This window comes from Moschus berezovskii, chromosome 9, assembly GCF_049115385.1.
Source record: "Moschus berezovskii isolate FMDL1 chromosome 9, NW_MosBer_1.0, whole genome shotgun sequence".
Classification (NCBI taxonomy): domain Eukaryota; kingdom Metazoa; phylum Chordata; class Mammalia; order Artiodactyla; family Moschidae; genus Moschus; species Moschus berezovskii.
Window position 1 is genome coordinate 22510182 of NC_142468.1, and position 144179 is coordinate 22654360.

Genomic DNA, 144179 nt, shown 5'->3' on the forward strand with positions numbered 1-144179 from the left:
AGGCAGACAAAGGAGGCTTGACCTGAAACGACAGAGAAAAGAATCTCAGAGAATCCTGAGCAGAGACATTTCAGGAAGATTCTTTCACCCAACAACTAGTGAGCCAGGATCTCTTGTTGATGCCATTGATTTAATAGTAGTCAAAGTAAACCATGAATGGTGAAGGTATCTGACCAGGTGATTTCTGAGATCCAATGGGCTTTACCATTTTGTGATTTGAACAATGATTATTTTCTAGCAAGCTCATGGATAGCCAGGTACTTGACCAACTCCAACTTAAGTGAGGTCTGTAGTCAAGAATACTGATTATATTTACATCCTGAGTTCATGCGGTTTGTTCAGAAGAGAGGGAAAACAAGTTTATAAACACATGCTGTGGTCAGTTCATTTTCTAGGAGCCTGTGCTCAATTACCACTGAACCCATAATGACAATTTATATTTGACCTCTTTACCAAAGAATCTTCTTGCTTCTCCTTGATCATATTTTACTTTGGGGAAGGGGCGTTGCCCAATTTTATTTTCTAAATGGTATTTAGCAGACTGAAGATGCTCAATAAACCTTATATATCCATGGAACTATTTCTGGAAAAGAAATTTTGGCTATGTGACTACATATCCAGTGCAATAAACAATAACTGTTTAAACAGTTTCTCATACCACTCACCAGGGGTTATTCATGTAGAAACCTAAAATTAAAAATAAGTAAAAACAGCTGGTTCATGATAATTTCATCAAGAAAACTTCAAATATACAAAACCCAGATAGTTAGCACTGAATAGCACAGAAGATACCACTGAGTAAATATCAAATGAATAATCCTGGTCATTGAGGATTTCTGTTCACTTTCACTCCATTAACGGTTATTTCAAACTGAATTTCTTCATTCATCATGAAGAATTATGCATGGAAAACTTGAACCAAATGTCTGGAAAGTAAGTTGGATGTGATTTGAAAATTTTAGTAACAAATGTTATTCTAACTTTAATTACTGAATTCAATTACTTCACAAGCTGGAAACTCACTTCAAAACCTGTGAAAAAATGCCCCCTTTAAAAAATGTATTAGAAATCAATAACAGAAAGAATTTCAGGAAGTTCACAATATGTGGAAATTAAACAATAGACTCTTAAATTACTAATGGGCCAGGGAAGAAATCACAAGGAAAATTAAACAGCACCTTGAGGTGAATGAAAACACACAACATACAGAAACTTATGGGATGCAGCTAAAACAGTGCAGCTAGAAAGAAATTAATAGCTGTAAATATCCATATTAAAAAAGGAAGATTTCAAATCAGTTAACAAAACTTCTACTTTAACATATTAGAAAAAGAAGACCAAACCCAAAGCAAGCAGAAGGAAGGAAATAATAAAGACAAGAGCAGAATAAATAGAGTAAACAAACAAAAGGGCCAACAAAGGTCCAACTAGTCAAGGCTATGGTTTTTCCAGTAGTCATGTATGGATGTGAGAGTTTGACTATAAAGAAAGCTGAGCCCCAAGGAATTGATGCTTTTGAACTGTGGTGTTGGAGAAGACTCTTGAGAGTCCCTTGGACTGCAAGCAGATCCAACCAGTCCATCCTAAAGGAGATCAGTCCTGGGTGTTCATTGGAAGGACTGATGCTGAAGCTGAAGCTCCAATACTTTGGCCACCTCATGTGATGAGTTGACTCACTGGAAAAGACTCTGATGCTTGGAAGGATTGGGGGTGGGAGGAGAAGGGGACGACAGAGAATGAGATGGCTGGATGGCATCACCGACTTGATGGACATGAGTTTGAGTGAACTCTGGGAGTTGGTGATGGACAGGGAGGCCTGGCCTGCTGCAGTCTATGGGGTCGCAAAGAGTTGGAGATGACTGAGCGACTGAACTGAACTGAACTGAAACAAACAAAAAACAATAGATAGAATAAACAATAAAACGAAACTTTGTTCTTTGAAAATATCAATAAAATTGACAAGCCAGCTGGACTAACAAAGAAAAAAGAGATAAGATTCAAATTACTAAAATCAGGAATGAGATGCTATTATAATCTTACAGAAATAGAATTAAAAGAGAATACTATCAACATGCCAACAAATTAGACAACCAAGATGATTCCTAGAAATACCCAAATTGAATCAAGAAGAAATAGAAAATCTGAATAGAACTCTAACAAGAGATTGAATCAGTAATCAAAATCTTCCTACAAAGAAAAACCCAGGCAGGATGACTTCCCTAGTGAATCCTACCAAATGTTTAAAAAAGAATTAGCACTAATCCTTCACAAACACTTCCAAAAAATTGTTGCTGGACTTCCATCTCATTTTGTAAGGCCAGTATTTCCCTGACACCAAAACCAAACAAAAATATCACCAGAAAACTAAAAACCAACATCTCTATGACTACAGTTAAAAAAAAAAAGCAAACCTCAACAAAATACTAGTAAAGTGAATCCAGCAATATATAAAAAGGATTAAACACCATGACCAAGTAGGATTTATTGCAGAAATGAAAGACTGATTTAATGTATGAAAATCATATTAGTAGCTGCTACTGCTGCTAAGTCATTTCAGTCGTGTCCAACTCTGTGCGACACCATAGATGGCAGCCCACCAGGATCCCCCATCCCTGGGATTCTCCAGGCAAGAACACTGGAGTGGGTTACCATCTCCTTCTCCAATGCATGAAAGTGAAAAGTGAAAGTGAAGTCACTCAGTCATGTCCGACCCTTAGCGAACCCATGGACTGCAGCCTACCAGGCTCCTCTGTCCATGGGATTTTCCAGGCAAGAGTACTGGAGTGGGGTGCCATTGTCTTCTCCACATATTAGTAGAATAAAGGACAAAAACCATATTATCATCTCAACATACAAAGAAAAAACATTTGATAAAATCCACCATCTTTTCATGATAAAAACATTACAGGAATAAAAAGGAAGTTCTGCAACCTGATAAGGGAATTTTATAAAACTCACAGTTGACATAGTATTTAATGGTGACTAATAGAAAGTGACTTCACATTCCAAGATGTCTGGCTCTAGGTCAGTGATCACATTATCGTGACTATCTTGGTCGTGAAGATCTTTTTTGTACAGTTCTTCTGTGTATTCCTGCCACCTCTTCTTAATATCTTCTGCTTCTGTTAGGTCCATACCATTTCTGTCCTTTATCGAGCCCATCTTTGCATGAAAAGTTCCCTTGGAATCTCTAATTTTCTTGAAGAGGTCTCTTGTTTTTCCTATTCTGTTGTTTTCCTCCATTTCTTTGCATTGATCACTGAGGAAGGCTTTCTTATCTCTCCTTGCTATTCTTTGGAACTCTGCATTCAGATGCTTATATCTTTCCTTTTCTCCTTTGCTTTTCGCCTCTCTTCTTTTTACAGCTATTTGTAAGGCCTCCTCAGACAGCCATTTCGCTCTTTTGCATTTCTTTTCCATGGGGATGGTCTTGGTCCCTGTCTCCTGTACAATGTCACGAACCTCCGTCCAGAGTTCATCAGGCACTCTATCAATCAGATCTAGTCCCTTAAATCTATTTCTCACTTCCACTGCATAATCATAAGGGATTTGATTGAGGTCATATCTGAATGGTCTAGTGGTTTTCCCTACTTTCTTCAATTTAAGTCTGAACTTCGCAATAAGGAGTTCATGATCTGAGCCACAGTCAGCTCCTGGTCTTGTTTTCGCTAACTGTATACAGCTTCTCCATCTTTGGTTGCAAAGAATATAATCAATCTGATTTCGGTGTTGACCATCTGGTGATGTCCATGTGTAGAGTCTTCTCTTGTGTTGTTGGAAGAGGGTGTTTGCTATGACCAGTGCATTCTCTTGACAAAACTCTATTAGCCTTTGCCCTGCTTCATTCCGTGCTCCAAGGCCAAATTTGCCAGTTACTCCAGGTGTTTCTTGACTTCCTACTTTTGCATTCCAGTCCCCTATAATGAAAAGGACATCTTTTTTGGGTGTTAGTTCTAAAAGGTCTTGTAGGTCTTCATAGAACCGATTAACTTCGGCTTCTTCAGCATTACTGGTTGGGGCATAGGCCTGGATTACTGTAATATTGAATGGTTTGCCTTGGAAACGAACAGAAATCATCCGGTCATTTTTAAGATTGCATCCAAGTACTGCATTTCGGACTCTTTTGTTGACCATGATGGCTACTCCATTTCTTCTAAGGGATTCCTGCCCACAGTAGTAGATATAATGGTCATCCGAGTTAAATTCACCCATTCCAGTCCATTTTAGTTCACTGATTCCTAGAATGTCGACATTCACTCTTGCCATCTCCTGTTTGACCACTTCCAATTTGCCTTGATTCATGGACCTAACATTCCAGGTTCCTATGCAATATTGCTCTTTACAGCACCGGACCTTGTTTCTATCATTGGTCACATCCACAACTGGGTATTGGTTTTGCTTTTGCTCCATCCCTTTATTCCTTCTATAGTTATTTCTCCACTGAGCTCCAGTAGCATACTGGGCACCTACCGACCTGGGGAATTCCTCAGTGGTGGTGATGGAATTCCAGTTGAGCTATTTCAAGTCTTGAAAGATGATGCTGTGAAAGTGCTGCACTCAATATGCCAGCAGATTTGGAAAACTCAGCAGTGGCCACAGGACTGGAAGAGGTCAGTCTTCATTCCAATCCCAAAGAAAGGCAATGCCAAAGAATGCTCAAACTACCGCACAATTGCACTCATCTCACACGCTAGTAAAGTCATGCTCAAAATTCTCCAAGCCAGGCTTCAGCAGTATGTAAACCGTGAACTCCCAGATGTTCAAGCAGGTTTTAGAAAAGGCAGAGGCACCAGAGATCAAATTGCCAACATCCGCTGGATCATGGAGAAAGCAAGAGAGTTTCAGAAAAACATCTATTTCTGCTTCATTGACTATGCCAAAGCCTTTGACTGTGTGGATCACAATAAACTGTGGAACATTCTGAAAGAGATGGGAATCCCAGACCACCTGACCTGCCTCTTGAGAAACCTGTATGCAGGTCAGGAAGCAACAGTTAGAACCGGTCATGGAACAACAGACTGGTTCCAAATAGGAAAAGGAGTGCGTCAAGGTTGTATATTGTCACCCTGCTTATTTAACTTATATGCAGAGTACATCATGAGGAACGCTGGGCTGGAAGAAGCACAAGCTGGAATCAAGATTGCTGGGAGAAATATCAATAACCTCAGATATGCAGATGACACTACCCTTATGGCAGAAAGTGAAGAGGAACTCAAAAGCCTCTTGATGAAAGTGAAAGAGGAGAGTGAAAAGGTTGGCTTGAAGCTCAACATTCAGAAAACAAAGATCATGGCATCTGGTCCCATCACTTCATGGGAAATAGATGGAAAAACAGTGGAAACAGTGTCAGACTTTGTTTTTTTGGGCTCCAAAATCACTGCAGATGCTGATTGCAGCCATGAAATTAAAAGACGCTTGCTCCTTGGAAGGAAAGTTATGACCAACCTTGATAGTATATTAAAAAGCAGAGACATTACTTTGCCGACCAAGGTCCGTCTGGTCAAGGCAATGGTTTTTCCCGTGGTCATGTATGGATGTGAGAGTTGGACTGTGAAGAAAGCTGATCGCCGAAGAATCGATGCTTTTGAACTGTGGTGTTGGAGAAGACTCTTGAGAGTCCCTTATACTGCAAGGAGATCCAACCAGTCCATTCTAAAGGAGATCAATCCTGGATGTTCATTGGAGGGACTGATGCTAAAGCTGAAACTCCAATACTTTGGCCACCTCATGAGACGAGTTGACTCACTGGAAAAGACTCTGATGCTGGGAAAGGTTGGGGGCGGGAGGAGAAGGGGACGACGGAGAATGAGATGGCTGGATGGCATCACCGACTCTGTGGACATGAGTTTGAGTGTACTCCGGGAGTTGGTGATGGACAGGGAGGCCTGGCGTGCTGTGATTCATGGGGTCGCGGAGAGTCGGACACGACTGAGCGACTGAACTGAATAGAAAGTGAAAGAGGAGAGTGAAAAATTTGGCTTGAAGCTCAACATTCAGAAAACGAAGATTATGGCATCTGGTCCTATCACTTCATGGGAAATAGATGGGGAAACAATGGAAACAGTGTCAGACTTTATTTTGGGGGGCTCCAAAATCACTGCAGATGCTGATTGCAGCCAGGAAATTAAAAGACACTTACTCCTCGGAAGGAAAGTTATGACCAACCTTGATAGCATATTAAAAAGCAGAGACAGTACTTTGCCAACAAAGGTCCGTCTAGTCAAGGCTATGGTTTTTCCTGTGGTCATGTATGGATGTGAGAGTTGGACTATGAAGAAAGCTGATCGCTGAAGAACAGATGCTTTTGAACTGCGGTGCTGGAGAAGACTCTTGAGAGTCCCTTGGACTGCAAGGAGATCCAACCAGTCCATTCTAAAGGAGATCAACCCTGGGTGTTCATTGGAAGGACTGATGCTAAAGCTGAAACTGCAATACTTTGGGCACCTCATGCGACGAGTTGACTCACTGGAAAAGACTCTGATGCTGGGAGGGATTGGGGGTGGGAGGAGATGGGGACGACAGAGAATGAGATGGCTGGATGGCATCACCGACTCGATGGACATGAGTTTGAGTGAACTCCGGGAGTTGGTGATGGACAGGGAGGCCTGGTGTTCTGTGATTCATGGGGTCGCAAAAAGCTGGACACGACTGAGCGACTGAACTGAACTGAATATTGGGAATGGGCCTCCCAGGTGGTTCAGTGTGTAAATAATCTGCCAGCAATGCAGGAGATGCGGGAGACATGGGTTTGATCCCTAAGTCAGGAAGATCCCCTGGAGGAGGGCATGGCAATCCATTCTAGTATTTGTGCCTGGAGAATCCCATGGACAGATGAGCCTGGCAGGTTGGGTCACAGAGTCAGACCTGGACCGAAACAACTGAGCACAGGAGCAATATTAGGAACAAGATAAGATGTCGCCTTTTACTACTTCTATTCAACATTGTGTTAGAGGTTCTAGTCAAGGTAATTAGGTATAAAAAGAAATAAAAGTCATGTGGATTGAAAATAAAGAAGTAAAACTATTTCTATTAGCCCATGACATGATTTTGTACTTAGAACTTTTAAGAAACCTATCAAAAAACTAATTGAGGTAATAAACAAGTTAAGTAAATTTGCAGGACACAAGGTCAACATACAAAAATCTATTGTGCTTCCATATATTAGCAATTCGATGGAAGAAGAGAACAGTCTTTTTAAAAAAATGGTGCTGAGATGACTAGACGTTCACATGCAAAAGAATAAAGTTGGAATCTTAATTCATACTATACACAAAACTTGGGCTTCCCAGGTGGCACAGTGGTAAAGAATCTGCCTGCAATGGAAGAGAAGCAAGAGACATGGTTCAATCACTGGGTCAGGAAAATCCCCTGGAGTAGGAAATGGCAACCCACTCCAGTATTCTTGCCTGGAAAATTTCAGACAAAAGAGCCTGGCAGGGTTGAGCATACACACATATATCAAATTTAATTTAAAATGGATACTAAACCTAAATGTAAGAGTTTAAGACTATAAAATTCTTACAAGTAATACAGTAAATCTTTGTAACTTTGGATTCAGTTCAGTTCAGTTCAGTTCAGTTGCTCAGTCGTGTCCGACTCTCCGCGACCCCATGAATCACAGAATGCCAGGCCTCCCTGTCCATCACCAACTCCCGGAGTTCACTCAAACTCATGTCCACAGAGTCGGTGATGCCATCCAGCCATCTCATTCTCAGTCGTCCCCTTCTCCTACCGCCCCCAACCTTTCCCAGCATCAGAGTCTTTTCCAGTGAGTCAACTCGTCGCATGAGGTGCCCAAAGTATTGCAGTTTCACCTTTAGCATCAGTCCCTCCAATGAACATCCAGGATTGATCTCCTTTAGAATGGACTGGTTGGATCTCCTCGCAGTCCAAGAGACTCTCAAGAGTCTTCTCCAACACCACACTTCAAAAGCATCAATTCTTCAGCGATCAGCTTTCTTCGCAGTCCAACCCTCACATCCATACATGACCACAGGAAAAACCATAGCCTTGACTAGACGGACCTTTGTTGGCAAAGTACTGTCTCTGCTTTTTAATATGCTATCAAGGTTGGTCATAACTTTCCTTCCAAGGAGTAAGCGTCTTTTCATTTCATGGCTGCAGTCAGCATCTGCAGTGATTTTGGAGCCCAAAAAAATAAAGTCTGACACTGTTTCCACGGTTTTTCCATCTATTTCCCATGAAGTGATGGGACCAGATGCCATGATCTTTGTTTTCTGAATGTTGAGCTTCAGGCCAACCTTTTCACTCTCCTCTTTCACTTTCATCAAGGGGCTTTTGAGTTCCTCTTCACTTTCTGCCATAAGGGTGGTGTCATCTGCCTATCTGAGGTTATTGATATTTCTCCCAGCAATCTTGATTCCAGCTTGTGCTTCTTCCAGCCCAGCGTTCCTCATGATGTACTCTGCATATAAGTTAAATAAGCAAGGTGACAATATACAGCCTTGACGTACTCCTTTTCCTATTTGGAACCAGTCTGTTGTTCCATGTACAGTTCTGACTGTTGCTTCCTGACCTGCATACAGGTTTCTCAAGAGGCAAGTCAGGTGGTCTGGGATTCCCATCTCTTTCAGAATGTTCCACAGTTTATTGTGATCCACACAGTCAAAGGCTTTGGCATAGTCAATAAAGCAGAAATAGATGTTTTTCTGGAACTCTCTTGCTTTCTCCATGATCCAGCGGATGTTGGCAATTTGATCTCTGGTGCCTCTGCCTTTTCTAAAACCTGCTTGAACATCTGGGAGTTCACAGTTCACATATTGCTGAAGCCTGGCTTGGAGAATTTTGAGCATGACTTTACTAGCGTGTGAGATGAGTGCAATTGTGTGGTAGTTTGAGCATTCTTTGGCATTGCCTTTCTTTGGGATTGTAATGAAGACTGACCTTTTCCAGTCCTGTGGCCACTGCTGAGTTTTCCAAATTTGCTGGCATATTGAGTGCAGCACTTTCACAGCATCATCTTTCAAGATCTGAAATAGCTCAATTGGATTTCCATCACCTCCACTAGCTTTGTTCGTAGTGATGCTTTCCAAGGCCACAGCCGAATGTGGTCCACTGGAGGAGGGAATGGCAAACCACTTCAGTATACTTGCCTTGAGAACCCCATGAACAGTATCAAAGGGCAAAATGATAGGATACTGAATGAGGAATTCCCCAGGTCGGTAGGTGCCCAGTATGCTACTGGTGATCAGTGGAGAAATAACTCTAGAAGGATTGAAGGGATGGAGCAAAAGCAAAACCAATACCCAGTTGTGGATGTGACTGGTGATAGAGGCAAGGTCCAGTGCTGTAAAGAGCAATATTGCATAGGAACCTGGAATGTTAGGTCCATGAATCAAGGCAAATTGGAAGTGGTCAAACAGGAGATGGCAAGAGTGAACGTCGACATTCTAGGAATCAGTGAACTAAAATGGACTGGAATGGGTGAATTTAACTCAGATGACCATTATATCTACTACTGTGGGCAGGAATCCCTTAGAAGAAATGGAGTAGCCATCATGGTCAACAAAAGAGTCCAAAACGCAGTACTTGGATGCAATCTTAAAAACGACAGAATGATTTCTGTTTGTTTCCAAGGCAAACCATTCAATATTACAGTAATCCAGGCCTATGCCCCAACCAGTAACGCTGAAGAAGCCGAAGTTGAACGGTTCTATGAAGACCTACAAGACCTTTTAGAACTAACACCCAAAAAAGATGTGCTTTTCATTATAGGGGACTGGAATGCAAAAGTAGGAAGTCAAGAAACACCTGGAGTAACAGGCAAATTTGGCCTTGGAGCACGGAATGAAGCAGGGCAAAGGCTAATAGAGTTTTGTCAAGAGAATGCACTGGTCATAGCAAACACCCTCTTCCAACAACACAAGAGAAGGCTCTACACATGGACATCACCAGATGGTCAACACCGAAATCAGATTGATTATATTCTTTGCAGCCAAAGATGGAGAAGCTGTATACAGTTAGCAAAAACAAGACCAGGAGCTGACTGTGGCTCAGACCATGAACTGCTTATTGCCAAATTCAGACTTAAATTGAAGAAAGTAGGGAAAACCACTAGACCATTCAGATATGACCTCAATCAAATCCCTTACGATTATACAGTGGAAGTGAGAAATAGATTTAAGGGACTAGATCTGATAGATAGAGTGCCTAATGAACTCTGGACGGAGGTTCGTGACATTGTACAGGAGACAGGGACCAAGACCATCCCCATGGAAAAGAAATGCAAAAAAGCAAAATGGCTGTCGGAGGAGGCCTTACAAATAGCTGTGAAAAGAAGAGAAGTGAAAAGCAAAGGAGAAAAGGAAAGATATAAGCATCTGAATGCAGAGTTCCAAAGAATAGCAAGGAGAGATAAGAAAGCCTTCCTCAGTGATCAATGCAAAGAAACAGAGGAAAACAACAGAATAGGAAAAACAAGAGATCTCTTCAAGAAAATTAGAGATTCCAAGGGAACATTTCATGCAAAGATGGGCTCGATAAAGGACAGAAATGGTATGGACCTAACAGAAGCAGAAGATATTAAGAAGAGGTGGCAAGAATACACAGAAGAACTGTACAAAAAAGATCTTCATGTCCAAGACAGTCACGATAACATGATCACTGACCTAGAGCCAGACATCTTGGAAAGTGAAGTCAAGTGGGCCTTAGGAAGCATCACTAAGAACTTTGGATTAGGAGGGGTTTTTCAGAAATGGCACCAAAAAGACAAGTAACCCAAGAAAAAATAGGTAATTGGACCACATCAGAATTTTAAAATTGTAATCCAAAGGATATGATCAAGAAAATGAAAACTCACAATATGAGAAAACATATATACAAGTCATAATCTGATAAGGGACCTGTGTCTAAAACACGTAAAGAACTCTACAACTCAGCAATAAAAAGACAAACAGTTTTTGAATAGACAAAGGATCTGAGTAGACATTTCTCCAAAGAAGATGTACAACTGGCCAGTAAGCACATGAAAAGATGATAAACATCAAAGGTCATTCAGTTCAGTTCAGTCACTCAGTCGTGTCTGACTCTTTGTGATTGCGTGAACCACAGCACGCCAGGCCTCCCTGTCCATCACCAGCTCCCGGAGTTTACCCAAACTCATGTCCATTGAGTCGGTGATGCCGTCCAACTACCTCATCCTCTGTCGTCCCCTTCTTCTCCTGCCTTCAATCTTTCCCAACATCATCAACTGAGTCAGCTCTTCGCATCAGGTGGCCAAAATATTGGCGTTTCAGCTTCAGCATCAGTCATTCCAATGAATATTCAGGACTGATTTCCTTTAGGATGGACTGGTTGGATCTCCTTGCAGTCCAAGGGACTCTCAAGAGTCTTCTCCAACACCACAGTTCAAAAGCATTAATTCCTTGGGGCTCAGCTTTCTTTTTAGTCCAACTCTCACATCCATACATGACCACTGGAAAAACCATAGCCTTGACTAGACGGACCTTTGTTGACAAAGTAATGCCTCTGCTTTTTAATATGCTGTCTAGGTTGGTCATAACTTTCCTTCCAAGGAGTAAGTGTCTTTTAATTTCATGGCTGCAATCACCATCTGCAGTGATTTTGGAGCCCCCCAAAATAAAGCCAGCTATTGTTTCCACTGTTTCCCCATCTATTTGCCATGAAGTGATGGGACCAGATGCCATGATCTTAGTTTTCTGAATGTTGAGCTTTAAGCCAACTTTTTCACTCTCTTCTTTCACTTTTATCAAGAGGCTCTTTAGTTCTTCTTCACTTTCTGCCATAAGGGTGGTGTCATCTGCATATCTGAGTTTATTGATATTTCTCCCAGTAATCTTGATTCCAGCTTGTGCTTCATCCAGCATTTCTCATGATATACTCTGCATGTAAGTTAAATAAGCAGGGTGACAAAGGCCATTATGGAATTGCAAATCAAAACCATAATGGGAAACCATTACAGCCACTTGTATGGCTATAATTCTTTTTAAAAAAGATAATAACAGGGATTGGCAAAGATATGGAAAAAACTGGATCCCTCTTACATTGCTGGTGGGAATGTAAAATGGTCAGTTGCTTTGGAAAAAGTCTGGAAGTTCATCACAATGTTAAACATAAAGAGTTATATAACCCAGCAATTTCACTACTAGGTATGAGAGAAATGAAAACATATGTCCACACAGAAACTTGTACAGAAATGTTAATAGCAGCATTATTCATAATAGCCCCAAAATGAAAACAACCTAAAAGCCTATTAACTGAAGAATGGATAAGCAAAAGGTAGTCTTGTCCATACAGCAGAACATAATTTGGTCTAAGAAAAGTATGGAGTACTGATACATGCTACAAGGATAAACTTTGAAAACACTGTAAAATGAAGGAGGCCAGATACAAAGACCATATATTATACAATTCCACCCATGTGAATACTTTGGCCACCTGATGCAGAGACCTGAACTTATTGGAAAAGACCCTGATGCTGGGAAAGATTGAAGGCAGGAGGCGAAGGGGACGACAGAGAATGAGATGGTTGGATGGCATCACCGACTCAATGGACATGAGTTTGAGCAAGCTCCAAGAGTTGGTGATGGACAGGGAAGCCTGGCATGCTGCAGTCTATGGGGTTGCAAAGAGTTGGACACGACTGAGTGACGGAACTGAACTGAACCCAAATGAAATATCCAGAAGAGGCAAATCCAGAGACAGTAAATAGATTAGTGGTTGCCAGGAGCTAAAAGGAGAGAGGACTGGGGGACAAATGCTAATGTGAGTGGAGTTTCTCTTTGGGGTAATGAAAATGTTCTGAAATTAGTGGTGATGGTTGCACTACTTTTTAAATATACTAAAAGCCACTCAACTGTGAACTTTAAAAAGTGAATTTTATGGTATTTCAATCATACCTAATAAAATTATTTAGAAAGGACATATGTCCTATAGATTCTGTTGGAGGAATTTGGAATTAAATAGATATTTCTTCTTATTCCCCCAAATTGGCTGTTGTCTGTTTGAAATGACCAATAAATACCTGATTCTTTAAAACTTTGACATTACAGCTAAATGATACATATATCTGACACTGACACACTGATCCTTGTCTAAATTAATATCTCTTATCTGTGTCGCAAAGAGTCGGACACAACTGAGTGACTGAACTGAACTGATCTGTGTCTTAGTCACTCAGTCATGTCTGGCTCTTTGTGACCCCATGGACTGTAGCCCATCAGGCTCCTCTGTCCATGGAATTCTCTAGGCAAGAATACTGGAACAGGTAGCTATTCCCTTCTCTAGGGCATCTTCCTGACCCAGGGATTGAACCTGGGTCTCTTGCATTGCAGGCAGATTCTTTGCCATCTGAACCACCTGGTATTCATATATAGCTCTTAATATTACATGCTAAAATTTAGTAAATGTGTGAGAAGGGGCTTAGTGTTTTCTTATTTTTTTTAAATCAATTTCTAATGTTTGAGCATTTCCTTAAATATTTAGTCAGTTTTTAAGGTTCTTTATTTTTCTTTAGTGACATCAGGGCCAAGAAAAATAGAAATTAGAGTAAATGATTTCTGGGAATTTTATGTTTAATTTGCATTCAACTCATGGTGGAGCAATTAAGTAAGAGTTCTCATGTTAAGCAATTTCCCTATCTTGGTTTTTCCAGAATGAATTTTTCAAAACAGAATTTCAAGGCTTTCTGAATATGAATGCTAATACACAGAATTTTCTGGGGCCAGGTAAGAAAAATATAAATTTTTTACTTTTTCTCCCTCTTCCTCTACATAGTCTATGTACTGGAGAGATTACTCAGGAGTCCAATTTCATTTGCCATTTTTAAGCTAAGTACACTGGCTTTTTTTTTTTTTTTTAATATAAATGCCTATATCAAAAAGGGCCAAGCTCAAATGGTCACTGAAGTTGACAAAATGTTTGTTATATGTGTGTGTTAATCACTCAGTTGTGTCCCAACTCTTTGAGACCCCATGGACTGCAGCCTGCCAGGCTCCTCTGTCCATGGGATTCTCCAGCAAAGAATACTGGAGTGGGTCGCCATTCCCTTCTCCAGGGAATTTCCCCGACCTAGGGATTGAAACTGGGTCTCCCACATTGCAGGCAGATTCTTTACTGTCTGAGCCACCAGGGAAGCTCCCGGTGTTATATAGTTGTATTTTAATAGCTATATACAATATTATTAGTTTGCAACAAATGACAGAAGGATCAATTCACAATAAAAGCAAATAGATATCATGGGGCTTGATCTTCTGAAGTTGGGTTATATTATAGTTAGGGTTGCCAGATTTTGCAAATAAAAATACATGATGCTCAATTAAATTTGAATTTCAGATAAACAATGAATAATAACTTCAGTATATCTCAAATATTACATGTGACATACTTATGCTAAAAATTATTGCTTATCTGAAATTCATATAGAATTGGGCATCTTGCATTTTACCTGGCAACTCTAATTACATGAATAAGAGAGATTTTATGCACTCGCCTTACAAAAAGCTGCCCAGTCTAGCTGTATGATATAAACAGACAGTGGTCCTTATATTTCTGTTCTGGCTGCTCACTGAACAGTTACGGAAGTTTCTAGCAAGGTCCTAGAATTGGGCTGGCTTGTGACCAGATCCTGTTCTATTTTTAGGCTGAGATAAATGGGACAGTTATTCCAGGGATTGGGGAAAATCAAGTTACATTTAAAATTGTAGAGCAGAGGTATGTGCTTGAGAGGGGAGAGGAGGGTGTCCTATATTGCCACAGTAAAGAACAGTTCAATCACATCATCACTGTTCACATCTACCCCACCCCAGGCAAAATGAAATAGGTATAGATGATGTCCTATTAATTGGAAGGAGCCAGAGGGCTCCCTATTCTTGAATGCGTGGATTGAGTAGGTCAAGCAAAAGAACAGTGAGATGAGAAACTCACTTTGAAATCATCTCCACTGGAATTAAGCACAGGTACTCCGGGAGTTGGTGATGGATAGGGAGGCCTGGCGTGCTGTGATTCATGTGATTCATGGGGTCGCGGAGAGTCGGACACGACTGAGCGACTGAACTGAACTGAACTGAACTGGTGTTGGAGAAGACTCTTGAGAGTCCCTTGTACCGCAAGGAGATCCAACCAGTCCATTCTAAGGGAGATCAATCCTGGGTGTTCATTGGAAGGACTGATGCTAAAGCTGAAACTGCAATACTTTGGCCACCTCATGCGACAAGTTGACTCACTGGAAAAGACTCTGATGCTGGGAAAAGTTGGGGGCGGGAGGAGAAGGGGACGACAGAGAATGAGATGGCTGGATGGCATCACCGACTCTGTGGACATGAGTTTGAGTGAACTCCGGTGATGGACATGGAGGCCTGGCGTGCTGTGATTCATGGGGTTGTGGAGAGTCGGACATGACTGAGCGACTGAACTGAACTGAACTGAACCTCAGACTGATGCACAGGTACCTGAAACCGATGCATTACCTTCCCCTCTCCTTGACTTCATTTACGTGTTCAACAAATACTCGACTGGCTACTCAGTTTCAGCGTGTGCTAGCTCTGGACATACACGCATGCGAAGAACAGGCAAGTCCCTGCTCTCAAGAGAACTTATGCGGGGAACATGTTCATATAACCCCAAAACCCTTGTTTAACTGCATAGTAAGACATTGCTATGAAGAAAAGATTTGGTAGATGTCAAGAAAAAATGTTGGTTATAATCAAGCTGGTCAGTGCATGCATACTCAGAGGTTTTAGTCATGTCCAACTCTTTGAGATCCTATGGACTGCAAGCCTGCCAGGCTCATGGGATTCTCCAGGCAAGAAAACTGGAGTAGGTTGCCATGCCCTCCTCCTTGGGATCTTCCTGACTTGGGGACTGAACCCACTTCTCCTGCATTGCAGGCAGATTCTTTACCCAATGGGCCACCTGGGAAGCCCAATCAAGCTGTCATACCACTACTAATTTTTATGTGCTATTACAATGAATAAAACACTATGAAGCATCCTGAGAATTAAACTTTTTAAAAGAAAGTATTACACATTTTCCTGTTTAGGAAAATAATACTCCATTAAAACCATAATTTTTGGAATTTGGAGAATTTCTGTTAAGTTTTGCAACATTTGTTATAATGTTGACTTTTAAACATTTACTTGCACTTTTGTTATTAGTATTATTATCATTGTCCTTATATGAAAAGTAAGTCTGTGATTTTGCTTGATGAGTGTATTTTTCATTTCAGCTCATCTTTCATGGTGGTATTCTTGACTGCCTATGTGTTATCTCTGATACAGAGGATATAATTCTTGCTAAACTAAAAGGGCAAAACTGACATCTGCCTATTCTTATAGTTTACTACTGTTTAACCACAGTGGATAACTTCTGGGGAAAGTATTTGTTGGTGCAAAAGTAATCGCGGTTTTGCATTGTTGAACTTTGCCATTTGATATTGGAATACATTCTTAAATGTGGTTATACATTGTTTTAATGCTCATTTCTTTTTCTTTTTTTTGCTAATAACTTACTTGTTGTTGTTCAGTCGCTAAGCTGTGTCAGACTCTTTGTGACCCAATGAATTGCAGTACGCCAGGCTTCTCTGTCCGTCACTATCTCCCTGAGTTTGCTCAAACTCATGTCCACGCAGTCAGTGATACCATCCAACCATCTCATCCTGTGTCACCCCCTTCTCCTCCTGCCCTCAATTTTTCCCAGCAAATAACTTACTACTTGCTGTTTATTTTATATTTATTTTATATTAAAGAAATGATCTTAGACAAAAAGTGAATTAGAGTGATGTTTTGAGTTCAAAATGGGTCGTAAAGCAGTGGAGACAACTCACAACACCAACAACTCATTTGGACCAAGAACTGCCTAACGAATGTACACTGCAGTGGTGGTTCAAGAAGTTTTGCAAAGGAGCCTTGAAGATGAGAAGCACAGTGGCCAGCCATCAGAAGTTGACAATGACCAACTAACTGAGAGCATCATTGAGGATGATCCTCTTACAACTACATGAGAAGCTGCCAAAGAACTCAACATCAGCTGGTCCATGGTCATTCAGCATTTGAAGCAAATTGGAAAAGTGACAAAGCTTGATAAGTGGGAGTCTCATGAGCTGACTTCAAATCAAAATAATCATTTTTTCTTATTTTATGAAACAATGAACGAACCATTTTGATGGGATTGTGACGTGATGAAAGTAGATTTTATATGACTCCCAGCAACAATCAATTCAGTGACTGGACTGAGAAGAAGCTCCAAGTTCAGTTCAGTTGTTCAGTCGCGTCTGACTCTTTGTGACCCCATGGACTGCAGCACGCCAGGCTTCCCTGTCCATCACCAACTCCCAGAGCTTGATTGAACTCATGTCCATCGAGTGGGTGATGCCATCCAACCATCTCATTCTCTGTTGTCCCCTTCTCCTCCTGACTTCAATCTTTCCCAGCATCAGGGTCTTTTCCAATGTCAGTTCTACATATCAGGTGGCCAAAGTATTGGAGCTTCAGCTTCAGCATCAGTCCTTCCAAAAATATTCAGGACTGGTTTCCTTTAGACTGACTGGTTGGATCTCCTTGCAGTCCAAGGAACTCTCAAGAGTCTTCTCCAACACCGCAGTTCAAAAGCATCAATCCTTAGGTGCTCAGCTTTCTTTATGGTCCAACTTTTACATCCATACATGACTAATGGAAAAAACATACATTTGACTAGACAGACCTTTGTTGGTAAAGTAATAATATCTCTGCTTTTTAATATGCTGTCTAGGTTGGTCATAGCTTTTCTTACAAGGAGTGTCTTTTAATTTCATGGCCACAGTCACCATCTGCAGTGATTTTGGAGCCCAAGAAAATAAAGTCTGTCACTGATACCATTGTTTTCCCATCTATTTGCCATGAAGTGATGGGACTGGATGCCATGATCTTAGTTTTTTGAATGTTGATTTTTAAGCCAGCTTTTTCACTCTCCTCTTTCACTTTCATCAAGAGGCTCTTTAGCTCTTCTTCGCTTTCTGCCACAAGGGTGGTGTCGTCTGCATATCTGAGGTTATTGATATTTCTCCAGGCAACCTTGATTCCAGCTTGTGCTTCTCCAGTCCAGCATTTCACATGATGTTCTCTGTATATAAGTTAAAGAAGCAGGGTGACAATATACAGCCTTGACATACGTCATTCCCAATATGAAACCAGTCTGTTGTTCCATGTTCAGTTCTAACTGTTGCTTCTAACTCTTGACCTGCATACAGATTTCTCAGGAGGCAGGTAAGGTGGGCTGATATTCCCTTCTCTTTAAGAATTTTCCAGTTTGTGTGATCCACACAGGCTTTGGCATAGTCAATAAAGCAGATGTTTTTCTGGAACTCTCTTGCTTTTTCTATGATTCAACGGATGTTGGCAATTTGATCTCTGGTTCCTCTGCCTTTTCTACATCCAGCTTTAACAGCTGGAAGTTCCCGGTTCACGAACCATTAAAGCCTCCTCTCTTGGAGAATTTTGAGCATCACTTTGTTAGTATGTGAAATGAGTGCACTTGTGTGGTAGTTTGAACATTCTCTGGCATTGCCTTTCTTTAGGATTGGAATGAAAACTGACCTTTTCGAGTCCTGTGGCCATTGCTCAGTTTTCCAAATTTGATGGCATACTGCGTGCAGCACTTTCACAGCAACATCTTTTAGGATTTGAAATAGCTCCACTAGCTTTGTTCGTAGCGATGCTTCCTAAGGCCCACGTGACTTCACATTCCAGGATGTCTGACTCTAGGTGAGTGATCACTCCATTGTGGTTATCTGGGTTGTGAAGATCTTTTTTATATAGTTCTTCTGTGTATTCTTGCTACACAGCCAGAAGATATTCTTAATATCTTCTGCTTCTGTTAGGTCCATACCATTTCTGTCTTTATTGTGCTCAACTTTGCATGAAACGTTCCCTCTGTATCTCTAATTTTCTTGAAGAGATCTCCAGTTTTCCCCATTCTATTGTTTTCCTCTATTTCTTTGCATTGGTCATTGAGGAAGGCTTTCTTATCTCTCCTTGCTATTCTTTGGAACTCTGCATTCAGATGGGCATATCTTTCCTTTTCTCCTTTGCCTTTAGCTTCTCTTCTTTTCTCAGCTATTTGCAAGGGCTCCTCAGACAACCATTTTGCCTTTTTGCACGTCTTTTTCTTGAGGCTGGTCTTGATCACTGCCTCCTGTACAATGTCATGAACCTCCATCCATAGTTCTTCAGGCCCTCTATCAAATCTAATCTCTTGAATCTATTTGTCACTTCTACTGTATAATCATAAGGGATTTGATTTAGGTCATATCTGAATGGTCTAGTGGTTTTCCCTATTTTCTTCAATTTAAGTCTGAATTTGGCAATAAGGAGTTCATGATCTGAGCCACAGTCAGCTCCTGATTGTTTTTGCTGACTGTATAGAGCTTCTCCATCTTTGGCTGCAAATATATAATTAATCTGATTTTGGTATTGACCATCTGGTGATGTCCATGTGTAGAGTCCTCTCTTATGTTGTTGGAAGAGGGTGTTATGACCAGTGCGTTCTCTTGGCAAAGCTCTGTTAGCCTTTGCCCTGCTTCATTTTGTACTCCAAGGCCAAACTTGCCTGTTACTCCAGGTATCTCTTGATTTCCTACTTTTGCATTCCAGTCCCCTATGATGAAAAGGACATCTTTTTTTGGTGTTAGTTCTGGAAGGTCTTGTAGGTCATCATAGAACTGTTCAACTTCAGCTTCTTCAGCGTTAGTGGTTGGGGCATAGACTTGGATTATTGTGATATTGAATAGTTTGGCTTGGAAACAAATAGAGATCATTCTGTCATTTTTGTGACTGTACCCAAGTACTGCATTTCAGACTCTTTTGTTGACTATGAGGACTACTCCATTTCTTCTAAGGGATTCTTGCCCACAGTTATACATATAATGGTCATTTGAATTAAATTCACCCACTCCGGTCCATTTTAGTTCAGTGATTCCTAAAGCACAACCCAAAACCAAACTTACGACAACAACAAAAAAAGGTCACGGTCACTGTTTGGGAGTCTGCTGCCAGTCTGATACACTACAGCTTTCTGAATCCTCACAAAACCGTGATATCTCTAGGTATGTTCAGCAAATCGATGAGATGCACCAAAAACTGCAACGCCTGCAGCCAGCATTAGTCAACAGAAAGGGCCCAATTCTTCTCCATGACAACACCTGACTGCACCTCATACAACTACACTTCAAAAGTTGAACAAATCGGGCTATGAAGTTTTGCCTCATCTGCCATATTCACCTGACCTCTCACCAACTGACTACCGCTTCCTTCAAGCATCTCAATAACCTTTTGCAGGGAAAATGCTTTCACAACCAGCAGGATGCAGAAAACGCTTTCCAAAAGTTCCTCATATCCCAAAGCTGATTTTTATGCTACAGGAATAAACAGTTATTTTTTGTTAGCAAAAGTGTGTTGATTGTAATAGTCTCTATTTTGATTAATAAAGATGAGTTTGAGCATAATTACAATGACTTAAAATTCATGGTCCAAAACCACATACTTTTGCCTCAACCTAATACAATGCACTGAATACGGTGACTTTTTTTTTTTTTTTTTAAACAGTATCTGATAAAATTCCAAAGCACTTAACACTCTCCTCACTGGGGTCACTGCAGAGGCTCCGGCTCCAGGCCACTGAAATGCAGCTGCTTCCCAGCTGGTAGGAAGCTGCTAGTTAACAGCTGTACAGCCTCAGAGCTCCACACTCAAGACCTTGAAGACGACCTCACCACACCCAATTAAATAACATGAAGTATTATTTTCAAATAACGGCGGTCTTGTGTTTTGCAGATGTATCCGGAACTAATGTACAGAAGTCCTTTCTTCTCACCTGGACCTTTCTCAACTCGGTTTTGGCAATTTTCTTGCCAGATCTGAAAAATTTATTCCCCCTCCTCTTCCCCCCACCCCCCACTCCCATACACCACTTTATCATCTAACCGATGAAACCCAGTTTAGCGTTTTTCACTGAATGGCTGGAGGAAGGGAAAAGTAGGGAACTGAATGGGGGGAAGGGTGGTGTTAAAAATATCTTGGGGGGGGGCGCCAAGCAACCTTGAGCTTCCCTTGTGGCTCAGCTGTTAAAGAATCCACCTGCAAAGCGGGAGACATAGGTTCAATCCCTGGCTTGGAAAGATCCCCTGGAGAAGGGAAAGGCTACCCCCTCCAGTATTCTGGGCTGGAGATTTCCATAGACTGTATAGTTCATGGGGTTGCAGAAGTCGGGACACGACTGAGCGACTTTCACTTTCAAGCAACCTTACCCCCAAGTGTCCAGTCCTAACTCCTGATTCCCTTCTCTTGGACAGGACTCGGACGGCCCAAGGATGAGGCGAACCGAGGGAGAACGACTGGAGCCTCAGTCTGCAATCCTCCCTGCACCTCTGTGCCACCTCGGGCTGCATTTTCCGGATCGGAAAAAAAAAGAGCCGGGAGCACACTCGTCCCGGCACCCGCCGGGCCTCGGGGCGGCGATGGGCCGTGGGCCGCCGGGGGAGGAAGGCGAGTCCGTGGCCCCGCGGCCACTTTGATTGTTGCGCGCCTCCAACTTCACAGAGTGCAGCGCTCGGGGAGGGGGCGGGTGGGGTGCAGCCCGGCCTCCGCCCAGCGCGACCCGGGTCCTCGCACGGGGGAGGAGCTGCGGTGCGAAAGCCCCAGTCGTCGCCCGCGGTCTCAAGGCCAGCCGCCCGCGTTCTTCCGGCCCCGCAGCCAGCGGCGGGGGAGGGGCCGTCGCCGCCAGCGTCCTCCCGGCCCCCCGCGGCCGGCGGAAGGGCCGCGCGCATCGCGGAAGCACGGCCGCAGCTGTGGATCAGCTGCTGGAGGAGGCGGAGAAGGAGAGGGAGGAGTCTGGGGGGGGGTGGAGGGAAGGGGAGGGAGGGGACCGTCAGGAAGCCGCGAACGCCACCGAGTGTCTGCACACCTCGCTCCGTCTCCTGCGATGGCTGCTTGAAAGAACCAGCCGGATCGCAGCGCGGGGGGAGGGCCGGGCGGGGGGTGGTGGTGGAGAGCGGCGGCCGCGCGGGAGGCCGAGGGAGGGGCGGCGGCGCGAGCGAGCGGCGGCGGCGGCGGCGGCGTCGGCGGTTCCAGCATGAAGAGGAGAGCTGGCCTGGGGGGCAGCATGAGGTCAGTGGTGGGCTTCTTGTCCCAGCGGGGCTTGCATGGGGACCCCCTGCTCACTCAGGACTTTCAGAGGAGACGCCTGCGAGGCTGCAGAAACCTCTACAAGAAGGACCTCCTCGGCCACTTCGGCTGTGTCAATGCCATTGAATTCTCCAACAATGGAGGCCAGTGGCTGGTCTCAGGTAAATCAACCCCCTTCCCCTCCCCGCGCCTCCCGGCCCCCCTCCAGCCTCCCCTTTCCGCTCTCGCTCTCTCGCCACCCTCCCCCTGCCCTCCGTCCCTACCCCCTCCCGCCTCCACCCCACCCCCACCCCTCCTCCTTCGGCGGTGGGAAGGTGGGTGTCAGATGAAAACCCTGGCAGGGGGAGGGTGGAAGGGGGAAGAAGAGGATGTCTTCTATTAAAAAAAAAAAAAAAGACCTAAGATGGTTGACAGGTCCTTAACTCGCTTTATCCCGAGTGTAAAGTGATCTGTCCTGTGACTGCCCTGGAAGTGTGGGTCAGCGGGGGCGGGGGGCGAGGTTACGGCCTGACAAAGTTTGATGGGAAACTCTGCCTCGGCGGACTTTAAACGGTGCGGGGGCCTGTGGGCGACTCGCAGGGGGAGGCGGCCGCGGCGCGCCTGAGGCCGGGGCGGGGAGGGAGGGGGAGCTCGCGCCCCTGTCGCCGGCCGCCGGGGAAGGGTCCTTGCGGGGGCCCGGGGTAGGGCGGTGACAGGGCTGGCCGCCGGGAGGGGTCGGGGCTGCGACTCCGGGGGAGCCGCGGGGAGGTGCCGGGCGGCTCCCTGTGGGCCGCCCCCGTCGGCGCCCTCGGGGGCCCCGGCGCCATCTCCTCGGGTCCTGGAGGTGGCCTCTTCCGTGTCTTGTTTTTCTTCTGGTTTCGGGAGTGCCGAGGACTCTGGAAGGCCAAGGGCCGGCCTGAACTCGAATGCGCAACTTGTGAGGGCAGAGGGTGGGGGTGGGGGGGTAGGGGCACGACCCCAGGAGACTGGTTGGCGGGAGCCGCCAGCCCGCTCCCCCTTTCCCCCGCGCCTGCCCGTTGCAGGTGGTCTCCGCGCCGCCTCCTCCCGCCCACCTGGGCTTGATTGCCTCCCCGCCCCCCCCACTCCCCCGGCTCCCCCTCCGGTGTGGGGTAGGTGGCGAAATCGAGGCCGGGGCTCCGGCCGGGCGATGTAGGCCTCGCTCTCCCGGGGCTCCTAGCGACAGGCAGCTGAATCGATAGCCTATTGCTCCCGGGGAGGCCGGGGCCGGGCGGGTGGTGGCGACAGCTGCCCCGGAGGGGGTGCGCCTGCGGCCCCAGGGGGCGCTCGCCGCCCTCATCTGGGGGGTCGTGGGCCCGAGGCGGGCGAGTGGGGATGGGGTACGCTGGGGGCGGCTCCCCGAAACCCGGCCCAGGGTAGGAGGCCGAAGACGGCTGATCTGGCGTTCCCGCTCGCCTTCTGCCCTCCCTACCCCATCCCTTTTCCTACGTCTAGAGGGAGGAAGGGGGAGCCCTGCGCTGGACGTGGCGCTTCGCTTCACCCAGCCCGGTCCCTGAATGGTTTTCTAATTTACGTCAGTCGGCAGCTCGCCAGAAACTTCTGGGATCCTGGCAAAGCATCCATCGTCTTCGCGAGTAACTCTTCGCGAAGTGGCACGGGGCGTGCCGTCCAGTTTGGGGGTAGCAGAGATAAGACTTGGGATCATTTCACGATAAGCCTTCTGGGGTGTCTCCAGGACTGACATGACTTCTCCACCTCGTATCGTTTTCTCTTTGACTAGGTAGAGTTTGGCCCTAGATCGTCTCCTGGAGACATCTGGTATTCCACTTCGAGGCATACCCCCAAACGAAAGCTTCCTTCCCCCACAGGGCAAGAATGGGGGGAAGAGCTCTTAAAAGAGCTCACAGTTTTTTCCCCTACTGTTACTTCTGTATTCATCATACTGTGTCTCCTTCCTAGACTGCTTTATTCCGACAGAGATACTCCCAAGTAAATGTACCCTACAGAGTGAGGGAATTTGGCGAGGGGTGGCGGCGGGGATGTGCTATTACAGACTGAGCTAAGCATGTTGATTAAATGATAAATGCAGTCATACATTGCTCAATTTAACACGCTTTTTAAAAATAACATTTATTAAAATATAATTCACATGCCATAGAATTCATCCACTTAAAGTTCATTAGAACTTTTTTTTTTTAAGGCGATAAAAAGTTGCCTCCTCTCTACCGGTTTTCCTTGTGTTGTATGTTCCCCTTTGTGTTACATGAACCCCATTTTCTCTAGACTTGACCAGTTCATTTTCTTTATCTTAATTTTAGTCTATAGAAGAGCAGGGCCCTTTCCACAGGGCAGCTCTGGTGAAAGTAGGCGTAAGTAGCCCATCTCCATCAGTACTTCCTGGGTTCCAGCCTTCTTTGCCCCTTACTCCTCCTTCCCCTCACACTTCCTCTAGCTCAGTTCTTCCTGTTTGCTTTTTATATACTCCTGTTCCTTTCCGAGTCTTGTAATAGACTTTTTCCTGCTTGTCCAGTTTAGCTCAGGTAGTGTTACCGTTTGTTAGCTTTTCTTACTTGTTCCCAGAAGGTAGGTAGAGTTTTGGTTAAAAACCTTATTAGCTTCGTGTATTATGAGTACAACTTATACAACAGAAAGTTCCTCCTGTTTGCTTCAGATAAGGAAACCCCCTTTGGGAGTCATAAATACACCTTCACTTGTTAAAGCTAATTAAATTTTGTTCTAGGAAGTCTTTCAGTGTTCTTCCCAAATTTAAAACTATTTAAGGTATCATATTTACGTTTTATCTATCATTGTTCTTGAGCAGTTAACACCTGAGGGAAGAGCACAAGGTATTTTGAGGCTAATGCTATCTGTTCCTAATGTTTCACCAAAAATGTGGTAAAAGGTCAGATGAGATTACTTCTGTGGTTTTGTTGTAGTTCCTATATCTTGTCTAGATTGGTTAAAGCCCTCAAATGTGATGATTATGATGATATAATGTTCCATAGAAAAGGAGATCAGATTTGTGGTTACCAGAGGCAGGAGTTGGGTCTAGGGGTGAGGAATTGGGTGAAGGCAGTAAAAAAGTACAACCTTTCAGTTATAAGATGAACAGGTACTAGGAATGAAATGTATAGTGCAGTTGTTAACACTGCTGTATGTTATATATGAAAATTAAGAGAGTAAATCTTTCAGTTCAGTTGCTCAGTTGTGTCTGACTCTTTGCGACCCCATGAACCGTAGCATGCCAGGCCTCCCTGTCCATCACCAAAACTCCTGGAGTCCACCCAAACCCATGTCCATTGAGTCGGTGATGCCATCCAACCATCTCATCCTCTGTCGTCCCCTTCTTCGCCTGCCCTCAATCTTTCCCAGCATCAGGGTCTTTTCCAGTGAATCAGCTCTTCGAATCAAGTGGCCAAAGTATTGGAGTTTCAGCTTCAACTTCAGTCCTTCCAATAACAACAACAACAAAAATTTCTGTTTCTTTAATTTTATATCTATATGAATTGGTGGACCATTCAGTAAACTTACTGTGATTATCATTTCATGATATATGTAAGCCAAATCATTATACTGTACACCTTACAGTGCTGTGTCGATTATATTTCAATAAAATTGGAAGAAAAACAATTTTTTTAAAATGATAGATTATCCTTAGTTTGTTCACTGTTTTCATTTTCTAATTGTTTGGGCAGGCTCACATTTCTTTTAACTGACACATACTATTTGTGTGTGGGTTTTTTGTTGTTTGTTTTTTCTTTTAAATTTTGTTTGGTCATGCTGGGAGGCTTATAGGATCTTAGTTCTCTGACCAGGAATTGAACTGGGGCTGTGGGAGTGAAAGCGCAGAGTCCTAACGCCTGGACTTCCAGGGAATTCTCTGGCACATACTATTTGATAGAATTAACTTAGCCCTAGGGCAAAAATATTTGCGTGAATCCTGTGGCCTTATAAATTATATACAGTTTTGTTTGTTAAGGACACATCATTGGTTTTTTGTTCTAGCACCTTTTCCAGGGCACAGTGAGTCCAGTAGATATTAAGAGTAAAGCAGAGAAAACCAGGAAGGAGAAAAGGTGCTTAGCTGGGAAGTGAATGTAGGACAGCAGTAAGTAGGCAGATGGTTTTTGGACATTTTAAAATACAAAAGTGCTTTAACCTAAAAAATAGTTTGTTACTGTGGTATCACGTAAGGCAGTGTGGTATAGCGTACACATGGTTAAAATCACTGCTAATTCCATGGACAGGAGGAGCCTGGTGGCCTACGACCCACAGGATCGAGGAGTCAGACATGACTGAAGAGACTTAGCATGGCACGCACGCGTCATTTAATGTGTGACCGTAATCGAGTTGCTAAACTTTCTTTCCTGATGTGAGCAGGGAATACCAGCACTCACCTGAAGGGCTGTTGTAACAACTACATTAGGCCAGGTTTAGTTTGGGTAATGAACAGAGTGCCAGGCCTCTCGGAAAAAATGCTGAGTTTGTGTTCTTTTCCCTTTGTACTTATAACTCATGATGTCGTAATTAGCTGACACTTATTCTTAGAGTGCTGGTAATGAACATGTGCAAATGGGGCAGACAGGATAGTTTTGTGGCTTTTTGATATGGAATGAGGAGGCACAGAATGGTATGGAAAAAGTCTGGAATTTGGTGTCACATGATGTTGGAAGCTCTTCTAGTCTCAAATTGTTTGAATTTAGGTAAGTCCTAATCATTCCTCATCAGTAAACTGGGATTATCAAATTACTGTCATTACCTAACAAGGAGGTGTATTCAGTGAAATGTCATATGTGAAGGTACTTTGCAAACTCCATAGGTTTGAGGGAACATTACTGTCTATAAAGGACAGCTTATGCTTGATACTTGCAGGTTTCATCTTAGAATATTTAAGGGTGTTAATTCTTTGAGAGAGGTAAGGAACAACAATTATATGTTGAAATGCTACTTATGAGAGATCCTAACACCATCAAAGCGGAGAAGGCAATGGCAAGCCACTCCAGTACTCTTGCCTAGAAAATCCCATGAATGGAGCAGCCTGGTAGGCTGCTGTCCGTGGGGTCGCTAAGGGTCGGACACGACTGAGCGACTTCACTTTCACTTTTCACTTTCACACATTAGAGAAGGAAATGGCAACCCACTCCAGTGTTCTTGCCTGGAGAATCCCAGGGACGGGGGAGCCTGGTGGGCTGCCGTCTATGGGGTCGCACAGAGTCAGACACGACTGAAGTGACTTAGCAGCAGCAACACCATCAAAGAGGTTTAGCATGCTAGTGCACTTATTTAGGGCATAGCCTAGGTTTACCTTTAGAGTCTGCCTCCATTGTCTCCTGTTTGTTGGTGTTTAGTTGTAGAGTCATGTCTGACTCTTTGTGACCCCTTGGACAGTAGCCTGACAGTCTCCTCTGTCCATGGGGTTTCCCAGGCAAGAATACTGGAGTAGGTTGCCATTTCCTGGAACTCGAGGGAATCTTCCCAACCCAGAGACTGAACCCGAGTCTCCTGCATTGGCAGGCATATTCTTTACTGCTGAACTACCAGGGAAGCCCTGCCTCCTCTTAGGTTTCTCCTTTTCCCTCGAATGGAAATATATTTACTTCAAAGTCTTTTTATTTTCCCCTGGGGAAGAAGATGAACATCTTCCTGGGATCTGATTGGAAGACCAATCAGAATGTAGCTCTGGGGGAATTCCTGGCGGTCCAGTGGTTAGGACTGGGCATTTTTCACTGTCAGGGCCAGGGTCAGTCTCTGGTTGGGGAACTGAGATCCTGGAAGCCAAAAAAAGAATGTAGCTCTGTATATACATCTCTGCTTTCTTGTATCTTATAAATGGTTTGTATAAACAGACTTAGCAGTAAACAAAAATATTCAGCTCTTTGGGATAAGAGTTGCTATAATATCATTTACCCTGAATTGATGCTTAAGGCCTTGGAACTTGTAGCACCAGCAGATTAATAGCCCATATTGTGAAGTTTTGAGTTATAGTGAGAGATTATGATCTCTTTTTTAACCCATATGACCCAGTGTGGAAAAAGCACCTTCAGAAGCTTTTCAGATACTATCAGCAACTACACTATTTCAAAGTGTTAATTAAGTAGGAGCTGTGAATGGGGAGAGGCACTTAATTACTTGGTCATAATATTTATAATTAGACTCACTATTTAGTCCTATTTCTGTTTTCTGTGGTCTCTGACTTTACTTATCATTATAAGTGTCCATAGTTATACATAGAGGTTAAGAGCATGAACTCTGGGTTGAGAGTGCCTAGGGACGAAAATCAACTAAACTGCTTGCTTACTGGGTTACCTTTGACAAGTCATTCATCCTTTATGTTTCCTGTTCATACAGTAAGGACAGTGATACATCTCACAGGGTTGTGATAAGTGTTGAATGAAATAATACTTGTAAAGTTTTTCTCACAAGGATCTAGACCATACTGTTGCTCTGGCTGCTGCTACTGCTGTAATTGTTGTTACTGTTGTTGTTTAACTTGAACCTCACAAAAAAGCTTTTAAGAGAGTGACACCTCAACATCTAACATTTATTGCAGATGGCACAGAACAGTGTGAAAAATTAAGAATGATCTCAGTGAGGGGAACTATTAGAAACACTTTATGAATAAGCTTAATCCCAATACTGTTGTCACAGCATAATTTTAAGCATCAAATAATTGCTGTGATAATAACTATGCTTAATTGGAACCTATTAACTGATGATCATTTCCTGTTACCCAATAACTAGTTGTATTTCTTTTGTGGGGGTGGGGGGTGGGCTGGGCTACTAAGTTTATGTAATTAAGCTTTGTTTATTTATTTTTAAATTAATTAAATTAATTTTTTTGTCTGCACCTTGAGGTATGAGGGATCTTAGATCTTCCCTGACCAGGGATTAAACCCACAGCCCCTGCAGTAGAAGCACGCAGTCTTAACCACTGGACTACCAAGGAAGTCCCTATATTTCATTTTATGGAATCAGTTTTTGGTAAATTAACTCATGTAAGGACATATTACCTATAGGTAAAGTGTTTGGCTTTAGCCAGTTAAATGAATTCTGAATTTATTAAAACTTCTCACATGTTTAATTAGAATGAATATCTTGGTCCAGGGGTTAGTTTATCAGGAGAAATATGGCCAGATTTCTGACTTAAGCTTTTGTAGTTACATAACATTTTGAATGGTGATTAAGAGAATCAATTCTTGGATTTTTTTCTGGGCTTTTCTATTTACTGATAATTCATTGCTGTGAAGGTGTTAAATTTTATTCTTTGGTCTGTTAGTTCAACAAATAGTTTTTGAGCACATACTGTTTATAAAACAGGAGCTATGGGAAGCACAGGGATGAGGAATCAGGTGTAAATCATACTCCTAAGCTTGCATTTAGGGAACTTTTACTTCTCAGTTGTAACAGTGCATGGTCCTTTAAAATTTTTTCTCTTCTCTTTTATGATACTTTAATAGATATTTGATTTTTCTCTGGCTTTTAGTGTTTAATATAGCAAAAATCTCCTTGTCTGTTAGCCTGAGTGGGAAAAAAAGATGGCTCATAGAAATGGCCTTGGAGGACACTGCTATGATAAATTTTAGGGATCATGTCACAAGGATATGGTATCATAGATATTTATAGATACACATTATTTTTCCCACTCATTTTTTGGTCAACTAATTGCTATCTATCAAAGACTGGCAAATTTAAAATTATGCCTGGGTTTGTCACTTTTGCTTTAAAATAACCTAGTGGGAGAAGGCAGTGGCACCCCACTCCAGTACTCTTGCCTGGAAAATCTCATGGACAGAGGAGTCTGGAAGGCTGCAGTCCATGGGGTCGCTGAGGGTCAGACACGACTGAGCGACTTCACTTTCACTTTTCACTTTCATGCATTGGAGAAGGAAATGGCAACCCACTCCAGTGTTCTTGCCTGGAGAATCCCAGGGACGGGGGAGCCTGGTGGGCTGCTGTCTATGGGGTCGCACAGAGTCGGACATGACTGAAGTGACTTAGCAGCAGCAGTGAGTTTTAACTGATGGCCACCAGTCTCATTAGACATTATAAGTACATCAAAAAATTGTCTTTATGTTTATTATTGTTCAGAGGATCATCACTGAACTTAGTAAAGTTTTCGATCCCTAAGAGTTCTGAAGAGCCGTGGCCGTCAGTTGTGTGTCCTGGCCATACACTGAAGAGAGGTGTCAGCCAGGTACAAGTGTGTGCTTGTTCGCTTGATTACTGATAGATTTGGATGTGAAGTCGTTGGAATCATTTGGATCAAGGACACTTTATTGACCAGTAAAACTTGAGGCCCAGGAGTGCTGCTTTCTGAATTCTGAGTTAAGTGGGTTCATTTGTTTCCTCATGCACTGAGCAAGGTGAAGAGCACTTTCATTGCTTATAAAGTGTTTAATTTTGATCTTTTTGTTTTCTTTTTCATGGTTTCAAGAAAGAAGTAATTGCTTTTCTTATTGTTTTAGTCTGAATTTAAATACTCAAGGGTGACATTAAACCTTTTAAGGTTCAGTTCAGTTCAGTTCAGTCGCTCAGTCGTGTCCAACTCTCCGCGACCCCATGAATCACAGCACGCCAGGCCTCCCTGTCCATCACCAACTCCCGGAGTTCACTCAAACTCATGTCCACAGAGTCGGTGATGCCATCTAGCCATCTCATTCTCGGTTGTCCCCTTCTCCTCCCGCCCCCAACCTTTCCCAAAGGAACCAAAATCCTAATTCAAATGAAGATTATTTAGGTTAAGAAAGCATCAATTCTATTTTCAATTCTTGGTGACCCACATTATATTAAAAGTATTATCTCTTATAATTTAAGAACTGAATATTGATTTGTTAAGATTAATGCTTAGATTATTGTGGAAACATGAAATTACATTTATTTTTTACTTAATTTGTGTTCTTTAAATTTTTTGCTTTTAAGTTATAAGGAGAATCCCGGGGATGGGGGAGCCTGGTGGGCTTCTGTCTATGGGGTCACACAGAGTCAGACACGACTGAAGTGACTAGAAAAAAAAAACAAACCTATAATAGGTTCGGTTCAGTTCAGTTCAGTCGCTCAGTCATGTCCAACACTTTGCGACCCCATGAATCATAGCACACCAGGCCTCCCTGTCCATCACCAACTCCCGGAGTTCACTCAGACTCATGTCCATCGAGTCGGTGATGCCATCCAGCCATCTCATTCTCTGTTATCCCCTTCTCCTCCCGCCCCCAGTCCTTCTCAGCATCAGAGTCTTTTCCAGTGAGTCAACTCGTCTCATGAGGTGGCCAAAGTATTGGAGTTTCAGCTTTAGCATCAGTCCTTCCAATGAACACCCAGGACCAATCTCCTTTAGAATGGACTGGTTGGATCTCCTTGCAGTCCAAGGGACTCTCAAGAGTCTTCTCCAGCACCACAGTTCAAAAGCATCAATTCTTCGGCGATCAGCTTTCTTCACAGTCCAACTCTCACATCCATACATGACCACGGGAAAAACCATAGCCTTGACTAGACGGACCTTGGTTGGCAAAGTAATGTCTCTGCTTTTTAATATACTGTCTAGGTTGGTCATAACTTTCCTTCCAAGGAGTAAGCGTCTTTTAATTTCATGGCTGCAATCAGCATCCACAGTGATTTTGAAGCCCCCCAAAATAAAGTCTGACACTGTTTCCACTGTTTCCCCATCTATTTCCCATGAAGTGATGGGACCAGAGTTACTGTTTGCCAGAGTGTGGGCATACAAGCTGATTTTAAGGGTTCTTTGAAAGAATATTTACATTTTAATAGTATATTTATTTTATACAGGTTAGAAAAGTTAACTAGCATGTGTAAAATAGCTTTCATGAATTTATTGCTTGAGGTGAGGCTAAATTTTTAAAAGTTCTTTTAAAGAAAAATGATAGTGACTGTGAATGTAGATATGGCAGAAATCAAAAGTTGATCTTGACTGACTGGGAAATACTACTTTAGAAAACCTATTTGGTTTCTTCCTTCTTTCTCATGGAATCAGAGAAATGGAAGGATCTTCATTTTATGGAAGAGGGAATGGAGAAGTAGAAAGGTGACTTGCCCAGAGTGCTTGGTTAGTCTTTGGGTGCTCCTAGACAAGTGCTGCTTGTAGGTTACCTTTTAAAATTTTCTGCCCCTTCTTACCAGGCAGGTGACCTTTTCTGGAACTCTTCGAAAGAGTTGAAAGATGAATGTTAGCAATTTCTGAGCACATGTCCAACTCTAGTTGCTCCTCTTAGATGATAAATTGTATTGCTCTGTTTTGATGTAAATAACTTGCTTCAGATAGATATGTTTATTCATTTAAAATATTTACTGAGAGCACACTGTGTCTGCCTCCTTAACCTCAATAATAGCTCTGAGTTACTTTTTAAAACATTTATTTAGCAGATAGTGTGTGAAAATGCACACGTTTGCCATGCCCTCTGCTAAGCACTTTGTATGTCTTATTTTCCACTTGCAGAATTGGCCAGTGTTATTTATCATCTAGAAAGGTAGGGGATTTGAAGGTTTCGTATTAATTGTCATAACTAAGTGCTAAAGAATCAAAGGACACTGATAAATGACTGCTGAGAATTCTGTAATGAGAACAGGTAGGGCATTAGTGGGCTGCCCTGGTGGCTCAGATGGTAAGCCTGCAATATGAGAAACCCGGGTTATCGAGAAGATGCCCTGGAGAAGGGAATGGCTACCCAATACAGTATTCTTGCCTGGAGAATTCCATGGTCAGAGGAGCCTGGTGGGCTACAGTCCATAGCGTCCCACAGAGTCAGAGTGACTGAGCGACTAACACTCACTCAGGGCATTAGTAGAAAAATAGATACTGGAATTCATTGTCTCTCATTAAAAGAAAATGAAATAGAATTCTAGGAATGAAATAAGATTTTTTTTTACTACCTTATATATTACCTTAATCTTTGTAGAAAATTTGATTCCAATAGCTGCTTCCCAAATTTTTGTTCTTTTCAACTTTATACTTGTTATTCACCACTGCCAAAATAATATAAGCTCCCTAAAATTTAACTCATTATCTTGTATCCCCTGCTGATCTCTCAAAAATCTACAGTGCTCCCCAGCGTCTACCACATTAAGTAGGAATGGTTCATATGGTGTTTGAGATATTACTGTTTATAAATATAAATGTTTAACAGTGATTTCTCTGGTAGTCCAGTGTAAGACTGTACTTCGACTGCAAAGATGCAGGTTCCATCCCTGTACATAGAACTAAGATCCCACGCAGTGCTATCAAAAGCAGGAAGAAAGAAAAAAATGTTTGACAATAAACTGAGGCTTAGAGAAGTTAAATAACTTGTGAAACCTGTAGTTTGTGGTGAAGCTGAATTTCCAGCCTGGGTCTGCATGAGTTCTGAGACACGCTGCTAACTGCTCTGAAATTTTTAGTATGTTATATACATTTTAAAAGGATTTGACCTTTCCCCTATATTCTCATCTCCCTATGCTATCACTCTGGTGTGCTATGGTTTTTTTCCCCTATGTGAAAACAGGAAGGGATTGGGGTTGAGAGGATGGATCATGGGTTTGGAGCCAATAATAGGCACAGTTCTGGTCACAGCTTCAGTTCTCACCTCTCAAGATCTCTCTCAGGACTAAAACTTATTTCACCTGGATTTTGGTTTTGGCAGTCTTCTAAAGTCTTCCTTAACACTGCTTGTTTCACGCTTGCTTCTATAAACCGTGTGACTAACTTCATACTGGGTTAAATTCACCTGCTTTAGTCTGAATAGGAGTGGGTATACATACTCTGGTTACCAAGTTAGTTTCTATTCCCCATTTACCTCACTAGAAATATATATATGTATATATATATGTATATATATACATTTAAATGTATATATGTTCACTGAGCCTGTGATTTGAGTTTGATTTCTGCTGAAAGTATGCTGCTTGAGTATGTTTGGCTGAATTCCAGCCAACAGAAATAAGTGTATTTCCTTATAATTATACATAGGGAGAAAATATCTATGCCTAGGGTAGAGATAAATAATGTGCTTCAGAATAAATTGCTTTTTGGAAGACGGTTTAAACAATGCAACATGGGAGATCTGCCCAGAGTGCCCAAATGACTCTAAGTCATTTGGAAGCACTTTTAACACTAAATAAGGAGTATAGTGTTCTTGCAGGTTAAGTTTACTTCTGTCACCAGCAGCTTCATTCTGTTTCTGTAAAAAAGAAGGTGTTTTGGTTTCTTCCAGAGTTACTCACTGATTGGGTGAAAAAGGAGAGTTACTCTTCAGGTTCTGATCTTGGATTCCACTTGCCCTTATGTCAGTTTTTATAGGTCAGGGATTAAGGGGAAGAATTGACAACAGCAATTTGTCACTTTAGATACCTGCTCTTCCCATGCCTTCATGGTCATACTTCCTTTGTCACCTTGCTGACTCCTTGCACTTTGAAGTGTTAGATACCCGAGATTCTGTCATGTACCTCTTGGGATACAGAGTTGATATGCATTGGAGATCAGGTCTGTGTGCTTTGAGTACTGTTTTCCTGTTAGGACCAATCTTAAAGGAGTTTATTCCAGAGGGCTGGGACATGTAGGAATCAATGAGAAAATGGCACCAGAGGTAACTGACAAGTTTATATTGTACCCAAGGAGCAGAGATGATATTAGCTGGAAGGCTGATTTCCATCTTCCTTGTTGCCTCTGCTGGGGCTCCTGTGGTTGATAAGGTGAGGTAAGGTTTCGTCATATGGTCGATCAACTAACTGTAGATCCCCTGCCTTTGCTTTGTTGTTGTTTAGTTGCTAAGTCGTGCCTGACTATTTTGCAACTTCATGGACTGTAGCCCGCCAGGCTCCTCTGTTCATGACATTTTTCAGGCAAGAATACAGGAGTGGGTTGCTATTTCTTCCTCCACGGGATCTTCCCGACCCAGGGATTGAACTTGCGTCTTCTGCATTGCAGGTGAATTCTTTACCACTGAGCCACCGGGGAAGCACCCCTGCCTTTGCTGGGACCCTTAACACCTAAGATGACCATATATCTGATTTACTTGGGACCCAGTTTCCCCATAGCCTTAACACAATTATTAGTGCTCTTCCATTCCTAAAAAGGTCCTGGTTTGGAGGATAAGTCATATGGCCACCTACTCATGATCATAAGAGCTATCTGGCACCCTGGTAGAACCAAAGCCTTAGTCTCTTCACTCCTACTCACTGTTGAATGCCTCTGCTGGAAAAGCCTCCAAGCCTCCATTCTCTCCATGTCAGGTCTTTCAGCTGCCACTTTGAAGGTATAAGTTTGAAAGGCAAAGAGGTTGGTTAGTCATTTTTCTCCTTGTCCTAGAAACCACCCCCCTCCCCGCCAAAAACAGGTTAAAACCATTAAGCAAATGCTAGCTCTAGAGGCTAAGTTTCCGCCTCCTTTCCGTACACTTCCTCTTACTATAGTTCTTGTCCTGCTATTCCCTTGCACATTCTCTTTTCTTTTTATTTTTTTGTTCTTTACTGTTTGGCTGTGCTGGGTCTTCATTACAGCGGCTGCAGGCTTCCCTGTTTGTGGCTTGCAGGCTCCAGAGTGCACAGGCTTAGGATTTGCCATGTGCGGGCTTCTCTGTAGTTGTGGTGCTTAGTTACCCTGCAGCCTGCGGGATCTTAGTTCCCCTACCAGAGATCGAACCTGTGTCCCCTGTATTGGAAGGTGGATTCTTAATCTCTGGACGACCAGGGAAGTCCCTTTCCCTTCTTTTTTAAAAAAACTCTTCCTGTGGGTTGGTTTTTTTGCAGAATTGATTTTGAGGAAAGGCATTTTGACGAATGATTTTCCCCTGAGTTGGAATTTTTTTCCTGAGGTGTTTTTAACCCAAAGTGATGTGATATAGATATTAAAACCATGCTAAAGGCTTAGTTTTGTGGATTGTTATCTAGCACCAGGTACATTTGGTATAAAAGTTGAATCTTTCAAGTGTATAAGTTGGCCCTGTAGTTTTTCAGATATGTGGGCAGTTGGCTGTAGAGTGTCTTTGATGCCATGTAATGTCATCATTGAAGAAGTTTAATAGACCTGGGTTAAAGGCCTGATTTCACCTGTCTTGTAATCTTAGGCTGCTGATGTTCTGCCCCTGTGGAATCATGCAGTTTTATTGCTGAAAAGAACTAATGATCATCTAACTGAACCCCTTTAATTTTACATGTAAGAGCATAAAGGAGTAAAGAGGTAAAATGATTAGCCCAGTAGCTCACAACTAGTAAGCAGTACAAGCAAGATTAAAATCTGGGTCTTCTGACGTGGTCCCTCAGTAGGGAAAATATGAGGTTCTGCATTTATAAAGGACTTCCTCAAAGTGGCTTACTCCACCAATACATTCTATCTGCAGTTTTATTGTCTCTGAAAGGGATTGTTTTGATTAAGTTGGTGATGCCTCATTATTTTGCAGATGAGTAGTAGAGATTTTCCATGGTGGAGGCAGACTGTCAATCTGGTTGACTCTCTAGTTTTAATTCTTAGCCTGCCTATACTTCCTTATTTTAAAAAGTCTTCCAAGAACATTACTCAGAAGGAAGAATTTTTTGCAAATCTAGATACCTGTCAAAATCTTGTTATGTAACTTTCCTCATTCTAAATTTCCATTAAAGTCTTGTATCTAAATTCTGGTTGTATATTTGGCATTACTCCTTAAAGCCAAGTAACTAATTGGAGTCTCTCTTTTTTTTTTTTTGTAGATTTCTTAACTATATTTGATGGCCTAGTACTAATACTTTATGGCTTCCTGCCATAGGTGTCTGCAGCATGTTTTGCCTTAGACATATTGGCAAGAAACAAGAAATTGGCATGTTTGGCAACCACTGTCAACTTGATTTAGTCTCAGAGTTGACCTCTCTTTACCTTCCTGGGGGGACTAAGCATTGGTGCCTACATTGGTTTAATTGTTAGAAATTGCCTATGAAGGTTAAAAGAAAACTTTATTATGTTGTTACTATTGCTTATGCAAGGAATTCTGCAAAAGTTAGGCATGCAGTTTTCTTAAAGAAAAATGTAAAAATAAGAAACTTCGCAGAATGAATGAAGAGCATCTATACTTTAATCGGGAAAGCATATTGTCCAGGTTAGTTCTCTATGGCAGAAATGAGACAGGACATGAAGATAGTCTGTGGTCTGGGGATACCTCAAAATGAATGTATCGTCCACTCTCATAAATTCCCTGTAAATTCTTGCTGTTGTTGAGGTCCTGAGAATCTGTTTTTAGTGTTGCCCTGGCTCTATTTGGGGCTTCCCAGGTGGCTGTAGTGGTAAAGAATACTCCTACCAATACGGGAGACACAGGATACCCAGGTTTCATCCTTGGGTAGGGAAGAGCCCCTGGAGTAGGAAGTGGCAACCCACTCCAGTATTTTTGCTTGGAAAATTCCACTGGCGGGCTACAGTTCATGGGGTCACAAAGAATCAGACACAGCTGAGCGACTGAGCACTCAACAGCTCTATTTGAGGAGCTTTTGTCCTTTGACATTTCACTACTCCCATACTTTACTATTGAGAATTTCCTGTTGAATCATAAAATTTATCAGATTATGACACTTATAAGACAGACTTCCACTTATTCATGTTTTTTAAATGTCATATATTAATTATGGGAAATTTGGAAAATAGATATTTAAAGAAAGAAGTATCACACCTACTCAGGATGACCATTTTGGACATATGGGACATACTTTATTTAGTATTTATATGTGCATATTTAAAAAAATGAAATTGAAGTTAGGCCACCTCTGCTGGTTTATGTTTTTTCTTAATTTTTTTTCATATATCACCTTGCTATTTAACATTTTTTCTAAATTTACTCCTTAAAACAGTAGTTGAAAGGAAACTTTATATTATTATAATGTCCATGAAATCATGGGTTTAATATGCTAGGTTTTTCCCTCCTAACACACGTTAAAATACAAAATTGTTAAAGTCATTTCTCTATTGTCTGAAATCATCCAGTGGCCTCTGTTTACTACACTAGGAGAAACAGGGGCTTTGGACTCAGACAAATAGGATTTGAATTCCACTTTGCCTCTAATTGGTGGTGTGGTTTTTTTGGACAGGTGAGTTTACCTCTTTGTGCCTTAGTTTCTTCATTGGCAGAATGGGGATATTGGAGAACATGATCTGTTCAGTGTCTTCGGACTCTATTCTGTGATTCTGATGTGGATTTTTTCCTCTATTTCTGTTTAGGAGGTAAAGACATTTTCTAGGGATTGGTGTCCTGGCTTAGGGTTTAAAGACTCTAATTCTATGAAACTCCACTGCTATTAGTCATCTGATTTTAGAGAAACCATCTTATTTCCCAGTGTTCTAGTTGTCTCTTTAGGGTGTTGCTGCCACTTTAATTTCTGCCTCTCCTTTAGTGTAAAGTGTTTCAGTCTAGGAGTTGAGGCTCCTTTCATTGAGGCAAACCAGTGCCTTACTCTTCACATCCTTGAAATGGGGATAATATTTCTGCCTTACTTACTTAATCGGATATGTGGAAAATGAGATAATCAGTAGATGAGTGGAATCATTTTCAGGATAAAGATACTAGATAAGAGCAGAGTAATAGCAGAAGTATTACTCCTGTGGCTACTTCTTTGTAGTGAACAGCAACATCCATGTGATACCACCTTCTCTCTCCACCCCTGCCTGCACTTGCCATTTGATTTTTTTTCTCCCTAATTTCAGTTCAGTTTAGTTCAGTTGCTCAGTCATGTCTGACTCATTGCGACCCCATGGACTGCAGCATGCCAGGCCTCCTTGTAAACTGAGTAAACCCTGAGTAAACTCCCAAAGTTCACTCAAACTCAGTTCCATTGAGTCGGTGATGCCATCCAACCATCTCATCCTCTGTCGTCTCCTTCTCCTCCCGCCTTCAGTCTTTCCCAACATTAGGGTCTTTTCCAGTGATCCAGTGAGTCAGTTCTTAACATCTGGTAGCGAAAGTATTGGAGTTTCAGCTTCAGCATCAGTCCTTCCAATGAATATTCAGGACTGATTTCCTTTAGGATAGACTGGTTGGATCTCCTTGCAGTCCAAGGGACTCTCAAGAGTCTTCTCCAACACCACAGTTCAAAAGCATCAATTCTTCAGCACTCAGCTTTCTTTATAGTCCAACTCTCACATCCATACATGACTACTGGAAAAACCATAGCCTTGACTAGACGGACTTTGTTGGCAAAGTAATGTCTCTGCTTTTTTAATATGCTGTCTAGGTTGGTCATAACTCCTTCCAAGGAGTAAGCATCTTTTAATTTCATGGCTGCAGTCACCATCTGCAGTGATTTTGGAGCCCAAGAAAATAAAGTCTGACACTGTATCCACTGTTTCCTCATCTATTTGCCATGAAGTGATGGGATCAGATGCCATGATCTTAGTTTTCTTAATGTTGAGTTTTAAGCCAACTTTTTCACTCTCCTCTTTCACTTTCATCAAGAGACTCTTTAGTTCTTCGCTTTCTGCCATAAGGGTGGTGTCATCTGCGTATATGAGGTTATTGATATTTCTCCCAGCAATCTTGATTCCAGTTTGTGCTTCATCCAGCTCAGCGTTTCTTATGATGTACTCTGCATATAAGTTAAATAAGCAGGGTGACAGTATACAGCCTTGACTTACTCCCTTCCTGATTTGGAACCAGTCTGCTGTTACACGTCCAGTTCTAACTGCTGCTTCCTGACCAGCATACAGATTTTTCAAGAGGCAGGTCAGGTGGTCCAATATTCCTATCTCTAGGAATTTTCCAGTTTGTTGTGATCCACACAGTCAAAGGCTTTGGCATAGTCAATAAAGCAGAAATAGATGTTTTTCTGGAACTCTTTTGCTTTTTTGATAATCCAGCGGATGTTGGCAATTTGATCTCTGGTTCCTCTGCCTTCTCTGTATCCAGCTTGAACACCTGGAAGTTCACGGTTCACGTACTGTTGAAGCCTGGCTTGGAGAATTTTGAGCATGACTTTACTAGCGTGTGAGATGAGTGCAATTGTGCAGTAGTTTGAGCATTCTTTGGCATTGCCTTTCTTTGGGATTGGAATGAAAACTGACCTTTCCCAGTCCTGTGGCCACTGCTGAGTTTTTCAAATTTGCTGGCATATTGAGTGCAGCACTTTCACAGCATCATCTTTTAGGGTTTGAAATAGCTCAACTGAAATTCCATCACCTCCACTAGCTTTGTTTGCGGTGATGCTTCCTAAGGCCTACTTGACTTCAAATTCCAGGATGTCTGGTTCTAGGTGAGTGATCATACCATCATGATCATCTGGGTCATGAAGATCTTTTTTGTATAGTTCTTCTGTGTATTCTTGCCACCTCTTCTTAATAACTTCTGCTTCTGTTAGGTCCATACCATTTCTTTCCTTTATTGTGCCCATCTTCGATGAAATGTTCCCTCTGTATCTCTAATCTTCTTGAAGAGATCTCTAGTCTTCCCCATTCTATTGTTTTCCTCTATTTCTTTGCACTGATTACTGAGGAAGACTTTCTTAACCTCTCCTTGCTCTTCTTTGGAACTCCGCATTCAAATGAGTATATCTTTCCTTTTCTTCTTTGCTTTTCGCTTGTCTTCTTTTCACAGCTATTTGTAAGGCCTCCTCGACAGCCAGTTTGCCTTTTTGCATTTCTTTTTCTTGGGAATGGTCTTGATCCCTGTCCCCTGTACAGTGTCACGAACCTCCGTCCTTAGTTCTTCAGGCACTCTCTCTATCAGATATAATCCCTTGAATCTGTTTGTCATTTCCACTGTATAATCTTAAGGGATTTGATTTAGGTCATACCTGAATGGTCTAGTGGTTTTCCTTACTTTCTTCAATTTCAGTCTGAATTTGGCAATAAGGAGTTCATGATCTGAGCCACAGTCAGCTCCCTCTCTTGTTTTTTCTGACTATGGAGAGCTTCTCCATCTTTGGCTGCAAAGAATATAATCAATCTGATTTCGGTGTTGACCATCTGGTGATGTTCATGTGTAGAGTCTTCTCTTGCGTTGTTGGAAGAGTCCCCTAATTTAGGAACTGCCATTTGACCCCAGTTTTGTGACCTTGGACAAATCACCCAGTTTTAACTTCTCCATGGGCTAATTGCATGCAACCTGCACTGAAGCCTGCACTCAGCCTGAGAAAATCAAGAAGCTGTCTTCTCTTAAACATTGGGCGATATGACCGACTTAAGCCTGTACTCCTCCGGCCTAGTAGTGGCTTTCTTTTAACCAGGGTTGTGTAATCGCTCCTCTGCTATTTAATCTGGCAGGTTTCACTCATGTGCTTTGCTGACTGGCCCCTGTGTGCTTGAGAGGCTGGTTTGTATAGTGGTAAGGAGCACCGTCTCTGGAGACATTAACTGGATTCAGATCCCAGCTCACATTTTTGGTTGCTGTGTACCTTCAGGTTATTTAGTTTTTCTGTAGTTTCATCTGGATAATAAGGATAATACCTGATTTCATAGGGTTATTAAGAGGATTAGAAGATCCACTACATGTAAAACCCTTAGGATAGTCCCTCACCCAGAGTAAATTTAACTGATGTTAGCTACTGTTTTAGTTCAAATAGCATAATAATTAGCTAACATAATAGCTAAGATTTATCTACCTGTGTTATTTATCAGGCAATGGGCCAGGCCCTTCACACAGATCTGTCATTAATCCTAATGTGTGTTTGTCCCTCAGTCATGTCCAACTCTTTGTGATCCCATGGACTGTAGCCCGCCAGGCTCCTCTGTCCATGGGATTTGGTGGGCAGGAATACTGGAATGGGTTGCCATTCCCTTCTCCAGAAGATCTTCCCAACCCAGGGATCGAGCACATAGGAGGCAGATTCTTTACCATCTGAACCACCAGGGAAGTCCAGTAACACTATAGACACAGGTAGTTATTTTCTCAGTTTTGCAGATGAGAGGATATAATTTAGAGAGGTTACGTAGCCTGTCTAAAAGTACACAGGTAGTAAGTGGTACAGGCAATCTCTGCCCTTTTTGAACTGACCAGATGACTCACAGAGACACTGTGGAAACTAGAGCTTTTCTCATGTTCTGAACTGATTTGTCCTTGTTTCATCAGCTCTCCTTAGCTTTGGGGTCAGGAATTTGGGTGCAGAAATCCTGCTCCCTCTACTGGCTAAAAAGCAGCCAGCGGTTTCAGATAATGCCTCGGTTTGTATCCTCTGTGTTTTTTGCCGACACATGTTTGAAAAGTGTTATCTTTGCACAGGGCTCTTAATACCGTACCTAAGGAAATGGGGCAGGGCGGTGAGAATGTGCACCTTGCATCTTCTGACACTGACCTTGGGGGCAAGCAGAGGAAGCAGGCCCTGTCACGGTGATAGTTTCTGCCTCAGTGATTCCAGTGTCCTGTGGACTGGGGCTGCCATTATCATTTTAGGTACTAGGGTCACATCATTTTAAATGATCCCAAGACACTCTACAAATAACCGTTCATGTTGAATCACCTAGTGTTTAATTTGTAAAATTAAATCCAAAATGAAGATTAAAGATAATCTGGGTGATAGGGGGAGATTCTTTGGTTGAGAATGGTTATGACTTTGAGTGCATAGGTGTAGATATTTGTTTCCTTTTTTATTGAACTTTGTTTTTTATTTTTTATGCTACTGCAGTTCAAGAGGGGTGGTTCTGCCTGTTCATATCTTAATGAAACACAGAGGTGCCCTCAGTTATATTTGTTTTCTGTGGCTATCCCAGCACATCCTGGAGAGTTTTATTTTCTTTTTCTATTATGAACATTAATATATATATATATATATATAAATATATAGGGATGTCCCTGGTGGTCCAGTGATTAAGTCTTCACCTTTCAATACAGGGGATGATGTTTGATCCCTGATTGGGAAGCTAAGGTCCCATGTGTCCCCTGACCAAAAAAACCAAAGCATTAAAAAGGATACAATATTGTAACAAATTCAATAAACACTTTTAAAATGGTCCACATTAAAAAAATCTTTAAAATATATATATTTTAAATTTTTTGGTAATGTGCAAGCATATCCAAAAATGTAGTAAACCCATCTATAACAATTAACGTTTTATCACCTATTCACCTCCATTTTTTTCTGGAATATTTTAAAGGAACTTCCAGACATTCACTACTTAACCCCATTAGAGAATGCATCCTTAACTGATAAGAAGTGGTTTTTCTAACATGACCACAATACCATTACTATACCTAAAAGATATAGCAGTGTCATGCAGTATTTAAATGGGAAGAGATATATCGAATTTGACGGTGTTGGTCATTTGCTAAATTTGCTTCTAATCTTAGTTTTTTAAAAAAGAAACAGGATTTTACACACACATTTGAGGTCCCCTTTTACTGATTGTGTTTATTCTTAAATAATATGGTGGTGTTTTGCATATTTATATATACTTAATGTTTTCCTTTACATATCCTTCTGAAACCTGTTTTTGTTACTTAAAATTAGGTTTTCAAAGTTTATTCATTTTGGTATATGTATCTAGCTCATTTTAAATGCTGTGTAGTGGTTCCACTGAGCTTAGATTTTATTTGTATTTTCATCCCAATTGTTTTTATTGTTTATATATTGATGGATATTTATGTTATCTACTCTTTTTTTCTTTGCTATTATGAACAGTGAGGCAGTGGACATTCTTGTACGTTTCTTTGTGCCATTTTGAAAGAAGAGATCTATAATTTGCATTTATCTAATCACTATAGAGGTTGAGATCCTCTATAATATCTGTTTGCCATTTGATTTTCCTCTTCTGTGAGTTGTCATGTTTGCCTCTTCCTAGTGGTTTTCAAAATTGATTTGTAGAAATCCTTGCGTATTCTTCAGAATAAGCCATGATCAGTTTTATGTGTTGCTACTAGAATCTTTATCATTTCAGGCAGTCTCTTCTTGGTCCCTGTTTCTGCTCCTTCTGTTTAACTCCAATTAAGTTGATTTCTGTTTTTATTCCTGTGGTCCTTTGTTTTATTCTTACCTACTGTGTTTTGAGTTGTGCTATCAAGGCAGAGAGAATCCCTTCAGTTGTTCATCAACTGAATTTGCTTTGTTGGTTATGGTTTGTTTTTCGTTTTGTAATGCAAACAGTCTACAATAGTGGTTAAGAGAATGGGGTTAAGAGAATAGTTAAGAGAACTATTTCCTTTTGAATTGTGAAAGTGAAAGTCGCTCAGTCTTACTGGAATGGGTAGCTGTTCCCTTCTCCAGGGAATCTTCCCAACCCAGGGATCAAACCCAGGTCTCCTGCATTGCAGGCAAATTCTTTACCAGCTGAACCACCAGGGAAGCCCTTTGAATCTTGACTTAACCAACCACTTTATTTACTATTGTTACCTTGGCAAGTTACTTAACTCTCTTGTAGTTGACTTTATCGTCCATAAAACCCATGAGAGTAGAGCTATTATGATCCTAGGTATGTATTTGATGAAAGTCAGGCTCAGAGAGACCCACTCCAGTGTTCTTGCCTGGAGAACCCCAGGGACGGGGGAGCCTGGTGGACTTCCGTCCATGGGGTCACACAGAGTCGGGCACGACTGAAGTGACTTAGCAGCAGCAACAGGCTCAGAGAGATTAGATTAGAAACATGAGTAATTGGAAGAAACATGTGGGCCTCTTTATCTTTTAATTTGCACTTTTGATAGAGGTGGGCACAGAAAAATGTTTCTCTAAGATACAAAGTAGCAAAAACAGTGCCCAGTCCCTGACCTATGGCCTCAAGTGGTGGGGGGAACAGAAAGAGGAGAGACTATGTAGAACTAAAGTGCCTGTGGCTTGTCCAAATCTATGAATAGGGAGGAAAACCCCTTTTTGCCATTTTTCATTAAAATAAAGCAAACAACCCCCCAAACTTTATTTTCATGACTTTAACTTTATAAGAGATATGGAATTTAAATAACCATCCCAGGCCAGCCTAGCTGAATTAGGCAAATCATAAACAAAGAACATTGTGGGTCATAGTTAAGGGATCATTCTGGTAGACAAATTAAATACTTTGGAGGAGGACACAACTTGATTTTGACCAAGAATGGAAGGAAGAAAAATCCCAAGAAACAAAGGAACTCGAGGAATGAAGGCAGTTTCTTTCTAGAGGAGGGAGAATAAGTTTGATTTGGCTACTATATTTTCTACTTTTTTTTTTTAACTAAAAGAGGAAATATGTTTATGGCAAAACATCAAGTAGTAAAGGAAGGTATAAAGTAATAATTAAAACATAATGGTTTTTCCAACAGTATATACCCAAAGAACAGAAAGTAGGGGCTTGAACAAATATTTATACAGCCATATGCTCTTAGCAGTGCTATGCACAATAGCCGAAAGGTGGAAACAACCTAAATATCTATAGATGGATGAATGAACTTAAACAAAAATATGGTATGTGTGTAATGAAATATTACTCAGCCTTACAAAGAATGAAATTCTGATACCTGCTCCCATGTGGATGGACCTTGAAGATGTTATGCTAAGTGAGTAAGCCAGACACAAAGGGACAAATATTATATTATTCCATTTATATGGGAGCACCTAGAGTAATCAGATGGAGAAGGCAATGGCAAGCCACTCTAGTACTCTTGCCTAGAAAATCCCATGGATGGAGGAGCCTGGTAGGCTGCAGTCCCTGGGGTCGCTAAAGATTGGACACGACTGAGCGACTTCACTTTCACTTTTCACTTTCACACATTGGAGAAGGAAATGGCAACCCACTCCAGTGTTCTTGCCTGGAGAATCCCAGGGACGGGGGAGCCTGGTGGGCTTCCGTCTATGGGGTCACACAGAGTCGGACATGACTGAAGTGACTTAGCAGCAGCAGAGTAATCAGATCCATAGAGGCAGAAAGTAAAATGACGGCTACTGAGCACTGGGGAGAGAGATTGTTTATTGGGTACAGAATTTTAGTTTGAAATGATGTAAAAGTTCTAGAGATGGATAATGGTGATGTTTGCACAACACTGCAAATATACTTAATGCCACTGAATTGTACACTCATAAATGATTAAAATGCTGCATTTTCTGTCATATATATTTTATCACAATGATAAGTCTCCCAGGAGCCCTAGCCTAGAAGTGGTGTCCACTGAAAACAATTTCTTTTACAGCCATCTAGATATGCAAATACAAGCATAGACATGCGAGCATAAACTTGTTAATTCAGTGTCTACTCTTTGGGGCATTCACTTAGGTGTTAGAAATTCTTCAGTGAACAAAACTGACAAGGTTCCTACTGTCATGGAGCTTTTTAAAAATTTCTTTTACACAAAAGGATGTTGGTATGCATACTGTTTTACACTTCATGTTTTCCCTGACGAAGACCTTTGGTCATCTTTCTGTGTTAGTTCTTATAGACTTATGATTTAGTGGTTGCATCTAGTGGTAGCTCTTGTATGATTGTGATACAGTTTGTAGCTATTATATTGAATGGAGAAGGGGAGGCGGAAGTATAGAACTTACTGTTTTTTTGCCCTGTTGTAAGTTACATTTTTATTAGGAATATAATATAGGCTTATTATAAAGAGTCAAGCCGTCCGTGCCAAATCTATAAAGTAAAAGTAAAAACTTTCTAACATGTCTTCTACCTCTCTTTTAATCCTACTCCCTGGAAGTAGTAAACCCTTTAACAGTCCATTGTTCCTCCTTCCAGATGTGTATAATGCATTTGCAAAAATAAGGAATATGTAGAACATGCATCTTCTCATTCTCTAGGAGCTGGTGCATGCAGTAGAATATTGCTCGTTCTGCTCAGACTATAGAGAGTTGTGCAGAGGAAAGAGCTGGACTGAGCTTCATGAGAGCCAAGTTCTGTCATGATCCTGCTGCTGTGACAGGCAATTCCTCAGTTATCCTTTGTCTCCCATAGTCAGTGAGATCTCATCAAGGAGAGTGCTTTGAAAACTATTATGCTTTAAATTCTGGGATAATTTCTTTAGAGTTCTTTGATTGCAAGCAGTAGAAAGCAACTCAGGTTCTGTTAGACCAGAAAAAAAGTGGGGAAAATTAGTGGACGAATTTTAGGTAGCAAATGAAGAAATGTATAAATGACTGGGTCTCTGGAAATTCAGAAATTTGTGTCTGTCTGTTCAAGATGTAATTCCTGGGGAAAAGTGAGTGACTTAGAGGCCACATGTCCACTGATGATTAAGGGGATAGAGTCCTGGGTTTATGTGCCTCATCAGAGTCTCACGGAGGTGGGGAGATGCAGTTTTGAAAAGTATGAGATTCAGGCTGGAAAAAATAAAATGTCGGCCTTGAAATGCCAGCTGTTTTAACCCTAGATTCTTGCTCCCCTCTCAAGGAGGAGATGATCGCCGGGTTCTACTATGGCACATGGAACAAGCTATCCACTCCAGAGTTAAGCCCATACAGCTGAAAGGAGAGCATCATTCCAACATTTTTTGCCTGGCTTTCAACAGTGGGAACACCAAAGTATTCTCTGGAGGTGAGCAGAAGGGAGATTTCCCCTTGGGAAATTGACTATGGCTGGGATTTCAGATAAAGGAGTGCTAAAATTACTCCAAATTTTCTTTCCTTTAGCCCATTGAGTTGTGGAAATATCGGTTTCCCATAGCTTGTCTTCTCTGTATGATAGCGGTTTAGATACACATATCAGACTATAATGTCTGTCTGTCCCTTCTCTCCTTTGCTCTTGTTTCTTCTGTCTTTTTTGGTAGAAAACTTCACATTGCAGTCTGGTACACAGATACAAATGAGAAAGTACTTAACTTTACTATGTGTGACTCACTCTGATTTTTTTTCCTATTCTATTTTGTTTTTAAAGATTTTAAAGGTTGTGATTCCAGTTGGTATTATGACCCATCAGTGGCTTCTGTTTGAAAACACGTTATGTTGGGGTATAACTGGAATGGCTTGCCGTCAAGCCAGCCTCTTGGTGGCATCCGTCAGTCACACTCCTGTCTGACCACTACATTTCTAGGCCTAACCTGTCTTCTGCTTCCATGGTAGTTCAGACAGTAAAGAATCTTCCTGAAATGCAAGAGACCAGGGTTCAGTCCCTGGGTTGGGAAGATCCCCTGGAGAAGGGACTGGCAACCCACTCCAGTATTCTTGCCTGGAGAATTCCATGGACAAAGGAACCTGGCGGGCTACAATCAATGGGAATACAAGGAGTTGGACATGATTAAGCAACTAACACTTTCTCTTCTGCACTGCAGATTCCCCCACTGGATATCTACCTTGTGTTCCAAAAGTAGTTTAAATGCAGCAGATCTAAAACTAAGATTTTAGTCCTTCTCACCTGCACAAATATTTCCTCTTGTTTCATGGATTCTCTTTCTTAGTTATTGTCACCATTCAAGTAATTTTCTAAATTGTTAGGTTTAACTTTTAAGGAACTGCTAACATTGAAGCATTTTCAACCTACAAAAATGACAATTTCATATGGTTCAATCTAATAGAAATCTCAAAATCAGCGTCAAATGTGCCTTTCTGCCCTTTTTACATCTCATAAGTCACCAGCTATTAATATTTTGAAAACCTCATATTCATCCTTTAGTTTCTGTTCTGTTGCTGTACCTACTGCTCTGATTCAGGTGCTCATTTTTGGCCTAGACTACTGCTGTGTCCTTCTGTGATTTCTGCTACCAGGATCTCCTTATTCATTGCTTATACAGGTTTTCTTTGAAAAGTTGAATCAATCCTGTGAACCTTTGGCCTTCAGTGTCTGTCCACAGGATGAAGTCTGAACCCAGTCCGCCTGCCTGGCCTCCTTTTCCTCCCCAGCATCTTGTGCTCTAGATTCCTAAGTCACTTGCCATCTTAAGTGCCATTACTGCTTTTCCACAGGCCATGATTATTGTCCAACCCACCAATTACCCTAAGTCTTCATCGGTTAGAATTCTGAGTTTCTGTTCAAGTGTCTCCTTTCCCATAGAAACATATTTGCCACGTACTTTCGCCCTGCTCATAAAGGACACAGTTGCCCCTTTATCTGTGTCCCCACAGTAAAGCATGTCACTACACGATGACCCATCTTGTCACTATTAATTGTTTGTGCAGGTAGACTGTGAATTCCTCAATATTATTTCTCTCAGATCTCCAGCACGTCACACTGTGCCTGTTTTATATATATATATATATATATAAGGCATTGATAGGGGTTTGATTTACTTCATGTGAACCCACAATAGAGTTACAGGGAGGACTTTAAGATAACCTAGCCATATCTCCCGGAGAAGGCAATGGCGAGCCACTCCAGTACTCTTGCCTAGAAAATCCCATGGATGGAGGAGCCTGGTAGGCTGCAGTCCGTGGGGTCACTAAGGGTCGGACACGACTGAGCGAGTTCACTTTCACTTTTCACTTTCACACATTGGAGAAGGAAATGGCAACCCACTCCAGTGTTCTTGCCTGGAGAATCCCGGGGACGGGGGACCCTGGTGGGCTTCCGTCTATGGGGTCACACAGAGTCGGACACGACTGAAGTGACGCAGCAGCAGCAGCAGCAGCCATATCTCCACCACTCCAGTACTCTTGCCTAGAAAATCCCATGGACAGAGGAGCCTGGTGGGCTGCAGTCCATGGGGTCGCTACTAGTCGGACACGACTGAGCGACTTCACTTTCACTTTTCAATTTCACACATTGGAGAAGGAAATGGCAACCCACTCCAGTGTTCTTGCCTGGAGAATCCCAGGGACGGCGGAGCCTGGTCAGCACAGTCGGACACGACTGAAGTGACTTAGCAGCAGCAGCCATATCTCCACTGCTTATGCTTTTGGCATAGAGTGGGAAATTTTTTTTACTGTCTTCATTTTGGAGTTTTTGTTTGTTAGTTATATAAACCACTTGAAGGCAGGACTACACATATCATGAATGTATAGTATTTTTAGATGCCTTGATGGAATAAAGAGAATGCAAGAGAAAAAAGTTGTGGATAAAAACTTTCCTGTCATTTAGTATATCATCGTTAAATTTTAATTAAATCATCATTAAATTTTAATGCTGTAAAAGATGATGAGGATGTGAATAGTAGCAAACATTTGTTGGGGGACCTAGTTCTAGTCTGAATGCTTTTACACTTTTATCTTGACAATTACTACTAAGTAGACACAATTATTCCTGTTTTTCTGAGACATAGAAAAGTAATAGATATTACTCCAGGTCTCACAGATAATGAATATTTTGTTAAAAAAATAAAGAACAAACAAAAAAACACTAGCTTGGAATAGTTGATTGATTTGCCAATGATCACTTACTCTTTTCCTAAAGAGCCATTGTTTTGTTTTTGTTTTTTTAATCATTCATTGGATAATGCGTTTTGGAGATTGTTATTTTGTTATGTCTAGTTGCTATTATGCTTTTTAAAATTCTCTATAAGTATATTCTATCCTTCTTAATGATTTTTATAAACCTTTTTTCTAATTAGCACTCTTAATTTTTATTAACACTGACTTTGTCCATTTGTTTTCCCTGAAATCTTTAACATACTGAATTGTAATATGAATGGGACCACTTTACAGGAATTGTCAAATGTCTGCTTTTTTCCTTACAGGAAATGATGAGCAAGTTATCCTCCATGATGTTGAAAGGTAAATAGATTGTTGATATGTGAAAGTGATTAACTCTGTTTTTCATATGAAGAAAGGCAGATATCACTTTAGACCAAAATAGTTCTTTTTTTGAAGTGTGTCTTTTGCTGAAAGACAGTAATAGTTTTCAAATTAAATTTTGGTTTATAAAAAAATTTACAAAGTTGATATAAAATTATAGTTTTCTGGTGAAATTTTAAAGGGCGAAGTTAGAAGCGAAGGAAACACTTAACCCTCACAGTAATTTTATGAGGCAATACTGTTATGATCTCAATTAGGAAACTGAGGCATGGAGATGTTCGGGTCTGAACTGAGGCAGCCTGGCTTTGGGGCCATGCATTTCTCACATGCCAGACTTCGGAATTCCTGTTCTTCCTTTGCTGGCATCAGGGCTGCTTTATTGTGTTCCCTCACTTGTTGGAAATCCAGCACCACCCCCCAATTCTGTACACAAACAGATGCATTCTGTAGTAAGTCAAAACATGAAACTCATATGTTGAGTCACTTTTTTGGCGGGCACGTGGTGGGGAGGAGTACAGTGGGGATCTTAGTTCCACAACCAAGGGATTGAACCTGGGCCCTGGCAGTGAAAGCACCAAGTCCTGACCACTGGACTACCAGGGAATTCCCTTGAGTCACTTTTAAATACGCTCAATTAGGGCAAAAAAACAAACTTTTTGTGAGGTCTTGTCTCTTTAATAATACCTCTTTCTTTCAACCTGAAAGTTGAATACCTGCTTTTTACTTTTTAGTAAATGTAACATCCTTTGGGTTTAGCTGGGTTGACTTTCTCCTGGAAATGAAAAGACCTTCATTCTTGGAACTAGAGGGCTGGGACTCTGCACTGTTTCTGTGTGTGCCTGTGTGCCTCTCTCTGCTCTCTCTCTCTCAGCAGTGAGACCTTAGATGTGTTCGCTCATGAAGATGCGGTGTATGGCTTGTCAGTGAGCCCTGTGAATGACAACATTTTTGCCAGCTCCTCCGATGATGGCCGGGTTCTCATCTGGGACATCCGGGAATCTCCCCATGGAGGTAGGGCCCCTGTGCACAAAGTAGTTGGGTTGTGCTGCAGAGTTTGACTTTGGCTTCATCATAGATCCAGTTTATGACTTGAGTAACCTGAGCGGAAGTGCTGTAAAGGGAGAGGAAACTCACATGGGGCCATAAATGTGTGTCTCTGGAGGTCCCATCCTGCCCCTCAGTAGTCAGAAGTGAGGCACCTTTGCCAGTCCTCTTCCAGTCACTTGTGATCCACAGACCTTTTCACTAGTGTAAACACCACAGTATCTTGTTGTGTAGTAGCCCCAAGGAATAGAATGTGTGGTGCCTCGTTTGTGGAGGGTATCCACAAGGGCCAGCTGTGTTCATGGTGCTGAAATGCACATATTCTTGGTTATTTAAGAGAATGGGGGTGTTGTGCACTTTGTTGCATCCTAGTTCCAGGATTGTTATTTTGCTGGAAGAACCACAGACCCTCACCTTAACTGTGTATAAAAACTTAAAATGATTGCAGATACACTCTGTTTAAGGGGGATAGTCTGAGTGAGTTGCTCTTTTGAATGTTTTCTTTGCATCTGTGAAATGTAAAATGAAGAATTTGTCTTGTTGACTTTCTCTGAAGTTCTTCAGGAAATTCACCTTTTCAGCTCATTTCCTGCAGAGAGATTTCAGTCACTGTCTTCGGAGGCTCTTTCCTCCAGCAGACCCTCAGTGCCACCCACAGCCCCACTCTTGGCGCAGCTTTGTCAGCACCGTGCCTCTGCACCCAAGTTACTATCCTGCCTGCTTGTCTGGCAGGCTGAGTCTTTATTCTATGTGCGGAGCATCTAATATGTTACCGAGATTCAGGCTTATTCTCAGGGTCAGGAAGATAAGATAGCCAAAGCAGCATCTATGGTTGAATGTAATGGTTTACTTCCTAGATGAAATTCTCCTTTGTCTGAACTGCCTCCTGGCTGAGATGATTGAGTGCTCCCTGTGCCCTCTCCCCCCACAGAGGCCTGTGATGTGTCTTGTACGGAATCATAGACTGAGGAGTGCTTTCCGCCTACTGATTCTAAACAACTTCCACAGGATTGAGTCCTCCCAGGCAGCAGAGTGGTTCCTTCCTCACCTGGAGCCAGCTAGTATATGCAAGAGGCTGTAGGATTTCTAGGAGAAGTTGATATACATAGGAACTGGCTGGATGCAAGAGAAGTTCAAGTATTAGATGTCTTTTTTTTTTTTTTTTAAAGTATTCCAACATTGGACATGAAATCTTAAAATTCTGGTCTGAAGCCATTTTCTTTTCAATTTAGGGAGCAGTATTGCCAGAAGGAAAAACTGCACTGTTATTTTAAGTCTATATAGTTATAAAACTTAATTTCTAAAGCTGGTAAATTTGGATTAAGGTTTAATAATCTTCCCAGTAATTGAGTGTGAATCTTTTTTAGCTCATGAGGAATTCAGTTTTACTTACTGTGAAACAGGTTACCTTCCTGGTTACAATGACCATTTCTCTTTTGTTATAGGGTCTAAATAGGTGCTATGTGTATTTCTCAGTATTACAGCTTAAACTTTGTGCATATGTTTAAGTTGCTGTTTTCAGACTTTCTGTGTACCGAGGGTGTGTGCCAGGACTTGTAGGGACTTTGTGAGTAAGCATGCTAGTGGGATGATGTACTGCATTGGGTTCCGGCCTACGGGCGTAGTTGTTAAAGGCTGTGCTCCTCCTTGCCTTCACACTCCTCCTTGTCTACCTGCCATTGGCCCACAAGTGCCTGGAGTGGACTGATCGGAATTTTTCTCTTCACAGAGCCCTTCTGCCTGGCCAACTATCCATCAGCCTTTCACAGTGTCATGTTTAACCCTGTGGAGCCCAGGTTATTGGCCACAGCCAATTCAAAGGAAGGAGTGGGACTCTGGGATATTCGAAAACCTCAGAGGTGAGCTCCTTTTATTCAGAAGGTATTATCGCTTTTCCCTGCCTGAACTCTCAAGGAATATAATCAGCCAGCACGTGTCGTGGAAACCTGGTTGGCAGTTGATCTCAGTTGGACATCTCCTAACGTATCCTGGTTTCTCTGAAGCCCAGAGAACTCTATTCCCAAGGGGCAGGCAGTGTGATATATCCACACTCCTTGCTAAGGAAGAGTCATAAATTGAAATCTGGGCTCTGCTGCTGCTAAGTCGCTTCAGTCGTATCCAACTCTGTGCGACCCCATAGACGGCAGCCCACAAGGCTCCGCCATCCCTGGGATTCTCCAGGCAAGAACACTGGAGTGGGTTGCCATTTCCTTCTCCAACGCGTGAAAGTGAAGTCGCTCAGTCATGTCCAACTAGTAGCGACCCCATGGACTGCAGCCTACCAGGCTCCTCTGTCCATGGGATTTTCTAGGCAAGAGTACTGGAGTGGCTTGCCATTGCCTTCTCCGAATCTGGGCTCTAGACAGGATCAATTCTAGGCAAACTTCGCAATGGGGAAGCCTTGCTTTAGCACTGCCTTCTGTCTTTAGGTCCATGGTTCCCCAGATGCATGGAAGGGGAATTATGGTGATTTATTAAACTCATTACTACTGAACTGGGGATTCTTAACCCCAGACTGAAGGGGATATGAACTTCAGGAGAACTGTGAACGCTCAAATTGCATGGAAATTATATTGTGTATTCACTGAAGTGTGTTTTTGTGAGGAGGACGTTGTTTTTTTTTTCTTTCCATTTCTCAAGAGGATCGGTGACTACAACAGTAGAGGTTAAGAGCTATCACTGCAGTGTTAGGGGTGTGTCCCCCTTGCGTTTGCACTGTTAAAGAGGACTCTTAGGACAGTTCTGAGCTGATGATTCAAATCACTCATGGGCGAATTTCAGACATCATTAAGAGAAATATGTGGCTGGGGCAAGTAGGAACCTCTTTCATGTTCCTTAAATCCCACGGGGCAGAGATGACCTTTTATGGCATATAAAGCCAAACCTTGCTTTATGAAAGATTTGCATGCTTTGCTAGGCTCTTCTGAAAATTCCACATGGCAGTAACTTCCCACTTTAAGGCGCTATTGCAGAAGAGTCTCATGCAGAGTAAACAAGGTTATGGTTTGTTTCATGGGCCTCAGATGAAAGGGGCGATTAAGAACAGAGGATTATCTTCCTTGGTGATTTTTCAGTCCTAGCTAATTCTCTCCATGGGGCAGTCTGATGAGGTTGGAACTATGGAATCCCAGAAGGGGATCCCTGCTGTTATGGGGGGATCCCTGAGGCTCCATAGGGCAACAGAGGTTTCTCCTGCTCTCTGTGGCGTGTGCACCTGGCTCTTCCTTTTCCGTGTGACAGGAATGCATGTAGTAGCAGGACCCCTGTGGTGCCTTTGCACTGTGTGCTTAGGGAGGCTTGTCCTCTACCAGGAAGACAGTCTCCTGTGTTTAGCTTTAGCATTCTCTCCACTTTGCGCTCTTTAGGAGCAACTATTCTGCCTTGTCCACATCACAAAAGGCAGAATTTGGACTAACTAATGCCAGCTTTCTCCCAGCCTGCTATCTCCCGTACTGAGAATGAATAGCTGGCAACTGGAGTGAGGCCTGAGCTATTCATCCCCAGTGGAAAGCTTGAGTAGCTCATGATGTCAGCAGTGTCTTGAGAGAAGAGGGTGGTTGAATGTTAATGCTTCTCCCGATTTTCCTCCACCAGCTTCCTACTGTGCATTGTATTTAGGCCCTCCTCCCCTTTCTACTTATCCCTTCACTAAACATGTTTAGTGTTTCTTCTTTCTCTTTAAAAAATTCTAAGTGAGATTGCTCCTATACTTTTATAGTAACACTTATTAAATTTAGGGTCTGTATCCAGAAAAATGTAAAGAAAAAGATGAAAAGAAGATCCTATCTCAAGCTGATCTCTGCTGCTTGTATGTTTTTTAAATGTTTTGTGTCAGTACAGTTCTTCTCTTTGCTGGTCTCTAGTCACACTTTCTCCAGCCCACTCCGGTGTTCTTGCCTGGAGGATCCCAGGGACAGGGGAGCCTGGTGGGCTGCCATCTATGGGGTCGCACAGAGTCGGACACAACTGAAGCAACTTAGCAGTAGCATCAATAGCAGTCACTTTCTCCAGAAGTAACTACAGTGAACAGTTTCTTAGGTATCTGTCAAGAACAAAATTTAATGCATATAACTAGCATAAAGAATACATATCCTTAGAAGAATTTAAACTAAAAGAACCACATAATAATACCTTGTTTTCAGCTTCTTTTTTCAATTAATAATATGTCTTGCAGCTTTTTTCATATCAGCACGCAACAGATCTAGCATATTCTGTTGATGACTACTTGGTATTCCATTCATGTGATGTCCCCAACAACCAGACTTCTTGTTTCCTGTTGGGCCATTATAAACTACGTTTCACTGACCCTGGTCACACATATTTGGCCTACCTTTGCAAAATATCTAGGGAATTGCTGCATCAAACAAAGAATGGATGTTTTTATATCTTTTTAAAATAAAACTTGTCAAAAATTTTCCCACCACCAAGAAAGGCTACACTGATTTACAAACCTCTCAACTGCACAAGACCACATATATCTCATTAACACGTAGTCCTTCATTAACACATAAACTGTTACAAGTCTTACGGGGGAAAATATTATGTTCTTGTTTTGATTACTTCATGTATGCATAAGGTTATGTGGTTTCTTTGGTAACCTATAGTTTTCAAAGCCCATATGGGAGAAAAGTCATCTAGTAAAGCTAATTGGCATTCTTGACTGAGTCCTTTCTTGGAGTAAAAGGAAGCACAAAGCTGTGGAGACTAGGATGTTTTTGCCTGTTTCTTTCATCTTTTCTAAGGTTCTATAATTTTATGGATACGACGCAGAAAAAAGCTATGAAATATTCTTGGGGTCACATCCTCTAGTGTTTGGGGATTAAAGTGCAGATCTTTTCTGTTTGAACTTTCTCAGTACAAGTTGGTGTGGGGAAAAAGAGACAGCCCTTTGTCTTTTCCATGTGAGATTAATTATGCCGCGTTGCAGTGGATGATTTGTCTCCTAACACAGCTGCCTGGAAACCCCAGCCCCCAAATCTTGGGCCACTTCTGAATCAGCTGGGAGGACAAGCCTAGAACAGGAGAGATGATCTATTTCAGGGGTACTTTAATGTCTAGGGAGAGATTTTCGAGAATTTGTGAACCCCTTATAATCGCGGGTAGGATGATGTGTGTTTGGGTATCTGAGTGAGCACATGTGGCATTTTTTTCTGGGAACGAGGAGAGCTTTTACCACATTCTCACAGAAACTTGAGTCCCAAGGAGATGAGTTGCTCGGTGTTCTAAAGATTGTTGATTTAGAGCCTATTGTGGTTCCTTAGCCAACTTCTCAGCTACTTCCAGCTTGTAGTAGCTTGGGCACATCTGTGTGCTCTGGGCCTAGTTGAGTGGCCCACTGGCTTCCTAGAAACAAATATATCTCTGTGGAACAACAAAGGGGGCTCACAGTGAATACCTCTTCCTTCCTCCCTTGCCATAGGGTTAGTTCCATGCTTGAGTGGCTTTCCTGCCCTACCCCAAGCCTCAGTTGTGTCTCTCCACTTCAGCAGGTAGCCCGTAGGAGTGTGGACAGGTTTATGTTTGTCCCACTGCTGCCTGAAATAAGCTGATTAGAGGTCTGGCTTTTAGAATAAAGTGTCAGCTTTAGAAGGGACTTCAGTTATCATCTGATCTGACTGACTTGTACGGATTTTAAACGGAGGCAGAAGAGCTTGATGGTTTAAAGAGTAGGGTCTGAAGTACATCCTGGATTCAAAGCCAGGCAGTACACCTTAATAGCCTTGGGATCTGGAGCATGTTACTTTACCTCTCGGTGCCTCATAATAATAAATAATAGCTGACATATATTAAACATGACTTACTGGAGATAATGACAGTTCTATGAATAATTCCTTTTTAATCCTATGACAACCTTATTAAATCAATTCTGTTATTCCTATTTTAATGATAAAGAAGTCAAGGTACATACAGAGAGGTGAAATAACATGTGTATATGTGTATTATTTCCTTCCCCCTTTTAAATCAATTACGGACCCTGTATATCCTAGTTTTCTTTCATCTGTGCTTCCTTGAAATAAAACTTTGTCAAAATTCCTCTCAAATTTTTCTAATACAGACCTATCCAGCTTTAAAGTCTGAGTCCTTTACTCTTTACGCCTCACTTTCCACTGTGTAATGGCCCAGCCCCAGTTTGCACACTGACTTTCCAAATTTTTTGTTTTGTTAACCCTGGAAATCTGAACATGCTATTAATTTTTCTTTTGTAAAGTTTTAGAACAGAAGTTGTAAACTAGTTGCCCATAGGCCATATTCAACCCACAGGGATATTTTGTTTGACCTATATGACGTAATAGTGTTTAGAAAATTACACAGAAAAAAATCAAAATTTCTAACATCTCTTGAAAAAGTCAAAAGACCTGAAATCACTGGACCTTTATTCTCATATGGCAATAGCCGAAGCTGAATCACGGATTCCTCTTAAAACCTTTAGGACGTGTTACAGGTTCCACCACTCCTTCGTGTCTTAACCCAGGTGGTTTCCTCTCATTTATATTACTTCCCTGGCCCTGTAGTCTTCGGAATTTGAAGGTTTGCTTTGGGGATTTTAGTGCAAACGAGCGGACCATAGGTAGGTAACTTGAGTATAATGACTGGATAAGAGAAAACTTCACATATAGAGGTATAATTGCAAGTTTGGATGAGGTTTCATTCATTTCGTGTAAACTGTTTCTGCTGGTATCTTTTTACAACCGTCCTCTCCTTTATCACTGCCCGTGTCCCAGTTGTGATGTCTTGCTTGGTCTGTTTCAGTGACCTCTGGGCAGCTTTCAGAACTGAGCTCCTTGAACAGCCAAAGCATTAAGGAAAAGTGAAGTTTCTCCGGCTGTTACTCTCCTTGTCTCGCCGTTTTCATTGCCTGTTTCAGCTGTCTGCTTACTCACTACTTTTCTCCTTTCTCATGTCTTTATAGTTTCTGTCAGTTTTTGTCAGGAACTGTTAGTTCTGTGACAGGTAACAATGTCTTGCTTTGACAAGGATAATAAAGAGAGTGGTTCTTTCCCACTCAATAATAAAACTAGGGCAAGCCAAGAATTCCTGTAGACTTACCTCATAAGCTGGTGCTTTTACGTGTTGTGTAAATGGTCAGTAAATGCAAATTCCTGCTTTCAAAAAGGACTTGCTTGCTCTTAGTAACTCACCTGGCTTTGGGGCCTAGATATCTCTTCTCTGGGCCTGTGCCAATCCTACTTCTGTAGAGACCAAATTAAGTGCAACTCTATCTTCTGAACAGCCAGGCAGTCTCTGCCACATTGCCTTTGAGGGCTGTTCATACTGTTGTGGGAAAATAGAGCCCAAGAGTTCAGCTTCAAAGGCTGGAGAAAAAATCATTCATGCTCTGCTTTCTCTCTCTTCTCTCCCACTCACCCATCTTTACTTTTTATATGAACATATCCAGTGCTCAGGCAAATGTTCCATCTATTAAACCCATAATAAAAGCTTGTTTTCCCCCTGAGACTATATTCCTTAAGTTCTTTACTTTTATTAATGTCACCATCACTCTTGTAATGATCCTGGCTAAAATCCCAGAGTCCCATATGCCTCTTCTATTACTTACTCCCTCTGCCATAACCAGCCTTGCTCTGTGTTAGTGCCTGGCCACTGTTTTCAGTTCTTCAAGCCTCTGCCCTATTTCAGGTCAATATTACTCTTTCCATAAGGTGTCGGCCAGCTTCTTAACTTGCTCTTGCTTCTGGCACACGGCACATGTCCTCAAACATACTTTTGCCATTCCCCTACCCAGGAGCTCTAGAGGCTGCTTCTTATCTTTGTTTATGGCCATGTTCCCCAGAACCAGTAATGCGGGATGCTCCAAGAAATTTTTTTTCTTTTGAATGAATGGATGACCTAGTTTATGGACGAAATGGAAACTTAAGCAGTCAACCCCTTCTCTGGTGCCAGTGTCCCTTTTCCCCTTGTAGCCTGTCCTCTACTTAAAAACACACGTAAAGGAGAATTTATCTTTTCTTTGCCTATTCAAATTCTAGTTACCCTTCAAGGTCCAAGATCACATGGCAGCCCATCAGTGCAGACATCCTTGCTCTATCTCCCCATGACATTCTCTTAAAGCGTCCTTTTTTTACTCGCTGTGTCCCCAGCACCTAGCCCAGTTTTGGCGCAGAGTACGTATTGAATGAATGAAGCTTTCCCTCACTTCTGGCAGAAAGGATCACTCTCCAGAGCCTCTGTAAAGTACTTAGGGTCTGTGGCATCCAGGTTGCATGTCTTAGTCACCGTTTTTTCCATCATTGATTATCTTTACTATGACTATGTTTTATCTCCAGATAAAAGATTATGTCTTTTCTTTCTAGTGTTGAGTAATTGCTTCTAAGAAAGGAAGCACTTGTCTTAATCTGTACTATTACTTTGCATGTTTTTCTGTGGATTTTTAAAGACAGGGCCATGTTTTGTATCTGTTGCCTAGCACAATGCTTAGAATGTTATGACCTTCAGTAAATAGTGAGTGAGTGCAGTGTTACACTCATCCTGAAATAGTATGTATTTTCAGAGCTAGCGCTCTGTAGTGTTTTCATTAACTTCCTGAGTGTAATAGCATGGATCAAAATGTCATCTGTAGAGAATAAACCCTTAGAGGAGGTTGTCAATTAGTTCAGTTCAGTTCAGTTCAGTTCAGTTCAGTCGCTCAGTCGTGTCCGACTCTATTAGCAATATAAGGAAGTCAAGAATTCTGGCAAAATTGCTTTCTAGTGTTTGGGCCACAAGGTGGAGCTCTAGAATCAGCTTCGCTGCAAGAAGACACCAGGGCCCCATTATCCTAACCCAGTAATTCTCAAATTTCAGAGGGCATCAGAATCACCCGGGGAGATTGTTAAAGTGCTGTCAATCCAGGGCAGACCCTGTGAATCTGCCATTTTTTAATACATACCCCAGGTGATTAGGCAACTTTGCTTATCCTGCAAGGTGGAAGCTGTGATTTTTCAGAGATCTGTGTTGAATTTGCTGCTGTGTTCATTTGGACCCAGGGTCTTCCTGCTTTAGGCCAGAGCTTCCCTGTGTCTATTCATCCTCACCAACACAAATGTGCCTTTTTATAGCAAGAGGCTTAGCTTCAGACCAGAGCGTCTGGGGAATGCCTGGTGGATGGATAGGAGTTGTGGAAGCATGTTCCACTTCGTATCCTCCCTTTAATACTTCCCAACTCCTCTTACTCAGGGGGAGGTGATACCACACCCCTAAATCAAGTAGATATTTTTACTTTAAAATCAAATCTTGACTCTTTTCCTTTTTAAAAAATGTTTTATGTTTAAAAATTCTCTGTCTCACACACACACAGGGAAATAGTAAAATAAACTCCATTACACCTAGCACCCAGCTTCATTAATTAACCCATGAACAATCTTACTTCATTTATTCTTCCACTGAGATGACTCCATTTCCATGTAACTTTGTATTATTTCCCCTGTAAATAGTATGTATCTCTGAAAGATATTCTTTTTTAAAAATTGAGATAAAATTTACCTGATATAAAATTAAATAGTTAAAATTAGCTATTTTAAAGTGAAAACTTTAGTGGCATTTAGTTCATTCACAGTGTTGTGCAACTACCACCTCTATCTAGTTCCAAAGCATTTTTATCATTCCAAAATAAAACCCACACCCATTAAGCAGTTACTCCCAAGAATACTTCTCCCCTAGTTTTTGGCCACCACAAGTCTACTTTCTGTATCTATGGATTTACGTGTCATGGCTATGACCTTTAGTCTGCCTCTTTTACTTAGAATAAAATTTTTGAGATTCATCCACATTGTAGCATGTATCAGTACAGTATTTCATTCTTCTTAATGGCTGAATACTTTTCTACTGTATGGATGTATATACCACATTTTGTTTATCCACCTACTGGTGGACATTTGAGTCGTTTACCTTTTGGCTATTGTGAATAGTGCTACTATTAAGGTTTATGAATAAGTGTTTGAGTACCTGTTTTTGATTCTTTTGGTTCCATCCCTAAGAGTGTAAATTGCTGGATCATATGGTGATCCTATGTTAAACTTTCTGAGGAACTACCCTATTACTTTCCATGAAAAGATAATTCTTTTAAAAATCATAATATTATTATCACACCTAAAAAATTAACAATAATTCCTTAATACCATTGCATATTTAGTGTTTACGTTTCCTTAATTGCCTCCTGAGTGTTACAGTTGGATCTTATGGATCGAGATTTGAATAAGGTCTGTACCACACAGTTAGTTGACATGACTTCTAAGTCTTTTTTAGTCTATGGATACTTCTACTTTTCATTTTTTTCTCTTGTAACTTATTTGTTAAATAAACTGGATTGTTTATTTTACGGAATTTCTCACATATTAGATTATACAGGAGGCCCTTAGTATCCTTGGGTTCTATATCTATATCTGTGGGGTTCCTGGATCCAATCCCCCATAGATGCCAAGGGGCAGCTGTACTGATTGCATGTTTATACCATCATTTAGCATGTTCCCTCATTTTTTTTCATAAACTGGTATTAGGCCTAGGGACTAAAACAGTTTTAGGTTTATACCATCATTTAGCATGTTCCCTCATTTTTTTTCATAAATTGGTATTAGGTCTAGGGACTAAAACAGTTTTAGGTTTGATTCTTTTTGGCGGGGGTTACAAAAATATTTCATAGGTGGTATTGTATATATCCATGCTGCTGCTGCTGCTGCTGCTGCTAAGTCACTTCAGTCGTGTCCGACTCTGTGTGACCCCATAGACAGAAGCCCACCAGGCTCCCCCATCCCTGGGATTCTCCAGGCAAGAACACTGGAGTGGGTTGCCATTTCCTTCTCCAATGTGTGAAAGTGAAAAGTGAAAGTGAAGTTGCTCAGTCGTCTCCGACCCTTAGCGACCCCACGGACTGCAGCCTACCAGGCTCCTCCATCCATGGGATTTTCTAGGCAAGAGTACTGGGGAAGCCAAAAATGTCTGGGTTTGTCTTTTGTTTTAAAATACATTGACCGACTTCTCAGTTCAGCTTTTTAAAATACAAGTAATGCTGGTGAAGATGTGGAGAAACTGAATCACTCATACATTGTGAGTAGGAATGTAAAATAGTACAGAATGTGTAGAAAGTGTTTTGGTAGTTCCTTTATAAATTAAAAATGAACTTATTATCTGACCCAGCAGTTTTACTCTTGGGTGTTTATCCAAGAGTGAGAAAGACTTATTTTCATATAGCAACTTGTACATGAATGTTCATAGCAGCTTCATTCATAATAGCCAAAAGCTGGAAACTACCCATATATTTTTTCAATCTGTGAGTAGTTTAAAAAAATAATAATAAAACTGTAGTGCGTTTATACCATAGAATACTACTCAGCAATAAAAAGAAAAAACTGAACGGTTGATATGTCTAACAATTTGGATAAACCTTAAGTGAACTATGCTACATAAAAAAGCCAATCTCAAAAGGATACATACTGAATGCTTCCATTTATATAACGTTCATGAGCTAATGTAACATTCGTGAGATGGAGAACAAATTAGTCATTGCCAGGTGTTAGGGTTAGTGGTAGAAGGGGTGGATGTGGCTATAAAAGGAAGTCTTGTGGTGATGGTACACATAAGTATTGTGGTGGTGACTACTTGAAGTTATACATGTGATACAATTGCATAGTGCAACACACACACACACAAATGAGTACATGTATAGCTGACAAAATCTGAATAAGCTCTATAGACTGTACCAATGTAAATTTCCTGGTTTTGATATCATACTATAGTTACACAAGGTGGTAACACTGGGAGAGTCTGGGTAAAGGGTTCAAAGAACCTTCTTGATTTTCTATATATAGTATCATATTATTAGCAAACAGTGACTATGTTACTTTCTCCTTTCCAATTTGGATTCCCTTTTATTTCTTTTTCTTTTCTGATTTCTGTGGCTAGGTCTTCAAAACTATGCTGCATAAAAATGGCAAAAGTGGCCATTCTTGTTTTGTTCCTGATCTTAGAGGAAATACTTTCAACTTTTCACTGTTGAGTATGATATTAGCTGTACGTTTGTCACATATGGCCCCTATTATGTTGAGATATGTTCCCTTTACATCCACTTCTGGAGAGTTTTATTATAAATGGTGGTTGAATTTTGTCAGAAGCTTCTTCTGCATCTCTCTTGAGATGATCATATGATTTTTATTCTTTGAAAACTCCTTTTACAAGAAAATTTCTTTGCAAATTCCTCTGAGAATGAGTGTCACTCTTGTCATGTCTGACTCTGCAACCACATGGACTGTAGCCCGCCAGGTTCCTCTGCCCATGGGATTCTCTAGGCAAGAATACTGGAATGAGTTGCCATTCCTTTCTCCAGGGGCTCTTCCTGGCCCAGGGACTGAACTGGGTCACCTGCATTGCAGGCAGATTCTTTCATCTGAGCCACCAGGGAAACCCTAGATTCCTCTGAATCTATAATTATTTCAAAATAAAAAGTTAAATGTAAGTAATACATAATAGCATTCTCCTTTTAATTTTTTTTTTTTTTCAAAAAAGCATTTTATTATAGAAAATTAGATGCACACAAAAGTAAATTGAAGAGTATGAGCAGCTTAATTTACTCATCACTGAACTTCAGTAATGACCTGCATATGAACAATCCTGTTTCCTCTTTACCCGGTCTCCCCGAAAACAGTCAGGTTACTTTGAAACAATCCAAAACATCACTGCACTTCAGCTACAAATACTCTATAATACTAAATATATTTTAAATCCTACATCGCACAACTTTTTAGATCCTCTTATTCTGAGAGAATAAATATTATTGTAATATGCTTTGGGGTGTTTATGGAGCCAAATTGGGTAAATTTTATTTATTTATTAATTTTTTTTTGAACTGAAGTTTATTTTATTTTATTTTATTTTGTCTTTTATTTTTTTTTAATCAAATAATCCAATTTTATTTATTTTTTTTTCAAGTTGAACAGACTAAATTTCTTTAAACAAACTTACTTATTCTCCTTTTAAAATTATAAATAAGGCTAAAATTCCTCCTGACTACTTCCAATCCTGGTCTCCTGCCCCCTTTCCTATGGGTAATGAATGTTAAACTTTGTATATGCTTCCAGAACTTTTTCTTTGGTTTTATATGCTTATACATGTATCTATGGAAAACACATGATTTTTGTTTCTATATGGAGGTATGTTTTCACACGGGTGATGTACTGCTCTGCAGTTATTCTACAGCTTGACTATTTCACCCATCAGTATGTTTTGGGAGTTTATCCATGTATTAACATATCCAGATGTATCTTGTTTCTTTTGCCAGTTAAGAACTTGAGTCATCTCTCTGACCCCCTCTGTGAAGAGTCAACTTAGATTTTTCTTCTAGGAAGTCCTTTGTGACTGCTCCTCTCCTGTGTTCCCAGTGGAGGGATAGATATTCTTCCTATGTCTCGCACAGCACATACTCCCCTTATTACAACATTGTTCATATTATAGAAGGAAACTGATAGCTTTCTTATCCCTCATTAATTCTTGAGGATGTCTTTTCCATCTTATTTCTTCTTTAAATCCATGTGCTTAGCATAGTATCTAGAATAGTTAGCAGGTTTTCAATAAATAGTTATTCAGTAAAGGCATACATATATGAGTTACTGAACTACAGGGAGAGATCTGAAGTGAATTACTTAGATGAATCCTTCTGGCCTTGATGCATTGTCATCTGATGCTGTTCTTTTTGCTGGAGGAATAATTCATCTCCACCGTGTAGTCTGTGAATTCTTGTTGAACCAAGAAGCAGAAAACAACTTGTTGGCTCCATTCTGCTTCTTATTTATTGTATGGTCAGGGCCAAGTCATATAAACATTTAGGACCTAGGTCTCCTCCAGTTTGAGATGAAAATAATGTTACCTTCACTGTCCACCTTATAGGGTTATTTTAATGATTAATTGATACAATGTACACGTAAACATTTTGGAAATTAAATTTAATGAAAAACGTGTTGCTTCTTCAAGGGTATCTGTTGTGATCTGATTCCTTCGGTGAATTCTTCATAGTTTGAACTTTTTATTTTGTGATCTTAGTTTTGACCATTTGTACTTTATCTGTTGTGAGTCACGTATTTTAGACAGGGATATCTTGGCTTCATTTATGCATGAATTTACCCATGTATGGAAGACTTTCCAGGAACCTTGCTAATGTTTCTGGATTGTACATAAAATACTTTACACTTTGAATTGGTTTTTTATTCCAATAATACGCTTTGCCATTTATTTATAGGTACCTGGGAAGTGGGATGGTGTATCTGCAGAGAGAGGGATGGTGTATCTGCAAAGAGAAACCAAACTAAATGTAGTGTCATATCTAACCTGGTACTGTGTCCAGTGCTAACCAAAGTGGGGCCTGTTTATTACTTAAAATCCTTTCAAAGGAGGGATATTATTTGCCTTCATTGAGAAGGATGGTGAGGGTTTTAGAGTCCTTTACAAATTTTTAACTGTCTTTTAAAGAATTTAGAACAATGTCTTAATTTCAGATTTGCGTCTGCACCAGAATCCTGTAGGGCAGCATATTATCTGAAGTTTCAGTTAAGCTCTTTAAACTCCTCTCTCATACTTCTCTCAAAGCTATCTTCTATTGTCCCTTAATTAAAGAAGGAATATGTTTGAGATGACATTTTAGAATAATGTATTTTCTTCTGATTACAGAAGTTTATGTTCATTGTAGGAAAACTTGGAAAATAAAGTGAAAGGTATAAAAATAAGTTAACCAAATGCTAGTTTGATTGACGTATCTTCTTGTTGGTCTCAGTATATCCATCAAACTAAATGTTTATCACTACCTAATTTTAGATATGATTGGGTAGGGCATGTGTTCAAAGCCTATAGAATTCACTGTCTACTTTCTGAAAATGGGTAAATGAATTTTCTTTTTTTTTTTTTAGCTTGTAATTGACTTCCTAAAGTTTAACTATTAGTTTTCCTTTTGAACTTGTATTCTACAAATACCAGAAACTTGCTTTAAAGTACAAGATATAATTAAGATACGTGTTTACCTATTAAACTATTCCTTCTTGTTGACTACTTATTAGCAGGCAGATAAATTTAACTCATTTGAGGGATGTGTGGTGGTGTCAGTGCAGAGAAGACCTGAGTGGTCATTGGCAAATCATTTTACTTTCTGGGCCACAGTTCTTTGCCTGTAATAGAAAACTTTGACTTAGATGTTCTCCAAGCCTCCTGCTGTTTCTTTGATTTTTCTGCTGCTCTGTTGCTTGCCTCTCAAGATTAGGTTTTATGAGCAGACAAATGTCAGGAGCCAGGTAAACCTTTGTGGAGCCTTTTTTTTAAATGTTCTAAAGTTAGAGCGTTTCAGATTGCTGCTCATGATTCATTAGATCATGCAGCATCTATTTATTCAGTATTGTTACATGTCTGCCACTGTTTAAGCACTTGGAATGCACAGGAAGCGATTTAAAAGGTAATCTAGTGGGAAAGGACAAATAAGAAACAAAATAAATGGTGTGTAAGATGGTGATTCATTGGTAGAAACTAAACAGGCAAGGGAGACAGGGAGCATTGGGGAAGTTTCATTTTTGCATAGGGTATCAGGACCTGCTAATTGAGGAGGATATTTGAATAAAGAAGTAAATGAATGAACCATGTTCATATCTGGGGAGGAACATTCCCTCAGGATTTACAAGTACAATGACCCTAAAGTAGATGTTGGATGTGTTCTAAGGAGGCATCATGTGGTTGAAGTAGGGTCAGGGAAAAAGAGTGCCAGGAGGTAGAGTCAGAGACATGAGGGATCGGTGGGGAGAGGTGTCTGAGATCTCTGTTGGCATTATAAAGAATTTGAGTTTTAACCTGGTTGAAATCCACTGGCAAATGAATGACACAGTCTGACTCATGGTTCAGCACCCCTCTGGCTGTCATATTCAGGATGAACTGGAGGATGGGCCAAGAGTAGAGGCATGAAAACAAGGTAGGAAACTCGTTCAGTAATCCATAGGGCCATGGAATTGATTTAGGTGGTCACAAGTATTTATTAAATGGAAAACGGAAAATCAGTGCACTGCACACAGTAGATGGCAAGTTTAATGAATTTATGCTAAATAAATGTGGGTGTACTGGAATACAGTATAAAATAAGCTTATTATAAAAGGTTACTATAAAAAAGTTTGAAAACCATTATCTTAAGGCATTTATATTTTTGCCAACTAGAACTGACTTTGATTTTTGGACACTCTCGGTAAGCAGCTTCTGCATGAAACAGGGTGTCTTCCTGTAATCATGTCTCAACAGTCAGCACTTTGGCCTTCCCACTGCATTCCTCTCTCCTCCTGTTTCCCACTGTTTGCATAAGTGTTCTTGTAGAAGGGATCAAATTGTGATTCTTGTTTTCAAACCCTCTTCTGCTTAGCATTTTTTCTAGGCTTTGCCTCTTTCCCCTTTAACAACCCTCTGGCTTTGTGGCCTTGTTCTCTGACAGTCAGCACACCCACCTAGTTTCTTCTTCTGCCATCAGGGACTGCCTGTTTACCTGCCTGTATTCCCACCCACTCCTTCTGCACCCTAACTGTTGCTGTAGCAACTGCCATCTCAGTCTCCCGCCTTCCCCTGACTTTTTCTTTCCTCCTGCCAACCTGTATTCATTAAACTCTCCCTCTCCAGCTTTCTGCACTGTGAGGTCAGGGATGATGCTTTGTAACATCTGTCAGAAGGTAGAACCCTTAATAACTTAGGATGAAGATTAAATGACTTCTTATAAAACCCTTCTCTATTTTCCACAGCTTGCAGTAAAGGGGGGTTTTTTGAATAAGCAAGTCATCTGATGAACTAAATGCTGAGTCCCTAATTCTACAGAAAAATCACGAGTGTCCTGGGACAAATCTGTTACGGCACTGCCTCTTACTTCATTTTGGGATCTTGCATAGGGTTGACATCTTGGTTAGTTGTATGTGGCTTTTGGGATCTGCTGAGCCAAAGACAAAAACATGGGCTGTAGATCACTTCAGCTCTGGGCGTGATGCCCCTGTTCTGGAAGGTGGTGATTAGAGGCACTGCAGTACCTGAAAGCCCAGGTTCTTCCCCTTCCAACTCACATAAAAGAATGGTTGAGGAAGATGTGCTAGGGATTTCCCTGACAGTCCAGTGATTGGGGCTCAGTGCTTTCACTACTGTGGCCCCAGGTTCAATCCTTGGTTGGGGAAGTAAGATCCTGCAGGCACGTGTGCAGCATGATCATTTTTAAAAAGGAAGATGTGAGGGGTGTGTATATATATTATGTATATGTGTATATAATGTATATATATATAGTGGGATACTGTATAGCCATGAAAATGAAATAATGCCATTGGCAGCATTATGGACAGACCTAGAGATTATCATACTAAGTAAATCAGAAAGAAAGACAAGTACCATATGATGTGACTTATATGTGGAATCTTACAAAACAGAAACAGACTCACAGACATAGAAAACAGACTTAGATACCAAAGGGGAGAGGGATAAATTAGGAGTTTGGGATTAGCAGATACAAACTGCTCTATATAAAATAGATAAACAGCAAGGTCCTACTGTTGAGCACAGGGAACTATATCCAATATCCTATAATAAACTATGATGGAAAAGAATATATACACACACACATATATATATAACTGAATCACTTTGCTGTACACCAGAAACTAACACAACGTTGTAAATCAACTAGACTTCAAAAAAGAAAGAAAGAAGGCTTCCCTGGTGACTTAGTGGTGAAGGGTCCACCTGCCATTGCAAGAGGCACCGGTTTATCTCAGATCCGGGAGCACCCCATGTGCTGTGGAGCAACTAAGCCCGTGCACCACAACTGCTGAGCCTGCCCCAGAGCCCGGGAGCTGCGGCTGAGCCCACATGCCCTGGAGCCTGTGTCCGCAACGAGAAGCCCATGCACCGCGACTCGGGGTGGCCATTTACCACAACTGAAGAAAAGCCCACACAGCAACCAAGACCCAACACAGCCAAAAATAAATAAATTATTTTTTTAAGTGGATTTTTTTAAAAAAAGAAAAAGTTTACGGGATTACCACAATCTTGAATATACTTGAACGGAACTGATATGGGCTGTAACTCTTTGAACTTGTTCACTTTTTACTTAATTCTCGTTAACAGATCCTCTTGGATTTGTCATGTTCTCTGTGTTGTGTTATAGGAAGTACAGAGAGCCACCTGTGTTCCTTACAGGTCATCCTGTCCTAAAGCAGAAACAGAAGGGGAGAGATTTTTTCCTACCTACGCGACATTGAATTTTCCTGTCTGGTTGACTGGCACCAGCTCTGATGTCTGTGATTTGGAACAGCAGAGCCTTGACTCCAGCCATTTCACAGGTGTTAGGGAACTTTCACATAGTAACTCTGAGGAAATGCAAGTCAGTGGGCTTTGGAAAATCTTGTTGGCACTATTTGATGAATTACTTAGTCGTAAATTTATGCAGCAGCAGCAGCAAATTTATGGAAGTCTAGGTTCATGAAGCCAGATCTTGGAATGTTTACGGGTGCTCTATCTTGTGCTGAATGTGATACTCCTGGTCACTTTTTCTGGAAACAGCCTTGGTTTATTTCTCTTCTGTTCCAAGACTTTAGCCTTGGCCAAAGACTTTTTGTAAATGTTCTTTTTATCCCACCAAAGCAATAAAGAAATCCAATTGACTATTTCTGAGGGGCCAAAACACCAAAAAAACAAAACGAGAAACCAGAGGAGCACACTAATGAGGAATGTTTTCCTGATGTTCTGAGGTTCTCTTCCTTTTTGTCCTGGACCTTTTACATGCTGACCCTTGGATCACCTCCTGTCCCATTCTTGTTGCATTTTGTGACAAATTCTTGGTTGAAGATAGGTCGAAAGTGAAAGTGTTGGTCACTCAGTCATGTCTGACTCTTTGCAACCCCATGGACTGTAGCCTGCCAGGCTCCTCTGTCCATGGGATTCTCCAGGCAAGAATACTGAAGTGGATTGCCATTCCCTTTTCCAGGGGATCTTCCCAACCTAGGGATCGAACCCGGGTCGCCTGCATTGTAGGCAGATTCCTCACTCTCTGAGCCACCAGGGAAGCAGTGTGTGAAGATAGGCCAGGAATTGATTTTTGCTTTCCTTTTTCTTATAGGGACATTTTGATTTGAACTCATTTCAACTTGTTGCTAGTCCCTTCAAGATAGTGCTCATCTAATTTGGGTGTGTACACTTCTCTGGAGGAGTGGAGACACTGTCAAATTTGAGGCATTCTTGGGTATAGGTACCGTCAGTTCTCCAAAGAGTAAACAAGAAATTTCTCCTTCAGGGAATGTGTTGAGGGCAGGAAAAGGCATTGTGGGTAGAGTGGAACTCTGATCTTAAAAGGAATTGCAGTCCTTTCTCTTATTAGGCATTGGGCTGTAAAAAAAAGTGCCATATTGTGTATAGTTTGGCTTTTCATTTAGCTTCTAGTAATCTGCTTTCTCTCCACCTTATTTTCACACTCACCCCAAATTCTGAAATGGAACCATGTTTTTCAAAGAGTGGTTTGAAAGTCATATGCATCATAATTAATTCAGTTCAGTTCAATTCAGTCGTTCAGTCGTGTCCGACTCTTAGCGATCCCATGAACCACAGCACGCCAGGCCTCCCTGTCCATCGCCAACTCCCGGAGTTCACTCAAACTCATGTCCATCGAGTTGGTGATGCCATCCAGCCGCCTCATTCTCTGTCGTCCCCGTCTCCTCCTACCCCCAATCACTCCCAGCATCAGAGTCTTTTCCAGTGAGTCAACTCGTCGCATGAGGTGGCCAAAGTATTGGAGTTTCAGCTTTAGCATCAGTCCTTCCAATGAACACCCAGGATTGATCTCCTTTAGAATGGACTGGTTGGATCTCCTTGCAGTCCAAGGGACTCTCAAGAGTCTTCTCCAACACCACAGTTCAAAAGCATCAGTTCTTCGGCGATCAGCTTTCTTCACAGTCCAACTCTCACATCCATACATGACCACGGGAAAAACCATAGCCTTGACTAGACAGACCCTGGTTGGCCAAGTAATGTCTCTGCTTTTTAATATGCTATCTAGGCTGGTCATAACTTTCCTTCCAAGGAGTAAGCGTCTTTTAATTTCCTGGCTGCAATCAGCATCTGCAGTGATTTTGGAGCCCCAAAAAATAAAGTCTGACACTGTTTTCACTGTTTCCCCATCTATTTCCCAAGAAGTGATGGGACCAGATGCCATGATCTTCGTTTTCTGGGCCCACTTCTCAGATTGAATTAGACTATCTGCATACGGATCCTGAGAATCTGCATTTGAGAAAAAGTACCAGATGATTTATCACACATCTTACACTTGGAATCATAAACAACAGGATCATTGTATCTTGACTTTGAGGGGAAACTACTTCTAAGCCTTTTCCTCCTGATGAACTAGATCATTCTTGTCATTCTCAATAGGAGGAGCCAGCCGCAGAACCCCTGTTGAGAAATTACAGTTAATGTAGCTCACTTTCTGAATTTCAGGTGTCAGTCTATCCCTCTGAAAGGATTCTTGCCCCCAAACATGAAGTATTCAGTTTTAGTAACGGCTGCTACAGTTTTGGTTGTTCTTTGTTTTTTTGTTTTTGTAGGTGTACTCTTAAACATTCTAGGAGCAAGATTCCTATGTACCTACCCTCTCTGTGTGAGAGATAGTAGTCCCCTGCCCAGAAGCTAACGGAAAAGTTAGTGACTCTTGTGGAGCCCACAAACAGACCCCTGGGGAGTGGCAGACTTAGGAGTTTGGGTGGGAATGGGATGGGCCTAGATGCCTGTCCTGCAGGTCTGACTGGAATCTGCAGAGGAAGTTGCTGTTAACGGATGCAAAGGGCTTTTGCCAGAGGCCCCAGCTTTCCCTTCAGGGCTGCCTCAGCTGATGCAAACCCCTGCTGCTGTGGCTGGTGGGGTTGGCCAAGTTTCTTTTTGTTGAGTCTTGTTTCCACCCCCAACTTCTTGTCAGTCCTGTATACAGATGCTGGTTTATTTGCACACTCTAGGCTGATCTCCGGAGAAGGCAATGGCAAGCCACTCCAGTACTCTTGCCTAGAAAATCACATGGACAGAGGAGCCTGGTGGGCTGCAGTCCATGGGGTCGCTACTAGTTGGACACGACTGAGCAACTTAACTTTCACTTTTCACTTTCACACATTGGAGAAGGAAACGGCAACCCACTCCAGTGTTCTTGCCTGGAGAATCCCAGGGACGGCGGAGCCTGGTTGGCTGCCATCTATGGGGTCGCACAGAGTCAGACACGACTGAAGCGACTTAGCAGCAGCAAGCTGATCTCAAATTTGAAAGGCTCTCATTGTTTTTGAGCTTAGTGTTTAGATACCGCATGCCTGTGGCAGCTAGGACACCCTGTGAAGGAAATGCCTGGACTCAACCCTGTCATTCATTCCCTGTATGTCTATGAGTGTGGCCAGTGTTTAGGACGTTTTAAGAACATTGGTCTGTAGGGACTTATTACTTGGGGCCTACAGCAGGACTAGGCTTCTTTGTGACGTTTGGAGTTCTAGGGACCATTTTTTCTAAGTCACTTCTCTCTTTCCTTCCATTTCACACTTAACAGGATTAAAGTCTATTTGACCAAGCGTTGTTTCCACACATAACTGAGGTACTAGAGTTCTTCCCTCTGGTGAAAAGACTGACTTGGGGGACAAAGGACTGACTGGCTAGCGGTGGTGCATAAAAACATTATGATCAGGACAGGTTGGCAAATTCCTTTGCACTGTGGTCCAGGGACTCCTTTCTTTTTTTTTTTTTTAAAAAGTAATCTCTTTAATTTGTATAGCACTTAGTTACAAAGTTTTATACTACATACCATTTTATTATATCTGTATAATGAAATAAATTTAATTGTAAATAATGTATTAAAGAGTCTTCAGAACCAAAGTTAATATCAGACAGTTTCAGAGAAAAGGTGACTGCTTGGATTTATGTTTAATAAAACGGCATGTTGAGAAAACTAAAATTGTGAATTAAATTATGTCAAATGGTCAAACATGCTAATACTAATTTCACATAAATCTTCCAGGCTCTAATTTAGATGTCTCAAGGCCCGCCCTTTCCTGCTCTGATTCCCTAAATGTATAAACTTTTTTTCTGCTAGACTCTCTTTGCAAGATCACAATGTCTTGTGAAACAGAGTGAGTTAATAGCACTAATGTGGCCCTCATTTCTGTAGCATTTCCAGTGCACATGATCAGTACATAATCTCACTTTCTTACCAGTAATTTGGTTATGCGTGGGCAATGAATAGTGATCCCTCTACAGTGTCCAGGTAGTCAAGGAGACTAACTACTAGAAAGATAAGTTACCTAGTACTGTATAATTGTTAATGTTCATGGTCATCCTGCTAAGCTGCTAAGTCACTTCAGTCGTGTCCAACTCTGTGTGACCCCATGGACTGCAGCCTACCAGGCTCCTTCATCCATGGGATTTTCCAGGCAAGAGTAGTGGAGTGGGTTGCTATTGCCTTCTCCAGGGAATATGCTAACATGCTTAATTCCCGGGGTTAACGAGGATGCTGAAAAGCTGGAAACCCCTTCATCTCTTAACATGCTCAATAGGAGTAGATGATTATAGACAAGACAGGTGGCCCCCCAACCCCTACTTCCATCAAAGCAGACTAGCCTTAACAGGCACCTGAAAGCAAGGGAGGCCTAGGAATGGTTGTCAGGTGGGCCTGTTGAGGTATGCACATACAGGAGGAAAGGTGAGAGGGACAGGAGAAGACTGGTGGACAGAGGTCTCTTAAATGGCAACACAGAAGTCTCACTTACATTAGGTGCGCATACCTCATCTCAGTTGTCATAACTGTCCCTGTAATTTCCCCCTGAGTAGCGGTCATAACCACCCTGGCTTCTGCCACCATAGTCTCTGGACCTTCCATATCCATATCCGTATCCGAATCCATATGCTCCAGGTCGATTGTCATACCTGCCACTTCCATAGCCCTGGTCCCCACCACCAAGTAACTTACCTCTAGGGTCATCCTAGTTAACTGTAAAATTGAAAGTATCTTTTGAGTCATCATAATAAATAATTTTGAACCATACCATCTGACTTTTTGAAAATGTTATGAACATTATGAAGCCACAGAAGAATACTGGGTGAATCAGAATATACCAGTCTCTAGTAGAAGCTGGATAAATGGAATTATACATATTAGTCAAAGTATATTTTAAAGCTAAATATAAACTCATTGGGAATTGTAAAGGGAAGCAAGTCACCCTGCTTTTCTGATTGTTATAACTGCTGGCTCTGTATTTAATTTAAAATTTTTCTTTAATATTTATTCTTGAGTTATGCCATATGGAATATAAAAATTCTCTGAACAGATTGAAAATTAAAAAATAAGTGCATAAGCAATAAAGCCATTATTATTTTAAAAATCCGGAATAAACTATAGAGTATCTTGTTTTTCTGGCTGATGGTTTCTGTGTCTCTAATTCAGAAGACAGATATATTTCTTAAATACCATCCATGATGGTCAGTTACAGTGGACACCACTGACTTCCCAGGGTCTTGACAAGTAACTATTTGCTTATGTAGCTCAGGTAAATAAAAGAACTAATCATTTTAATATGCCTTTTCATTCAAGATGTTTGTTGTATCCTATTCCTATAAACTTAGTGGTAATTCAACTTTTGGAGATTGAAGAAAGGAACCGCCAAGTTAAATAACTTGCTTTAATGTAATCAAGGACTCATCTCTGTCTTTTTTATTACCTTCTAGCTCACTGCGTAGATATACCTTTCTGCCAGAATTCAGATGTGCAAGCCTGACGGGAGGTCCTGGTTATGAAATGCAGTGGTTTTTTTTTGCAGACTCTCATCCTGCCTGCCTCATGCCTGATCCCTGTGCTTTCTGCCTTCCAGTTCTCTCCTGCGGTATGGGGGCAACCTATCCCTCCAAAGTGCCATGAGTGTGCGATTCAACAGCAATGGGACCCAGCTCCTGGCCCTGAGGCGTCGCCTGCCCCCTGTGCTCTATGACATCCACTCCCGCCTGCCTGTGTTCCAGTTTGACAATCAGGGTTACTTCAACTCTTGTACCATGAAAAGCTGCTGTTTTGCAGGAGATCGTGACCAGGTACGTGCCTTCTACCTCCTGCATCCCACATTCATGCTTTCCTCTCAGATTGTTCTTTCTGTACTGGTGTTTATTTCTCTTTAGCCATGTCAGGTAGAAACAGTTGAAGGGAAACAGTAAGTGTCTGGAGACATTCCAGCTTAATAGTGAGTTTCTTCATCAGAGTTGCCTTTGGATAATATGAGGTACACACCATAAACCACAATATAGTTCTGAGCAGCCTACATCTGCCAAGTTTGTGAACAGATTTTAAGATTCTAAGAGTGTGTCATTTCGGAAGAGAGGAGGAAGTCCATAGAAAATTAGCCTGCCAAAAAGGACACCTTTTTTTTTTGTATCAGTGAAACACTGTGGATACCAGCTAAGAGACATACATCCTGAGTAGCCCTTTTGGGTGTCACCTTTTTCTCGGATGTAATGGGCTGTGCAACTTTGAGAGGAAGCCAGATGCTGACTCTCTTCCTCTATATTGCCAGCACCACAACTGGGAAGGAAAACTGAAGCTGTGAAGTTTCCTGCCTTTTCACAGTCTTACTGGGAGTCGAAAAACTGATGTTGACTTAGAGCTGGCCGTTTAAGAACATACCTATACCTTGTCAATCTTGGCCATAGAAGTGCCGAAGTGAGTGTCAGTGAATGGACCAGTTGGACTTGTCTGAGTAACCAAGTTTGAGTAAAGACAAATATAAAGGAAGATTGATCAAATAATGTTTTTTTTTCTTCTTCTTCTTCTGAAACACAACAAATGTTATTGCTGTTGCACATCTAGATTGGAAAAAAAACCTTAGTTTCTTGCTAATTCTTCGTGTTCTCTTTGGATCCATCAACTATGACAGATTTTGACATATAATTCTCACATGCTGTATTCCACTGCTTTAAAGTTATTTGTGGGAAAGAAAATAAAAGAAATAGTTATTTGAGAACTTTTGAAGATCCTATTTTTTTGAAAGCAGTAGCTAGGATTTTTCTCCCTAGCTGAGGTTGCTAGAGGTTCTCCAACATCATAGCTTAAAGATTAGCATATGTAGCAGGAACACAATAAAGCTTTTTAATTAGAGTTGCTTGTTAAAGAAGCTGAGAATATCTTCTAAGTTGCCCAGACTAGGGATTTCCCCTTTTGTAAATAGAAAATATATGTCTAAATTCAGAATTTATATTCAAGTCAGGGCCTACTTAGCTGCGATCTACACTTAAAACCAGTAGGTGGCCTCAGTTATATAAGTGATAAATTTCCTTTGAGAGACCACAATTCTTGATGGACTTAATTTTTATTAGGCAGTTTTTTTCTTGGGTGGAAAGAAGCTGTTTCTAGAGATGAACTGACTCTTGATAGAACAGGTAGCTTTCTGCTCTGCAGATGGTTGATTTAGTTTCATTTAGCTGTGGAAATGACAACCAAGCGCCTCCCCCCGGCTCTCTACCTTTCTTCCTTGCTTTTGTTGATTTTCCATCTTCTGTCAACCTCTTATGCATGTGAATTTTATTTCATTGAGCAATAAAGAGCAGGCACTACTTCATTAGTGGTTTATTAGGTTTTATTACCAGAGACACAGGGCCTGAGGAAAAGGAGAAAAGAGGTGAAGGAGAATGGATGCTGTGTTTTCTATCGGTTCCTGTGTTAGCAGCTGGAACCTGTCTGCATGGAGTCCTTGAAAGATGGAGATCAAAGGCTTCTAACTGAGATGTAAGAACACCTAGGCCATGATTTCTCCAGCTTGGCACTGTCCACGTTTTGGTCAGATAATTCTTCATCGTGAGGGGCTGTCCTGTGCGTTCTAGGATAGTTAACAGCATTCCTGGCCTCTCCCCACTAGATGCCAGTGTCATCTCTCCCAGCTTTCCCCCAAACAACCAAAAATGTCTCCAGACATTGCCAGTTTATCTCCTGGGTGGAGAATTGCCCCAGGTGAGAACTTTTGACCTAAGTTACAGTTATGAGATACGTAGGGACAAGTGGGCCTCCCTGATAGCTTAGCTGGTTAAGAATCTGCCTGCAATGCAGGAGACCCCGGTTCAATTCCTGGGTCAAGTACAGGTATTACCACAGTCAGAACCACATGAGTCATTTTATGGTGATCCTGGTTATCTACATTGACAGGATGCAGTGCTTTTTGCCTTTCAGGTTATATATAATGATAAAAACATTGGGTGGCTTTTGATTTTCTCTATTCAGATTTGACGGTTATGTTTGTCTTATGGGAAGAGTTTGTGGGTAATGTATCCTATCTGAAGAATTAGACTGTTTTTTGGATGGGCCAAGTGGTTTGCCATGGATAGAGGAGGATGGGAAGTCACTGAGTCTTAACTTCAGATCCATTTTGGAGTTAAAGTCTGTTTATATTCCCCATATAGATTATCAGAGTATATAACCTAGGGAATGAGACATACAGAGATTTATGTGTGGCTGTTTTCTTCGCCCCTTAGGGACTAAGAAATGTAGCTAATTCATCATTATCTTATCTCCAGTGCCTAGTATACTGAGAGCACAATAAATATTTGTTGAAGTGAATCTTAAGTATTTTAGTCAGTGTGTGGTTTTTAGCTTTCTGGGCCTAAGGCTTGTCTAACTGTGTCAGGACTGATAATACCTGTTTTCTTGCTCAACTTCCAGGAGCTCTAGGAGGATGATTAAATAATGGATTTTCAGTGAAACTAATCAGCTAAGCTTATACTTCTAAGTGTTACACAGGAGGCCAAAATTATTGTCTCATTTCTGAAACATGTCTCTCATAGGTGATTTACGGGCTCTGCCTTTACACACTGGGCTGAAGCAGCGGCTGCCGTTGTTACTGTATGATCTGTAAGACTGATACTCTTTGACTAGTTCCAACAGGATCTTTTTAGCTGCTTTCAAATTCCAAAGCCTACTCGTTCCTTGTATCAGGTCTTTATATTTGATTTTGTTCTTGTATACTTAGAGAACGCCCACAGCCTGAAGCTCTGTGCTCTGCAACTCTTCATTTAGTCATAGGCTGGGTAAGTAACCATCCCAGAGAGGAATCTGAGAATTTCCATAATAGGAATGAACACGGTCAGGAAAGGCAGTGAGTGACTTATCTATCTGAGACAGTCTTCTGGCTTTTCATTACAATGAGATTACGCAGTCCACCCAAATCAAAACATTATGAAGAGAGTCTGTATTTCTTATTAATCTATCCTAGGTTCACTGGGTAATTCATCAGGCCCAGAATGAAACTAACATTTCAAGATCTTGGACTTGGGATAAAGTGTAAAACTGAATGGTGTTTTGTGTCTTCTGCATGCTCATTGCCACCATTGTGGATCAATTCTAATTATAGAGCTTTTAGAGATTTTGTTCAATCCCTCGGAGGGCCTTTTATAGATGAGAAGACAGGCTTAGAGAGTTAAGTTAAAACAAGTTAAGACATACAAGTTTGAGTAGGACTGTTCTCTTCAGTCACTCAGTCGTGTCCGACTCTTTGCGACCCCGTGGACTGTAGCCTACCAGGCTTCTCCATCCATGGGATTCTCCAGGCAAGAATACTGGAGTGGGTTACCATTTCCTTCTCCGGGGATCTTCCCGACCCAGGGATCAAACCCAGGTCTCCCGCGTTGGAGGCAGACGCGTTAACCTCTGAGAGTAGGACTAGAACCCAGATTTTTGAGCTCTCAATAGAGGCTCCTTTTCGCTATATGGAAGGTCACAATTTAATGCCAACAGAAGCAAGACAAGCAGCAAAGACGAATGAGTTGGGCTAGAAGTAAGCAATAGTGAGTGGTGGGGACTATAGCCAAGACTTAGATTTACCCTCCCTAAATCTAAGTGAATGCCATGTAAATGAAGCTTTGACTTAGCTTCAGCCTATTGTGGCCAAGAGGGCCTTTCGTTTTTTTCAAGAGAAACCAGAAATAAAGATTTGTTATGTGACGTCTCTGTCCTTTATTGTGCCCATCTTTGCATGAAATGTTTCCCTTGGTATCTCTAATTTTCTTGAAGAAATCTTTAGTCTTTCCCATTCTATTGTTTTCCTCTATTTCTTTGCATTGATCACTGAGAAAGGCTTTCTTATCTTTCTTTGCTATTCTTTGGAACTCTGCATTCAAATGGATATATCTTTCCTTTTCTGTCCGTCTAGTCAAAGCTCTGGTTTTTCTAGTAGTCATGTATGGATGTGAGAGTTGGACTATAAAGAAAGTTGAGCACTGAACAATGGATGCTTTTGAACTGTGGTGTTGGAGAAGACTTGAGAGTCCCTTGGACTGCAAGGAGATCCATCCAGTCCATCCTAAAGGAAATCAGTCCTGAATATTCATTGGAAGGACTGACGCTGATGCTGAACTCCAATATTTTGACCACCTGATACGAAGAACTGACTCATGGGAAAAGACCCTGATGCTGGGAAAGATTGAAGGCGGGAGGAGAAGGGGACGACAGAGGATGAGATGGTTGGATGGCATCACCGACTTAATGAACATGAGTTGGAATAGACTCCGGGAGTTGGTGATGGACAGGGCGGTCTGGCGTGCTGCAATCCATGGGGTCTCAGAGTCAGACATGACTGAGTAACTGAACTGACTGACTAACTGAAATGAAGTTACTTGATTTTTAAGTACTGCAGCAAATTGATACTTCATCGTATGAATTAAATGAACAGGTGCACCGTAACACCTGTTCTGTTCTAGAGCCACAAGTTTCAAACCTCTGCTTCAACAGGAAAACATCCATTTTTCCTGTTTCCTACTGAACCTGTCCTAACTTCATGCCCTTTCCCCCTTCCATCTTATAAGAAGACAGATATTTACTGAGCATCTACTGTGTGCCAGATGCTATGGTAGACATATTTACATGACTGCCAGTTTGTGCCCTCTTTGAGACTTTCATTCAAAGCCCTGTATACACTCTGTCACCCCCACTTTTGGCTACAGATACACGGTTTATTTATTGCTATATTTAATAATAATATATGACTTCCCTGGTGGCTCAGACGGTAAAGAATCTGCCTGAAGTGCGGGAGACCTGGTTTCAATCCCTGGGTTGGGAAGATCCCCTGGAGGAGGGCATGGCTACCTGCTCCAGTATTCTTACCTGGAGAATATACATCGACAGAAGAGCCTGGTGGGCTACAGTCCATGGGGTTGCAAAGAGTTGGACACAACTGAATGATTAAGCACAATCTTATTCAAATTTGATAACTTCTGTCTTCAGATAAGTTGGCGTAAGTGACATCCGATTGGTTGGACATCAACTGGAACAATTAGCCCCAAATAAAGCCTTCATTTTTTTTTTTTTTAAGGCAGCCTACCTTCCAGTCTTCCAGTATAATGAGGAATCTTCCAGTAAAACAGCAAATAGCATTCCTTCCTCTGGAGGCTGCCTAAATCTAAAGGATTCTCCTCCTTGCTTTTGTATCATACTTGGATTTTTGTTTGTTTGTTTTCCCTTTTCTCCCTGAAGCCTGAATACGTACATTGTCTCCCAAGCTTCATACTTAGTGAGTCAGTCTCTTAACAGGGTTAAAAAAAGAAGGCCAATTTTCCACCTGCTAGCATTTCTGGCACTCACTTTTAAGACAGCACTCGGCTTTTGTTCCTTTTCTTTCATAATTCCTTAAATGGCTCTTGCCCTAGATTGCTAGAGTCCAGCAGAGTAGCTCAGGCTTCTGGGAAATAAGTCTTTCAGGCTAATGGGTTTGTGTGGCTTGGAGATGGACAGTGTGGTAATTTAGAAATCTTCTCTTGCTTTAGTCTCATTTAACACCTGGCCTAACAGTCCCTACATCTTGCTGAAAGTGGGAGAGGGAATAAAGTTTTCTTGAAAGGACTGAGCCCTTGAGTGTCTGAACATTGGTATCATTTACACAGGTCTTTCTTTTGAACTTGATAGATGACAGAACCCCTAAAATCATGATAATTAAATCATCATATCTCATCTCCTGACTTGTACCCTGTGAAGCCAACAGAATAGCCTTGTACACCTGGCTTGGCCTCAGATGTTACATCACCACTCAACCTTTCTGTGTTGACATTGTATTTGCTTAGCAGAATTACAGGAATTTGTCAGGGAGTGTGATCCAGGCCAGTAAAGCAACCTAGAAAGTTATAGCTTTGCTTTTTTCTTTTTCCCTAATAATTCCATGCAGTGAAGGACAGGGAAGCCTAGCGTGTTGCAGGGGTTGCAAACAGTCAGACACAACTGAGCGACTAAACAACAGCAACAATAAAAACTCTGATTAAGCTCACTTGGGGGCTAGTGTGCCATGTGTTCCCCTTCAGTTGAATAAAGCCACCCTTTTAACAGGGGAGATTCACCTCTTGGATTCTGACTCCTTTGACTTCTTTTGTGTTAGCCTTTTCTTCTTCTTGCCTTTCTTTTATGTCGTATATTTTTAGCCCTTTGGACCTTCCAAGTGGCACAGCAGTGAAAACCTGCCTGCCAATACAGGAGATGCAGTTTCAGTCCCTGGGTCGGGAAGATCCCCTAGAGGAGGAAATGACAACCCACTCCAGTATTCTTGCCTGAAAAATTCTGTGGACAGAGGAACCCTTCAAAAGTGCTTTCATGTCATACTAATCCTCCCAGCGACCTTTGGGTGTAGTTGGACAGGTTTGATCCCCATGTGACACTAAGGTCTAGAGTGGTTTGAAACTGCAGATCCAGTCAGTATCTGAACCAGGACTAGACTCAGGCCCTTGCCTGTGATGTACCCTCTTCCTCATAGGCACGCTGCCACCTGTGTTTTCAGATCAAGTGGTGATAACCTCTTCCATGGGCTGATGGGAAAGAGCTGAACACAGAATATTGTGGCCGAGGAATTCCTTGATGTATGTATTTTTTAGGTGAATATTTTAGGAAACTTTATTCTATAAAGAGAAGGTAGCATGAAAATAACTTATTAAATCGGCCATTTATAATTCTTTTCTAATCCTGAGCCTCTTTGAAAGTCTAAAAGCTTTGAACACGCATTTCAGAAAAATGTACATACACACATAGTTTTGCATATAATGTTAAGGAGTTTATGGAATTCCTGAAAACTAGGGGTTTCAAGTATTAGCAATCCTGAATTAAGATTTAACTCACGGATTAAACCATCTTTTGGTTCATTTGCTGATGTAGAACTTAGAAAGCTTAAAAGGTTTTGGGGTGTATGCAGACTTGCTAGATAATGGTCTAGTTTTTAATTGTTAAAAGGAACACTAGGTGACCTGATTTCTTCTTAGGAACAAATGGAATTGATGTGATCTGCTAACGCAGCATGGTAGTTGTTCCTTTAATGTATAGTTCCTGACTAGGAGTCTGGGCTCCACTTGTAAATCCCTGGTAGATATTAATGATGGAAACAGAGTGTAACCTGTCTTCTTACCCTATGCTCCTTGTAGAGTTTATGTTAAGTAGCTTTACCACAGAAGAGAAATTGACTGCTGAGGCCGTTTGGTTGATGACGCCTCTTCTTGCCCAGGTTTCCAAGAGTTTTGCCAAAGATTCATCTTTAAGTAATGCAGGCTACTTTGTTACAAGCAGCTGTTAGAGATTTAGAGCTTTTTTAAAAAATTTCTTTCCTACTGATTATTTCACAATTATTGGCTGTCTTTATGGAACATTTCTTTGTTAATAGAATTTTTCCTACTCAGAACCCATAAACATTAGTTACTTTAATAAACCAAAGAATTCCAGGAGCCTAGTGGAGCTGACATGGCAAATGATCCAAAGAAGCAAAAATCCTATCACTTCACATGCAAAAAATAGTGTTAATCTTATGAGTATGCATATTTGTTTGCTTTTATTGGGAGCCAACAGACCTCTATTTTCTCTTACCAAGTAAAATCAGATAAACCTATGGCTTTGGCGTTTCCAAAGAAAAATTTTCTTGTTTTCTTTGGATGGTATTTGTGGCAGGCACTCAGTATAAATGACATGATCAAAGGTATATTATATACCAATAGGCAAGCTTTTTACTGAAAATAATCTCATAGAGAGCACATCACAGAATTGTTCAGTCACATTTTTTTTCCCTTCTGACAAAGGTCAGGGAGAAATGAGAACTGTGTTTGATTTAAATGTTAGCAGCAGTTTCTCTGCTCTTGCTGATCCAGGCCAGAGAGCCATCTGGTTTTTCTGTCCTAGTCAATACAGTTAATTAGACAGGGATGCCATTTACTGGAGAAATAATTAATCAGTTACTATGGGAAGAACCTTAGAACTGTGTAAATTGATCAGTACTCAGTGAATAGTAGCTGACTGATGTTTCTTTCTCCATTAGCAGATATAGGGGAATATCAAATACTGTGCAAACACACGTATGCACACGCTTTACACTTACACATACACATCATGTGTGTGTGTGTGTGTGTATACACACACTTTGAGAGAGAAGTAGGGCAGAGAAATTGAGCAGCAAGAGATTTCAGTGTTAATAAAGAACCTAAGACATATTCTGGGTTATTTTTGGAGTGTATCAGGTAGATGGCCTGTTCTCCTGCCTTCTAGAACTTTTTCCTCTTTTTAATATAGATTTTGGTGGGTGCGAAGAGGGGGACTTTTTTTGTTTGTTTCTAAGCCCAGTGAGGCCTTAAAATATAATTAATAGGGAGTTATCTATATTCCAAATGTGCCCCTTTATTTGGTTTAACCATTAAGGTTTATTTATTTTAAATTTTTTACTGATGCATTTTCTTTTTTTAAAAAATTTTATTGGAGTTTAGCTGATTTACAGTGCTGTAGTAGTTTCAGGTGTACACAGTGATTCAGTTATGCATGTACACGTATTCATTCCTTTTTAGATTCTCTTCTCATATAGGTTGTCACACAATATTGAGTAGAGTTCCCTGTGCTATACAGGAGGTCCTTGTTGATTCTCTGTCTTACAAATAGTAGTGTGTGTATGTTCATCCCAAGCTTCTGATTTATCCCTCCCTCTATCACATTTCCCCTTTGGTCACCATAAGTTTGTTTTCGATATCATTAAAGCTTAAATAAAGATGTTAGGGGGAAAGAAACTATTGCTTTGCTTGAAGATGGCTAATAAATAATTTTTTCCCCAGTAAGTTTCTATTTAGTAGGCATTTTTGCCGTGGCAGGCCATATTTAGATCCTTCTTTGAACTTTCAAGTTATTAACAATAACTTGTGACTTAGGTCACTCTACAGAGGTGGTCTTTATATTTAGAGGCATGGGCCTCTCTGGGAGTTCAGCTAGCAAAATGCCTTTGCACGTAGAAAAAAGTCTTTCTTGAGAGCGTGCTCGGTTTGAGAATACTAACAGATGAAGAAAGGGGCAGGAGTTGATGGAGGGCATTATGGCAGTCTACCAAAAGAGGGGGTGTTTTGTGAGTGCCTGTTTTCTCTAAAGGCTAATAAACTGGCGGAGGACATGTGGGTGAATAAAGTAGTGGCAGAGTGCTGATGTGGTGATTTGGGTGGGGTGGGTGGTGTGGTGGTGATGCTGGTGGTTCCTTGAACCTGTCAAGAGGAACAGTTGTTGCTCTTGTTTGCTTGAACAAGTCAGTATCTCCATACAGACAGCGGGTTAGATAAAATGTACTGGCCATACTCTGCTTAAGATGACTGGGTTGCATCAAGGGCAGTAAACAGGCTTTCCTCTTGGGATATGAAATGAATGAACAGTAGGAGATGAGGTTAAAGTGTAGCCAACCTTTAAGCTTTGTGGCCAGCTGAGAAGGATTATGGATGGTGTACATCCACACAAGGACTTGCACTCATTTTTGCATTGGTCACCTATCTTAACCCACAAAACCAAGTTAAAACTGAGTATGTCTTCTACTTGCTGATCTGAAGTAACCTGTGGGTCTCCCACCTCCCCCACCCCCCATTCCTCAGCATTTTAGGAAGTGGGGCTTCTATTGCCTAAAAAACGGATTCTCTAAAACATTCTTTGTCCTTTGGAACCCTGCCCTATATGTCTGTGTTAGGATGCAAGGCGAGACACTCACGGGAGGTGAGTGAGTCATTTGTCACTCACCCCTCAGTCAGAGGCTTCAGCCTCCCTCAACCTGGGAGGGGAGGGGTCTTTCCAGCTGCTCTGATGATGTTAAATGTATCTCTGGACTCAGCCCACTTGAAATGATGCTTATTTTTGCAAAGCTTTAAACAGAGAAAGAAAGGAAAGGAGGGTGGGAGGGAGAGAAAGAAAGAGAAAAGACGGGAGGATGGGAAAAGAGAAGAAACAGATCTGTTTTGGCTTCCTTGTATTTTAAAATAACCCAGGGCTCTAGCCTTTCTCCTAGAATGGTCCTCTCTTAGATATCCATGTAACTTGCTCCCTCATTTCCTTCGGGGCTGTGATCAAAATGCCATTTTATCAGAGAGGCCTTCTGTGACCATCCTATATAAAATGAAACTAACCACCCCCAGCACTCCCTGTATGCTCTAAGCTACTATTTAATTTTTCTCTGTAACACTGTTACTGGACATATTACATATATATATATATATATGTATATATATATTTATTTATTTATTTAAACATTTTTTCCCCTGTTCACTCTCCAGTATATATGCATAAAATTCTTTTCCTCTTCCCACCCAATAAAATGTAACTCACATGAAGGTAAGGACAGGGTCTTTTTTGATCAGTGCTGTGCTCCTTTCCCTGGGACACTGCCCAACACATAGTAGACATTCAATAAATATTTGTTTAATGAATAAATGTATGAACTCACTTTTATTTTACTCTCCCACAGTCAGCAGTATCCCAGGCAGCCAACTTTTAATGTTGGAAGGGGCCCAGCAGACAAGCAAGAAATGCCATAAATGAATTCCTCGGGGCAGTTATGTGATTCTAGTGTGTGTGAACACTTAAACGGTCTGACTAGACGGCAGTGGGTCAAGACCCCCTGCTTGGAAATTATCCCAAACTGTTCCCTTGTGGTGGTTGCAAGAGGAAGAAAGGGTCAGGAATTGCCCTTATCCCTGAGAGGAAGCCTGTACATTGTACTCATTTTCTCTGTATTTCTGGAGCTGTCATATTAAATCCAAGAGCCTTAGCTCTGCGGAAGTTTTCTTCCTTCTAAGGCACTCTTCTGAGTCAGCATTCTGTCTGGGAGTCCCCTTTAACTTGTCATGGCTTTCCCTGGTGAATAGTTGAACAGAGGAGGGAAGCATTGATCCTTTGCAGTGATGTATTAATAGTGAAACCTCTGAAAAGCCCAGCCTCAGCTCACTCCTTTTTTAATATTTATTTTTTGTTTGTTTAGTTTGGGAAAAGTATGGGGGTAGGCACAGGGTAGAGGGAATTCTCTGTGTGAAGTTTTATAGCCTCTTTTAAACACAGAACATGAAATGATGAGCTGTTGAGTAATACATGTATTTTATATAGAAATTATTAGTGCACAGTTCTTTTGTGTTCTGTCCCCCCTCCCCTGTGTGTCTTAATTTGGCTTCAAATTTCAGATACAAGTAGTTTATTTGGAAATGCAGGAAATATCACAGGAGTGGAAAAGAGAAATAGGGAAAGGAAGGATGATTTAGTGAGCCAACTACAACTGTGGGCAGTTGATGTTTGATCCTGAGGGGAAGGGGTATAGAACACATGACATGTGTGCATACTCACTTGTGTCTGACTCGAGACCCCGTGGTCTGTAGTCCACAAGTCGCTTCTGTCCACGGCATTTTCCAGGCAAGAATACTGGAGTGGTTGCCATTTCCTCCTCCATGGGATCTTCCCAACACAGGGATTGAACCCACATCTACTGCTTCTCCTGCATTGGTAGGTGGATTCTTTAGCACTGAGCCACCAGGAAATCCTTTAGGACACACACTTCAGGCTGTTCTACCTGGGAACAAGGCAGGTGGAATATTGATATGCAGCTTCCTTGAATCATTGTAGGAATCTGCTCCCAAGGAGGTTCATTCCCTAGAGCAGCCTGCAACCTCCTGGGCCTTGGAGAAGACTTTAGACAAAGAGATATGAATACTGGCACTTGGCGATCAGGTACACTAAGCAGTAAGGCCTGAGAGACATGAGCCGGGTATGAAGGAGTGAGTTACCCATGCTTCCGCTTTCTGCTAAAACTACATGAGTACCATAGCTTTATCTTTGCTCTTTGCTTTAGCCTTTTCCTACCACATCTTTACCTGGGGGTGGCTCAGGGCTCAAATCTGTCTTGCCTTGACCTCTGACTCACCAGGCACCTTATTTCTCATAACGGCACCTAGTGATGTCTACTTCATGACATGGTAGTTGTGTACCTACATGTATGTTTTCTACTTAAATTAAGTTCCTTGGGAATCTGGATATTACCTTATATTTCTTTGTAAACATCAGAGTGCCTGGCGTGTAAGTGCTTGGCTCTTGTGTAATTAATGAATTTCCCCCCCTAACTACTAGGTAGTTTAGCCAAACAGGCTGTGAGAGGAAAGCCTTGGGCTTCTGAATTCCAGCTTCCTAACTTCAAATAATATAGTATCATAAACTACAGGGAGTTAGTGAATGGACCTTAAGACAAGAAGGATTCATCTTCTTTTTTTCTTTTAAAGGGAAAAATTTTAAGTGTATAGTATTGTGGTGATAAGTACATTAACATTGGTCTGTAATCGTCACCAGCATCTATCTCTAAAAGTTTTTCATCTTATAAAACTGAAACTCTGTACCCAGTTAACGCTGTCTCCCCACTCTCTGCCGCCCCCTACTCTTGGTAAACCAGCATTCTACTTTCTGTCTCTATGAATTCTATTAACCTCATAAGTGGAAGCATACAGTGTCTTTTTGTCATGAACACACAATGCTCAGGACACATCCGTGTTGTAGCTCATGTCAGAATTTCCTTCCTTTTGAAATCTGAGTTATATTCCACCATGTGTATACACCACATTTTGTTTAAACTTTCATCTGATGATGGGCACTTGGGTTGCTTCCCTCTTTGGCTGTTATAAATAAAACTGCTATGAACGTTGTTATATAAATATCTCTAAGAGATCCTGCCTTCAGTTATTTTAGATATATATCCAGAGGTGGAATTGATGACTCATGTAGTAATTTTATTCTTAATTTTTTGAGGAACTGTTTTGTATTTTTTTGATAGTAGTCATCCTAATGAGTGTGAGACGGTATCTCATTGTGGTTTTGATATGCCTTTCCCTAATGATGAGTGACGTTGAGCTTCTTTTTGTGTGCTTAATGGCCATTTGTATATGGCCATTATATGTTTCTTCTTTGGAGAATGTCTGTTCAAGTACTTTGCTCATTTTAAAAATCTTTGGTTTTTATTGTTGAGGAAACTTTTTAATTGAAGTGTAGTAGAACTAGACTGAGTTTCTTTATTTTGAGCATACTTATGTAGTGACTTGTCAAGTAACCATGGGCCAGGAGTTTAGGGACTTTCAGCCCTGATCTGGCTTCCATCATTCCTTCACAGTGTAATCATAGAATTCTAGAACTAAAGGAGCCTTAGCCTCTTCTGGTTGCCATAACAAAATAGCACAGACTGCGTGACTTATGATTCTTATAATTTCAGTAATTTCTTTCTCACAGTTAGGGAGGCTGGAAGTCCAAAGTCAGGGTGCCAACCTGATTGGATTGTGGTATAGGCTGTCTTCATGGTTGCAGCCAGCTGACTTCACTGTTTCTTCACATGGTGGGAGGGGCTAGGGAGCTCTGTAGGGTCTCTTTTATAAGAGTGCTAATCCCATTTATGAGGACTGTACCCTCAAGACACAATCATTTCCCAAAGGCCCCATCTTCTAATACCACATTGGGCATTAGGATTTGAACATGTGAATTTGGGGGGACACAAATATTCAGACCAGAGCACGAGCAACCAGATGAGGAAACTGAAACCACTTCTTTTTCCACTGTGCCCTGGGCCAAATCACCTAGTCCCCGTGGATAACATTTTCTTCATCTTTGAATACAAGTTTCTTTATCTCCTTTATCATATCACTACTAGTGTTTTGAAGACTGGTAAATTGATTTTTAATGATTATAATGTATTTAATAGCATATTTTTATTAGGCATGAGGTTGTGCATATATTGGACTTTTACTTTTTTTGGATGTTCATAGTGTCATTTTTAAGTCAGAAATTTTCATTAGAAAGCTGTAGGCCTTTATTTTTCTAGGTAAATAAGCAGATGGGACCAAAAGGCAGGAAGTAATGGTAAGCTAAACGTAAAGTAGAGCACTTTTGTTAATCTTTGGAAATAAGTGAACCCACAGAATTGCTCACTGGTTGCCTTTAGACAAGGTTAGACAGTGCTCTTATGAGTTCTAATTAGAATAGATCTGGCTTAGTGTCCTGTCTTTTTGAGATCAGGCAGTTTGAAGCCACCCCATAAAAGGGGCGCTAACTCATAGCTGGATTGACAGTGGCTTCCTACGCAGTAATGTCAGATGACAATAGGCAAGTTCAGGATGCTTGGGCTTGCATAAAAGGTCTCTGGGAAGCTCCTAAATTTTCGTTTTTTTTTGAAAAAATGTGGTATAAAGTATATGTAATATAAAACTTAACACTGTAGCCATCTGAAGCGTGTTTCGTGGCATTAAGCATATTCACACTGTTGTGTAACCATCACAGCTGTCCATCTCCAGAACCTTTTCATCTCTCTAGACTGCGACTCTGTGCTCATTAAACGGCAGTGCCCCACTTCTCTTCCCTCCCCTTGTCAGCTACCGTCCTGCTTTCTGTCTCTGAATTTGACTACTCTCTCTTCCTCATACAACAGTTGTCTTTTTGCATCTGGCTTATTTCATTTAGAAAAATGTCTTCAGTTTTCACCCATGGTGTAGCACGTGTCAGAATTTTCTTTTTAAGGCTAAATAATATTCCATTGTGTGGATATATATACCACATTTTATTTGTCTGCCCATCCACTGATGTACATTTAGGTCATCCCCGCTTTTTGGCTGTTGTGAGCATTATACTATGAACATTAGTGTACTGATACCTTGAGTTCCGGCTTTCAGTGGATTTCTGGGTTATGTGGTAGTTCTACGTTTCACTTTTTGAGGAGCCTACATTTCTGTTCCACAGTGACTGCACCATTATATAGCCCCACCAGCACTGCACAGGGGGTCCAGTTTCTCCACATACTCACGAACACTTGTTTTCTGCTTGTTTGCCTTTGGTCACAGCCATCCTAATTGGTGTGAAGTGGTACTTCATTGTGGTTTTCATTGTCATTTCCCTAATGATTAGTGATGTTAAGCATTTTTTCATGTTATTGGCCATTTTTATTCTTTTTCTGGAGAAATATCTATTCAAATCCTTTGCCCATTTTTAAATCAGTTTGGTTGTTTGTTGCTGAGTTTTAGCCAACTAGTCTTTTGATTTATAGATACTTTTAAGAGAGTGTTGTGCTGCACCTTATGACTATATGTTCATTTATCTTGTTTATTTTTAAAAAACCTTTTCCTGTATAGATAGGTAGATACATATATTATCAATCACTACATAAATAATAAATACATATTTTTTTGTTTCAACAGTATATCCTTTCAGGCTCTGATGACTTCAACCTGTACATGTGGAGAATTCCTGCAGATCCAGAAGCAGGTGAGCATATCCTTAGTGTGAACCTGCTGCTAATGTTGGCGTTATTGACCTTCTGCATGCTGTGCCCTGAAAGGGCATATCTGTAGAAACAGAGGAAGATAGTTCTCCTTTAATATAATGAATTTATTGAAGAGTGACCAAAGGAAACTTTAAAATAAAAATTAGAAGCCAGATTTAGCTATAACCTTCTTGCACACCCCTATCTGACATAATCATGCTCAGATTTTTTTCTCCTAAGAACTTTCTTTAGACTTCTTAGATTGCCTCCTCTTCATTTTCCTCTCTCCTGTTTCACACCTGGATTATTTTAACTTGCTTTTCCTTTATCAATGCACACATTCCTGCTCCGCTTATTACTCTACAAACAGTTGTTAGGGTCTCTGCCCTTCCTTTGGCCTCCCTGGTGATGTTAACTAAATGGAAACTTTCTTTATTAATGGACAGATGTACTCCCTAGAGTTTGGCTGATCCCATACATGAGAGAAATTAGGAAGACATGTTTCTGCATTTGCTCTAGATGTGTTCTGAGAAAGCTCACCGTGAGTTTGGATCTAGGCCATCTGAGCTTTCAGGCGGCGTGGATCATTCTTGATCCTGGTGTCCTCACGCACTCAGATGAGTGTTTCACTGGTGGCTTCCTACTGGTAGAAAATGCCTGTTTTTATTCTCAGGACAGTTCAATACAGCCGTCTGCTCCAGGTGATACATGGCATCAAACTGGAAAATGGTAGGAAAGGAATAGAGAACTATGCTGATAATATTACACAAAATGTGTCTAGGGCTTAGAGTTGAAGAAAGTTGTTGGCTTGCCTATTTATTGCTGAATTAACAATATTGTTACCAAACATCTGCCTTTCGGTACTTGATGAGGCTTACTTTTGGAAAAACTATCCTACTGCTGCTGCTGCTGCTGCTGCTAAGTCACTTCAGTCGTGTCCGACTCTGCGTGACCCCATAGATGGAAGCCCACCAGGCTCCCCCATCCCTGGGATTTTCCAGGCAAGAACACTGGAGTGGGTTGCCATTTCCTTCATCTTACTGCTATGCTCTGGTTACTAAACAAGTTATAAAAGGCCTTTTTCCCCTTCTGGAATTTGGAAAGTGTGAATGAAGCATCTTACCTTTGACGTACAACCAGATGGGACAGCAGCAGTCTGTCTGAACAGAAAATGATGTTCTCTGTCTCTAGAATTAGTCCTGTATTAAGTCTCCCACCCCCATAAATGCTAGATTGATTAGCTGAGAAATAATCTTTGGGCTTAATTGTATCTTTTACATGATCTTAAAAACTTTTCATTATTAAGTCTATGTGACTTTTAAAATGGAAGGTGGATAATTGCCCTCTCCCAGGACTGTTCTCTGGAATCTTTTTCATGTTTGTATTGAGAGAAGGGGAAGAATTAGCAGTAGTATTGTACATTTTTTTCTCCTGCTGATTTCTGTACTGGCTTAGGGTATGGGCCACTGTTAGGCTGCCTTTATATGTAGATGATTATGCGTTCTCTGGGTTGGCAGGGACCCTCAGAACTGATTTAGGACTCCAATACTGAAACTGGGAAATGGGTGCCTGGACCTTCCAAGGATTGTATAGGCACAGTTAGTTTAAAGGAATCTATTTCTGGATCCTTAAATTCCATTTGTATTGTCCATTCCCACCTCCCCTTTCCCTTTTGTCCTTCTCCCACTTTACAGAAAAAGAAGCAAACAAACAGACAAACAAAAAATACCAGAAAATCAGAAATATTCCAGAAATATCTGACCACTTGAACCTTGGCATGGTGCATTGCCCTTAAGGTATAAAAATCTCTTAAGGTAGCAAAAAAAAAAAAATGAAGGATTCTTTAATCATAAGGCTATAGCCCAACCCGCCCCCTCCCTTCTCCCTTATCTTCTTATGTAATAAATTGCTTCTTTTTATAGTAATTGGTTTTTATAAAACATTAAAAATATATCTGTTTTGATCAGTTGTGTTCCAGTAAGAATTATAATTCCCTGGAGAAGGAAATGGCAATCCATTCCAGTATTCTTGCCTGGAAAGTCCCGTGGGCAGAGGAGCCTGGCGGGCTACAGTCCCTGGGGTCACAAAAGAGTCAGACACAACTGAGTGACTGAGCAAAAGAATTGTAATGGTAACTCTAATCCTATACAGTACCAAAATGTTAACACATAGAGCCTTACAGTCACAGCAAATAAAAAATTTGAATTTGTATTTATAGTCTTGTTGATGAATCTGATAGAATTTTTATAAAAGTATATTATGTTGAAATTTGGGGCTAAGTAAGTAAAGTAGAAATGTTATTTCAAAGAGGAAAAAGGAATGATATAAAATTTCTATTAAAAAATAGTTAGACTTCATGGCACCCCACTCCAGTACTCTTGTCTGGAAAATTCCATGAATGAAGGAGTCCATGGGGTCACTAAGAGTTGGACACCCACGACTGAAGCGACTTAGCAGCAGCAGCAGATTCCACATAGGATGCAGTAGGTAGTTCCCACTGCAATAAGTACAAAAGTCAAATTACAAAAGCCACCTTTTTAAAGATGTCAGAGAGCTGTGGTAATAGTGTGTGAGAAGAACTAAAGTTCTGAAGAAGGAAGAACCTTCCCAACTGAGCAGAAGGTCTGACCATGCTCTGTCCTGACGGCATCTGTGCCTAGGTTGTCAATGGAGCTGCCATGGACAGCCTCTACCAGGGTCAAAAGAAATCAGAGTTTTCACCAGCGACATGGGTTGATAGGTTAGATTAGAGTCAGAGGAACCCCAGACACATGACCAGTCTTCTCTGTAGGACATTTGCTGGGTGCTGGGGTTGCACTGAGAGTTAAGGGACTAGACTGGAAAGTAGAATGAAATGCCTATGGTATACAGTGCTTAGGAGACAGAATTCTCCTAGTGGGAGGGGTCTGCTCCACAGGGCATTTTGAACCTGCTTGGAAAAGGATAATAAAGAGATAAGCTTAAAACCTCCAAAGGACAGAAGCAGAGAACAGAGGTTTCACCAGCTCTCCATCAAAAGCCCAAGAGGCTACACTCGAGGATGGAGCTGGACCAGAAAGGCAAAGTGCAATCTCTTGCAATCTCCTGGTATGTAGGACACAAACTCCCATTAGTGGAAGAGACCTGCAACATGGAGTCTACAGGTCTTGCCTTTGAGAGATTTGAAACCAGAAGTAGACTTAGTCTGACTAAAGAAGCAACCCAGCCCTGACCTGGTCCCTTCTGATTGGATTGAGGGTGATCAGCCCCTTACCTTCCTGAGAAAAGAAGTAGAATGGGTAAATGCTAGATGGAGGAAATGACGTTCATCTCTGTATCAGTCTGCTATGGCTGCCATAACAAAATCCTACAGACTGGGTTATTTAAACATCAGAAATGTATTTTCTCACAGTTCTGGATGTCCAAGATCAAGGTTCTGGCAAGTTTGATTTCTCCCGAGACCTCTCTCCTGGGTTTGCTGATGACTGTCCTCTCTTTGTGCTCTCACATGGCCTTTTCTTGCTAATGTCTCATTGCTGATGTCCCTTCCTCCTCTTATGAGAACATCAGTCTTATTGGATTAGAGTCCTACCCTTATAATTTGTTTAACCTTAATTATCTCCTTAAAGCCTCTGTCTCCAAATAGTCACTTTGGGGGTTTGGGGCGTCAACATATGAATTTGCAAGAGACACAGTTCAGTCTATAACAGTCACTGTGGCTCTTTATCCTCAATGTCCAGTATGCAATAGAAAAGTTATGAAACAGGAAAATGTGGTCAGGGATCAAAAGAAGCCAATCCACAATATTACCTAGATGTTGAAGTCAAATAATCAGGAACTTTAAATATTGTAAATGTGATAAAGAAAATAGAAAAGATGGACAAGATGGAGAATTTCAACAGAGAATTGGAATCTACTTAGAAAAAAGTCATGTAGACATTGTAAAACTGAAAAATATGTCTAATACTAAGAATTTTTTGGCTGGGTTTAATTGTGAAAGGACAGGTTTGGTGAATCGAAGACAGGTCAATAGAAGACATTTGAACTGATGGACAATGAGAATGGAGAATGGAAAGAGCTAAACCAGAGTGTAAGAGACAAGAGGGACATAGATGATCTAGCATATCCATATGAAGTTGAAATCCCAGAAGCATAAGAGAAAGTGAAGCAGAAGTAATATATGAAGAAATAATAGCTGAAAGTTTCCAGAACAAATGAAATATGCCAATTTTCAGATTCAAAAACTCAGAGTAAATACGACAATGCAGATTCAAACAAGCAGAGTAAATACAACACACCTAGGCACATCATAAGTCAAACTATTGAAAGCAAAAGATAATGAGAAAAAGCCTAAAAGCAGTCTGAGAAAATGGACAAATTACCTGTAAATAAACAGCAATAAGATTGATGATCAAACGATGGGAGCCAGACTATAATAGAATGATACCTCTGAAGTGCTTAAAGAATTAAAACCTGCCAACTTTGAATTCTATACACGAGGAAAATATCTTTCAAAAATATGGGTAAAATAAAAGGCATTTTAAAAAAAGAAGTTAAAGAGTTTTAATATAATTACTTAGCAGCCCTCATGAATTAATGCATCTAAACATTGAGCATCGACTGGTTATTTGCATTACAAAAAGGAAGGCAGCTAGACATTAAGAGCATGCTGATGAGAAACATGGCGGTGCCTAGGGTCTTGGAAAGTACAACAACCCTGAGTCTGATCAGACCTCAGGATCTAGCTTTAATTTGCAGGTAGCACAGAGGATGGAGGGGTGTATTGTATTACTACTACATTGTGAGGATACAATCCACAAAACCCAGACTGTCAGAAACTATAGGTGAAATGATCTTATGTTCTTCAACAGATTCATTCTGATGATGAAAGGATGGACAGGGGGTAACCTCCTGTATAAAAAAATCCAAAAGATATATTAACTAAAGCAAAACTATTTAGGAGGGAATTCCCTGGAGGAATCCAGTGGCGGTTCAGTAGTTTAGGGACTCCACGCTTTCACTGCCGAAGGCCTGGGTTTGATCCTTGGTTGAGGAACTAAGATCCCACAAGCTGTGTGGTGTGCCCACTGCCCCCTCCCCCCACCCAAATGAAAAGTATTTAGGAATGTATACTGAAATGAATAAAAATTGTTTCAAAAGCAAGAAAGTGATTAATATAGAAGTCAAGGTGATGGTGTATTTGTGGGGTTGTTTTTGTTTTTGGCTGCCCTGGGTCTTCGCTGAGTGTGGGCTTTTTCTAGTTATGGCAAGTGGGAGCTCCTCTTCCTTGAGGTGTGTGGGCTTTTCATTGTGGTGGCTTCTCTTGCTGTGGAGCCTGAGCTCTAGGCCGTGTAGGCCTCAGTAGTTGCAGTGCCCCGACTTAGTTGCTCTGCGGCATATGGGATCAAACCCATGTCCCCTGCATTGGCAGGTGGATTCTTAACTACTAGACAGACCACCCAGGAAGTCCCAGGATAATGATTTCTTTAGGGAAGGGAAGAGGTTGTAATCGGAATGAGGCACATAGAGGCCTTAATGGCCAAGAAAAATTCCATTTCTTGACCTGGGTGTTGGTTATATAGGTGTTCATCTTACAAAGTTTCATTAAGCTATACTTTTTAAAATTTTGATTTATTATTTTCCTTTATTTAATTTTGACTGTGCTGGGTCTTTGTTGCTGTGTGGGCTTTTCTGTATTTGCAGCAAGCAGGGGTGGTGGGGTGGGGGGGCGCGGTGGGTTGCTCTCTCTAGCTGTGGTGCAAGGGCTTCTCATTATAGTGACTTCTCTTATTGCAGAGCATGGGACCCTAGGCACAGGGGCTTCGGTAGTTGCAACTCCTGGGCTCTAGAGCACGGGCTCAATAGTTGTGGCGCATGAGCTCAGTTGCCCAGTGGCACGTGGGATCTTCCCAGACCGGGGATCAAACCTGTGTCTCCTGCACTGTCAGGTGGATTCTTTACCACTGAGCCACCAGGGAAGCCCTGACTTACACTTTTTGTGCTATTTTCTGTATCCTTTTTTTATTCCCTGATGAAAAGAAATGAAAAGCTAGTGAATAAATGTTTGTCAAAGAAAAATCACAGTAGAAGTAAAATTTTATTAAATGAATAAAAATGAAAACATGATATCCCAGCAGAGGTATTTACATGCTGGAGTTTCTTTAGCCCAGATCAGTGGTCTATAGAATTTTCTGCTCACATACCCATCCCCACAATAATTTTTTTGAGTTATAACTTAACATATATTCAAGTACACTTTTATTGAGGAATTTTAACTGAAACCCTCTGCTTGGTTGCCCACTGTGATAACGTGCTTGTTGCCCCAGAGCAACTCCAGTGATTAGAAATTTCTTCTGTGTAATTTCTCTATTTTTAACTGTTGGCCATTTGTAGTTTTAAGAAACATTTAGCAAGGTTCAGTGAGCCAGACATAACATATAAGGGCTTGAAATGGCCTTGAGTTTTAGCTTTGAATGCTTAGATGATGGAAAGTCTGTCGGGAAATTCCTAATCTAATCTACTGCCTCTTTGACTTAACAGATCTGGAATGAGGCTGAGTTGCTGTCTCTGTTCATGCCATTTCAAAGTAAGATACTGAGGCAGGCTATGTGGGGAAGTTGGCTTGCTGTTATATGCCTTAATGGCATAATCAGATGACACGCAGTCGACATTTTTTATTGAATGCCTGCCATGTGCTTCTCAGTGCATGCCAAATGTTGAGAGAACTAGATGGAGAGCAGTGCTAAGTGTGATCCAAGAGCAAGGGCATCTTTTTTTTCTCCACGCTTCTGTTCAGAAAGACTGACAATCACTGGGGAAATGTTTTTGCTATACAAATGACAAAGAGATGAAATTTATTTATTATATAAACAGAATTTAGTATTATTATATAAACAGAATTAGCCAGTTGGCTAAGTAATTCACATAGGGCTTCCTAGTAGGTTGAGGAAATAATTTCAAGATGTAAGACCTAATACTCAGGGTAGAACTTCCTACCTGGAAAATTAGGCTCAATTTTTTCAATTGATTTCAAATAACAACTCATTTCTAAAAACCTGTTTAAAAATCAGAGGAAGGAATAGAACTGGGAATTTCACTGTGGCAGAGAAAAAAAACCCATCAGAATATGTTTTACACCTCTGAAGTACGTAGGAAGAGCATCTGTTTTTATGTAACAGTTCTGAAGATAAACAGACTGACAGTTATGTATAGAGTCAGCATGGTGTATAGGAAGGAGCATTAGGCTTAAAATCATACCTGGATTCCAGTCCAGTACCTCCAATAACTGATGGAGTGATTCTAGGCAGGTTATGTAACAGCAGCTCTGGGTCTCAGTTTCTTCTGTAAAATTGCTACCCCCACCCTTCACCCTGCCATCTCATATCATGGAATCATTTAACAGTCTTGAAGGCTTTCTGAAAACTAGATATGTTCACATGGAAGACATTGTTACTGCTGTGGATAAGATCAGTGCTCATAGATCCATAGTTTTATTTGCTCCCTAGTGGACATGAGTTTGGGTGAACTCCGGGAGTTGGTGATGGACAGGGAGGCCTGGTGTGCTGTGATTCATGGGGTCGCGGAGAGTCGGACACGACTGAGCAACTGAACTGAACTGAACTGAACTTAGGTAATAGAAGTAATGGAGGATTTGATAACATGTGGTGGAGGTGGGTGTCTCTGGAAAATATTCATATGGCCTTCTCCTTCCCTTTTTCCTAATTCTTGTTGGAAAGGGCTTTAGGGTTTTCACTGTTGGAGTTGCTGCCCCTCAGATATGCCTCTACACTAAGACCGTACTATTTATGGAAAGAAACACAGTGTAATAGAGTTGGTAGGCCTGGGCTTAAAATTTCTGATATATTCATCTTCTAGTTGGAGGCTTTAGAAAAATTGTTTAATCTTGCCAAAACTTTCTTCATCTGTAAGATAAGAATATTAACAATGCAAACAATAACAACAGTAATAATAATACCTAGTTTCTTAGGGATATTTTAAGTGTACTCAGTAGCTACTGAGATGCTATTTATAATAAATAAATGTTGCTATTCTCTCATTTTAAAAGCTTTCTCCTTTTTAACTTTCCTCTGAAAAACTCCTTAGAGACCAAGACATGGGCCTTATCTGGTACCCTCCTGAATGGTCAGTTACATTTTTCTTGCAGGAAGGTTGCTCTTGACTCATTGGTAGTTTAAGAGGGGAGATTTCTATGACAGATTTTTCTGTGAATGGAGGGGGAAACATGCAGCTCTTCACTGCAGCCACTCCCACTGCCAGCAGGCTGAGGACAGAGGCTGCAAACAGCTGTCGGTGCATCTCCATGAGCCTGCATGCGTGCGCATTCTCTGTCTCTCTTCTCATTACTGTCATAGATGCGTTTACTCTCAGGGAGTCAGACCTGGGCATCTGCTTGTTTCTCCCAAGTAATTGGAGGAACAACTGTTTTTAATTGTTCACAAGTTGTTGGTTGCAAACACATGTGAAATACAGATGATGAAAGAAGAATTTACTGTAATTGACTTTTTTTGTACAATTAAGTGTTGCTGTCTGTGGGGCTCTTTGAGCTTTACTGACAGCACTGACTGTCCCCATCTGGCTTTTCTTAGCTCTTAAGTGGTTACATGATCCCCAGGAAGCAGCCACTGCTCTCTCTGTATTGTCAGTACCCTGATTGTATTTCTCTTATGGTTGGAAACTTGGAGCCCTGGGAATGTTCACGCAGACCTTTTGGAATTACTAAGAGATTGTTTGGACAACTCTTTTAGATATAGTGAGGAAAAGTAGTAGTCTCTTGCCCCTTACAGCCCTTCTTAATTTCTGCTGGTAGAGTCAGGAATGAAATAGATTAATTGCTTGAACAGGTACTTACCAGACCTCATTTTAGTAGATAATAGCTTTAGCCTTCTCCTTCAAGCCTTGTTCCAGAGAAAATAATAAGATTTAATTTGTTCACTTACTGAGTACCCTTAGATAAAATGTTATGCAAATCCTATGGATAATTGAAAGATAAACACTTTCTTGCCCTCCAAGAACTTCTAGTCCAAGGGAGATGAGGAAAAGGTGTGTGTGTGTGCGCGTGCGTGCGCGCGCGCATGCTAAATTTTAAAATGGATTCCAAGGCCTATAAAAAAGATAAATAAGGAGAGCTTGAACAGATTTGGGGAATCAGTCAAGTTTTTATGGAATTGGTGTTTCAAAGGACCATGAAGGATGGGTAGAATCTTAGCTTCTTTATTTCTCTGCTCCTACTGTAATTACTATAAAAGAAACACCCAAAATTGACAGCAGGAACATGGAGAGAGACACTTAGATAATCCCCATGTTAGATGTTGAAGCCCATTAGTGGAGGTTAGGTTCCTCTCCTGCATTCTTATATTCTGAAGTCTAATACACATGCCTTTTCATTCATTCATCAAATACTTGTTGGAAACTTATCATGTGCTAGATAGACACTGTTTTAGAAACTTAGAGTACAGCAGAGGAACAAAAGAGCCCTGCTAGAATGGAGCTTACATTCTAGTGGGGGAAACAGACAATGAACAATAGATACAATAAATTTTATAGTATGTGTAAAAGGTTAGAAGTGCTTTGGAAAAGGAAAAATTAGAACAGAATGAGGGAGATAGGAAGTAGTATGGGGAAGGGAATCAGGGAAATGTCATTTTAAATAGGATATTCAATATAGTCCTCATTGAAAAGGTCACATCTGAATGAAACCCCGTGGTGTGGGAGCATTGCAGAAATCCAGGGTAAGAGCATTTCAGGTAGAACCAGCATGAAGGTTTTGAAGTGAGAGTGTGCCTGTTATGTTTGAGAAGTGGCATGGAAATCAATGTGCTGAAGTGGAATGAGAGAGGGGAGAAGAATAGGGCTTAGTCATAGAGGTAAGTGGGATATAGGGGTGTCCAGTCACATAGGCTCTTCCTGTAAGTGAAGTGGGAGCCATTAGAGAATTTTGAGCAGAAGAGTGACTTCATCTGAGTTGTTTTAACAGCGTCACTTTGGGTACTGAGTTTTGAGGGCGGATGTGGGGAGTGGGACTGCCCACGATAAGAACGAGGAGAACCAATAGAATCTCTCATAATACAGGTGAGTGAGTGATGGTGGTGTGAACCACGGTCATAGGGGTTGGAGTCTAGATAGGTTTTGAAAGCAAAGCCATCAGAATTTCTGATACATTATATTGGGAGAAAAGGTGAGCAGGTAGAGTTTGAGATGTCTCTCGAGATGTTGAGTAAACAGTTTGGATATAGAGGTATGGAGTTCAAGGAAGACCTGGACTAGAGATAACATTTTGAGTTTTGGTATCACGTAGGTAGTGTCTGAAGTTTTGGTATCACGTAGGTAGTGTCTGAAGTTTTGGTACCGCATTGGTAGTATCTGAAGCCACAGACTGTATGAGGTCAGCAGTGGGTGAAGTGAGTATAACTAGTTAAAGAGAAGGGGATCAGAGACTGAGCCCTAAGGCAGTCTAATGTCAAGAAGCCAGGGAGAAGAGCCAAAAAGGAAATCAAGGAGGCGTGACCATCATGTTGAGGTTTGACAGAAACCAACAAAATTCTGTAAAGCAATTATCCTTCAATAAAAAATTAAAAAAGAGTGACCAGTGAAGTAGCAGGAAAACCAAAAGAGGGTGATCCTAGAAAGACAGTGGAAAAAAACATCACATGAGGAGGCAGCTCTTTTGAATCTGGCCAATAAGTCGAATGAGATGAGTAGGATGAAAACTGAATTAACCATTGGATTCTTTGGTGAAAAACACCAAGCCCAAGCCTTACTGCTTAGGGGAGGACTGGGTAATTACAGAGTTTTGAAGTCAGTTGCATCATTGAAATAACCATTGTTACCTGATTTTTCAACTTGTTTCTCTATAAAATAGTACCACTCTTTTTTGTCCTTGTTTATCACCTTGCCCCATCAGTGTGTTCTGCAGCCTTTTGTTTCCTACCCTAATCTAGAGCTACCAGATGAAGTTTTCCTGTACCATAATCTGTGTTTTTTTAACCTGAGTATTAAGTTTTTTAAATACCACTCTTAACAGTATACGTGTGAGTGCTCAGTTGTGTCCAACTCTTTGTGATCCCCATGGACTGTAGCCTGCCAGGCTTCTCTGTCCATGGAATTTTCCAGGTAAAAATACTCGAATAGCTTGCTATTTCCTACTCCAGGGCATCTTCCCAACCCACGGATTGAACCTGCATCTCCTGTGTCTCCTGCATTGGCAAGCAGGTTCTATTAACTACTGAGCCACCTGGGAAGCATCACTCTTAACAGTGTTCTCCCCTAATTTCAATTCAACAATCATTTGTTAAGTCCTTATATGCCCAGCTCTTATTGTCCTTGAACATGTCAACATATAAATCTTGGAATATCAAGGATGTTTACCCTCTTCATGAGGACCCAGTGCTCTATTTTTTTTGAAACACTAATTATCTCCTGCTGTCCTAATTTCTTATCTTCCAACAGACCCTTCCAGTCATCTAATCCCTGTTCCTGGTTCCTTACTCTTGCTTTCAGACTCCCCCTCCTTAATCTCTGTGTTTTCCATTGTTTCTCCTTTCCATTCTCACAAATGTGTTTGTCCTACCCATTAATTAATGGACTATTAGGAAGGAGTGGAAAATCCAAAGACTGTAACAAGAAAATTAATACTGCCATTTTACCCAGTTTGATTCGGAATTTATTTCAGAACAAAATATTTCAGTGTCCTGTTTTGTAGTCAGTCCCAGGTGCTGTTGAGGATCACACCCTAGCACAATGGATAAGTTTCTGTTTAAACCAAAGCATCTAGAAATACTGACCAGAGTGCTTTTAGCTTTTGAGTTGAAAACATCCTCATTCTTGGAAGACTTTGTTGAAAATGAATGAAATTGACAAGAAACAGAAGTAATTGAAATTGGCAAAAAGTGGGAGTCGTGTCCTGACCCTTTTGAGAGGCTTGAGGGGACAAATCTCTGGCTGAATCTTGTGAAAAGAGCATAGTTAAGAAAAGAGGGCAGTGAGCACGTGTAGGCTTAGTCCTTTGTCTTCTCTGTGGGAACGTTTGGCCATGGCATTTTAGAAAGGTCTTTATCAGGGTTCTGAACAAGGTGTTTTTTCTGAGTCCCCTGTGTTTCCTAGAATCCCAAGATAGTGAGTGAATCACTAATGCTGGAATCTCATGAGATGGCCCTCTCACTCATTTTCTTTTCTGAGGTCTTGAAGTAGAATAGTGAAGTAGAACAGATAAGACATAACATTCCCCACCTCCCTCGTATCCCTTCTGAAACAAAGGAAAGATGGATATATGGAAGCTTTGACCTCAACTTAAAAAGAAACCTACAAAATGGTACCAGCATGTTTGGCTGAGCCAGCCAGAGCAGATGGTTCAGAGAAATGACCATTGGTTTGTACAGAACTTTATAAACAAATGACAGCTCAAGAATGACCAAGGATCTTATTCTTGAATATGTGCTGTTTTATTTATTGGTACCATTATTAGTAATAATGTTGTGACTCGGCTCAGTAACCATGGGGTGGAGTTGATCCTTACCAGGCCTCTTTACCCACAGATGAGTGATGACCCTAAAGGGAGATTATGTAGGTTATGTAGTTATTGTCAAAAATATTCCCGGCCTAAGTTTTTTCAGCTTGATTTTGCTGTTGATGGGCAGGCTCTGGTTAGATAATGGAGGAGAGGAGAACCCATGTTCTTACTGGTATTGGCGTCTTGACATTAGTCATTTGAGACTCAAGGAATCTATCTGATTTATACACATCTCCAGAACTGATAAAAATTTCTTCTCTAAACTCATTCTATGTAAATTGTTCAGTAGCAGCTGTTTTCAGTCACTGGAAACCTGAAAACTGGAGAGGGACTATAGAGAACCTCTCTGAAGCCTATTCATTGCTGTGATTCAGTGTATAGCCTGGATTACTTTATGCAGATGGCAGCAGTAATTCTTTCTGTACCTGTTTTCCCCTTCAGTCTCTTGGCTTTACTGACTTCCTCCTCTTTTTCATGTTTCTTGGGTACACGTTGGGGTAAGAAGGAGAAACTCTCTTGTTATTACTGCCAAGAAGAGAAACCAGATGAGGTCACAGTGTGTGAAAGAGCAGTAGAAACAGATTTTCCGTGGTCTGAATTTTTCGAGCACTGATACCCTTCAATTATTCTTTAGATCTGAAAGTGAGTGTAATTGTATTCTAAGTCATCTTTGACAGAAAGATTGGTTTAGTTAATAATCATTGGTTCTATGGTAGCTGTTTCTTTAAGACATGAGACCTTCTAGCTGTCCTCCTTTGGTGGTACTTATTCTAGAATTGCCCTCTCCTGAAACACTGTCCATTCAACAGTGGTTGCCTGCTTTAGTTATAGCAAGTACCTGCTTTAGTTCAGGCGTTGCCCTCCAGGTTCTAGGTGTGCACGAGATCCAGTTCTACTTCATAGATTATTTGGTGTTGGCAGTGGATGAAATGTCCTGTGCCGATACTATAGACCTTGCGCTCAGGATACCCTGGATAGAATCCTCTCCTTACCCGCTTCTGCATGTGCTCAGTGATGTCCAGCTCTTTGCAACCCCATGGACTGTAACCCATCAGGCTCCTCTGGTCCATGGGACTTTCCAGGCAAGAACACATGAGTGGGTTACCGTTTTCTCCTCCAGGGGATCTTCCCAACCCAGGGATCGAACCCACCTCTATTGCGTCTCTTGCATTGGCAGGTGGATTGTTTACCTCTAGCGCCACCTGGAAAAGCACCCCACCCCCTATTAAATTTAGGACTTAAAATGAAAACCAACTTATATGCCAGAAGGATTTCGAAATTGGTTATGACCTTGTGACTCTATCCCTATTCAAACCTTTTCATCTTTTAAAGGCCACTGATAAAATGGAAAGGATGCTGCTAAGCTGCTAAGTCACTTCAGTCGTGTCTGACTCTGTGCAACCCCATAGACGGTAGCCCACCAGGCTCCACCGTCTCTGGGATTCTCCAGGCAAAAACACTGGAGTGGGTTGCCGTTTCCTTCTTATATTAGGCGTTAAAACCAAACAGACTCTGGTTCAAATTCTGGCTCTGCTAAGCTAGTTGGAAGAAGTCACTGAAATTCTCTGAGTCACTTAAATTCCTTTTCTTAGAAGCAGAAGGATTAAACGAGATTGGTACTAGGTTCAAGCATAAGATTCTTTGCTAGTGACCACCCCAGTGGAGGTATGGATAGGAGCAGGCTGTTGAAACGTAAGATTGAGAAGAGATCCATGAGCTGGACTGCTGCTTGTTGAATCAACCATTTATAGAAAAGAAACAGGCCCAAAGGAACTCTTTGGGGGTGTATTGAGACAACTGTTTTAGATTCCCATGGATCCCTCTTAGTTCTCTCAAGTTTCTTTTTGTTTTGACTGGGCTCAGGTTACCTTCACCTCCTCCCTCTCCACCTTAGAAACCTAGTGCACTCAGGATGCCTAGGTGTTCCCATCATGGCAGCCTTCCTGGGTGCTTAAACCTTTCCTGACTCTTTTGTCTCCATAAAAACACACCTAGGAAATAGATGGGGAAACAGTGTCAGACTTTATTTTGGGGGGCTCCAAAATCACTGCAGATGCTGATTGCAGCCATGAAATTAAAAGACGCTTACTCCTTGGAAGGAAAGTTATGACCAACCTAGATAGCATACTAAAAAGCAGAGACATTACTTTGCCAACCAAGGTCCGTCTAGTCAAGGCTATAGTTTTTCCTGTGGTCATGTATGGATGTGAGAGTTGGACTGTGAAGAAAGCTGATCGCCGAAGAATTGATGCTTTTGAACTGTGATGTTGGAGAAGACTCTTGAGAGTCCCTTGGACTGCGAGGAGATCTAACCAGTCCATTCTAAAGGAGATTGGTCCTGGGTGTTCATTGGAAGGACTGATGCTAAAGCTGAAACTCCAATACTTTGGCCACCTCATACAAAGCGTTGACTCACTGGAAAAGACTCTGATGCTGAGAGGGATTGGGGGCAGGAGGAGAAGGGGACGACAGAGAATGAGATGGCTGGATGGCATCACCAACTCGATGGACATGAGTTTGAGTGAACTCCGGAAGTTGGTGATGGACTGGGAGGCCTGGAGTGCTGTGATTCATGGGATCGCAAAGAGTCGGACACGACTGAGCGACTGAACTGAACTGATGTCCTGGTTACTTTCTTCTCTTTTATGGTTTATTAGCAAATGTGATGATGTTGGGCTGAAATACGAATAGCTATAAGTGTATTGTCTATCCAGGGTTATTCAGATATTAATAATGTCAGTCATGGGGCGAAATTTAGGGAAAGGACATTTTGTCACTTGGCAAGTAGAGTAAGCACCTGGTGCTAGCCAAGCTGACACCATTCAGAAGCAAATCAGTGCAGTCTCCAACCTCTTGCTATTGGAAAAAAAAAAAGATATGTACATGTCAGTAGAGAGGAATATCTCTCATGAGGCAGGAGAGGTGAAAGAGGAGTTGTGTCAGGAGACCAAAAGCAGAAGACACCTTCTGCAGAACCAGATTATCCCTGGAAAAGGGATATTGTTCTAGCCATTTTCCCTGCAGATAGTGAGATGAGAAATGTTTGGCATGAATGTTTGAACTGAGTGAAGTTGGCCCTGGAATATGGAGCACGTGGAGCCGAGGTGGTGCAAATGGTACTTTGTGCCCCAGTGATGCCATGCTCCTGACAGGGTCTGCGAAGGCTCTCCCTGCTTAAATAAATGAGCACTCATTTGTCTGTGTCTGTATGCATCACATTTTGCCAGTTGACCAGGAGCACATGTCAGTCTGTGTGTACTGAGCTGTTGATGGCTGCTTAAAAGTGACCTTTTTTAAGACTTGGGTGCATGTGTCCTGTGGGAGTGTGATGCCCTTACCAATGAAGTTGAACCTTTAAGATTATCCCGAGTTCATAAATGATGACATTTTCATCTGTGTTATAAGTTCTAGGCCTCGGGTACTTTTCTCATCATTGAAAAAGAAAGCCTACAGGATGGTCCATAAGATACCACTTTCTATCAGTGGCCTCCGCACATGATGTCTTCAAGGCCCACCCTCTGTAATTTTCCATATTTGGACTCTGCTTATGGTGAAAATGACCCGTATATCCTTGCTTTATCCTTAGTTCTCCCTATCAGAGTGAAGAAAGAATTTTCTTCATTGCTTTCCCAGAGGTTTTTGTATGTTTTGTTTGCTACTTTCATCATAGAAATTGAGGGCAACTGGATCAGTGATGTTTTGGGTACACTTAAGTAATTATATGCTTCTGGTTCTTCATGTCCCTGGCTTAGCTGCCTAACTGTTCTCAAGCGCATCAGTCTCATTTTGCTTATGACTAGCCTTTTCTAAGGTAACACTGGGATTCTATCCTAGGGATCAAAAACTTGAGAAATGTTTTAAGTGGCTGTGGCTTCATTGACAATGGAATTGCAGTGGGTGGGTGTGGGCAATGCTTAAAGGCTAAATAAAGGCTCTGGGTAAGAGCACATATGCTGAGAGATATTTCATCTTCCTTCTTTCCATAGCAACTTTATCTGGAAGATTAGGCATTCTGCTGGTGATAAAGTTAGTAAAAAATTTCGACTCTGGTTCAGAGCTGTTTGTTTGCCATTACTGGAGCCTGTTTACTTCCATCTGTTTCATCATTTGATTTTTGTTTCCTTCTGTCTTCCCAGGTGGCATTGGTAGGGTGGTCAACGGAGCCTTCATGGTGCTGAAAGGGCATCGGTCTATTGTTAACCAGGTCCGATTTAACCCCCACACCTACATGATCTGCTCTTCTGGTGTAGAAAAGATTATCAAGGTGAGGCATATTCCCCTTTTGTCCTTTGAGAGAAATCACTGCAAGTTGATAAATGGAAAAAAACAATGTATGTAGCACATCATAGCTAAACATACTAAAGGTCTATTAGAATTCTCAATTATTTTGACAGATTACAAAGTATGGAAAAATTTATGTTAAATAGAGTGGTTTTTAAACCCTCCTTTCAGGAGGGACTCTTTTCTTAAAAATTAGTCATGAGGCTTTGAAAACAGATACTACCTGTATGTGGCTGCATTTCCAACGGCGTTTGATCTGGAGTCTGATGAATTCTGCTTTCCAAACCCCATCTGGAGATAAAGAAGCTACCATCCCCTCAGTTACTGGGTGTGCACTTTGCATTAATTGCTGTCCTCATATGGCACAGATATAACAAGTGACTTCCAGAACCATAGCTAACTTGTCTCAGGACATATCAAAAACCACTTCATGTGGTTGTGATTGAGGATGAACACTTGCATCAATTGCACATTGACTGAATGAACGTAACCCTGCCAAGGGATATTTTTAGAGCTTGTAAATGGGAGACCCAGCCTGGCCTGTGTCCACGGAAGAATGGCCCACTGCCCATCACTCACATTCCAGTGGACTGCTGGTAACCCTTCTCCACAGCTGAGAAAATGAGGTCTCAAGGCAAATGATGAATTCCCGAGGACCCTGTGATAACTTGACCCCCCAGCAAAACATAAAACTCCTCACTTTCCCCCAAAATAACAATTGAAAACTTGAGGGAGATTTCAGGGGAAATGTGAAGATTGATTTGTAACAAATGGATAGTTTTCATTTTCTTTTGTTCTTTTTAAAAAAACTATCGAACTTATGTCTGAGGCAGAGGAAACTATCAGAAATGCAATGTTGGAGTATGGGTCAGTATTTTTATTTGTCGTTATTCCAACTCCCTTTATTTAGGTTTTATTGGCCCTGTTGATCAGGGCTGACTTTCATGATTGCATACGTTTATTTACCCATAAATAAACAGGGCTAGACCTAGACTTAGATTGTTTTTATTGACTTTTTCTTTTTGCAGAGGGTGAGTTGTAAATTATAAATTTACTGTTTGGGGTTAATTATATAGCTAGTAGTGGTAAGGCTAGCACAGGGCCCTGTTCTTTGTTCTTCTCAATGTCTGGCCACCCTTCCCATGCTAGTGGGCAGGCAGCAGGTGGCCTGGTGCTCCTGCTGTATTTGTTCATCTCAGCAGTCCTTCACTTGGGTGATGACTGAACCGCCCCGTCCCTTGCATTGCTTTCCCTTTTCCTTTAGCGCGTGACTCACAGGTTGGCATAGTAGCGTGTCCTCCGTAGTCCTGCTGACATCATTCTCTTTCTCAGGGAGCTCTGCTTGAGCATCTCCTTTAGAAGAGAGATTCCTGCTTGGCTGACACCCTAGGATGCTTCTGTGCTAAGTCTCCCCAATCATTGTTTAGTCAGTTGGAATCCTTACCCAAGAGGTCAGAGGTTGGAGACTAGCCAAGTTCTTAAAGGAGAAAATATTTTCTCTGTGAAAATATTCAGACTAAACTGTAGAACTCATTGCTTTCAGGTTCCAGTGGGGTCTGAACCCTGCCCCACCAGGAGGCATGTTTAGCCACTGGAAACCTTAAGTCAGTAACAGTTAGTACCCTTGGGCAGCTCTTCGAGTCTGTCTCCCATCTGTCAAGTGAATGACACCTAGAAGTGCCTTACAGGTTACCTGTGCCTGACAGTTTCTATTTTAATAAAAGTCACTTTCAGGTATTTATCTGGCAGTCCAGTGGTTAAGATTTTACCTTCCAATGCAGAGAGAGCCGGTCTGATGCCTGATTGGGGAACTACAATCCCACTTGCCTCATGGCCAAAGCACTAAAATATAAAACAGAAGCAGTACTGTAACAAATTCAATAAAGACTTTTAAAATGGTCCACCTTAAAAAATCTTAAAATCTCTTTCTTTCATGTGTTTTTTCTGAGAGGGTCAGTGGCTCAAAGAGCATCATTCCACCATACTTTAATCCAGCCAGGCTCTCTCTTCATCTGTCTCTGTTTGCTCCACCTTCTCCCTGACTTTCCTTTGCTGATGCCTTACTAGCTAGCCTGGAGGAAAGGAGTCAGGGCCAGCCTTTTCTCACCCACAGTAGATCTTATATCCTCTTGAATGCCCACACTTAGCAAAAAACGGGGTTATTTTGTAGTTAAACATAAGAGAGAGAAAGATGAACAATCGCTGGCTTTTTTTTTTTCCTCAAAGACCAATATTTGTCTGTTCACCCAGTATTTGTGAACCATACCTACTGTGTGTAATTTGTGCTAGGTCCTGTGAGGAATGCAAAGATAGGTAATGCAGGTCCCCACAGGAATTGATGACCCAGTATGAGAGAAAATAAATAAAAATAATGAAAATGCAAAGTACATAAGAGATAGAAACATTGCTGTGTGGGGAGGCAGAGATTTTTTCCCCCTATTGGGTAATCTCAGTATACTTGAACTGTCTCAAGTAATACTTGAACTAGATTTTGAAGAAAAAAGTGTGCAAAAGAAAAGAAAGGAATAAGATGGGACTGCCATTTTAAAGAGAGAGATTGGATATTTAGTTATTTTACTGAATCAATTAATATTTATTGATCACCTACTGCACTCCAGGTAGTATGCTCATGAGTAAATGCAAAGTGTAGGACCTGTTTAGGAAATGATCATTTGGCCAAAATGAAGAGCACAGAAAGGGGAGGGCTTGGATGTAAGGCTGGGAAGGTGTAAGCCACAGGTGGGCCCAGGGAGTCTTGGAATCCAGATTAGAGAGTGTGAAGCACCCCTGAATAACAACTTAAGTCTCTGTCTGTGTCGTTTTTCTTGGTAGGTGGCCAGATGTCTGAATTTAGTATAATAGTGCAGAGAGAGAAGAGGGTTTAGAGATGCTACATCAAGCATGTCACAGTCACCTGTGTGGGTCAGAACACTTGTTACTGAAATTGCATTCCATTTCGATGTTTTTTGAATTAGAATTGAACTGCATCTGTTTGCTCACCAGCCTCTTGAGCTAAACTTGTCACTGTCACTGGGCTTCAAGAGAAAGCTGCACATCCCTCCTCCTTTTCTCATGAACCTTGTCCCATGAAGATATCTAGCCACAGTTCACATGCAACAGGAAGCTGTGTTTTCATTGCTTCACTTCTGAGTTGTTGACTTTCGGTATTAAAAAGATAATTTCACAAATGTTTGAAATTTGATGTTTTAAGGATGAAGACTAAGATAATCGGGATGGTCAGGGCCTCTGGTGTTCAAAAGTCTGTTTGAGGATGAGTCTAAAACCTCTAGTTGAGGTATTCATTTGCAAATGAAGGAGGAAGCACTACAATTATTGGTACTTTGGTATAAGTTACATCATTTCACCCTTCTCATGTCTACAACTGAGGAAAGAGGCTTCCCGGGCGAAGTCATTTGCTCTGGGCCATGTGAGTGAGGAGGCTTAGGTTCCTACCTGTTCTGCCTCTCCCACAGCTCTGTGTTATAGGTCCCTTGAGGATTGGCGACTGGCCGTCTGGGATGGATCTTTTGTTTTGCCTTGAATCTTCAGGTTGCATGAGACCCGTCTAATTTCACTGTTTAGATGGGGAGCTGAGCAAACTAGAGCTGTGTGGGAACCCACACTCAAGCCTCTTGCCTTCTGATCCAGCATTTTGTTCCATTACTCCAGGCTTCAGGAATGAAAGTCTACCTCAGCTTAATACATTCCAGAGCGCATATAAATGCCAACTTTCAGTATTATGATTTTCATTCCTGAAGTGAAGATGTAGGGGGCTGGGTAGTAGACTAAAACCCAGGCTTGTTGGATAGTTGGGCCAGCAATCATCTCACCATGAATGTTTTGTTCTTCTGTTAAATTCTGAGTTTCTGGGAAGTACATAAGGATTTATCTTCATATTATATAACATGGTTAGTAACATTTTCCATTTTTAACTGGGGGAGTGAGATTTAGCCTAGCGTATAGACTACAACTCTGAAACATCCTAAGGGCTTTGCTTGTTGAACCTTTCAGTTTTTTTCCTAAGCCACCAAACTTTTATTCCCAGAGACATCTGTTTGCAAAGATAGTCATTTATAGCTTGAGCCTGTTGCTAAAGACCAGATCTAAGTGTTTCCCAAACAGTGAGTCTCACAAAGAATTTGAGAATTGCTTCAGACAAAGCCTTTATCTTTTGCAACTTATTTTATGCTAACTGTTAATATATTCCACTGTTTCTTAAAAGTTGGTCCCTCCACTTTCTCACTCCTCGAGTGCTTATTAAAAGTGCAGAGCCCTGGTGACCTCCCCATGACTTACTGAATCAGAGTCTCTAAGGGTGAGGCTCAGGAGTCAGCGTTTTAATTATTCTTCAGGTAATTCACATTCACACCAAAGTTTGAGAATCACTGCCTTAACACTTCCCTGGTGAGATTGTGAAGCTGGGGGTGGGAGGACACCTGAGGAGTTGTGGGCAGGGGACAAAGTTGAAGGAGGAATGAATCTGAATTGGGAATTGGGGAAGAGACCTAGCCTAGAAGCCCTTTCAGCCCCTCTTGAACTGGGGATCCTCCTGAGAGATGCTGCCTCCTGGGAGATCAAAGTAAAGCATGGAGGGAGCGAGCCTCAGGAGCATGCTCACAGGAAGGTGAATTTGTCCTTGGATAACTTTGGGGAAGCAAAGCCATTGGCTTGATAGAGGATAGGGAACGAGAAGCCACTACTTTCTGGGTTGGGTGCCATCTAAAGATAGACACCAGCCTGTTAAGGCAAGAAAATCACCTGGAGTTTCATCTGAGTTGCCATAACTACCAGCTGATATAACTGAGCTTCTCTGTGCTGCTCAGGACCAGTCTGGCAGAGTCAGGTGAAACTAATCGTTCTCATCTGCAGTGACAGCTTAATTACCTAGAACTCCACTTTTGCATGACTTAATTCAGCTCGTAAAGCTGGGCTTCTGCATTCAGACAGACTTCAGTTTGAATCCTAGTTCTGCCATTTTTTGGCTATGAGCGCATATGAGTGGAGGGGTATTAAGAGATGGGTCTGTGGGCTTGGAAGGTGAGTCCTGCCTATTCCAATAGCTAACAGAATAGTTGGGGAGCAAGCCAGCAGCTCCCTGGTTAAGAGAACCCAGTTTCCTGGGTAACTGATGCCTGCATGTCCAAGAGGGAACTGCAGTGTAGGCAGTTGGCTATTCTTACCAAGCTCCAGTAAGCAATTCCCATTAGTTAAAAATAGAAATATTGCATTTGGGGAGAAGTAGTTATAGGCTGAAATATTAACTGTTGCAGAGGACTGACTGCTGGGTCTGTTTTCACTTTGGAAAAGTGGTACCTCTCCAGTCTTGTGAGAGTTTTGAACACATTGGCCAATCTTCAAGTCATCCTCTGTCCTCTGAGATTATGAAGGGGGTTATTGTGATTTCCAGGCTACTGGTAGAGGAAGCTAAAGGGGAGGGGGGCAGTGGGAGTCATGGTGTGTGTTTACCCGGGGCTTGAAGTTGGTTAGCAAGTCACGGATAAATGACAGGGAGAGTCTGGGGAAGCTCTTTATGGCCAACAGCTTTAGAATACATTCCAATCTGGCTTCCTTGGTTTTGTTTTCACCTTCTGTGCAGATCTGGAGCCCATACAAGCAGCCAGGATGTACCGGAGATCTAGACGGTCGGATTGAGGATGATTCTCGCTGTCTCTATACCCACGAAGAGTACATCAGCCTTGTGCTGAACAGTGGGAGTGGCCTGTCTCATGACTACGCCAACCAGTCTGTGCAGGAAGACCCCCGGATGATGGCCTTCTTTGACTCCCTGGTGCGTCGGGAGATCGAGGGCTGGAGCTCGGACTCGGACAGTGACCTCAGCGAGAGCACCATCCTCCAGCTGCACGCAGGGGTCAGCGAGCGCTCAGGCTACACCGACTCCGAGTCCTCGGCCTCGCTGCCCCGCTCCCCTCCGCCCACAGTGGATGAGTCTGCCGACAGCGCCTTCCACCTGGGGCCCCTGCGGGTCACTGCCACAAACGTGGTTGCGTCCACCCCGCCGCTGCCCTCGTGCGAGGATGCCACGTCTCGCCAGCAGCGCCTGTCTGCCCTGCGGCGCTACCAGGACAAACGCCTCCTGGCCCTTTCCAATGAGTCTGACTCTGAAGAGAACGCCTGTGAGGTGGAACTGGACACAGACCTCTTTCCCCGGCCACGGTCTCCCAGCCCCGAAGACGAGTCCAGCAGCTCCAGCAGTTCCAGCAGCTCCGAGGACGAGGAGGAGCTGAACGAACGGCGCGCATCCACCCGGCAGCGGAACGCCATGCGGCGCCGGCAGAAGACACCTCGAGAAGAGAGGCCCGGCGCCCCGCCCAAGCCCACCGACACCTACATTGGCGAAGACAACTATGATTACCCCCAGATCAAAGTAGATGACCTCTCTTCCTCCCCCACCTCCTCCCCTGAGCGGAGCGCGTCCACTCTGGAGATTCAACCAAGCCGAGCATCGCCAACTTCTGACATCGAGTCAGTTGAGCGGAAGATTTATAAAGCTTACAAGTGGCTCCGCTACTCCTACATCTCCTACTCAAACAACAAAGATGGCGAGAGCTCGCTTGTGTCTGGGGAGGCCGATGAAGGGAGGGCGGGAACCAGCCACAAGGACAACCCAATCCCTTCTTCCAGCAAGGAAGCCTGTCTAAACGCGGCAGTGGCCCAGAGGACCCAGGACCTGCCGCCGGAAGGCCGCAGCAAGGACGCTTTTAAAGAAGGGACTACTGCCCTAAGCCCCAACAATGGCCCAGGCCCCGAGCCCAGCGGCCACCTTTGGGCAGAGGCACCCGAGGATGCTTCTCAGGACTCCAACAATGGTGGCACTGTAGAACACACTTTTGAAACCAAGAAGCTCAATGGAAAGGCCCTAAGCAAGGCCCTGAGCAGCCGGGCTGAGGAGGCACCCTCCCCTCCTGTCCCCAAGGCGTCTGGTTCCACTCTGAGCAGCGGGTCTGGCAACTGTCTCAGGACCCAGTCTGATGACAGTGAGGAGAGGAGCCTGGAAACCATCTGTGCCAACCACAACAATGGACGCCTGCACCCCCGCCCCCCGCACCCCCACAACAATGGGCAGAACTTAGGGGAGCTGGAGGCACTGGCCTGCTCTTCCCCAGGACGTGTGGACGCTGACCACGATAACTTGTCCCTGACAGGGATACTCCTACACAAAGATTGTTGCGGGTCTGAAATGGCCTGTGAGTCCCCCAGTGCTGTAACGAGAGAGGACCCCACTGACCCCCCAGACACAGACAGCAGCAGGGCTGTTCATGGCCATAGTGGCCTCAAGAGGCACCGAATCGAATTGGAAGACACAGATTCGGAGAATTCCTCCTCAGAGAAGAAATTAAAAACATGATAAATACAAAGGGAAAACAAAAAGCTATGACAAGTAGCTTTACAAAAATTTTAAATCCTGTTTAGTGAACACAGAGGAAAGGAAAAATAGTATTAAAGGCACGTAAAACCAGGGCCTGAAATTTTGTGTCTGATGCTGCTCCCTTCTATTCAACAATGGGTCTGATGTTTAGCTGGCCATTGGTTGTGCTGCGTTAAGAAAGGGAAAAAATGCAAGTGAGTCCTTTCTAGTAAGACTTGAGCATAGTGTACCTGTGCAGATTCTATTACAGTAAATCCTTATTGAGATGTTTGACTTGTTCTCGTGTGCGCACCCGCACGCGTGAGCTCGCTGTCTCAGACTTTCTTTCCATTCTCCATCAGAAAGGCTCTGGGTCTGTGTGTTTTTGCCATCTCACCTCGTTTACATGCCATGGATGTTCTGGTTTTAATGATGAGTGCCTGCTAAATCAGACTGTGTTGCCAGTGAGTAGTGGATTTATGCTGAAAGAATGGAGACAAGAGTGGAAACAGGCCTTCAGCCCACTGGCTGTGCTGGAAAGGAAAGCATGGTTCCTTTCTTAAAGAAATCTTCCATGTTTTCTCAGCAGCACTTCTTCATTGAGCATTAAAGTAGATGTACTAAAAGTGGAGCATTTTTTCATGCAAATGAGAGGTTAGCACTTAAGATCAGATTCGAGAGAACATAGATCCCTGATCAAGTTCACTGGTTGCAAATTGAGCAAAGGTGCAACACCATACTGTAGGGGGGCCGTAAAATATAACTAGTTGTGGGTAACACTTTAACAAGTTCCTAAGAGGCACTCAGAAGGCCAGCAGGCACTTCCTTGGCCCCACATGGTGGCGTCTCAGCCTGTGGAAAGAAAGGGAAAAGACAGCTCTCAAGAGCTTTGTGCTCAGACTACTAAAGTGGATGTTATAGGTGTGTTAATGAAGAAGTGTAGGGAAGAGCAGAGTGTGGTACTGCATTCATTTAATTTAATCCGAAATGATCGATCAGAATTGGTGGGCCTGGCATCTTCCCTCCAGCCTGCAGTCCACAGAGGCTGTGGTGTTGTGACTGGATCTTGCAGAGTAGGCATCTCAGAGTAACAGATTGTTATTGAGTAGATCTCTCAGGAGGCAGAGAGTGTAGAGAGAGGAGTCACTGGCTTCTAGAGGCGACTTTGTTCATGAAGGTAGATAAAGATTGAGAGAGGAAAAGACGAGGATCTTTTCAGCATTGCCGTGGTAGTTACAGTCACTTGGTTATTAATGAAGGCTTGTACAAGACAGGGAAACCTAGAATGACAGATAGCTTGTTGGCATGGATGTCATGAGAGGGCAGGAGAATACTGGGAAGAAAAGAGGGAGAGAGAACTCTACAGCTTTCTTGAGCACATAGGTGCTGGACAACTAGGAGCCCAGCGCCATTGGCCTAGAGAGGTCCTAGCTTGTGACTGGTGTGGCCTCATGAATCCAGCATTCTTTTTAGGGATGGACATGTCCTACTGGAACTGGGACTAAGGGGAGGGAGCCTGTGGAGGATGAAGACGTGGATGAATTTAGTGACCAGGGGAAGGGGGGTTATTTATAAGGGAAGGTTGTTGATCTAAGCCGGAAGGAGGGATCATCTTGCTAAGCTTTGTGGAAAGAAAGATGTGCCTGGTGTGTGTGCCATGACTTGGGTGTGAAAACACTGTCTGAGGAGGAGACAAAGGAGTGTGAGTAGCAGTGGAGATGCTTACAATTGAACAACTGTAATCTCACCGGGGAGTGGGTCAGTGATTCTGTAACCAGTAGAATTACTTTAATCTGTAATCAGAACGGTTCTATGATTTGTCTTTGACTATACACAGATAATTGTAAATTCTGGTTTTATAAGCCCAAGTCATTTTACATTTGCTTTTCCAAAATTTATTATTAAATTGGAATTTTTTAATCCTTTATATACAAAAAAAAAGATATAATCACTCAGTGTGTGTTTCTCTTCCCCTTCCTAGTCAGCATGTCCAATCTTTTTATTTTATATTACTGCATCTAGTCAGTAGCTGGCAACTTCTGACTTCTCTAAGGACAATCACCACATATCTTCCTGGAGAAAAAGAAGTAGGTAAAGTTCCGTTGAGAACTAGCCACTTGGTAGTTACTGTTCGCAAAGGCAGAACTTGATCTTTTCATGTTAAGAGCCTTTATCTCCTTTGGATACTCAGAAGTCAAAGTTCATTCTGGTTCAACTTTAGAATCCAAGAAAAGATGTTTTTAGCAAGGATGCCTTCCATCCTTGGGAGACACCCCAGATTCCGCTTGCCAGGAGCTTGGCGCCACAGCGTACCCACAGAAGCAGGCGTGTCTCTTAACCATTCCACTCTGATCCCCAGAGATCTCTTGTCTGTGATCGTGGTCCTGCAAACCTGGCAGGAACTCCCACTTCTAGGGTCCCTTTGCCTAAACTTGTAGGATTGAGGCCTCAACTTTGGAGGCACATTTAATCCCCAGATTCTTCCGTGATAGCTGTTTTTACTAACAGGGCAGATGGCACTTGATTAGGTTTGAACTATTCAAAGGTGCCGCTTATGGGTTTTTTCTGCATCCTGTACATAAAGTTTTAAGTGGCTGGTCCAGATTTATAAAATTGGTTCCCTCCACTTTATTTTCCACATGGTTTTGTAAGTGACTCCCATGTCCTCTCTGACAACAGATAAATGAGTTAAATGAGTCGTGGGCTTGGGGCAAAAGAAGGTTGCAACTGTGCTTGGTTTACTGAGCCCGGAGTCCTTGTTTGTCAAGGTGCCTTCCTCTGCTGAAGCCTTACCTCCTCACGAGCCCTGCCCCTCTCCCAGCAACGCTAGCTCTTCTCTTATGTATATGCAAATAAACCTATTATTCACTTCTCGTGGCTTCCTCTTCTCTTCCAGGGAAGACTTGGTTGCTTAGACACCCTTCTCCTTTACTCCTTTCCTGTTTCAATTCTCGCCTAACTGGAAACTTGATTCAAAACCACCCTGAACACTAGAAGAAAAGCTGTGGTACACTGTCTCGATGCCAGTGGTCAAGGTCATTTCTAGGTATTGGGACAAAGGTCACATTAGGACCACAAAATTTAGAGTTGAAGGAAATATCCACTTGATCTCCCTTCCCAGGCTTAGATGGACTCAGGATACTGAAATCCTGGAATTGACCCTTTTTTTAGTCGGAACTGAGGGAAAGATGCAGCGGACTGACAATAACAGCCTCCAAAGAATTACGTTTTCTGATGTTTCCAAATATCAAGTTGCTTTTCCTGTCCTGTCCCAGACACGCATGGTAAACTTTTAACAGAAATTAAAAATAAACCCAATCCATCATGTATCTCCTGCCTATAAAACTGCCTCCTTCAGTTAATTGAAAAGTTCTTGCCAACCAAGATTCTTGTGAGGAAAATCTATACTGCCAAAGGAAGACTATCCATCCCTTATGACCTAAGCAAGGCAACGTGCCAGCCATTGAGATACAAAGGTGAAGTAAGGCTTGGTGAGTCCAGACTTGCCCACAGCATCGGGATAAGGGCTTTGGACAAGCTATGTGGTTCTCTCAGGGGGGATATTTCAGTCTTAAGTGCTCATTTGTCCTTGAGCACTCATGCTGGAGTAAAAATAACATTAAGTGTCTTGGGAATAATTTTGAATTTATTCAAAGTACAATGCTTCCCACATGCAGCAGAAGAAAATGTATATGAAAAGAAAATCTAAGCCATCTGCACCCTAATTGCATTTCACTCTTAGTAAAAAGGTGGTAAGATGCTTCTCAGGAAGGAGACTGCAAGGCAAAGATAAACTTCACTGGGCCAGCACTGACATGGCCAGGGACAGCAGGAAGAGTTGGTCAGTCCTATTCACTCAACAGAGTTTACTTGAGCTGTGCAGCAGGGGCCCACAGTGCTTATCTACAAGACAGTCACGTTGGAAGGAAATTGAGTATCTAGTATTTCAAATTACTGGGAAATGACTCCTTTCTGGAACCCAAAGCCATGAGCTAATGGAATATTCCAGCTGAAATATAGAATGCTAACTTTCAGGTGTCCCTGTATCTGACTTTGTCAGTACCTCCACCAAGGCTGGAGAAAGGCAATAAAACAGAAAGATACCTGGGTGCTAACCCAGATCTTTAGCCATAAGAAATGTTCTTGTGGTCCAGGGAAGCTGACATGGAAGATGTTTGAAGGGAAGAAGAATAGGAAGGCTGCAGTGGAAGGAGTGAAACGCTAGGCGCCTTCACACTGCTTTCCAGATCCACAGAACTAGCGCTGAACATGCCACGGACCGGCCTCAAACACTGGGTCATCAAGATTCTTGAAAATTGCCAAATTTATAATGGAAGTCGATAGAAGTGAATGATTGGCTTGGGAGAAATTCGCCTTGCTGGAATGCATACATTCCAGGAAAAAATCATCCTGAGCACCAGCACTGGAGCAAGCACCCGAAACGTGAACGTGCAGTTGGCGGCTGGTCTAGGCTTCAGAGGGCCGCTCCTCCCTGGCGGGCTGTTCGCAGATGTTGAGGTCCGTGACGCTATTCGGGGCTTCCCCTTACCACCTCTTAAACTTATTTTTTCTTCATGTCTCAGAGTCAGTGTTTTTTAACATTTCTAGTCTCTCCCAGACCCCACCTTAAATTGCTAAAGCTAATTGTCTGTTTTCCCTTCCTCATAAGAGAGACCAGTGAGCAGGGTGGAAATAGTATTGAAATAACAAAAGTGGATTCTGTATTGATTCTTCAATGGAGTAGCTTCACAAACCTTGGGCAGATCACTCAGATTCTCGGGAACTGTACAGTCGAGGTCCCTCTCAACTCTAAAATGTCATTCTTTCCATACTGTTGCAGGAAGTTGGAGGAGGGCGCCCTTCTAGGGCCCGAGAGTGGGCTCTTGTCTAACACTCGGAAATTAATTGTCTGAGGAGACGTGCTGACAAAGCAAGAAACTTTACTGGGAAAATGGGCACCTGGGTGGAGAGCAGGAAGGTAATGGTATCTGGGAAGACTGCTTAGGCACGTGGCTTGCGGCTTCCATTTTTATTGTGATGGGATTAACTTCTGGGTTTTCTCTGGCCAGTCATTCTGAGTCAGGGTCCTTCCTGGTACCCCATGCATTGCTCAGCCAAGATGGATGCCAGTGAGAAGGTTCTGGGAGGTGGCAGGACACCTGGCATCTGCTTTTGGCCTTTCCTGAATTCTGGTTGGTAGTAGCTTGTTAGTTCTGTGTTCTTTCCCAGGACCTCCTATCGTAAAACAACGTGCAAATGGTTACTTTGGTGCCTGGCCGGGGGGGCAGTTTCGGTCTGTGTGTTTCCCCTAACAGTTCCAGGTGCTATCTACCTCCCATTCCTGTGAGTTCTCATTCCTGAGACATCACTGTAGTGCCCACAGAACCAACCGGTGAGCCAAGATCTTTGGTAAGTGTACAGCTGCTCGGAACCTCAAGCTCCCCATTTGTAAAGTGGGGGGAAAATGCCAGGACATTGTTAGAGGATAAAACATATGCACTCACGTGCATGCATGGGTGCATGCGTATTTGTGTGCCTTAGAGCCTGATGTATAGAAAGCTCTAAAGTGTTTGCATTCGTTAGCATATCCTCTCTACTCTGCCCTCACTGCTTGTTGATAGCAACCATGAAGAAGGCTTTTTTGGATGGGGTCTGCCAAGGAATATAGAAAGTAAGTTCTTCAGAGAAAGAATTTACTATTTATTAGCAATCATTGGGGTTTCCCAGGTGGCACTAGTGGTAAAGAATTCACCTGCCAATGCCAGAGACACAAGAGACGTGGATTCTATCGCTGGGTTGGGAACCCCTGAAGGAGGAAATGGCAACCCACTCCAGTATTCTGGCCTGGAAAATTCCACAGAGGATCCTGGTGGTCGCAAAAATTCGGACACTGAGCATGCACGCAGATTCAACAAAAGCAAACCTTACTCTGAAATCATAGGAAAGAGTAAATTATCCCCATTTTAGTGGACCAGACTAAAGCTGAGTTTGAGGCCTTGGACACTACCTCCAACTTGGGGAGCCAGCTGTCTAAAAGCTTTGTCTAAGAGCTTCTAAAAAAGAACCAGACTTGGTTGACAGGGCCCATAGATCCTTGCTTAACTGTTAGCAAGCCTTCGGGTCTAGGGGGCGGGGATACTGGCAGATTTTATTAAACTACAATCTTAATATAGTGGTACTGGAGATGACCCAGACGTCAGGAGCTGGGACAGCAAACTTCTCTCGGGCCTTGAGAGCTAAAATTCCTCCATCTGGCCATGGGCCAGCCCTAGAGAACCAAGAAAGTGGGAAGCCATGGAAATGTTCTGTGTTTGTGCCAAAGAAAAGTTTTGACCAGAGTTTTCCATGCAGGATTGTTTAACATGTGTATGTGTGTTAAATATTTTGTAACATCTAATTCAAGAAGAAGCTCAACCATAAAAAAAACAAAAGTCCGACTAGGCCAAGAGGGGAAAGGGTCAGAGTTCAGTCCCCGCCCACTAAAGCTTCAGGCCAGATCTGGAATAGAGATCTCAGAGCACAGGCCTTTGAAGAGGGTAAGCAGAGGAATAGGAGAAAGGAGGGATTTGAATTGCTGGTGGAAAAGAGACAGTGGAATTATACTGTGGTTGGGTGAGGCAGGGAACTTTTCAAATAAAACACATCTGCCAGAAGAGAAGCTAAAGAAAGGGTAGGTCCTGAAGGGGTGGGGTGGGTAGCTGTATTGTCCAGTTTACCCCCTCGTGTCTGAGAAGGAGAGCCCAAGGCCAGTTAGTGGCTCGGCCTGGCCTCTGAGTGTGGCACCTGCCTTACATCTTGCTGTTCCTAGATGTAGTTCTTAGGGGGAGGAGGATGGGGGGCACTTATGTTGATCTCCCCACCCTCAGTGTGACCCCAGCAGGGCTCTGAAGACAGTGCACAGCCCTGGTGAGGGATTGAAGATGGTCTGTAAGGAGGCAGGGCGAGGAGGGAAGAGCCTTGTGCAGAGGAAAACCTTGTGCAGCTGAGAGCCTTGTGCAGCTGAGCTTGGGCCGCCCTCACCCTCAGGAAGTCAACACCAGGGCCCTTAGACTCAGACTCTCGTGACTTGTCGCTGCACCTCTCAGCAACTCTGATGGCTCGTGGGTTGCTGAGTGCCATCCTGATGTTTCAGTGCCCAGAAAGGTCAGCAAATCTCTTGGATGAATTTCAGAGGGGAGCAATAAACATCTTGGGAGACTGGAAGAAAAGATCAAAGGGATCAGAGCATGGTCATTAGGTTTTTAAATGAAGGATAATTCTTTACAGTATTGTGTTGGTTTCTGCCATACATCCACATGAATCAGCCACAGGTATACATATGTCCCCTTCCTCTTAAACCTCCCTCCACCTCCCACCCCATTCCACCCCTCTAGGTTGTCACAGAGCCCCACTTTCAGTTCCTTGAGTCATACAGCAAATTCCCACTGGCTATCTATTTCACATATGTTAGTGAATATGTCTCCGTTCTACTCTCTCCATTCATCCCACCCTCTCCACCATCCCTGTCCCCATGTCCGTAAGTCTGTCCTCTATGTCTGCATCTCTACCACTGCCCTGCAAGTAGGTTCATCAGTACCATCTTTCTAGATTCCATATACATGCATTGATATTTGTGTTTCTGACTTACTTCACTCTGTAGAATAAGCTCTAGGTTCATCTATCTCATGAGCACTGACTCAAATGTATTCCTTTTTATGACTGAGTAATACTCCATTGTATGTATGTACCACAGCTTCTTTATCCATTCATCTGTAGATGGACATCTAGGTTGCTTCCATGCCCTAGCTATTGTAAATAGTGCTGCAGTAAACATTGCATCAGAGAAGGCAATGGCAAGCCACTCCAGTACTCTTGCCTAGAAAATCCCATGGATGGAGGAGCCTGGTAGGCTGCAGTCCGTGGGGTCGCTAAGGGTCAGACACGACTGAGCAACTTCACTTTCACTTTTCACTTTCACACATTGGAGAAGGAAATGGCAACCCACTCCAGTGTTCTTGCCTGGAGAATCCCAGGGACGGGGGAGCCTGGTAGGCTTCCGTCTATGGGGTCACACAGAGTCGGACACGACTGAAGTGACTTAGCAGCAGCAGCAGCAAACATTGCATACATGTAATACATGTAACTTTTTTCAATTATGACTTTCTCAGGGTATATGCCTATGTGGGATTGTTGGATCATATGGTAGTTTTATTCCTAGTTTTTAAAGGAATCTCCATACTGTCTTCCACAGTGGCTGTATCAATTTACATTCCTACCAATAGTGCAAGAAGGCTCCCTTTTCTCCACACCCTCTCCAGCATTTACTGTTTGTAGATTTTTTGATGATGACCATTCTGTAAGATCATTAGGTTTTGAGCTAATGGAGAAGGCAATGGCAACCCACTCTAGTACTCCTGCCTGGACAATTCCATGGACAGAGGAGCCTGTAGGCTGCAGTCCTTGGGGTCGCACAGAGTCGGACACGACTGAAGCGACTTAGCAACAGCAGTAGCAGCATTCTGTAAGCTCATTAGGTTTTAGGTATACTGATGCTCAAGAATGGGAGAAGAACTTTCCACTTATAAGCACCCAAGGACCAGAAGGGGAAGGAACACATTTCAAATGGAATCTACCCAGTTAGGAACCAGAGAAGACTGGTCCAAATCTCTGTGCTCATCTTGGCTGTGGGGTCCTGGTAAGATCTTTTTCCTAAACTAGCTGTGAGAAGCAGCTTACAGTTCAGATCTCTTCATCTTTATCTCAGTTTTAAATTTCCCTGCTCAAAGGAAACTCCAACACTTTGCTCTGCAAGCACCTGCCTGGGTTGGCATTCCATGGGCAGAGGCCACCTAGTTTAGCCTGACTGGGGACAGCGGGGCAGCCCCAACAGGTGAAAGAGCTGGCAGAGATCCTGCCTTGTTCATGTCTGGCTGACCGTGGGGGCAAGAGCTGACACAAAGGCAAGTTTGTCCTGCTCAGGCCAGGGTCCAAACTCTACAACTCTCCCAGCTTGACCTTCTACAGAGAGACTGGAGAGCATGCCCTAGGCTTGGCTCCTGCTGAATCGGGGTGCTGTGTGTCTTCCTTGTGAGGTCAACTGAATCCAGTGAGCAGCTCTATCTGACTACTGACTTCCTCTCTCTGCTCCCCTAATCTGGGATCCAGTGGGCAACCTCGCTTCCCCCTAAGATGGGCAAGTATCCTTGAGGTATCCCTGAAGGGTGGGGTTTGGACCCTCTGCCCACTAAACATCTACACTTCTTTTACTGATGGGAATCCAGGGGGAGGGATGGGGACCCGAAAAGGCAAAGAACCAATGGCAGGCATGCCTCTGGGGTCTCCACTGGAAAGAAGTCAAACTTAGAAGATAGATGTAACGGTTGGAGCAGCAGGCCTAAGAGGCAACACTGTGTCTTCATTCTAGAGGACTGGCTCATATGTGCCTGAGATTATTTAGACTTTCTCTTTTTAACTGGCATTGACTCTTGTGATTGCTGATGCAGGGAAAGATCAAGGACTCTGTCATTTCAGTCCTGGGTGCCTGTGGGGCCAGGGACAAGACATAGCAGTCAGGAAGACCTCTCTGGCCAGGCCCCTGCCGGGACCACTTGACCTTATGACTGATGATGGCCTCTTCAGAAGGCTTTCAATTCCTGGACAATGCTCAAGTCTGAGTGCTCCTACCCTCGAAGTCTAGAATAGCTGGTAGCCTCTAAAATGTTCTCTAGGCACAGAGACAAACCTCGACAGTGTATTTAAAAGCCAAGACATCACTTTTCAGACAAAGGTCCATACTGTCAAAGTTACAGTCTTTTCAGTAGTCATGTACGGATGTGAGAGTTGGACCATGAAGAAGGCTGAGCACCGAAGAACTGATGCTTTTGAACTGTGGTACTGGAGAAGACTCTTGAGAGTCCCTTGGACTGCATGGAGATCAAACTAGTCAATCCTAAAGGAAATCAGCCCTGAATATTCATTGGAAGGACTGATGCTGAAGCTGAAGCTCCAGTACTTTGACTACCTGAGTCGAAGAACCCACTCATTGGAAAAGACTCTGTTGCTTTTCAGACAGGGTCAGATTGAAGGCAAAAGGAGGAAGAGATGGATAGATAGCATCACTGACTCAATGGACATGCATTTGAGCAAACTCTGGGAGATGATAGTGGAAGACAGAGGAGTGTGGCCTGCTGCAGTCCATGGGGCCTGAAAGAGTCAAACACGGCTTAGCGACTGAACAACAGCAACTCGGCACAGAAGGCATGACTACTCCCATGCCCTGCAGCCTGTGGCGCGCCTGACCCTAGGGGCTGCCATCTGCACTGTGGTCTACGTGACTGGCACCTCCCAGTGCCGTGGGAGGCACCATTTGCTCAGCTGCACACCGTGGTCCTGCCAGCCCCCTCCAGTGGCACTCCCAGTCCGGAAAAGGAGGCACGTTGAGTCCCAGCCTCCTTCATTCTCTCCCCACCCTTCTGCTAAGTGCACTGTGGACTCCCTCCCTACAGGGTTCTCTTCCCAGTCTCCCTTCCTTCCCCCGTTCTGAGCAGCCTTTAGCACAAGGACCAGGTCATTGCACAGGCAGGGTGGAGGGAAAACCTGAGCCCACCGCACATCCGTGACCCCTGCCAGGCTGACAGTCGTCGGAATCTTCTTCTCAGTCCCCTGGGTGACTTCAAGGCCTAGGAGAGGGTCAGCGGCATGGTTTCCCAGGTGCTTCTGCCATTCAGCCCTCCCCCTGGGACACTCTGGGTCCTGCTCTGTGAAGGACTGAGGGGTCAGAGGGTGAGATTGAGAAACAGCTTCTGCACCATCCCTGCCTTCTGGTGACCAGACCCTCTCTGCCCCTTTCTGCCCGCTTCTGGGCCTTTCTCTCCTGCCGCTGCTTGCCTTCGGTCCCACAGAGAGGGAACTAACAGCCCTGCGTCCCTTTCCCCTTCCTGGTTCCAAGGAATCTTCTTCCTCCCCATGCTCTGAGTCAGAGCCCAGTCACCTTCGAATAGCAGAAGAGTGAATCAGGGAGGGATGAGGGTCGTGGTGGGGTAGACAATGGCATCCAGGGTAGCCTGGGGTTGTAGGCTGCACAAAGCTGAGATAAGGCTTACCTTGCAATAATATGGTCACAGTTAGTGGGAAAGGGATATGTGTGTGTGTGTGTATACATACATACATATATATATATATATATTTGTTGTTTTTCAGTTCAGTTGTGTCTGACTCTGTGACTCCTAGGGACTGCAGCATGCCAGGCTTCCCTGTCCTTCACTATCTCCTGGAGTTTGCTCAAACTCATCTCCGTTGAGTCAGAGATGCCATCCAACCATCTCATCCTCTGTCAACCCCTTCTCCTCTTGCCTTCAGTCTTTCCCAGCATCAGAGTCTTTCCCAGTGAATCGGCTCTTCACATCCAGTGGCCCAAGTATTAGCACAACATCCATCATGCAGTAGGCACTGGATAAAGAGTGCTGCTCTTTTTCTCATCGTAATCTTGTCTTCAGGCTTCCTGGTGGTCCAGTGTTTAAGAATCTGCCTTCCGGTGTTTAAGAATCTGCCTTCCAGTGTTTAAGAATCTGCCTTCCAGTGTTTAAGAATCTGCCTTCCAGTGTTTAAGAATCTGCCTTCCAGTGTTTAAGAATCTGCCTTCCAGTGCAGGGGACACGATTCAATCCCTGGTTGGGGAAGATCCCACATGCTGTGGGGCAGCTAAGCCCAGGAACCACAACTAGTGAGGCTCCTCTCTAGAGCCAGCGAACCACAAATACTGAAGCCCTCGCATGCCTGTGTTCCGCAACTAGAGAAGTGGCCGCAGTGAGAAGCCTACGCACCTCAACTAGAGAATAGCCTGCTCCCTGCAACTAGAGAAAAGCCTGTTCACAACAACAAAGACCCAGTGCAGCCAAAATTATATTAAAAAATAAATAAAAATTTTGAAAACGGGTTGTTTTAAGGAATAATCATCTTGTCTTCTTCCAAGTCCAGTGACCTGCTGACCTTTGACCTCATGTCTATGATGCCAGTATTGAGCAAAATGTTGAGGACAGATGGAAGTGGGAAATCAGGGTGACTTCTCCAAAGGCGTCGTCTCCTCTTCCTAATCTGTTCCCTCTCATCATTTATGAGAAAGCGACATGGAAGTGAAGCTCGGTGTTTTGAAATGCTGGGTTCTCTCTTTGTCCTAAATACTTTCAAATAAAGCCAGCCACAGAAGCCACTCTGCAGAGCTAGAATTTGAAAGCCAGAAGCCAGCGAGGGGAAAGAAGTGACGACAGGCAGAGAGAGCACTAGGCCCTCACAGGCGCAGCAGCCAGTCCCAGCTGTCCACCAGGCCCTTCCAGTAACTTACCGGGACAGCCCAACAGGGATTTGGTCTGTCCAGTAGGAGGATGGCCTTCACTTAAGAAAAGCCAGTTATGAGAAATCCAAACTTAGGGAACCAGAATGAGGACAAAGGGATTCACATTACATACCAATGGATTCTTTGCAAAAGACTTCTGATGACACACACGTGCTTTGTGAAAAGACGCACCCCTGGGTGTAGGGATGTAGGGCAAGCCCTGAGCCAATCCCTTGAAAAGAAACCACTTGGACTTCCCTGTTGCATTTCCACTACAGGGGGCATGGGTTCGATCCCTGGTCAGGGAGCTAAGATCCTGCATGCCCCGCAGTGCAGCCAAAACAAACAAACAGAAACCAGTCCCCTAGGAGACTCCGAGGGATGTGTTAACTTCGAGCTTTGCCCAGATGGTTGATCCTCCCAAAATGTAGGAAATTTTCCCAGGGAAGAAATTTCACAGTTTCCACCATCCATAAGGATTTTAGTCTCTTTCTAGGAAGTCAGCAGAAACCCCAGAGAAAATTCCCAGCTGATCCCTTGAATCCTCCTTTCTCTTCCCAGTTCCTTGGTCCTCCTAGTGCTGGGAGAGTTTAAGGAGCCAGTCCCCTCCCACTCACCTCCTGGTTAGAAAAAAAGAAGACGGTCGTTATAGGGTCAAAGATCTTTGCACCCCAGAAGCAAAACAAAAATTTCGAACCAGTAGTTTTTCTTCAGAAATTTTATCCACGAGGGATAAAGAACAACCTCACTTTATGAGCTCAGGAGGTATAACTGTAGTCAGTGTCCTGGAAACTTAGTAAAGAGACGTGAGACAGGATATAAGAAGGTGTGTCTATCTCTGTCATTCAGTAGGCGTGGTGCATCTCAGTACTGATGTCCTGAGGCTTTGCAAGTCGGGTATCTGTTTAGGCTATTCTGTCCGTGTGGGGAAACTGGATGAAAAGAACAATTCTGACGTCTTGTCTGCCAGCAGCAGAGACTGTTCATAGTCAGGCACCACTCAAAGTAAGTATGCACATATTCTGTGTCCCAGCAATGCTCTCTCAGACATGTGTTCTAGCCATTCTCGCCAGGTTCTGAAGGGACACATACCAGATGTCCACTGTGGGTTTGGGTGCGGTGCCAGCAAAGTGGACAGTAAAGTGGAAGCTGGGGTCCACAGCGTGGTGGTAGCCCTGCCTAAGGACCCACAGCAGGCGGCACCATGGACCAGATGCTGCTCGCGGCAACATAGATGGATCCCCAAACCACAGAGCTGAGTAGAGAAAAGTACAGAAAACGAACTGCAACATAATACCACCACATGAGCAAATTAAAAGTGCACACACCCAAGAGGAATACACATTTATCAGAAACACATTAACTAAAACACATTACGTAAACTGAAACGGTTACCTATGTGGGAAGGAACCCGAGAATGGGGAACAGAGATGAATATATAAATTAACCAGGACCACACAAAAACTTGTACGTGAATGTTCATAGCAGAATGATTCCTAGTAACCAAAAAGTAGAAACAACCCAAATGTCCATGAACTGATGGCTGTATCAGTTGATATACCCATACAATGTGGTAATATTTGGCCATAAAGTACTGATTCATGCTGCAACATGAATGACCTTTGAAAACATGTTAAGTGAAAGAAACCTGCACAAAAGACCACATAATGTGTGACTCCATTCTTATGAAATGTCCAGAATTAGCAAATCTAAAGAAACAGAAAGGATTAAATAAACTAGCACTGGGGGAAGGGAGATTGAGGGCAAATGGGGAGTGACTGCTAATGGGTATAAGGTCTCTTTCTGGGTGATGAAAATGTTTTAAACTTAGATTATAGTGATGGTTATACAACTCAGTGTGTGTATATATATGTATATCAAAAACAATTGTACATTTTAAATGGGCAAGTTTTATGATATGTGAAGTATATCTCAATAGAGACATTTAGAAAGAAAAATCAGAGGGGGAGGGCAGGCTCACGTGGTTGCCTGTAACTTCTTCCTCTTTGTGCTTCTGGTTTCACAGGGAACTGGGTGAGTTCACCTACCTTAACCCTGCCCGCTGGCCATTTCCCTCAAACGTGCATATTTGCCTCTGGCCCTTCTGGCTCTATGGACGTTGATAGTGAAGGACAGGGAAACCTGATGTGCTGCAGTCCATGGGGTCACACAAAGTCAGACACAACTTAGCAACTTCAAGTTGAAGTTGCTAAGAACACAATGAACGATCTCTAATTCAAAAATCCACCACTGGCAAAGGCTCCCTGGGACTGACTCAAAGCTGACTCCAGGGCAGGACTGACTAGCTACATGCAGACAGTGTCCGCCACTGCCCAAAGAGGGTCACAGCCAGCCTGTGGGGGAGGGTTTTCTCACAATGGAAGTTGAAAGGGACCTGCAAGGCCTTTGGTGTAAGTTTATCACCGGTCAACAGCGTCACTCTAAGAAGACATATCTTCTTTTCCTGGTTTTGTCAGTTTTAGCTGGGTGACTTTCAAATGCTACTTAACCTTCTCTGAGCCTCAGTTTCTCTCTCTGGGAAATGGGCATAGAATTACCTCCAGCGGTTTGGATAGTAGATGAAGTAATATATGTGAAAACCCCTGGCACAATACTTGAGAGACGTTTGCCGAATCTGCCTTCCAAAAATCGAACCTGCTCCTCCAAAGAGACAACCACATACACTTGACACATTCTTGAATTTGGCAAAATCGGTAGAAGGCTCCAAATCATGGGAAGTAAAGTCATAATCTTAACTGAGAATCTTATGTGCCAGACAGTGTTGGGTGCTGGGGAGCAGAGATGGAAAGAATGGTTTTAGGAGTTGGATTTCTATATAAGCGACAAACCCAACTTAAACCCAACTTCGGTAGGAGCCGAAAAGGGAATGCGGTGGCTCAGTAATGAGCTGAGCTGTTGGGACTCCTCTCCTGTTCCTCCTCCTCTTCCTCTGCTGCATTTTCTCTGGATGAGCTGAGAACAACTCCTATCCCTCCTAGCTTACTAGGTGGGAGATGAGAGACTCTCTCAGCAGATCCCTGGTCTCACTTCCTGTGGAAACAGAGTGAGCATGGCCAGTGCTGTAACCACAGCCATTGAATGGAAACTCAGAGAAGCCAGTTTCCTATTAGGAAAACACTTTTTTATTTTTCACTTTTTAAATAACATTTATTATTTTCCTTATTGAAGTATAGCCGGTTTATAGGAAAAATCCCCACACTTTAATCCTGAAAGGCGTCTCCATCCATTAAGAGACTGGTAGTGGCAGAAAAGGCATCTTAAACCAACTGCATGGAACAATGATGGTAATTTATTGGCTCCCCCATAACCGAAAAGTTCTGGGATAGAGTGAACACTTCTCAGGCCCTATCGTTTCCCCCGCAGCTCTCTCGGCTCTGCCTCCGTGTGTGTCTGCTTTGTGTCAGGCCGGCTTCCTCCACGGCAGCGGGGTCACCCTCATCATCAGCGCTCGGAGCAAAGGCTGTCTTGTTCCCATCTGGAGTTACGGCAAGAGCAGTTTCCTGCAGTCCTGGCAGGAAAGTCTGAAGGGGTGGCTCTGCCTGGACCACCACAGCCAAGGCAACGCCCAGGTGGACTCCTGAGACGGTGATGGGCTGATGTCCTTCGATGAGTCAGAGTCCAACTGGAAAGTCACAGCTCACAATGGGAGAGTGTGGAAGGACGTGGAGAACGCGCGCACAGCGCCCCCTGCAAGGCCACAATCTCACCCATGGTTCTACATCGACTTTGTGGCCAGATCTAAGGCCAGATATCAGTGGCTTCTGCCTACAGTTGGCTGGTTTTGAATCAATAATGGAACGGAAGACCTTGCTAGGCAACAAACACCCCATCACTAGGGAGATTCAAGCCGAGGCTGGATGGGATCATAGCTATAAAAGGAATTACTGCACTTATCTCCAAGGGAGGAGGCCTGGGTTACTGGTGTTTTGTGGGAACAGCATGGGGATGAGACAATTAATCCCAGGATGGGCTCATGGAGACAAGGCCCTCTAACAGGGATGGGCTTGTCCTGTCCATTTCCTTGGGTTTGTAACTTCCTGAGTGAGGCTCTGACTCCTCTCTGCCTTCCCCTCCTCCCTGCCCTGTTCCAGGCTCAGATGGACAAGCCAAGGTTGGTAATTGTATTTAGTTCAGTTTCCTCCCTGGCCCTGCCCACCCGATAATCTGATTTCCAAGGGCTGAGGGATGGCAGGGCCCAGGCTCAGGAAGAAATCTGCTCCCTTGTATCCTCTGGGCCTGTTAATTTGATAGAACTACTTGCTGAGCTTCCACAGAACCCTCATTAGGAACAAATTTCATCTGGTTCCCACAACCCTGGCCCTGGGGAGCGCTCCAACTCTAGCCCAGAAGGAAATTCAGCTTTCCAGTTTATTACTAATTTCTGTGTAAGGATATTGTCTTTATCATAATAATAGCAACCCAAGGTTGAGCACCTACTGTGTGTCAGACAAGGCACCAGATGCTTTATACCTGATGACTCACTAGGTGTGCTGTTCCCCTGTGAATTCACAGGTGCTCTTAGCTAGGCCCTCCGATAATGATCCCCTTTGTCACAGGATTCTCCCTCTATTTGAGTGGATTTACTCTTGGGCCTTGGAGAAGGCAATGGCAAGCCACTCCAGTACTCTTGCCTAGAAAATCCCATGGATGGAGGAGCCTGGTAGGCTGCAGTCCGTGGGGTTGCTAAGGGTAGGACATGACTGAGCGACTTCATTTTCACTTTTCACTTTCACACATTGGAGAAGGAAATGGCAACCCACTCCAGTGTTCTTGCCTGGAGAATCCCAGGGACGGGGGAGCCTGGTGGGCTTCCGTCTATGGGGTCATACAGAGTTGGACACGACTGAAGTGACTTAGCAGCAGCAGCACTCTTGGGCCTGGGACCTTTGGCCAGATCAGAGAGTTGTGTGATGCTCAGTGTTTCTAGGGCAAAACGGCTGTCCAAGTAGAGCAGGATCTGACCCAAGTCTCCTCTCCTGCCCAAGGGCTTCTGGTGTCTAACAGATGCCAGCAGTCAGTCAGAACACCTGTTGGAGCTCATCTATGCCATCCCACCCCATCACCATAACAACCACTTGTGACTTCAAACCCCATTCTAAAGCTCTGGATGGAAAGATAGACTCTGGGTTCCAGAGAGAAGCAGCTTTGCCGTCTATCAGCTATGTAAACTTGTAAAGGTATCTCAGCACTGAGCCGGGGATTCTTCATCTGGGAATGGTGAGAGTATAATCTACCTTAGAGGGCATTTGTGAGCACTGAATGAAGTAAAGGATAAGCAACCTAGTCTCTGGTTTCACTGTGTGGGATGGGAATTATGAATCACCCTCAGCTCAAGTATTTTCCCAGAGCCTGAACTACCCCTGGGCCAGGCCATGTGGCCTTCCACTTTGACTTCCTCTCTTAAGAGGGGGATGGAGGGCTTGCCAAATTGCTCATCACATGGATCTGTTTTATTTTGCCTTTGGCCACATAACACAGCATGTGGGATTTTACTTCCCTGATCGGGGATCAAACCCAGGTCCATTGAAAGTGCAGAGTCGTTAACCACTGAACCACCAGGGAAGTCCCTCATCACACAGAAATCGTGTGAATCACCTGCTTGTGCTCTGCTGGTCTCTGTCCCCATGGAGCTCATGTTTTCATGACACTGATGACAGATAAGTAAATGAATATATATTTTCTCTTCTTTTTTTTTTTTTTTGGCTGTGCCATGTGTCTTGTGGGATCTTAGTTCCCTGACCAGGGATTGAACCCGGGCCCCCTGCAGTGGAAACTCAGAGTCCTAACCACTGGACCACCAAGGAACTTCTGTGAATGAATATATAAAGTATCACATTGTGACACATGCTCTGTCCGAGTAGACACTGGGGAAGCTACTGGCCCCCCAGCTAGAGTGCTGGTGTCCCTGCCATAGGGTGGCCACAGGGTAACAAATGGCTTTCCATATACCACTCCACCCAGATGATAGGCACCCCCTTCCCCAGGCAGTCAGCCTGCTACCTGAATCGGTCTTTGTGTCTCAAGTTACTGGCTACATTGCCCCCACCCCAAAGAAGCCTCTTCTCTCAGACTTTTTCCAAGGGGCAGGCCTGGGCTCAGCCCTTGATTCTGCTGCCAGCTTTGTTGTGAGTATAAATTCTGGCAGCCCTGGGAGACACCAACTCCCCCTCTCAAAAACTCCATGTCTGGTTTCCCTGCCTCTTTCAAATCTATTCAGATGTCACCTCTCCCAGGAGGTCTTCCCTGACCACCTGTTCTAAATTAGCCAGCCTCACACATGACCCCCCCACCCCACTTTTCCCCATCCTGACCTCCCATCTCCTTAGCCAAAACTAACAAGTGAGTTCAGCAAGGTCACGTTATATAAGGTCAATATACAAAAATCAATTGTATTTCTAGGATTAATTTTTGAATTAACTTTTGTATAAGAAGGTGTGAAGGAAGGGTTGAAGTTAGTTGGATATCAGGTTGTTCCAGCACCATTTGTTGAAAACGCTGTTTCTGCATAGAATAACCTTGGCACTTCTGTGAAACATCTGACTGTTTATGTATGTATTGACCTATTTCTGGCTCTATAATGCTCCATTGATCTATAATCTAATCTTTATAGCAATACCACATTGTCTTGACCATGTAGCTTTGTAGTAAGTCTTGAGATCAGATAAAGTAAGTCTTCTTTGTTCTTTTCTTTAGCTGCACTTGGTTCTTTTTTTTTTTTTTTTAGTATTTATTTGGCTGCACTGGGCCTTAGATGCTGCATATGGGATCTAGTTCCCTGACCAGGTATTGAACCCAGGTCCCCTGCTTTGGGAGCACAGACTCTAAGCCAATGGACCACCAGGGAAGTCCCTGCACTTTGTTCTTATTGTTGGCCGCACAGCACAGCTTGTAGGATCTTAGTTTCCTGACCAGGAATTAAACCCACACTCTCAACAGTAAAATCACAGAGTCCTAACCACTGGACCACCAGGGAATTCCATGTTCTTCTTCTTCTTTTAAAATTTTTGGCTGCACTAGTGCAACGTATGAGATCTTATTTCCCAGACCAGGGATTGAACCTGTGCCCCTTGGCAGTAGAAGCACAGAGTCTTAACCACTGGACTGCCAGGGAAGTCCCTCCGTGTTCTTCAATTTTTATAAAATTGTTCTGGTTATTCTAGGTATTTTCTATTCCCACATACATTTTCTTTTTATTTAATTTTTAAAAACTTTTAATTGAAGGATAATTGCTTTTCAGTATTGCAATGGTTTCTACCAAACATCAACGTGAACCAGACAGAGGTTTACCCATGTCCCCTCCCAATTCTTAAATTTTTAATTGACGTAAAGTTGATTTACAATGTTGTGCGTGTTTCTGGTATAGAGCAAAATGATTCAGTTATTTGTCTATATTCGTTTTCATTATGATTTATTACAGGATATTGAATATAGGTCCCCGTGCTATACAATAGGACCTTATTGTTTACCTATTTTATATATAGATGTAGTCAGCTTTTTGTCAATTTCTTTGGGAAAAAAAAGAGCCAACTGGCATCTTATTGGGATTTCTTAGAACAATTTGCTTTTCAAATATAGCTTCATTTGAGGAGAATTGATATCTTAACAATATTGAGGCTTTCAATCCATAAACATGGTGTATCTGTCCATTTAACATTCATTTAATTGGGTCTTAAAATTTTCATAGGAATATTTTATAGTTTCCTATATAGAGTTCCTCATATATTTTGTTAAATTTATCCCTGAGATACTGTTTTTGTGTTATTGTGAATGGTATTTTGTATTTTTATTTCTAACTATTTATTGCTAATATCCAGAAATACATTAGATTTTTGTACATTGACTTTGTATCATGTGACCCTGCCAAACTTATTAATTAGTTTTGATAGCTTTTTGTAGCTACCTTAGGACTTTCATAGTAGACAATCATATTGTCTTTGAATAACGATAGTTTCCTTTTCAATCTATGTGTCTTTTATTTGTTTTACTTTCCTTATTGCACTGTCTAGGGCCTTCAGTACAATGTTCATTGAAAACAAGGGCTAAGTTGGTCATTTGTGCCCTTGACCCAATCTTTGGGGGAAAGCATTAAGTCTTTCACCATTAAGTATTATGTTCAGTTCAGTTCAGTCGCTCAGTCGTGTCCAACTCTTTGCGACCCCATGAATCACAGCACGCCAGGCCTCCCTGTCCATTACCAACTCCCAGAGTTCACTCAAACTCATGTCCATCAAGTCGGTGATGCCATCCAGCCATCTCATTCTCTGTTGTCCCCATCTCCTCCTGCCCCCAATCCCTCCCAGCATCAGAGCCTTTTCCAGTGAGTCAACTCGTCGCATGAGGTGGCCAAAGTACTGGAGTTTCAGCTTTAGCATCAGTCCTTCCAATGAACACCCAGGACTGATCTCCTTGAGAATGGACTGGTTGGATCTCCTTGCAGTCCAAGGGACTCTCAAGAGTCTTCTCCAGCACCACAGTTCAAAAGCATCAATTCTTCGGCGATCAGCTTTCTTCACAGTCCAACTCTCACATCCATACATGACCATGGGAAAAACCATAGCCTTGACTAGATGGACCTTTGTTGGCAAAGTAATGTCTCTGCTTTTTAATATGCTATCTAGGTTGGTCATAACTTTCCTTCCAAGGAGCAAGCGTGTTTTAATTTTCTGGCTGCAATCAGCATCTGCAGTGATTTTGGAGCCCAAAAAAATATTATTCATAGATGTCCTTTATTAAGTTATGCAAGTTCTATTTCTTGTTTACTGAATGGCTTTTGAATTTTGTCAAAAAACTTCGCAGTTCTATTGAGATGATCATATAGTTGTTTGGTGTTTTTTGTTTTTTCTAATTGTGCTAGTATGGTGAATTACACCGATTAATTTTCAAATGGTAAACAAACTTTCCATTCTTGGGATAAACCTGATTTGGTCATACCTAATTTCCCTTTCTATCTGTTGCTAGATTTGATTTGCTAAAATTTTGTTAAGGGTCTATGTTCATTAGAGATTTATTTCTTTTGTTGCAATCTTATAATCAAATTTTTTTTTTCTGATTTGGTATCAGAGTAGTGCTTGACTCAACATATGAGTTGGGAAGTGTTCCTTTTTTTTTTTCAGTTTCTGTGTAGAATTGATACATTTTCTTCCTTAAATATTAGGTAGGATTTACTACTGAAGCCATCTGGCCCTGGAATTTTCTTTATGGAAAGATTTTCTTTAATCATTTTTTTTAAGTTTTCTTATATTGAGACAAATTCCACATAACATAAAATTCACCATTGAAACCATTTTAAAGTGTATAATTCATTGGGTATTTACTATACTGACAGCATTCTGCAACAATTTCCACTACTGAACTCTAGAATGTTTCCATCACATCAAAAAAACCCCCACACCTCTCAATTCCCTCTTTCCCCATCCCCTGTTAACCAGTAATCTACTTTTCTGTTTGCATGGATTAGCCTATTCTGAACATTCCATATAAATTAAATAGTACACTGTGTGGCCTTTATGTCTGGTTTCTTTCACTTAGCATAATATTTTCAAGGTCCATCCACATGTATCATGTATCAGGACTTCATTCCCTTTTATTACTGAGTTATACTCCATTGTATGGACATACCACAGTTTGTTTATCCAGTCATCAGTTAATGGAAACTTGGGTTATTTCCATTTTTTGGCTATTACAAATAATGCCACTGTGAACATTCATGTATAAGTTTTTGTGTGAACATATGTTTCAGTTATCTTGTGGAATTGCTAAGCCTTTGACTGTGTCGATCACAATAAACTGTGGAACATTCTGAAAGAGATGGGAATCCCAGACCACCTGACCTGCCTCTTGAGAAACCTGTATGCAGGTCAGGAAGCAACAGTTAGAACTGGACATGGAACAACAGACTGGTTCCAAATAGGAAAAGGTGTACGTCAAGGTTGTATATTGTCACCCTGTTTATTTAACTTCTATGCAGAGTACATCATGAGGAACGCTGGGCTGGAAGAAGCACAAGCTGGAATCAAGATTGCTGGGAGAAATATCAATAACCTCAGATATGCAGATGACAATACCCTTATGGCAGAAAGTGAAGAGGAACTCAAAAGCCTCTTGATGAAAGTGAAAGAGGAGAGTGAAAAGGTTGGCTTGAAGCTCAACATTCAGAAAACAAAGATCATGGCATCTGGTCCCATCACTTCATGGGAAATAGATGGAAAAACAGTGGAAACAGTGTCAGACTTTATTTTTTTGGGCTCCAAAATCACTGCAGATGCTGATTGCAGCCATGAAATTAAAAGACGCTTACTCCTTGAAAGGAAAGTTATGACCAACCTTGATAGTATGTTAAAAAGCAGAGACATTACTTTGCCAACCAAGGTCCGTCTAGTCAAGGCAATGGTTTTTCCCGTGGTCATGTATGGATGTGAGAGTTGGACTGTGAAGAAGGCTGACCGCCGAAGAATTGATGCTTTTGAACTGTGGTGCTGGAGAAGACTCTTGAGAGTCCCTTATACTGCAAGGAGATCCAACCAGTCCATTTTAGAGGAGATCAATCCTGGATGTTCATTGGAAGGACTGATGCTAAAGCTGAAACTCCAGTACTTTGGCCACCTCATGGGATGAGTTGACTCACTGGAGAAGAGTCTGATGCTAGGAAGGATTGGGGGAGGGAGGAGACGGGGACGACAGAGAATGAGATGGCTGGATGGCATCACCGACTCGATGGACATGAGTTTGAGTGAACTCCGGGAGTTGGTGATGGACAGGGAGGCCTGGCGTGCTGTGATTCATGGGGTTGCAAAGAGTCGGACACGACTGAGCGACTGAACTGAACTGAACTGAGTAGGTGTGAAGTGGCATCTCATTTTGGTTTTGAATTGCATTTCCCTAATGATTACTGGCATTGGCCCATTTTTAAATCCTTTTTGGAGAAATGTCTATTCAAATACTTTGCCTGTGTTTAAATTGGGTGGTTTGTCTTTTTATTGTCGAATTTAAGAGTTCTTCCTGTATTCTGAATACTAGACTGTTATTAGATACATGATTTGTAAGTACATTATCCTAGTCTGTGGCTTTTCATTTCACTTTTTGATGGTTTTTTTAATGCATAATAGTCAAATTTTTTCCCCCTTTTTGGTTGCTTGTGGCCTTTTGGCGTCATAATTAAGAAACTACTACATAATTCAAGGTCATAAGCATTTACATCCAAGACTTTTATAGTTTTATATATAGATCTTTGACCCTTTTTGAGTTAATTTTTAAATAAAGTGTGAGGTAGGGGTCCAACTTCATTCTTTTACATGTGGATGTACAGTTGTCCCAGTACCATGTGTTGTAGAGACAGTTCCTTTACTGAATGGCTTGATAGTCTTATAGAAAACCAATGGACCATAGATATATGACTTTACTTCTGGACTCTCTCTGGCCCACTTAACTGTGGTTAAGTGAGGGAAGAGTGATGGGAGATAAGGTCACAAGAGTCAAACCTGGAATGTTCAGGGTCTTACAGGCTGTCGAAAGGACTTTGGCTTTTGCGCTGAGATAGAGCCACGAGGGCATTTTGTTCAAAGGAATGAAACGATCTAACTGACATTTTAGCAGAATCATCCCATGTGTGCTACTATGTAGACAATAAGCAGAGGGCAGGGCCTGAAACAGGAAGACCAGCTGGGAGGCTGTAATAATCATCCTGGCCAGAGAAGCAGATCAAGTGTGAAGGCAAAGTACGTGGCCAGTAGATGCCTAATGCATGGACTCTGTCAGGACTGGGTTAGTTTCCAGGAGCAGAAAGCCATCACCTAATTGGTTATGTGTGTGTGTGTTAGTTGCTCAGTTGTTTTTGTGACCCCATGGACGGTACCCTGCCAGGCTCCTCTGTCCATGGGATTTCCCAGGCAAGAGTACTGGAATGGGTAGCCACTCCCTTCTCCAGGAGATCTTCCCAACCCAGGGATCGAACCCAGGTCTCCCACTTTGCAGGCAGATTCTTTACCACCTGAGCCACCAGGGAAGCCCTAATTGGCTAATAGGATGGACGGGAATCTGGATTCGGGAACCAGCAAATCAGTGGATGACCCGCCTTCATAGATCTCAGTGGTCCATCGTCCCTCACCTGCTCTCAGTGGACCAGCTTTCTCTGCTTCATCAGCACTGGGCTGGAGAGGAGCTGTCCTTCCCCAGTGTCCAAGGATGGCCCCTGCCCCCTTTAACTGGCCTGACTCACTTCATTAGACAAAAGCAGCTCCTGACAGTTTCAAGTCTCAGCCTCTCAAAAGGCCCTCTGTCTAGTGCTGTTATTAATAATGATACAAATATTTTGCATTCATGTCCCTGCTTCACAGTGTTTAAAGCCAGAAGACAACATATTCTCAGAGGGCAGAAAGCATTATGGTTAAGATATGATTCTGGAGCCCAGTGACTAGAGCTGGAATCCCAGTGTGCCATCACTTACTAGTTCTGGGACCTTCATAAAGTTGCTTGACCTCATTTACAAAAGTCATTTAATGGGATTATTTGAATAGTTAATCCATGCATATGTATAATATTCAAAAGGCATAAAAGAATATAAAGTAAAAATAATCATTCTCCTACCCCTCTCTCATAAGTCATCAGTGCCCACAATGATCAATTTCTTTCTTAATCTTGGGAGCCTCCATTTCCTCTTCTGTACAATGGAACAGTGACACTTGCCCAGACTCCCACTCAAAGTTTTCACAGAGATCAAATTAAATAACCTGTGCAGAAATGCTTCATTAGCAAGCTCTCAGCCTATACAAATAAATAGAAGACAGTTTATCTAAGCCAGGGGCATAGCTCAGACCTTCAGAATGGCTACAGCATGTCGTGCCTTTAAACAACCATAGTGCAGTGAACAGAACTTGGATTTTGATGTCACTACCCAGGGACTATGTGACCCAAGCAAGTGATCTAATCTCTAAATCTCAGTTTCCTCAGCCATAGATTTGGTTAATAATTTTACGTCGAAGGCAGCAGTTTTGGCCTTAGGACCCGTGACTTCCAGGAAAACAACAGTATGAACACAGTATGAAAGTCCACAAAGAGCTTGTATTTGTTTAGTTTATAGCTATATACTTAGATATCCATATATTTACCAAATTATTATTCATAAATAAATGTATTTATTTACTCATAGATTTACCATATTAAACATTAAAACTGAGAGATGAAAGCATCTTTATTCATTTAAAAACAGTGATAGCCATGTTGTACACCTGAAACTGATATAATATTATAAATCAACCATACCTCAATAAAAAATAATAAAAATTTTAAAATCCAATCCAGGACTTTCCTGGTGGTCCAGTGATAAAGAATCCATCTGCCAATGCAGGGAACATGAGTTCGATCCCTGGTCCAGGAAGAGTCCACATGCCCAGAGACAACTAAACCCATGTGCCAAACAAGAGAAGCGACCACAATGAGGAGCCCACTCGCCACAACTGGAGAAAGCCTGCTCACAGGAACAAAGACAGTGCAGCCAAAAAATAAATAACATTTAAAAATCAATCCAATCCATTATATGTTAACATTATTTTTAATCTTTCAAAGTTACTTGTACTTTCCAAAACAAAAAAAATTTACTGAGAAAAAGTATTCAATAATCTTTTCATAGTCTGTCATATTAAAATCCATGGGTCTATCTTATACTCTAAGTGAATTATTTTTTCCTATGCATGATTTTATAATTTTGTGCATTAGTCATTTAGAGAGTACTTTTTATTGAATATCCAAATCTTCCAAAAGTTGACACATTTTTTATCAACCTAGAAAAACCACATGGCTAACAACATCCCTGATTTCATCAGAAAAGTCTTTAAACATGAGAACCTGTCGAGATCATACTGGTAGATACAAGTTTTACAAAATTCGACTAGACTGTTGTTTTCCTTGAAGTAGCAGGCTCATTTTTGTCTATTTTCAACAAAACGTGTGCCAAACATTCAAATATGAATAACCGTGGTTTGTCTCTCAGGCATTCTTTTGAATAAAAATGATGTTCCATTTTTAAAAGGTGGGTAATATAGCTCACAACTCAGTCATACGAGTACTCTTCCCTGAGACAATGGTTGTACTTGGAAGGCAGTAGAGGTACTTTCTGTGTGTTTCCCATTTTGTCACACAGAAGAGTAAAAAGACGTGTACTCGGGGAGATTTAATAAGATTAATACTGTTTACTGTTACATCAAGGACATTCTTTAGTGAAACTGAAATCTTTTCTCCACAGCTGTGTGGTGGTGAAGAAAACAATGACCATTAGTATAGTTGGGTGCCCCTGCCTTGATTTATGCTAAGGCATCAGCAGTCTTGTTCACCATAGCTTTTGTGCCATAAATGCACAGTTAAAAAAAAAAAGCAAATAATATCTTAGTATTATAATGAAAATACTCTTAACCTTACAGGATCCCTTGAAAGAGTCTTGGGACTCCCAGAGGCCAGCGAAATACACTTTTAGAATCACTGCTAAAGAATTGTTGTTAGGATTAGATAAAACAATGTATGTAAAGCAGTTGCTATGGTGCCTGACACACTCTTAAGTGCTTAAATGCTAGCAATTCTATTTATTATTCAAAATGACTTCACGTATTTTATCTCACAATGACTCCTCTGTACCCACCACCTCTAGCCAAGGCTGCCTTCGTAGTATGAGCCTCACTGGATTATACTTCTCTCTGTCTTTAGTCACTAAGTCATGTCCAACTCTTGCAACCTCATGGATTGTAGCCCGCCAGGCTCCTCTATCCATGGGATTCTCCAGGCAAGAATACTGGAGTGGGTTGCCATTTCCTTCTCCAGGGGATCTTCCCAACCCAGGGATCGAATCCGGGTCTCCTGCATTGCAGGCAGATTCTTTACCGACTGAGCTACTTACCCGTGAGCTTTACAAGGGTGTTCATCTCTAACCCTGTCTAGTGTTCAGTTCACTTAAATGAATAAAAGAGCTACTCACAGTGATTACGCCAGTTTCAATTTTATAGATGAAAAATGCTGAGTGTCTGAGATGGAGTGACTTTTCGCTAGTGACTGAACCTGTCCTGCTAAGGTTGATGCTGAGGGTCAGAGGAGAGAGTTACACAGCAAAGAGGGGAACCGCTGGAGAGTAAGGGGTAAAGGAAAGGCAGAGGAAACCTTTGCCGCGTGTAAAGATCGCAGACACACTTCCCCAAGGTCCAGCCCACCCACTGATGCCTGTGTGGTGCTTTAAACTTTAAATCCCCGAGGAAAATGATAAGCGTACAAATAGAGAAAGAGAAAACCCCCAAACTAGAAAGCACTTGAAAAGATGTTTACTCTCATGATTAATCAGAAAAATGCAAGCTAAAACAATCATGAGATTGCCCTTTACACCTAATAAACTGGCAAAATTAGAAAGCTGAGTGATGCCCAGCATCAGTATCCAATATGAGTAGCCAGGAACTCCCATGGACTTCAGGTGAGTGTATCAGCTGATGCTACTATTCTGAAGCATAACCACATGGTGTCTAATTAAATGAGGTACAGACCTACCTAGGACCTGCTCCTGGGCAAGTAGCCTATATAAATTCTCAAACTGCTGCATAAGTTTGTATAACACTGTATGAAGCAGTTCAACGTAGTAATGTTTAATGATAATGGAGAACAGGAGCACTGAAGGGCTGTTTCAATGGAATAAGTAGGTAAAGTGTGGTTTACACCATAGATGATTGTATCAATTGGGTCCCTGCAGGAAGCAGATGCAGGCTTCAAAAGGGGTGACTCAAGACGGTCTTCAGTCAAGGTATGGGCATGGTTCAGGGAACCCAGTAAGGAATGAATGGGAAAGCCCCAGTCTCTAGCAAGAGGGACAAGTGGAAAGAACAACCCGAATCAACCAGAACTGGAGCCCTAAGGGAAGGCCACCTGACAAAAGCTTTGGCTTACATGGAGGATTGCAGCTAGTGACAAACTGGACCAGCAAGAAAGGAGTCAGGCAGCAAATGCCTGACCTCTTCTGCCCTCTGATCTCTTGATAGTGCCCCCTCTTGGCCAATCCAATGGAAATTTGGAGACTAAGGGAGCACAGAGCAGGAAGGAGGAAGGTGAAGGGGCAAACACAGAATATCAATCAGACATACAATGCAGTAGTTGCAAAGAGTGAACTAAACGTACACACAGCAACATAGATAGATCTTAAAATAGAGGATGGAGAGTAAGACCTAAGAAACTAGATGAGATCCATAACACCACGACGTTTAGGTCATGTAAAAAATGCATGCAACCTAAAAAAAAAAAATATATATATATATATAGACAGAGAGAGAGGGAGGGAGGGAGATAGACAGACATAAAAATGAAAGGCGTGTAAGACCTGTGCACTAGAAATAACACACATTGCTGAGAGAAATTAAAGAGCTAAACAGAGTGATATGCCATGCTCATGGATTGAAAGAATCAGTACTGTGAAGGGATCAGTGTTCTCAAATCCAATGCAGTTCTAATCAAAATCCCATCAGGACAAGCTAATTCTAAAGTCTGTATAGGGATGTAAAGGACCTATAAAAAACAAAATAATCTTGCAAAA

The 144179-nt window shown here is 42.2% G+C and overlaps 1 protein-coding gene across 3 annotated transcripts; it reads left to right on the plus strand.

Annotated features, from left to right (window-relative positions):
• The first annotated feature begins 21963 nt into the window (after positions 1-21963).
• Positions 21964-118170, plus strand: DCAF5 (DDB1 and CUL4 associated factor 5). Of its 3 annotated transcripts, none has more exons than XM_055437300.2 (9): positions 21964-22115; positions 47302-47445; positions 50516-50552; positions 51445-51584; positions 53347-53476; positions 75470-75683; positions 91083-91149; positions 107789-107916; positions 113530-118170. In XM_055437300.2, the coding sequence occupies exons 2-9, from the start codon at positions 47334-47336 to the stop codon at positions 115297-115299; spliced, it is 2598 nt and encodes an 865-aa protein (XP_055293275.2). In that variant the 5' UTR covers positions 21964-22115; positions 47302-47333; the 3' UTR covers positions 115300-118170. The 3 variants fall into 3 exon arrangements, with proteins under 3 accessions (XP_055293275.2, XP_055293274.2, XP_055293273.2); XM_055437299.2 differs by having other exon boundaries at positions 21991-22294; positions 51448-51584; XM_055437298.2 differs by having other exon boundaries at positions 21992-22294.
• Positions 118171-144179: the final 26009 nt, after the last annotated feature.

Coding starts and splice junctions, on each gene's coding strand:
- DCAF5 (XM_055437298.2), top strand. CDS start 22,081: ATGAAGAGGAGAGCTGGCCTGGGGGGCAGCATGAGGTCAGTGGTGGGC. Junction 22,295..47,301: donor AGGCCAGTGGCTGGTCTCAG/GTAAATCAACCC, acceptor TCCCCTCTCAAG/GAGGAGATGATCGCCGGGTT. Junction 107,917..113,529: donor GTGTAGAAAAGATTATCAAG/GTGAGGCATATT, acceptor CCTTCTGTGCAG/ATCTGGAGCCCATACAAGCA.